Source organism: Schistocerca gregaria, chromosome 4, assembly GCF_023897955.1.
Source record: "Schistocerca gregaria isolate iqSchGreg1 chromosome 4, iqSchGreg1.2, whole genome shotgun sequence".
Taxonomy (NCBI): Eukaryota; Metazoa; Arthropoda; class Insecta; order Orthoptera; family Acrididae; genus Schistocerca; species Schistocerca gregaria.
This window is the reverse complement of record NC_064923.1, coordinates 713,391,023-713,535,201: the sequence shown is the minus strand read 5'-3', so window position 1 is coordinate 713,535,201 and position 144,179 is coordinate 713,391,023. Positions and strand designations below refer to the sequence as shown.

General features: G+C 42.3%; 1 long non-coding RNA gene across 1 annotated transcript; it reads left to right on the top strand.

The window, feature by feature from the left end:
- The first annotated feature begins 62,022 nt into the window (after positions 1–62,022).
- On the top strand, positions 62,023–139,650 carry LOC126266659 (uncharacterized). The gene is made up of 4 exons (XR_007548904.1): positions 62,023–62,107; positions 104,500–104,564; positions 117,040–117,128; positions 139,555–139,650. It is a non-coding gene; the product is annotated as an uncharacterized LOC126266659 (long non-coding RNA).
- The last annotated feature ends 4,529 nt before the right edge of the window (positions 139,651–144,179 follow it).

Here is a 144,179-nt window from a genome sequence, read left to right as displayed (position 1 = left end):
GAATTTATTTCTGATTTTAAATCACACACAGCCTTCGAAATCGACCTGTCCATCTGTTGTTGTGTCTGTTCAATTTGTTGACGTAATTCGGCACGAGAATCGTCCATCTTCGAGTTTGTGTTATCCAACTTCGAGTTTAACTCTGAAAACATTTGTTTTAACATTTCCAACATTCCTACACTGTCAGAAGCACTTTCCCTAATAGGTGTACTCACTACACCGCTGTCAATACTGAAATCTGCGTCTTTTTCCATTATTTAAGGAAGCAGGTACTTATCTTAGTGTCCGTCGGCAGTCGTTGGTGTCCGTGTTTTGCGAAATTTCTTCAATTCCAGGATGGTTTCGCTCGGTTGATTCACTACTCTTCTTGTGACCCCAGAATCGACGTATTTACTTCTGAAGAATGACTGGTCTGTCGTATATCCTCTTCTTGTGGTCTCAAAACAGACGTATTTTCTTCTTGTGATCCCAGAAGAGACGTATTTTATTTTGAAGAATCACTGGGTGGTCGTCATATCCTCTGCTTCCTCCACCAAATTATAACATTTCAGCTCCTCAACACCAAATTAAAACGTTGCATTAGGAGGTGTCTGCTTCGTGCAAAAGGTCTTGAGTTCATATTGATGACAACAAGTAATTCTTCATTACCGACGTTTATTTACAAACAGAACTGACAGACTTCACAGACTCAACAACTGACTCTCAGAGCTAACCGCACTGCATATCCGTATCGACGTCCCCTAAAAGTCTACAGTATCGAATACTTCAATATGTCCTGTAATGTTACACTCCGTTGAAAACTTCGTCTTGTTGCAACAACACTGTGTTCTAGGCAGTGGAATTCCAACACCAGAAAAATCCTCTGTTCTATGGAATAAACCATGTTGTCCACAGCACACTTGCACGTTGTGAACAGCACACGCTTACAGCAGAAAGACGATGTACAGAATGGCGCACCCACAGACTGCGTTGTCTTCTATATCTTTCACATCACTTGCAGTGCCATCTGTTGTTGAAAATTGTAACTACTGTAATTTCGAAAGTTTGTCCGCCTGAAAATGTACTGTTGTCCCAAGCATATTGCAGCAAACGGTGTATTTCTATCGCTGCTCGTTTAGTTTTTATTGCCGTTTCAAATATACCGGTCATTTTTGAAACACCCTGTATATGTATCAAATTCTAAAGTGCAAATATATTATAAAACATAATTACATAGCTGTACGAACCTGTAAATATAGTATAGATTTAAACTCATTCAATAGATAAGACAGAACTTTAGAAATTACATGATCTCACATACGACATTCCTGACAAACAAAATACAGTTAAATAGTCATATGAATCTGCAAGTATAGTAGTTCACAAATTTAAACTCAGTCAATAGATAAGACAGAACTTTAGAAATCACATAATCTTACATACTACATTCCTGACAAACAAAACACAATTATACAGGGTGGAGCAAAATTGATGCCCTTGGGCTCTGCAGCGTGAGCCCTCACTTTCCAGCGATAAAAAAATCTCTCTCACAAAATTTCATCTGGCGAGTACATCTGGCAGAAAAAGGATGTTAAAGAGTGGCAATCTGGCAACACTGTAACCATATGAATGCTAACTACCTCTGAAAGCACATTTTTACTTGTGCTGTGCAGTTGGTGCAGAGGATAGAGTTTTGGGTCAGCATGCCGGAGGTTGAGGGTTCAGTCCTGGGTTGGGTGCAACCATATGAATGGTAACTACCTCTGATAGCACATTTTTACTTGTGCTATGCAGTTGGTGCAGTGGATAGAGTTTTGGGTTAGCATGCCGGAGGTTGAGGGTTCAACCCTGGGTTGGGGTGCATCTTGTTTATTTGCTAATTTCATTCTGACATTTCATACTGTAATATATTCCATTTCTTATGTCACATGTCATCCGAAATTTACAATGTTTTGTAATGCTGAACACAACAGATACATGGTTAGACAAATTAGAATCAGACGGTGATACAATTAATGGGATCATGGTGATAACACACAGAAATAGTAATAAAGTTTGAACATTATTTGCAAAGCGTGTTGCTAGTCCTACTGATAATGTAAGGCCCTAATGAAATGCACTGGACCTGAATGAGGCAAAAATAATAGTTGGTACTAATCTATGTGACCATTAGAGGAAGGTACAACGAAAATAGGTTTAAATCTAGTAGATGAAGTGGTGCGAATAAATTCAAGCCCATGATGTGGAAAAGGCTTCTTTCATAGCTGACGAATCCTCCATTTCTACGATTTTAGTATGTAAGTGCAAATGTTTTCCAGAGGACCCGCTTCATCCCACACTTTGGTGTGGGTGAGCACATGTTTTTCAACGATTGTTACCCATGTTTTCTGTTCTGTTTTATATTCCTGTTCTGGGATTTTTCTTGACACCCGTCTCACTAAGTTACTGAACGGGCGCTGAAGACCTTGCTGTCATGCGCCCAACACCCCTCTACTACTACTACTGCAATCACTGTTGACAATTAAAATGCCAGATACCATACCACCTGGGCTACATTCACCAAATAAAAAACATATGCCTGAACTCGGGATTCAACCCTCAACCTCCTGCATGCTAACCCAAAACACTATCCACTGCATCAACTGAACAGCAAAAATGATGTCTGTTGACAGAGGTAGTTACTGTACATGTGGTTACAGTGTTGCCAGATTGCAACTCTTTAACATCCTTTTTATGCCGGATGTACTTGCTGGCCGAAATCTTGTGAGACATTTTTTTCTCTCTTGCATGTGAGAAGTTGTGCTGAGAAGCCTGAGTGAGTGAATGTCACTTTTCCTTGTATTGTCATATGCATCTGCAAACATAGTGTATATTTTCTTTCAAACTAGGTATCATTATGCATTCATGTTCAAAGGACTTGTCTTCTCTACTAAAAGTTAAAAGTACTTGAGATTTTACCAATTTACTTTGCTTACTTGTAGCTCTTCTTATTTTTACACCTTCAGTGGGCATTTCCACACAATACTTAGTATACGTAATCTTGTCTCTAAATTGTTCAGATAAACCACAAACTGGGCTTCCTGAATCAATCAAACAGTTAAATTCACACTGATCAATGTTAATCTTATTGTGAGGACACCCAAAATTTGAATCATCTTCTCTGTTGTTAGACTTCATGTAAAAGATCACTTTTAATTTCATCAAACGCTACATCCACATAGTTTTTATGAGGGTCGGTCAAAAAGTAATGCCTCCCATTTTTTTTTCTACTTAAAAAAATTAAGTTAAGTGAAAAATTTGAATTTGGTGCCATTCCTCAAACCTTCTTCTGCAATCCACTGCAGTAGTAACTTTCTGTGTCAACAGGTGGCAGCACAGCAGAAGTTTGTAAGATGGCCGACATCGATGTTCGTTTGAGACAGCGTTGTGTGATTGAATTCTTGAATGCAGAAGGTGAAACGCCCATACGCATTCATGAAAGACTGAAGAAGGTGTATGGTGTTGTGACAGTGGATGTCAGCACTGTTAGACGATGGGTTCGTCGTTGTAAGGAAGCTGAAGGGCAAACACCGTTGACTGACGAAAAGCGGAGCGGCAGGCCGGTGAGTGCAGTGACTCCACACAACATTCAGCAAGTTGATGACATCATTCGTGGTGACCATCGGGTGACTGCAGATGAAGTGTGTCGCATTATTTCTCTTAGTAAAGGCAGTGTGATCACGATTATTAAACAATTGGGGTACTCAAAAGTGTGTGCACAGTGGGTTCCAAGAATGTTAACCGATCAGAATAAAGAGGCAAGGAAAACAATAGCCTCCCAACACTTGCAGCGCTTCCGTTTGGAGGGAGATGAGTTTCTGAAAAAAATTGTGACCGGGGACGAAACATGGGTGCATTTTTTTGAACCCGAATCAAAGAGGCAGTCAATGGAGTGGCGTCACACAAGCTCGCCGAGGAAGAAAAAATTCAAAACTGTGCGATCGGCAGGGAAAGTTATGGCAACAGTTTTCTGGGATACAGAGGGTGTGATTCTGGTTGATTTTTTGGAGCAGGGATGCACAATAAATTCTGTTCAATACGTCACAACCCTCAAAAAACTTAATGCACGTCTTCAGCGAGTTCGCTCAACAAAATCAATGGCAGATGTTCTTCTTTTGCATGACAATGCAAGACCACACACCAGTCGTCACACCTCTGACGAGATTGTCAAAATTGGATGGGAAGTTTTGCCTCATCCCCCATACAGCCCTGACCTGGCACCATCAGACTTCCATCTGTTCAGGCCACTAAAAGAAGCTCATCGTGGGATTCATTTTGAAGATGAGGAGGCCGTCAAAACATCCGTGCGTCAATGGCTTAGGAAGCAGAGCTGTGATTTTTACCGTGCTGGGATACATGCCCTTGTTCAAAGATGGACCAAAACTGTAGAGATTGGGCGGAGATTACATTGAAAAATGACAAAATGATCCTCAATGTTGTGGTTTTCAACCTATGCAATTGCATTTAAATTTCCTGACAATTAAATGTAGAAAAAAAAAATAGGAGGCATTACTTTTTGACTGACCCTCGTACATGGTTTTATCAACTTAACTGGTACCATAGCATTACCTTGGTTACACATGCTGTCAGGTAAAGATTGAACACAATGAATGGCTTCCATGTCACAACTAACATCACTTGTTTCAGAAGGAACACAAAATATATTATTGTCAAATTTACACTTCCTACTTAGATCTTCTTTCACTTCATTTCATCAATTAAGATAAAAATTTTGACTAACCACAGCTAACTTATTTCCGCATGCACATTTATCTATGTCATCATCAATCTGGTCCCAAACAAACTTCAAAAAGTTTTCACCTTTATTCTCTAAGCTCACAGATAACTCACCTTCTCTGTTGGGATCATTACTCTGTGTAATATTAATGAAAAACTGTTTTGACTGGACTGGTATTCCATGACTCTCACTTACATCATCACTTACCTTACCTGTATTGTCAACATCATTCACAAATAACTCAGAAACTTCAGTATTCTTAAACTTCACAAATATCTAATACTCGTTATCATCATATTCATCCAAAATTACCTCATCAACAAAATCATTAATGACACAAGTCTCATCTTCATCAAAGTCACTTATCTCACCTAACCTCATTTGCAATAAGCTATGTGTCTCAGATTTATCAACCTCAGTTATTTTACAGTTCTCGTGCACATCTTCATCAATAATACTACGTAGTAGTTCAGATTTAAACACATCAAGAACACTGTTTTCTGACCAAGAGAATAAATCACTAGTACATACTACATCAGAATTCTCACTACTCCCACTTTCTGGTTTTTGATTAGCACCTACATCACCATAATTAAACATAGTATCCCAAAACTTTTGATCAAAACGTAAATGAGAAATTTGCTACTCCTTTTGTTCAGTTTCAGATGCCATATCATTAACATTTTTATTATTTTCTAACTGCAAGTGTAACTTAGGGTTCCTGTGCTTGTTTGTTTTCTCACCCCAAAACCATGGACTGTCATTGGGGTAAACTGCAGTTTCCTGAGTAGTTACCTCTATGACTGTTTCCTGTGTTAAATTTCTCATGGTTATCTCCATTATTCCTGTCCCGCTGATGTTCAAAATTTCTCTCTGTATTAACATTTTGAACCTGACAGAAGTTACCATTATCTCTGTTTCTGTTTATTCCTATTGTGATCTCTATCATTCTGATTATTGTGGTACATACTTCTTTCTACTGCCCTAACCAGCCGGTCAACATATCTTAAAAATTGTTGAAGACTATTGTCAGGTCTGTGTAACAAACCCCACTGCAATCTTAATGGTAATCTTCTTTCAAGTGCATCAATCAAGGTCATTTCATCAAATGGTTTGTCAAGGTGTGTTAATTTTTTAAGTTGGTTCTTACAAAACTCTTTCAAAGTACTGTCCCATATCCTATAAAGAGGATCATTCAAAAATTCACTTTTAATTCTTCTCTGTTCAGCTTCCAACCAAAATTTATTTTAAAAACTTTTCTCAAATTTTGATATGTTTCCCACTGACTTAAATTTAAATTTACCCATGATAGAGCTTTGCCTTCAAGACATCTGCTAACAAATTTAATTTTCTGATTGTCATTCATGCCTGACACAAAACTATCTCTACAGTGATGCAGCAACCACGTAATACCATTGTGTGTACGTAGACTTTAGTTCACACATTTCCTGAACTGCTGAAATTTTTTGACCTAAAACAGTTACATTAGTTTGGGTATTATTTTTAACAATTAAAATTTTTGCTTTAAACTGGCTACAGCCTTCTGTTCAACTCTGACATCATCAACATTCTTTGATTGTCTTGCCAATTCAACTATGAACTCATTTTCCAAAACAACAAATTTATTTTCTAAAACATCAACTTTTTCATTCACACTTTTTAAACCCTCTGACAACCTGTTTTATAGCTATGATACTTGATTACAAAGTTAGTACAGTTGATCTTGCACTTTATCCAATTTACTATTGTCATCTTCTTCCTTTCCTCTATCTTTGCCAGAATTAGCTGCAAAATATCAGTTTTTACTGTTTCTTTGCTGACTACGATTTCACTTGGCTCAGACATGTCCTGACAGGATCCTACGGCTTTCACCTCTACTTCACTCCTACCATAGTCTCTATTCATTTTGTTAACAAGCACCTGAGTCCACAAACAAGTTAATTTCACAAACAATTTGTATTTATCTTTCCTTTTTTATGTCCCTGGTTGTAGTTGTAAAGTCCTGTTTCATTCAATCTGGTCCATCATTGCTGATGGTACATCATCACTGTTGATTCTGTTTACTTCATTGGACAGCCCTGTCTTCTTTCTCCACATGATCAGAAATCTGTTCATACATAAACTGCAAACAACACAAAACACTCTCCCTTCTTCTGCAACAGACAAAACTTCATTATTAGTCAATTGATCCCGGGTGCTGCAAACACTTGTAATCTGCCTCTCCCTCACATCATTTGTTGATTGTCACTGTCTTTATGGTTAACTCTTTTGATATGTTTTGAGAGGAGTAAGATTTACAATAACCTTTTTACTTATCTTCTTTTCTCGTTGTTGGCTCCAGTTCTTCACATCTAGGAGCTGATTCTTCAAGTTGAAATTTTTGACATTATAGGCCCTGTGGTTCCAATTGACATAGTTAATTTTCAAGTGAGCCTCTTCAGTTTTTTTTGTTTCCTTCATGATAATTTATTCTCTCACATTTTTCTATATCACGTTGTGTTTTGAATTTTCACATTAACAAAGTTGAAAAATTATGTTGTTCTTCCCAAAAATGAAAACACACCCAATCACATCAGAGTCATGCCCGCTACTACCTCACTCTGCAGTACCGACAATTTTCAAGAGGGTTTACAGATTTTCTTGACAAATGAATTTCTATTAATTTCTATTATTATTTTATAAATGAAACCAGAAACAAAGATAATAAACTGTACTAAATTGTATAATTAATAACAGAAATTTTAAGTGAGCCAAATATTTTGTAATTTCAAATGTTTCTAAAAGGAAATAATTTCAACTGTATATTCAGAGCTAGTACATATCAATTGCAACAAAGAAAATAAAGTAATTTTTTTTTACAAATTTTAGCTAGAAATATAATACATCATGTACAAAATCATATGCAATTCTTTTAGAAAAATAGCTGAGATAATATGAACCTATTCAAAATTCGAAGATATTTTTGATATCGATTACTTCTGTTGAGGAAAGTAATGTTTGAGGAGGGTGTCTGTTTACAATATCGCCCCCTCACAAAATTTGGAAACAATGTGTTTGCAATATTTTGTAAGAGATTACAAGGTTTGCCAAATGGAATAGAAAATGTTACCAAAAGGTAGAATACAGATATATTGAAGTATCTGATACACAACAATTACAGAAAACATAAGAAACATATCTATTATAGAAGCCATAATTTACATACGTATCAGGACATGGCATTCAGATTTTCAGATCTGTGGAACATTGTGCCATAATACAAATGATACAAAGTCAAAACTACAACATTATAACACTAAATCATAGAAATACGTGCAGTGAAAATGTAAATTATTAGAATTACAAATTGCACTTTTACATCTGTAAAGCCACACCTTCACAATTCGAAGATATTTTCAGTATTTACTACTTTTTTTTTTAAGAAAAGTAATGCTAGAGGAGGGTGTCCCATTACAGGTCATACAGAAAAACTGACATTTCATCGCTACATCAGAGATGCTGTGTCCCATCGCTCATGCGTCGACTATAACACCACGTTCAGACTCACTTAAATGTTGATAACCTGCCATTGTAGCAACAGTAACCAATCTAACAACTCTGCCAGACACGTATTCTTTTATATAGACCTTGCCAACCACTGTGTCGTATTCTGCCTGTTTACATATCTCTGTATTTGAATATGCATGCCTGTACCAGTTTCTTTTGTGCTTCATTGTGCATCTTACTGGAGACTATGCTCCTTGGTCCTTCTGTATCATACATGCAACATTTTGATTTTGTTTTTTATAGCTCAGGGAATAAAATAAACAAGATGTACCTGTAATAGACATAAAAATTGCCGCTTCAGTTGTAAGGTTTATCCTTTTTCCTCTCTTGAAACAGCATTCAATTCACCCCTTCCTGTTTCCGGTTTCTGATTATTATGCATTGTGTATGTACTTTTAGCAGTTTTATTCATTCCTGATTGTGTCATATTACTGGAATTTTGCTAAATTGCTAAATGTATAACCACTAAATGGCATATGCTTATCACTTACAGCAAAAAGTTTATTTTTCAATTAGTTTTTATTCTGCACACTTTTAAGAATTCTACTTTCAATATAATTCGGCATAATTTTAGTGGTTTTAATGGATTTATTAACTTCTGATTATGACATACTTCTGAAATGTTGCTAAATGTATGTCACTAAATGGAATGCACCTACCACTAAGTAACAACTTTTATTTTTCATTTAGGTTTTCTTCTGTACAGGTCTGTTTAAGTTACTAGCTTTTTATTTGGTGGTTCTATCACCTATTAGTTTTGTTTTCCCCTTTTAATGTTTTCATTAATCCTTTGAAATTTGTCTTATTATACTTTTCTACATCTATTGCATCATTTACATCACTTTATAACATTTCCTCTCCTATTCTGCATTTAAAATTGACAGTGTAAATGTGAATGGCCAAGCTAGTTTGGACTCATGCCATTCACTTTTGGTCATCTTAACAAATGGACATAGTGTCTTCATACCACTGCCTCCTACATGTGTGCCACTCTGTTTTCAACACTTGCTTGTCATGGTTGCCTCCACTCTACCCAGTCTCATGGCACTCATGGTCAGCACAAGACATAGGTGTTCTGGTTCTTGTCTTATAGCACGCCTCTTTACCTAGGTGACTGCTTTGCAGCACTGTTAGTTGTCACCATGTCACTGTGATGTATTCCTCTCTGGCTTTATGTTGTATCTAGCCTGAACACTGTTAGAATTTTGTAAATGATAATTTTCATTATTTTATGCAAACAAGCATATGTAGAGCTAGTTTTTTAGCACACTTCTTTTGTTTGATTTCAGTAATTGCACTGGATGATGGGAATTTTTATCCTGAAACCAACTGTGAATATTAAAAATTAAAGCCTTACAAATAAAGTGGTGATTTCCATTTGTATTACAATGCTCAGTTACAGCTGATCCCCCAACAGGATTGTTCATTGTACCTTAATGTAGCATACACATTACACCATGTGCTATCAGTGCTTCATTTGTTTTCATTGTTGTGTGTTCCCCGTAGGTGGCAGCATATCTTAGTGAAATAAATGTAACTTCTGTTGGTTTTTGTCATTTTGGACTATAATATGGTTAGAATATACTATAATACTACTGAATAAGTAATTTTTTTCTGTTATCACAGTCTTCACTCTTAGTAATTTTGTGTTTTCTGCATAGTCTTTAGAGCTACGGGCTTACCATCTACATTTAATTTAACAGTATCTTTTACCCTCTTGAAACTGAAATTTGCTCAGTGATTGTAATATTGCTGTCATTAGCAAAGAGAGTCTAACAGTATTAGGAAAATCATTGATTTTATCAGGAATAGTACTGATTCTAATATGCTGCTTCAGGAATTACTGTCTTAATGTAGGTATATTGGTTCGGATAAATGTCTCACTAGAAGTTTAGCTGTATTTGAGGTTTGCGTTATGTCTACTATTCTTACTCTATCTGCTGGATACAAATGGAATTGGTGATTAGCTATGGTGCTTTTTCCTAATTATTCTAGCTTATGTAATAGAATCTTGTGGTCAATAATATCAAAGGTTTAAGAATATGCCTGTTACATACTCATCCTTTTTATGAGGATCAAGTACCCCTTTCGTGAATTCTATTATGTTCTAACTGGACATCACCCTTAGTCTCAATACCTTAAAGGCACTATATTTTATTATAGAGATGCATATCTACATCTGCATTATACTCCATAAACCACTGTAGAGTGCATTGTGGATATTACAGCATACCAGTATTCGTGAGTTTCAGTAAATGTCCTTTGCCTCTGTATATGCCCTAATTTCTCTTATCGTATTCTCATGAACCCTACACAATGTATACAATAGTGGCAGCATAATAGTTATGCATCCTTCTTCAAAAACAGAATCTCTAAATTTACCCACAAAGGTTTCAAGAGAACTAAATAATTTTTATTCCAAAGATTCACATTTAAATTAACCAATAATTTCAGTTACAGTCCTGTCTTCTTTTTCAAAAATAAAGGAAACTATTATGAAAATAGACTTATGGACTACTTAAATAAATACCAACTCCTATGAAAAGAACAGTTTGGTTTCAGGACTGGAAAGCAAACAGAAGCAGTATAGAAAAATTTGCAAGAGTAGTTCTAGGAGCCCTAGACAAAGGAGAACAAACAAGTAACAGGCATTTTCCTAGATCTCAGTAAAGCATTTGATACAGTTGACCATGAAATACTACTAGGTGAACTTGAAGCACTAGAAATCAAGGGGGGTTGTAAATAAATGGTGTAGATCTTACCTTGCAGACAGAGTGCAGAGGGTGGAGATGTCTCAAATTTTAAGTACCTCAAATTATTTAGTGAAACAACTTTCAGATGAAGAATATTTGAACATTGGAGTACCTCAACAGAGTGTGTTAGCCCCACTACTATTTCTTAATTACATTAATGAGTACCCACAGTGGGTAACACAAGGTGAAACAGTGTTATTTGTTAATGACAGCAATATAATAATTACAGACAGGACACCAGAAATGTTAAATGTAAAGGCTGAAAAGGCACTTATGGCAGTTCACAATTGGTCAAGTAACAACCAAGTAACCCTTAATGTGAAAAAGACTAATAACATAAACTTCTATATAAAGAAAAAACCGAATATGACAAAACTTAAAGTTCAAAATGAAACCATAGAGCGTGTAGCCAGCACAAAATTTTTGGGTTTATATGTTGATCAACAATTAAAATGGGATGAACATATTAGAATGCTTGGGAAAAAATTAGCACAACATGCTATGCCTTACAAATATTAGTCACTGTGTGCAGTAGCTCATGTCAGAGATTGACATACTTTGTACACATATATTCTATAATAAGTACGGCATAACATTCTGGGATGGAAATACCCAAAATGTGAAATTTGTGTTCAGATTGCAAAAACGAGCTATCAGAATAATGAGCAAGAGTCAATAAAGAGCACATTGCAGAGAGCTATTTAAAAATGGGGTATTCTGACAATCCCAAGTGAATATATCTTGCAAACTACAGTTTTTATTCACAAAAATATTGAGTAATAAATAGCTGCATACATGATCACCAAACCAGAAACAGTAATTGCTTGTACCTAGATAGAATGAATAAAACTAAAACCACTATGTTTCACAAGGTGTCAAGATATACAATAAATTGCCAAAAGAAATAAAAAACGTGAAGGAACTCTATACATTTAAAGCATTCCTTAAAGAATATTTATTAAAAAATAGTTTTTACTCGATTAGAGTATTCATGCAGCATAAATAAATAATCAGGTTAATCAATTATAAAGTGGACATTCTAGATTGTAATTTACCCATATAAATATTAGAGGCATCTTGTGATCTGTTTCTTCTGATTGAAGCAGGTTCTTCGGCATTATGTAATTCAATGAAACATGTGTGTTAATATACATACATATATATATACACTCCTGGAAATGGAAAAAAGAACACATTGACACCGGTGTGTCAGACCCACCATACTTGCTCCGGACACTGCGAGAGGGCTGTACAAGCAATGATCACACACACGGCACAGTGGACACACCAGGAACCGCGGTGTTGGCCGTCGAATGGCGCTAGCTGCGCAGCATTTGTGCACCGCCGCCGTCAGTGTCAGCCAGTTTGCCATGGCATACGGAGCTCCATCGCAGTCTTTAACACTGGTAGCATGCCGCGACAGCGTGAACGTGAACCGTATGTGCAGTTGACGGACTTTGAGCGAGGGCGTATAGTGGGCATGCGGGAGGCCGGGTGGACGTACCGCCAATTGCTCAACACGTGGGGCGTGAGGTCTCCACAGTACATCGATGTTGTCGCCAGTGGTCGGCGGAAGGTGCACGTGCCCGTCGACCTGGGACAGGACCGCAGCGACGCACGGATGCACGCCAAGACCGTCGGATCCTATGCAGTGCCGTAGGGGACCGCACCGCCACTTCCCAGCAAATTAGGAACACTGTTGCTCCTGGGTTATCGGCGAGGACCATTCGCAACCGTCTCCATGAAGCTGGGCTACGGTCCCGCACACCGTTAGGCCATCTTCCGCTCATGCCCCAACATCGTGCAGCCTGCCTCCAGTGGTGTCGCGACAGGCGTGAATGGAGGGACGAATGGAGACGTGTCGTCTTCAGCGATGAGAGTCGCTTCTGTCTTGGTGCCAATGATGGTCGTATGCATGTTTGGTGCCGTGCAGGTGAGCGCCACAATCAGGACTGCATACGACCGAGGCACACAGGGCCAACACCCGGCATCATGGTGTGGGGAGCGATCTCCTACACTGGCCGTACACCTCTGGTGATCGTCGAGGGGACACTGAATAGTGCACGGTACATCCAAACCATCATCGAACCCATCGTTCTACCATTCCTAGACCGGCAAGGGAACTTGCTGTTCCAACAGGACAATGCACGTCCGCATGTATCCCGTGCCACCCAACGTGCTCTAGAAGGTGTAAGTCAACTACCCTGGCCAGCAAGATCTCCGGATCTGTCCCCCATTGAGCATGTTTGGGACTGGATGAAGCGTTGTCTCACGCGGTCTGCACGTCCAGCACGAACGCTGGTCCAACTGAGGCGCCAGGTGGAAATGGCATGGCAAGCCGTTCCACAGGTCTACATCCAGCATCTCTACGATCGTCTCCATGGGAGAGTAGCAGCCTGCATTGCTGCGAAAGGTGGATATATAATGAATTTATTATATATAGCTTGTATTTCACTATCTTATGTACAAAATAATGTACATATGTATGTATAATGACGATATCCATACAAAGACATTTTGTTTATGGATGAATAAATAAATAAATAAATAAATATGAATATAATAGATGGAAACATTCCATGTGGGAAAAATGTATCTAAAAACAAAGATGATGTGACTTACCAAACAAAAGCACTGGCAGGTCAATAGACACACAAAAAACACAAACATACACACAAAATTCCAGCTTTTGCAACCAATTGTTGCTTCATCAGGAAAGAGGGAAAGACGAAAGGATGTGGGTTTTAAGGGAGAGGGTAAGGAGTCATTCCAATCCTGGGAGTGGAAAGACTTACCTTAGGGGGAAAAAAGGACAGGTATACACTCGCATACACACACATATCCATCCGCACATACACAGACACAAGCAGACATTTCAAAATGTCTGCTTGTGTCTGTGTATGTGCGGCAACTTGAAATTAGAGGAGGTTGAGGCCTGGAAGATAACAAGAAGAGAGGATATACTGAAGGGCAAGTTCCTATCTCCGGAGTTCTGACAGGTTGGTGTTAGTGGGAAGTGTCCAGATAACTCGGACGGTGTAACACTGTGCCAAGATGTGCTGGCCGTGCACCAAGGCATGTTTAGCCACAGGGTGATCCTCATTACCAACAAACACTGTCTGCCTGTGTCCATTCATGCGAATGGACAGTTTGTTGCTGGTCATTCCCACATAGAAAGCTTCACAGTGTAGGCAGGTCAGTTGGTAAATCACATGGGTGCTATCACACGTGGCTCTGCCTTTGATCGTGTACACCTTCCGGGTTACAGGACTGGAGTAGGTGGTGGTGGGAGGGTGCATGGGACAGGTTTTACACCGGGGGTGGTTACAAGGGTAGGAGCCAGAGGGTAGGGAAGTTGGTTTGGGGATTTCATAGGGATGAACTAAGAGGTTACGAAGGTTAGGTGGACGGCGGAAAGACACTCTTGGTGGAGTGGGGAGGATTTAATGAAGGATGGATCTCATTTCAGGGCAGGATTTTAGGAAGTCGTATCCCTGCTGGAGAGCCACATTCAGAGTCTGATCCAGTCCCGGAAAGTGTCCTGTCACAAGTGGGGCACTTTTGTGGTTCTTCTGTAAGAGCCGGCAGACAGGCACAATGAACAAAACACACACACAGAATTACTAGCTTTCGCAATCGATGGTTGCTTCTTCAGGAAAGAGGGAAGGAGAGGGAAAGACGAAAGGATGTGGGTTTTAAGGGAGAGGGTAGGAGTCATTCCAATCCCGGGAGCGGAAAGACTTCCCTTAGGGGGAAAAAAAAGGCAGGTGTCCCTAAGGGAAGTCTTTCCCCTCCCGGGATTGGAATGACCCTCTCCCTTAAAACCCACATTCTTTCGTCTTTCCCTCTCCTTCCCTCTTTCCTGAAGAAGCAACCATCGGTTGCAAAAGCTAGTAATTCTGTGTGTGTGTTTGTGTGTTTTGTTCATTGTGCCTGTCTGCCGGTGCTTTCCCGCTTGGTAAGTCTTGGAATCTTTGTTTTTAATATATTTTTCCCATGTGGTAGTTTCTTTCTATACTTCCACATGGGAAAAATATATTAAAAACAAAGATTCCAAGACTTACCAAGCGGGGAAAGCGCCGGCAGACAGGCACAATGAACAAAACACACAAACACACACACAGAATTACTAGCTTTCGCAACCGATGGTTGCTTCTTCAGAAAAGAGGGAAGGAGAGGGAAAGATGAAAGGAAATGGGTTTTAAGGGAGAGGGTAAGGAGTCATTCCAATCCTGGGAGCGGAAAGACTTCCCTTAGGGGGAAAAAATGACAGGTGTTTACTCGCACACACACACATATCCATCCGCACATACACAGACACAAGCAGACATCTAAGCCTAAGACTTACAGTGGTGATGGAGCAGGATGAGAGGTTGTCTCTCTTATATGTGTTGGTTGAATGGAAAGTGAATGGATGACTTGGTCGTTCTGTGTATTGATAACTGGTGCATACATGTCTAGCTTTCATCATATGCCAAAGAAGAGGGCTATGTTGAACGCCATAATACACAGAGCCATTAATCGCTGGACAGTGTTATTCAGACGGGAAGAGAATTGGTCCTTGACATTAAGTCAGCTTTGTAAGGGAACTCTGGATGTTGTAATGTAACGGACTACTGAAGAGTGCGATACCACCCTTATAGTCGCATCTGCCCTTGCAGGGTCAGTGCTCCAATTTCATTTCTATGATTTTTTTTATTTAATATTATTGTATGTAGTATTTAATTTTGCACAAATCTTTTTTATTATATTATTCTATAATGTGAACTTTATTTGTTTATTTCTGGAGAATATGTTGGCACCAGTGTGAGCCAAAGACATTCGTGTGTGAAAGGTAGAGAGTCGGACATTGTTAAGGTAACTGTTGGAGTGAGTTAGTTAGACTGTTGTGGGAAGAGTGTGGTTTTGTGAGGTGGACTGTTGATGGGAGTACAGAAGGAAGTCTGTCATCTTATATAGAGAGTATCTATAAATAGTATGTGATATGAAGATGGAAATTATTGTGAATAAGTTAAATTAATAAAAATGAAGAATCAATAGTAAAACAAAAAGCGAGTACCAGTTTTCATTAGCACACAAAGAGCCGGACCTAATATTAACAATGTTAGATGGATGGAACGCACCATGGCGAGAATCAAGACAATGAGACCAAATTCAGCACCTAAAGGTAAGGTATTTTAATTAGTTTTAGTATTCTGTGATGTATCATTCTTTTGTCTAAATATTAAGCTTAACATCGTCTGTTGTAGATACAGACCACCCAAGCTGGCGGGGTGTCGTCAATTGATCATCATAATCTCAGGGTTTGAAATAGCATTTAAATGAATTGAAAGTTTGTCGTGTGATATTTGATTTTCACCCCGGACGAAAGAGGGTACATTACAATGTGATGCCATTAAACCAGTACAGGATTACCAACACTTAACATAATTTACATTCTGTTGTCAAACAACAAGTAACAGAATTAGAAGAGTCGTAAACAGGCAAGGAATCAGCCTGCTCTTCTGGCTACTCATGAAAGTTAAAGAAATTTTCCTTGTGAATGTGGCAACAGATACATGTTGGAGCTTATATGCTCTATTGACAATTTTGTTGAACATCAATACCATTTGAAAAAAAAGTAGAAGTGGCCAAGTAGAGTTTAATAAATAAACATGAGCCTATGTTTGAAAATATGAGAATTGTGGTTCATACTTCAAGCTATTGGGACTCTGTGATTAGAGAAGCAGTGGAAATTAGACCTTGTACCATGTGATAACAATGTCAGTAGAGACATAGCTATGCACTGAGCAGTGCATGGGGGTGGGAGAATCAAAGAGGAAGGCTTCTCATAGTTTACTGTGTGATATGAGTGGTGGTGCTTGCAAGTGACACTGGTCAGCAGGCCCAAATATATTCTGTACATGCAAAGGACACTATTTCAGCATGTGCCATCTCCACATTCATCGTAATGGGATGTAGCTAATCAGATGTCCTCTGGGCATAAAAGTGGAAAACTTATTAGTTTCATGGGAGTCAAACTTAGCCACTGATGATGATGGAGGCAGACTGGAATTTTATTCAGAAAGAAGTTTGTTTGATGCCTCTCCTGCTGATAACCATAGCCAAGATAACATCAGTCTAGGTAACTACAGGTGAGATGTTTGAGCCCATCACTGTATGCTCTCCAATGCATTGCAGAAAATTCTGTGCCTCCATACACAGGTTCCAGCTTTTCGTTTAATGAACCCAATGTGGTGGATCTGCCCTGACAGCAGAGTGAGTGGTGGGTGGCAATGCATTTGCATCATTTGAGATGGAAGGCCAGTGTAGAGGCTGACCATCTGATCTCACCTATTCACCCTGTGTGTGAGCATGTAATCATTCCTTCAGGAGGATCTGAGCTGGCACCTATAGGTGGGAGCACCAATGTTAGGTGTGCTTGGAGCCCATTAAGAAGATAGTGCTCGGGGGTGGAAGAAAGCCAATGTGCACTTGGTATTTCTGCTAAGGAGCCTTATCCAAGATGTCAAGGCCTGTGGCTGTTGAGCATGCTTAGTACAATCATCTGCAAGTTGTGGATCACACTGGCATCATTGATGTCTGTTGCATGGGTTCTGAGGCAATCTTCAGTTCTCACAGGCTGCTGGCAGAGTTGATGAAGGCTACTGCCTCGCACATGGCATGCATATAGAGCTCGCTATTTGCAACATTGTTCCCAGATTGACTGGGGTCTTTTGGTTTGGATCTGAGTTAAAGATGTCAACCAAAGAATTAGTTGATTGTATGACAGGTTTGGAACCAAGTTGAGGGTCCCAACTAAAGAACTCACTTACTCTGTTGGATCTAGATTTCTAGACCTGCATTACCAGGTAGGTATTTGTAGTACTCCCTTTGATAGATCAGGGGTACTCTCTATACTGAGGTTGAAGTTGAGTGTGGCAGTGAAGTTTCCAGATTGCATCTAACAGGTCTAGGTGGAACCAAGTTAATTGCCAGATGTAAGACAGAAGGGTTTGTGAAATACTTTTGAATGTGTTTACTGAGAACTGTTTTGACCAGCTAGTTCAGCAGCCCACATGCTATAGAAATAGCTAAGACCTTGTAGCTACAAACAGGCCAGGCCCTATTGATAGTGTCAGTAAAGAGATGGGGATTAGTGATCATGATGTCATTACACTGTGGTTATGGAAGTTAAGAAATTAGCCAAGAAGCATAGAAAGAGCTGATAAGTAGATGTTAGAATCTCACTTAGACAGTGAATTGACATCACGTAGTTACAGTAAGATGGATTTAGAGGAATTATGAGTTAAGTGTAAACTGATTGTAAATTGTGGTCTGGAGAAGTATGTTCATAGTAAGTAGATAATGAAAGGTAAAGACCCACCATGGGTTGACAAAGCAGAGGCTGTTGCACTCTCAGTTCAAAAGAGAATGCACAAACGGCAACAGGCAAAGGCTAGTAGAGATTCATGTGTCTCTGAAAAGATCTTGCATATAACTATTACCACCATTGTACCTTATGAAAAGAGCTTGCTGAGAACCTGAGAAAATTCTGGTCCTATGTAAAATTGCTAAGCAGGTCTAAAGCTTCCATCAAGTAGCTCATTGGCAGTCTGGTGTGGCTGGTGAAGACATGAAAGCCAAAGTTTTAAGTTTTGCATTTAAAACATCACTCACACAGGAGAATCATACCAAACTAATATTGTTAGAGTATTCAACAGACTCACATATGGGTAATATAACAATAAGCATCCCTGACATAGAGGAACAACTGATAGAGTTGAAAACAAATAAGTTCACCATGTCCAGATGGAATTAGAATTTGTTTTTACAAATCAAGTCAGTCAAGAATCAATCAAGAATTTTATTCACTATAGATCATTTTGCAATGATATTGGCTTCATCATATAGGATGTGCTAGTACATACAGAATAATAAAATAAACAAGTGTCAGTACATTATAGAATACATTTAAAGCATGGCAGTGTACCAAATTACACCAGAATAGCTTCTAAAAGTTAATGCAATAAGCTATACTGTAATCTAATACTATATACTGCTGTATTGTTTATTGTGTACACTATGTAATTATGCATGATTAACCACAGCACTCAATATCATGTTTAACTACAGACAACTTTTAAATGTTAATATCCTCCTCATACATCTCAAAGAATTCTTTAATGTCATACAATGGATTATCTGACAGTCAGCTGTACCACTTTATTTTTAAGAAAATTTATATCCATAGACTGAAAATGAATTGGCAGTTTACTGAACTTTTTGAGTGGGTTAACTTTGTGGGAATTTCCTGTTCTTGCTTATCTGTGGCGTGGTATGTCTAAATTACCCTTAGCCCTGGTGTTGTGTTCATGTATTTTCCCACTGGCAATAAATTCTGAAATATTATTTTTAATATAGAGTACAGACACATAGATGTATAAATTTATAATTGTGAGTATTATGAGTCTGGAAAAAAAAGGACGACAGTGCTCCCTATGATCGCTTTCACATATTATGCGTAAGACTTTTGTTTTTGTAATTTCAAGATGTTCTTCATGTGAGGGGAGCGCCCCCATATAATCAGACCATATGAAATATTTGAATCTAATAGCCCAAAGTTTGTCACGGTAAGGTACTCTAAGCTTACTACCTCCCTTAGTTTCAAGATAAGGTATGCCACCCAAGATATTTTTTCACATACATGATTGACATGTTCCTCCAAATAGAGTTTAGAGTCAATGTGAATACCTAAGAGTTTTACTGGCTTATTGCCTACTTCATTTGATGTTCCATTAAAAGTTGTGGGGCTTTATTAGGATTGCATAGGAGCTTACTGGCTGCAAACCAGTCCAGGACCTTATCAAATGTTTCTTTTGTTAGTTTATTCAGATCTGAAATGTTTTGATGTGTGGTAAATAGTGTTGTATCATCAGCGTAACACACAACAGGGTGGGCCATGTTTTTGGGTAAATCATTAATAGCTACAATGAAGAAGAAAGGTCCAAGGATAGGCCCTTGTGGTACACCTGTGCTGATTTCCATTACACAAGAATTTAAATTTCTGACTGAAATGAATTGTTTTTGGTTACTTAAATAAGAATATATCACAGCCAAAGTGCTCCCTCTCACCCCATAAAACTCTAGTTTCCCTAGTAGTATGTCAACAGGAATGCAATTGAAAGCTTTGCTTAGGTCACATAATACCAGTGATACCATGTTATTGTTTTCAAAAGCTGTTAAGGTTTGGTCAATGATTTCCAAGATGGCTGTTGTTGTGTTTTTCCCTTTGCAAAAACAAAACTGATTGCTACATAGGATATTATGTTTTTCAAAGAAGCTGCTTATTTGTGTGTGTATCAGTGCCTCAAATATCTTTGAGAATATTGGAACAATGGAGACTGGTCTGTAGCTTTGGGGAAAATGTTTGTACTCTTTTTTTAAAAACTGGGACAACTTTTGATAACTTAAGTGCATCTGGAAAAACTCCAGATTCTACACATTTATTAAAAGTAAAAGTTAATGGTTTGGTGATTGATGTATTGTCCTTTTAATTATGTTATTTGATAACCAGCAACAGTACATACTTTTAGAACCTGAAAATTTGGATACAGCTTTTATAGCATAGCAGGTGTGATAGCCCTCCATTGAAATACCAGGTTAACAGGTAGTGATGTTTCAACAAGGTCTGTTGCAGATGAATTTGTTGCTTTAATTGGGCAGGTAGGTTAGAAAATTAAAAAAGGGAAATGGATAGGTTAAAGTTAGATATAGTGGGAATTAGTGAAGTTTGGTGGCAGGAGGAACAAGACTTCTGGTCAGGTGAATACAGGGCTATAAATACAAAATCAAATAGGGGTAATGCAGGAGTAGGTTTAATAATGAATAAAAAAAATAAGAGTGTGGGTAAGCTACTACAAACAGCATGATGATGATGATGATGAGTCCCATACTCCGTTTACCGAGCGTAGGGGAGCGACGCGGGAGACCCGCGCCGCCATACTAGGCAAGGTCCTAGTGGAGGTGGTTTGCCATTGCCTTCCTCCGACCGTAATGGGGATGATTGATGATGATGATGAAGACGACACAAACACCCAGTCATCACGAGGCAGGTGAAAAATCCCTGACCCCGCCGGGAATCGAACCCGGGACCCCGTGCTCGGGAAGCGAGAACGCTACCACGAGACCACGAGCTACAAACAGCATAGTGAATGTATTATAGTGGCCCAGATAGACACGAAGCCCATACCTACTACAGTAATACAAGTTTATATGCCAAATAGCTCTGCAGATGACGAAGAAATTGAAGAAATGTATTATGAGATAAAAGAAATTATTCAGGTAGCGAATGGAGATGAAAATTTAATAGTCATGGGTGACTGGAATTCGACAGTAGGAAAAGGGAGAGAAGGAAACATAACAGGTGAATACAGATTGGGGCTAAGAAATGAAAGAGGAAGCCGTCTGTTAGAATTTTGGACAGAGCATAACTTAATCATAGCTAACACTTGGCTCAATAATCACAAAAGAAGGTTGTATACATGGAAGAATCCTGGAGATCAGATAGATTATATAACGGTAATACAGAGATTTAAGAACCAGGTTTTAAATTGTAGGACATTTCCAGGGGCAGATGTGGACTCTGACTACAATCTATTGGTTATGAACTGTAGATTAAAACTGAAGAAATTGGAAAAAGGTGGTAATTTAAGGAGATGGGACCTGTATAAACTGACTTAACCACAGATTGTACAGAGTTTCAGGGAGAGCATAAGGGAACAATGGACAGGAATGGGGGAAAGAAATACAGTAGAAGACGAATGGGTAGCTCTGAGGGATGAAGTAGTGAAGACAGCAGAGGATCAAGTAGGTAAAAAGACGAGGGCTAGTAGAAATCCTTGGGTAACAGAAGAAATATTGAATTTAATTGATGAAAGGAGAAAAATTAAAAATGCAGTAAATGAAGCAGGCAAAAAGGAATACAAATGGCTCAAAAATGAGATCGACAGGGAGTGCAAAATGGATATGCAGGCATGGCTAGAGGACAAATGTAAGGATGTGGAGGCTTATCTCACTAGGGGTAAGGTATATACAGCCTACAGGAAAATTAAAGAGACCTTTGGAGAAAAGGGAGCAACTTGTATGAATATCAAGAGCTCAGATGGAAACCCAGAAAAAAAGAGGGGAAAGCAGAAATGTGGAAGGAGTATATAGAGGGTCTATACAAGGGCAATGTACTTGAGGACAATATTTTGGAAATGGAAGAGGATGTAGATGAAGATGAAATGGGAGATACGATACTGTGTGAAGATTTTGACAGAGCACTAAAAGACCTGAGTTGAAACAAGGCCCCAGGAATAGACAGAACTACTGACGACCTTGGGAGAGCCAGTCCTGACAAAACTCTACCATCTGGTAAGCAAGATGTACAAGACAGGTGAAATACCCTCAGACTTCAAGGAGAATATAATACACTCCTGGAAATGGAAAAAAGAACACATTGACACCGGTGTGTCAGACCCACCATACTTGCTCCTGACACTGCGAGAGGGCTGTACAAGCAATGATCACACGCACGGCACAGCGGACACACCAGGAACCGCGGTGTTGGCCGTCGAATGGCGCTAGCTGCGCAGCATTTGTGCACCGCCGCCGTCAGTGTCAGCCAGTTTGCCGTGGCATACGGAGCTCCATCGCAGTCTTTAACACTGGTAGCATGCCGCGACAGCGTGGACGTGAACCGTATGTGCAGTTGACGGACTTTGAGCGAGGGCGTATAGTGGGCATGCGGGAGGCCGGGTGGACGTACCGCCGAATTGCTCAACACGTGGGGCGTAAGGTCTCCACAGTACATCGATGTTGTCACCAGTGGTCGGCGGAAGGTGCACGTGCCCGTCGACCTGGGACCGGACCGCAGCGACGCACGGATGCACGCCAAGACCGTAGGATCCTACGCAGTGCCGTAGGGGACCGCACCGCCACTTCCCAGCAAATTAGGGACACTGTTGCTCCTGGGGTATCGGCGAGGACCATTCGCAACCATCTCCATGAAGCTGGGCTACGGTCCCGCACACCGTTAGGCCATCTTCCGCTCACGCCCCAACATCGTGCAGCCCGCCTCCAGTGGTGTCGCGACAGGCGTGAATGGAGGGACGCATGGAGATGTGTCATCTTCAGCGATGAGAGTCGCTTCTGCCTTGGTGCCAATGATGGTCGTATGCGTGTTTGGCGCCGTGCAGGTGAGCGCCACAATCAGGACTGCATACGACCGAGGCACACAGGGCCAACACCCAGCATCATTGTGTGGGGAGCGATCTCCTACACTTCTGGTGATCGTCGAGGGGACACTGAATAATGCACGGTACATCCAAACCGTCATCGAACTCATCGTTCTACCATTCCTAGACCGGCAAGGGAACTTGCTGTTCCAACAGGACAATGCACGTTCGCATGTATCCCGTGCCACCCAACATGCTCTAGAAGGTGTAAGTCAACTACCCTGGCCAGCAAGATCTCCGGATCTGCCCCCCATTGAGCATGTTTGGAACTGGATGAAGCGTCGTCTCACGCGGTCTGCACGTTCAGCACGAACGCTGGTCCAACTGAGGCGCCAGGTGGAAATGGCATGGCAAGCCGTTCCACAGGACTACATCCAGCATCTCTACGATCGTCTCCATGGGAGAATAGCAGCCTGCATTGCTGCGAAAGGTGGATATACACTGTACTAGTGCCGACATTGTGAATGCTCTGTTGCCTGTGTCTATGTGCCTGTGGTTCGGTCAGTGTGATCATGTGATGTATCTGACCCCAGGAATGTGTCAATAAAGTTTCCCCTTCCTGGGACAATGAATTCACAGTGTTCTTATTTCAATTTCCAGGAGTGTAATTCCAATCCCAAAGAAAGCAGGTGTTGACAGATGTGAAAATTACTGAACTATCAGTTTAATAAGTCACAGCTGCAAAATACTAACACGAATTATTTACAGACTAATGGAAAAACTGGTAGAAGCCAACCTTGGGGAAGATCAGTTTGGATTCCATAGAAATGTTGGAACATGTGAGGCAATACTGACCTTATGACTTATTTTAGAATACACATTAAGAAAAGACAAACCTACATTTCTAGCGTTTGTAGACTTAGAGAAAGCTTTTGACAATGTTGACTGGAATACTCTCTTTCAAATTCTAAAAGTAGCAGGGGTAAAATACAGGGAGCAAAAGGCTATTTACAATTTGTACAGAAACCAGATGGCAGTTATAAGAGTTGAGGGGCACGAAAGGGAAGAAGTGGTTGGGAAGGGAGTGAGACAGGGTTGTAGCCTCTCCCCGGTGTTATTCAATCTGTATATTGAGCAAGCAGAAAGGAAACAAAAGAAAAATTCGGAGTAGGTATTAAAATCCAGGGAGAAGAAATAACAACTTTGAGGTTCACCGATGACATTGTAGTTCTGTCAGAGACAGCAAAGGACTTGGAAGAGCAGTTGAATGGAATAGACAGTGTCTTGAAAGGAGGATATAAGATGAACATGAACAAAAGCAAAACAAGGATCGTGGAATGTAGTCAAATTAAGTCAGGTGATGCTGAGGGAATTAGATTAGGAAATGCGACACTTAAAGTAGTAAAGGAGTTTTGCTATTTGGGGAGCAAAATAACTGATGATGGTCAAAGTGGAGAGGATATAAAATGTAGACTGGCAATGACAAGGAAAGCATTTCTGAAGAAGAGAAATTTGTTAACGTTGAGTATAGATTTAAGTGTCAGGAAGTCGTTTCTGAAAGTACTTGTATGGAGTGTAGCCATGTACGGAAGTGAAACATGGACAATAAATAGTTTGGACAAGAAGAGAATAGAAGCTTTTGAATTGTGGTGCTACAGAAGAATGTTGAAGATTAGGTGGGTAGACCATGTAACTAATGAGGAGGTATTGAATAGGATTGGGGAGAAGAGAAGTTTGTGGCACAACTTGACTAGAAGAAGGGATCGGTTGGTAAGACATGTCCTGAGTCATCAAGGGATTACAAATTTAGCATTGGAGGGCAGCGTGGAGGGTAAAAATCGCAGAGGGAGACCAAGAGATGAATACACTAAGCAGATTCAGAAGGATGTAGGTTGCAGTAGGTACTGGGAGATGAAGGAGCTTGCACAGGATAGATTAGCATGGAGAGCTACATCAAACCAGTCTCAGGATTGAAGACCACAACATCAACAATACTGTTACTTATTTCTTTAACTGAGTTTAAAAAGTATTGGTTTAATTCCTCACTTTCAAGCAGAGCTGTTTTTGTACATTTTGGTATATTCTCTTGTTTTATTATCTGTCATACTGCCTTGCATTTGTTGGGAGCCCTTTCCCTTTCTATATAGTTTTTCACTGCTTGCTTTTTGGCCAGAAGAAGTTTAGTTTTGAAGTATTTTTTGCATTTCAGATATGACCTATGTATGTTCACGCTCTGTTCTGCTCCTTGGTTAGCGGCTTGCTCATGCGTCTGGTAGAGCATATGCATGTTTCCTTTCTGCTAGCTCTTCTGTAAACCAGTTCAGACTTTTCTTTTTCATTTCACTTGGATATCTAATATTTTTTTACTGTTGAGCAAAAATACCATAAATCTGTGTACTTTTTAAAGGAGTTATCAAAGGTAATTTCAGCTACTCTTTCTCCAGATTGACAATAATATATAAAGTCCCAAACTGCATTTCCTAATTCTCAACAAACATACTTATGTAGTCTTCCTTTTCTCCTTGTGCCATTACTACCTTAGGTTCTTCTGTTTTAACTGGCTGTCTCTTACAGTGTGTAAGGAGTAGTGGCTCATGATCTGCAAGTCCACTTCCTGCCAAGCCTGACTGTAAAATCTTTCCTATGGAAATTCACAACAATATTGTCTATACGGGCATTCTTACATGTGGCACGGTTATTTGTACAATAGAGGTCTAATGATCTTAGCATATTCAAAAATGCCCTAGCAACTGGCCTCTGTGTGTTTACTATTTCTCTGTTGAAATCGCCACATATAGCAATTCTTGTTTTACTCTTCAGTATCTTTTTAACTATTAATTAACATTTTTCAATAAAAAAATTTACATCAATTTTCATTCATTAGTTTTCCTCAACTAAACTCCCTGTCTAGTTATGAGGAGTACATGGATACATCAATTCTGGAAAACTTTATTCCTTCTTTGACAAACATTCCAGCACCACCATTCTTTCTCTATTTTCTACATATCATGTCTCCCACAACATACCCTTGGGGAACAAACATATTTACCCATTCTTGGGTTAACCAGTGCTCAGATACACATATAACATCTACATGCTCAGTGTTACATGAATGTTCTAATTCTAAAATCTTATTTCTAATACAATGGATGTTAACTTGTAGAAAAGTAAGTGGTTTGTCTCTGTCTATATTCCTCTGAGAGCAATTTGACTCTATAGTTGAAGTTGCAGGTTCATTTAATGTCTTTAATCTTGATGCACTGTGATCATCTGTGTTATGATAGTCACATACCTGTTCATCCACTTGATGACTCACTTTGTTAACTGCTTTCTTCTGTGAAGCCACTGCTGATCCCACCAAAAATCCTGGTCCCTTGGTTGTGGTTTCTTTCTTCGGGTTGACTTCCGTGTTCCACCTGTTGGTATTCTCATTCCTTGAGCTTGAGTTGCTATTCTTCTTTTTGCAAGTAGTTCTCTCTTCTTATATGGTATCTTCTTTCCTGCCACATCATTTGCTGCTTCTTCTAACTTTTGCACTGAGCTCTTGGGTACATGTGTTTCTTGAGTAATTGTCCTCTCCACACTGCATTATCCTTCCATTTAAGTTCTATTGCCATTTTGTACACTTCCCTGTTTGTTTCCACTGATTCATAAATCCTTATGGCAAGTAGTTCTTTACCAGTTGCAATTAGGTGCTGTCAGTGTGCTGTGTATAGTTCCTTGTTACCAGGAGTATTAACAAAACAAGTGTTATGGAAGCCTTTCACTATTTTCTTTTTAGTTTTCTGTTTGTGGATTGAATTTCTTGGTTTACACAAGACCGTTCAGGCAGGTCATGCCTGTGCAGTACACCAACTACAATCACATTTGTATTTTGTAATTCTGACAAGGCTTTATGTAGTGAACGAATTGCCAAGTTGGCTTCATCCTTTGCTATGTCATTAGCCTCTGCCCAAATAACTGCAAAATCTGTATTTGTCGGCTTATGCAAGTCATTGCATTTTTTTAATATTACACTAATAGAGGTACCTGGTATCATCTTCCATTCAACATCATATTTATTTGAAGCTAAGTTTAAAATGTTTCTTGCATGGTCTCTGCCATGACTATCAGAGGCAATGAATATTTTGGGTCTCCTACTCACTGACTCACTCTCAGGAGCAAAGGTTTGCATTTTCATTGCTGCAACCTTAGATTGCTTTCCTTTTTGCACTGTGTTCTGTGTTGTGGTATGCATGCTGTGGTGTGAATCGTGTTTTATGTTGGATGCCTCAAATCTGTATTTTTTTAACATTTTTTTCTTGGCTGATTCTCGCTTCTGTAGTTTGTTTATTAGTACATGTATAATTGTTTTCGAATACTTAAGTTCATTTCTTACTATTGTGAGGACATTCTTTAACTTTTCACACAGACATTTTAACAGGTCTGTTTTGATCTGTAGTTTGTTTATTAGTACATGTATAATTGTTTTCGAATACTTAAGTTCATTTCTTACTATTGTGAGGACATTCTTTAACTTTTCACACACACATTTTAACAGGTCTGTTTTGATCTGCTGTATGGCACTGGGCCCTTATTTAACTTGCATTTATTAGGAATCTCTCGCCCAGTGTGAAGTCCAAAAAGACTGGGAATATATATATATAAAATAGAAAGAAACTTCCACATGGGAAAAATATATTAAAAATAAAGATTCCAAGACTTACCAAGCGGGAAAGCACCAGCAGACAGGCACATGAACAAAACACACAAACACACACACAGAATTACTAGCTTTCGCAACCGATGGTTGCTTCTTCAGGAAGGAGAGGGAAAGACGAAAGGATGTGGGTTTTAAGGGAGAGGGTAAGAAGTCATTCCAATCCCGGGAGCGGAAAGACTTCCCTTAGGGGAAAAAAAGGACAGGTGTACACTCGCACACACACACACACACACACATATCCATCCGCACATACACAGACACAAGCAGACATATTTAAAGGCAAAGAGTAAGGGCAGAGATGTCAGTCGAGGCGGAAGTACAGAGGCAAAGAAGTTGTTGAAAGACAGGTGAGGTATGAGCGGCGGCAACTTGAAATTAGCGGCGGTTGAGACCTGGCAGATATCGAGAAGAGAGGATATACTGAAGGGTGAGTTCCCATCTCCGGAGTTCGGATAGGTTGGTGTTGGTGGGAAGTATCCAGATAACTCGGACGGTGTAACACTGTGCCAAGATGTGCTGGCCGTGCACCAAGGCATGTTTAGCCACAGGGTGATCCTCATTACCAACAAACACTGTCTGCCTGTGTCCATTCAAGCGAATGGACAGTTTGTTGCTGGTCATTCCCACATAGAAAGCCTCACAGTGCAGGCAGGTCAGTTGGTAAATCACGTGGGTGCTTTCACACGTGTCTCTCCCTTTGATCGTGTACACCTTCCGGGTTACAGGACTGGAGTAGGTGGTGGTGGGAGGGTGCATAGGACAGGTTTTACACCGGGGGCGGTTGCAAGGGTAGGGGCCAGAGGGTAGGGAAGGTGGTTTGGGGATTTCATAGGGATGAACCAAGAGGTTACGAAGGTTAGGTGGACGGCGGAAAGACACTCTTGGTGGAGTGGGGAGGATTTCATGAAGGATGGATCTCATTTCGGGGCAGGATTTTAGGAAGTCGTATCCCTGCTGGAGAGCCACATTCAAGGTCTGATCCAGTCCCGGGAAGTATTCTGTCACAAGTGGGGCACTTTTGGGGTTCTTCTGTGAGAGGTTCTGGGTTTGAGGGGATGAGGAAGTGGCTCTGGTTATCTGCTTCTGTACCAGGTTGGGAGGGTAGTTGCGGGATGCGAAAGCTGTTTTCAGGTTGTTGGTGTAATGGTCGAGGGATTCAGGACTGGAGCAGATTCGTTTGCCACGAAGGCCTAGGCTGTAGGGAAGGGACCGTTTGATATGGAATGGGTGGCAGCTGTCATAATGGAGGTACTGTTGCTTGTTGGTGGGTTTGATGTGGACGGATGTGTGAAGCTGGCCATTGGACAGATGGAGGTCAACGTCTAGGAAAGTGGCATGGGATTTGGAGTAGGACCAGGTGAATCTGATGGAACCAAAGGAGTTGAGGTTGGAGAGGAAATTCTGGAGTTGTTCTTCACTGTGAGTCCAGATCATGAAGATGTCATCAATAAATCTGTACCAAACTTTGGGTTGGCAGGCTTGGGTAACCAAGAAGGCTTCCTCTAAGCGACCCATAAATAGGTTGGCATACGAAGGGGCCATCCTGGTACACATGGCTGTTCCCTTTAATTGTTGGTATGTCTGGCCTTCAAAAGTGAAGAAGTTGTGGCTCAGGATGAAGCTGGCTAAGGTGATGAGGAAAGAGGTTTTAGGTAGGGTGGCAGGTGATCGGCGTGAAAGGAAGTGCTCCATTGCAGCGAGGCCCTGGACGTGTGGGATATTTGTGTATAGGGAAGTGGCATCAATGGTTACAAGGATGGTTTCCGGGGGTTAACAGACTGGGTACGGATTGCAGGCGTTCGAGAAAGTGGTTGGTGTCTTTGATGAAGGATGGGAGACTGCATGTAATGGGTTGAAGGTGTTGATCTACGTAGGCAGAGATACGTTCTGTGGGGGCTTGGTAACCAGCTACAATGGGGCGGCCAGGATGTTTGGGTTTGTGAATTTTAGGAAGTAGGTAGAAGGTAGGAGTGCGAGGTGTCGGTGGGGTCAGGAGTTTGATGGAGTCAGGTGAAAGGTTTTGTAGGGGGCCTAATGTTCTGAGGATTCCTTGAAGCTCCGCCTGGACATCAGGAATGGGATTATCTTGGCAAACTTTGTACGTAGAGTTGTCTGAAAGCTGACGCAGTCCCTCAGCCACATACTCCCGACGATCAAGTACCACGGTTGTGGAACCCTTGTCAGCCGGAAGAATGATGATGGATCGGTCAGCTTTCAGATCACGGATAGCCTGGGCTTCGGCTGTGGTGATGTTGGGAGTAGGATTAAGGTTTTTCATGAAAGATTGAGAGGCAAGGCTGGAAGTGAGAAATTCCTGGAAGGTTTGGAGAGGGTGATTTTGAGGAAGAGGAGGTGGGTCCCGCTGTGATGGAGGACGGAACTGTTGCAGGCAGGGTTCAATTTGGATAGTGTCTTGGGGAGTTGGATCATTAGGAGTGGGATCAGGATTATTTTTCTTCGTGGCAAAGTGATATTTCCAGCAGAGACTACGAGTGTAGGACAGTAAATCTTTGACAAGGGGAGTCTGGTTGAACCTGGGAGTGGGGCTGAAGGTGAGGCCTTTGGATAGGACAGAGGTTTCGGATTGGGAGAGGGGTTTGGAGGAAAGGTTAACTACTGAATTGGGGTGTTGTGGTTCCAGATTGTGTTGACTAGAATTTTGAGGTGTTGGGGGGAGTGGAGCTGGAAGTGGGAGATTGAGTAGATGGGAGAGACTGGGTCTGTGTGCAATGAGAGGAGGTTGAGGTTTGTTGGAAAGGTTGTGGAGGGTGAGTGAGTTGCCTTTCCGGAGGTGGGAAACCAGGAGATTGGATAGTTTTTTTAGGTGGAGGGTGGCATGTTGTTCTAATTTGCGGTTGGCCTGTAGGAGGATGCTATGTACAGCCGGTGTGGATGTGGGAGAGGAAAGGTTGAGGACTTTGATTTGGGATAGGAGTTGATGGGTGTGTTCATTGGCCGAGTCGATGTATAGGTGAAGGATTAGGCGGGTGAGGGCTATGGACTGTGCTGTTTGGAACTGGTATAAGGACTGATGGAAAGAAGGATTGTAGCCAGAGATGGGAACTTTAAGTGTGAGGCCTTTGGGAGTAATGCCAAATGTCAGACAAGCCTGAGTAAATAAAATATGGGATACTTCCCACCAACACCAACCTATCCGAACTCCGGAGATGGGAACTCGCCTTTCAGTATATCCTCTCTTCTCGATATCCGCCAGGCCTCAACCTCCGCTAATTTCAAGTTGCCGCCGCTCATACCTCACCTGTCTTTCAACAACTTCTTTGCCTCTGTACTTCCGCCTCAACTGACATCTCTGCCCTTACTCTTTGCCTTTAAATATGTCTGCTTGTGTCTGTGTATGTGCGGATGGATATGTGTGTGTGTGCGAGTGTACACCTGTCCTTTTTTTCCCCTAAGGGAAGTCTTTCCACTCCCGGGATTGGAATGACTTCTTACCCTCTCCCTTAAAACCCACATCCTTTCATCTTTCCTTTTCTTTCCCTCTTTCCTGACGAAGCAGCCACCGGTTGCGAAAGTTCGAAATCCTGTGTGTGTGTTTTATTTATTGTGCCTATCTACTGGCGCTTTCCTGCTTGGTAAGTCTTGGAAGTGTAAAAGAATGGATCAAAAACTGCAGACCAGAATCCCTTACATCAATTTGCTGCAGAATCCTAGAAAATATTCTCAGTTCAAATCCAACAAATTTTCTTGAGACTGAAGAGCTTATGTCCACAAATCAGCATGGCTTTAGAAAACATTGCTCATACAAAACTCAGATTACGTTTTCTCACATGACATACTGCAGACTATGGATGAACAGTAACAGGCAAATTTCATGTTTCTAGATTCTTGAAATACATTGGGCACTGTACCCTGCTGCAGATTGTTAATGGAAGTATGAGCATATGGAATAGGTTCCCAGATATGTGAATGGCTCAAAGACTTCTTAAGTAATAGAACCCAGTGTGTTGTCCTAATGGCAACTGTTAATTAGAGAAAAAGGTATTGTCGGGAGTGCCCCAGGGAAGTGTGACAGGACTGTTATTATTTTACATATACATACGTGATATGGCAGACAGGGTGGGCAATAATCTGCAATTGTTTGCTGATAATGCTGTTGTTTATAGTGAGGAGTCATAGCTGAGTGACTATAGGAGGTTACCAGATGATTTAGACAAAATTTATACTTTGTGTGATGAATGTCAGCAAGCTATAAATGTAGAAAAATTAGGTTAATTCAGATGAGTAGGAAAACAAAGCCATAATGTTCAGTTTCAGCATTATAGCCCATGTCACATATGATGTCACATCTGCACATAGATGTGGAACAGAAGGGACGTGTAGAGGGTAGAGATCTCCATGTGTATGGCAGCAGAGAGTCAGTAAACAAAGTCTGTGTTGCTGAACTGTGTGGTCCTTGAAAATGACAGGGGTTTACCTGCAGAAGTATTGATATTTTCGATGAATTTATCCACCCACATTATCGTGAGTTATTAGAGCATACAGTGCACTGGAAAAGCTTACTTCTCCTTGGACAATATGTTGAACATCATACTCTGCATATTTCATAGTATACAGATTCCTAATCAAAAAAAGTTAGAGAAGTTCTCATATACTATTATGCGACTGATGTGTAGACAAACCAGTTTTTTAAACCACAAGTCTTTAAAAGTAAGAAATATTATTACTTTACTTTGTTCCAAATTCTACATCATAATATCACCATTACAGCTCTCTGTGTCTGTGTCCAAACTATCTGATTGTAAATTTAGGATGATAGGTTTAAGGTTTATACTTATCTTCTTCTCCCTGTCAAAGTTGCTTCCTGAAGCTTTTCAGCATATCACACAGATTGTGTCCATGCTGGAGGGAGGATGTTGTCTATTGCTTCATGCACAAGCAATTCAGTAACTGTTATCTTCAAATTTTCACACAGAGCCTTCAATATTTGCACAGAAAATTCCATTGGATTATAGTGACAGGGATATGTGGGTAAACACAAAACTGGGTGACCACATTCTCATTCAAGAAAGTCAATTTGTATGTTCTGCTGCATTATTTATGTAAATTAAGGATCCGCAGGAGTTTGGCATGAGTATGGTATATACTGTGCAAAATACAGGGTGTCCCAAAACAAATGACCCGATCTTAAATCGGATTATTTATTAGGAAGAAGGGCTTAACACCAGCAAATTGCATACTTGATTACTCAGAAAAGACAGAAGTTTATAAAAATCCTTAATAAATGTTCAATATGTCCTCCATTGGCTGCATGGATGACATCTAGCCAATAGCTGAATTCATCCCAAACTGAGCATAAGGTGTCTTCTGTCACTGAAGCTACAGCAGCTGATATTCTGGTTTTTAGTTCATCAATGTCACGAGGTAAGGGAGGAACATAAACACATTGTTTAACATATCCCCAATATCCCCACAGGAAGAAATCACATGGTGTTAAGTCAGGGTACCTAGAAGGCCAAGAGTGTAAGGCCTGGTCTCGCGGCCCTGTACACCCTATCCAACGTTGAGGCTTGTTGGCACTGAGGAAACTGCACACATTGTTGTGCCAGTGTGGTGGGGTTTCATCTAGCTGATAGATGAAATTGTCAGAGTCAAATTGTGGGAATAACCACTTATGTAGCATTGCTAGATATGAGTGTGATGTTACGATTTGTTCCTCAAAGAAGTAGGGACCATAAACCTTTCTTTGCAAAACAGCACAAAAAATTGGTGAATCACATTCATGTTCAATTGTTTCATGAGGATTTTTGAGCCCCCATATATGCACATTATGATGGTGAACCTTACCACTAATACAGAAAGTTGCCTCATTGCTGTCACATGGAAGTGTCATCTTCTATGTCCTCTAGAATAGCATCGCTAAAGTCCACTCACGTCACTTTGTCAGTATCTCAAAGAACTAGTACCAGTTGTAATCAGTATGGTTTGAGGATTAAACGAAGCCGTAACACACCCCACACTGTCATGCGTGGTAACTTAAGTTCTCAGCTAGCACAACACATAGACTTCCGGGGCCTCTGCTCAAATGCTCTTAAGATTTGTTCCATTGTTTGCTCAGGAATGCATGGCCAGCCACAACTTTTGCCTTTACAGAGGCACCCTGTTTCTTCAAACTGTGTATACCACAATCGAATGTTCTTTGGTGATGGTGATTTATCACCAAATTGAATATGAACTGCCCACTGAACTGTGATCACTGATTGGGTATGACTAAATTCAATAACACAATATGCCTTCTGTTGTGCTGATGCCATACTGCGTGATACTAGGTGCATGCTCCAGGTCAGCACTCACAACAACATCTAGTGGATTTTTTCTGAAACTCTAGACCATGCCAATTTCATCTAGCGCTGTTTCAGTTACCTAGTGACATTTGTCCCAATGTTATTACAAGATAAAATTGGGTAATTCTTTTTGGACACCCTGTCTTTTAATTTTTAAGCCTGGGCAAAATAGCCACTTCCCTCATGTTCGCACTTGGTGTTTTCTCTGTAACAACTGAATGCTAACTGGCATGTTACATCACAATGACAAACTTCAAAGCAAATTATAACAAGATTTTTCGGTGACCACTTCACAAAACTGACAGCAGTTATTTCTGAATGGTAGTCACTGCTGTTTTACGCACTTCTAAACACAAGTTTACTCTCAGGAACAAAATCAGAAGAAGAACCAGCATGTAAAATAAGTATCCAAGAACCTATTTCTATGGGAACTGTAAAACTGCCAGTACCATCACCCATTATCCAGCAGGTCATCCTGGAACGATTCTGATTCACCTATGTTTCATCAAGGTAATACGCTGTTGAACTACTTCCATCTTTTTCATGCTGCTACTATGCCACTTCTTTCATCTAAAAACTCTCTTCTTACCATATTTGAAAACAATGTTATTTAAACTTCTTTACATCAATGAGGCACTACCTTTGAAACTAATTTTTTCATCCACAGTTACTACAAGCTTTTGTGATGTCAGGTATTTACCATTCACACAGAGCACTCTAAAGCATCATTGTCAAAACAGTCCATTTGTGTTAACAAGTCTCTTGTGATTTTGACATTTTCCAGACGACACGAAATCAACTGTTCTTTGAGCTCTACCACTTTCATTTAAAATTTCCTTTACAGTTCTCTTGCTGAAACCACATGCTTCTACAGTCTGTCCTTGTGTGTTGAAATGTCAATGTTGGAAATCCTACTTTCAAACTCACATTTAAAAAAGTTATAAATGAGGTAAGTAATCCTCCTCACCTGCTTATGAAGCACTTCACATTTTTTGACATCACATGACATTTTTTAATTGTACTAAAACATTTGCAGGTATATATTCACAACTATATGGCTACAAGTAAAAAATAACACCAACAGTTGAAAGAGTAATTTGGTTGTTGTGAACTGCAGCAACAGTGAAAGAGTAATTTGGTTGTTGTGAAGCACAGCAACAGTGCAGCATGCAGGAGAGAGATTCTAGCCATCTAGCTGTGACTGCAGCGAGCCACTCAGAAAGAGAATGAATCCTACTGGCTGCCATCAGTTATTGGAAGGGGGTGCACAGAACAGCTGAAAGTTGGGCTGGCTTTCTACAAGGCACAGACTTTAGCAGCATCTTGTTTGAGACAGTCATGTTGTTGAAATATCTGGGCATGACACTGCAAAATGATATGAATAGGAAAAATCATGTGAGGACTGTGATAGGGAAGGCAAATGTTCAACATCAGTTTACTGGGAGAATTTTTGGAAAGTGTGGTTCATTTATAAAGGAGACTGCATATAGTATGCTAGTGCAACCTGTTCTTGTGTACTGCTTGGGTATTTGGATCTGTACCAGGTTGGATTAAAGAAAGACATTGAAGCAATTGAAAGGCAGGCTGCTAGATTTGTTATCAGTAGGTTTGTACAACACACAGGTGTTACAGAGATGCTTCAGGAAATCAAATGGCAATCCATGGAGGGAAGGTGACATTTTTTTCTAGGAACTGAATTTGAATCCGACTGCAGACTGATTTACTGCCACCATCATACATTTTGCATAAGGACCATAAAGATAAAGTATGAGAAATTAGGAAATGACTAGTAGTGTAACAGGGTACCCTCTACCACAAACTGTATGGTGGAGTATGTATGTTGATGCAAGTGTGCATTCACTCAGCTGTTGAAATTAGGAAAACTGAATGGAGGTGAGGCTGCCAAGGATGAAATCTTCCATGGATGATACACTATGTGATCAAGAGTATCCGGATACCTGGCTGAAAATGATTGACAAGTTCATGGCGCCCTCCATCAGTAAACCTGGAATTCAGTATGGTTTTGGCCCACCCTTAGCCTTGATGATAACTTCCACTCTTGCAGACATATGTTCAATCAGGTGCTGGAAGGTTTTTTGAGGAATGGCAGCCCATTCTTCATGGAGTGCTGCTCTGAGGAGAGATATTGATGTCAGCTGGTGAAGCCTGGCATGAATTTGGTTTTCCAGAACATCCCAAAGGTGTTCTATAGGATTCAGGTCAGGACTCTGTACAAGCCAGTCCATTACAGGGGTGTTACTGTCATGTAAACACTCTGTCACAGTGATTGATCTGGGCAGTTGTCTACTGCTGAAGGCACTTACCTATATCTACATTTAAATGCATAATCTGCAAATCACTGTGTCATGGTTTCATCCCATTCCAATTCGAATGGGGAACAGTGAAAAATGACTGCTTAAATTTCTCCATGTTTGTTGCAATTAGTCTAATTTGTCTTCATGGTCTGTTAGGGACTGATGTTCAGGCTGAAGAAAATCTCTGTATTCCTCTCTAAATACTGGTTCTTCAAATTTTGTAAGTACATTTCTACTGGATAAATTATGTCTAATTTCAAGAGACTGCCAGTTCATATTTTCCGACATTTCCATGATGCTCTCTCATGAGTCAAACAAACATTTTATCATATATGCCAGACTTCTTTGTATATGTTCTGTATTCCATGTTAGGAATAAGTTTGACACACTTGAGCATTATTTTAGAATGGGTTGCATGAGTGATTTGTGAAAATCTCCTTTGTAGACTGATTGCATTTCCCTAGCGCTTTACCAATAAACTGAAGTCTACCTCCTACATTACCCACAACTAAGCCTATGTAACTATTCCATTTCATATCCCTGCAGTGTTATACACCTAGGCATTTATATGAGCTGGTGAATTCCAACTGTCACTCATTGCTAATTTAGTTGTTTTTTTTTTGTCATTTTTTGACATGCACAATTTTATATTTCTGAACATTTAAAGAACTTTTTAATCTTTATACCATTTTGAAGTTTTAGTAAGGTCTGATTGAATATTTATACAGCTTCTTTCTGACAGTGCTTCATTACAGATAAGTGTATAACATGAGAAAAGTATGAGTTTACTGTTATTAGTGCCTGCAAGGTCATTAGCACACAACATATCCCAATCCACTTCTATGAGGCGTTCGTGAAGAAATGATGAAACTCGGTGAGTGGAGTTGTGCTTCCACATCTTCGAACAAGGCATTGTTTGGCATGGTCATTGCATAGTGCATGTAACCTGTTGCATAAACACAGGCACGGAAGACACGAAACACGAATGAACTGCGGGGTCACTGCTATGGGAACAGGATCAGTAATTGAGATATAGAAAACTTAATTCCCATATATGTTGTAGCTCATATATATTTACACTTGACACTGCAACTGTACAGTATGAAGTGCAACTCCAGTGGAAGACTCTGCAGTAGAGACACTCAGTAGCTCAGTACGGGCTTTTGTTGAAGTTTCGAGAACATACCTTGACCAAAGAGTCAAGCAGTATATTGCTTCCTCTTACGTATATCTCGTGAAGAGACCATGAGGATAAAATCAGAGAGATTAGAGCCCACACAGAGGCATACTGACAATCTTTCTTTCCACGAACAATACAAGACTAGAATAGAAGAGAGAAACCATAGATGTACTGAAAGTACATCTACATCTACATCTGCATCTACATCTACATCTACATTTACATGACTACTCTGCAATTCACATTTAAGTGCTTGGCAGAGGGTTCGTTGAACCACAATCATACTATCTCTCCACCATTCCACTCCCTAATAGCGCGCGGGAAAAACAAGCACCTAAACCTTTCTGTTCGAGATCTGATTTCTCGTATTTTATTTTGATGATCATTCCTACCTATGTAGGCTGGGCTCAACAAAATATTTTCGCATTCGGAAGAGAAAGTTGGTGACTGAAATTTCATAAAAAGCTCTCGCCGCGACGAAAAACGTCTTTGCTGTAATGACTTCCATCCCAGTTTGCGTATCATATCTGCCACATTCTCTCCCCTATTACATGATAATACAAAACGAGCTGCCCTTTTTTGCACCCTTTCGATGTCCTCCGTCAATCCCACCTGGTAAGGATCCCACACCGCGCAGCAATATTCTAACAGAGGACGAATGAGTGTAGTGTAAGCTGTCTCTTTAGTGGTCTTGTTGTATCTTCTAAGTGTCCTGCCAATGAAACGCAACCTTTGGCTCGCCTTCCCCACAATATTATCTATGTGGTCTTTCCAACTTAAGTTGTTCGTAATTTTAACACCCAGGTACTTAGTTTAATTGACAGCCTTGAGAATTGTACTATTTATCGAGTAATCGAATTCCAACGGATTTCTTTTGGAACTCATGTGGATCACCTCACACTTTTCGTTATTTACCGTCAACTGCCACCTGCCACACCATGCAGCAATCTTTTCTAAATCGCTTTGCAACTGATACTGGTCTTCGGATGACCTTACTAGATGGTAAATTACAGCATCATCTAGAGAACTGCTCAGATTGTCACCCAGGTCATTTATATAGATCAGGAACAGCAGAGGTCCCAGGACGCTTTCCTGGGGAACACCTGATATCACTTCAGTTTTACTCGATGATTTGCCATCTATTACTACGAACTGCGACCTTCCCGACAGGAAATCATGAATCCAGTCGCACAACTGAGACGATACCCCATAGGCCCCCAGCTTGATTAGAAGTCACTTGTGAGGAACGGTGTCAAAAGCTTTCTGGAAATCTAGAAATATGGAATCAACTTGAGATCCCCTGTCGATAGCGGCCATTACTTCATGCGAATAAAGAGCTAGCTGCGTTGCACAAGAACGATGTTTTCCAAAACCTTGCTGATTACGTATCAATAGAGCGCTCCCTTCAAGGTGATTCATAATGTTTGAATACAGTATATGCTCCAAAACCCTACTGCAAACCGACATCAATGATAAAGGTCTGTAGTTAGATGGATTACTCCTATTACCCTTCTTAAACACTGGTGTGACTTGCGCAATTTTCCAATCTGTAGGTACAGATCTATCGGTGAGCGAGCAGTTGTATATGAGTGTGCTGCCACACATCATCAGGTGGCTTGCAGAGTATGGATCTAGATGTAGGTGTAGATAACAAAAAACTGGCTAAAGTAAAGTTAAGATGGAGGCTTGACAGAGCACTTAAGAGTTCACAGATATTTAGTTTCTTGGTCGATACGATCTATCAACGCCACAAGTCTGTTATTGTGTATGAACTTTCGGTGCACAGATATGTAACAGCCATTCTTTGTTATATGTACAAGTGACCAATAAATGTGTAATCAATATTAAATGTGTTACATCTCAACTAAACTTCTGTGATAACTACAAATGTTTTGTAATGCCTTGATAAGGAGACATTGCCTGTTGGCTTATTTTGCAGCCTGTCTAAGGCCTTTACTGTGCCAATCATAAAATATTTAAAGAGAAAGCATGCCACTAAGGAATCCAAGGATATATGGGCAACTTGCTCAGATCCTATCTACAGGACAGGAGTAAGTTTGCGACCATGACACCGTTGTCATCTCATTCAGTGTTACTTGTACTTGTTTTCGTCATTCACACACATCGTATGCCAGACTGCATTGCTTCCTCCACAGTGGATCTACCAGCGTCTTTTGGTGCAAGTGTATTGGGCCCCATCAACTCTGCCGCTTGCGACCAAGAGTGGACAAGTGTACTTCCTTTGAACTTGGTTAAAAGTGAAAGTGCCACAACAGTAGCCACCTAACATTACCCAGTTCAACATGGCCACTGCCTAGCATGGCAGCACAACAACAGCCACAACATAGACAGTGCATGCCGTCTAACCACAACATGGAGGACCTTCCAGTTAAAGACATTGTGGTTTATCCTTCATGTACATCGCTCCTTCAGGATGGCTTGACAAGCCAGCAAAGTTCCAGGACTGTGAATCGAATATTTCTATGCATGCGGTAGCACATTCTCATTTACATTGTGTTACAGCACCCCCTCCGCACACCATTTCGGTGTCACCAGTCGCCTCGACCATGCTGATTTCTGTGACCATCGCACCGTGGTTGCACTGTGCCCTTCTGCTTGCTTTTCATACTTAACTGGAAGAATGCAGAAAGCTGAAATAAGTGGTTCATTTAATGTTAATACAACAGCTGATTTCTCAAACTGGGGGGCTATCAAGCACGGGGTCCGACAGGGTTCGGTCTTAGGTCCTTTACTGTTCTTGATATACATTAATGACTTACCATTCCATATTGATGAAGATGCAAAGTTAGTTCTTTTTGCTGATGATACAAGTATAGTAATAACATCCAAAAACCAAGAACTAAGTGATGTAATTGTAAATGATGTTTTTCACAAAATTATTAAGTGGTTCTCAGCAAACGGACTCTCTTTAAATTTTGATAAAACACAGTATATACAGTTCCGTACAGTAAATGGCACAACTCCAGTAATAAATATAGACTTTGAACAGAAGTCTGTAGCTAAGGTAGAATTTTCAAAATTTTTAGGTGTGTTTATTGATGAGAGGTTAAACTGGAAGCAACACATTGATGGTCTGCTGAAACGTCTGAGTTCGGCTACGTATGCTATTAGGGTTATTGCAAATTTTGGTGATAAGAATCTCAGTAAATTAGCTTACTATGCCTACTTTCATTAACTGCTTTCGTATGGTATCATATTCTGGGGTAATTCATTGTTGAGTAGAAAAGTATTCATTGCTCAAAAACGTGTAATCAGAATAATTGCTGGAGCCCACCCACGGTCATCTTGCAGACATCTATTTAAGGATCTAGGGATCCTCACAGTAACCTCACAGTATATATTCACTTATGAAATTTGTTGTTAATAATCCAGCCCAGTTCAAAAGTAATAGCAATGTGCATAGCAATAACACCAGGAGAAAGGATGATCTTCACTATGCAGGGTTAAATCTGACTTTGGCACAGAAGGGGGTAAATTATGCTGCCACAAAAGTCTTTGGTCACCTACCAAACAGCATCAAAAACCTGACAGATAGTCAACCAACATTTAAAAATAAATTAAAAGAATTTCTAGATGACAACTCCTTCTACTCATTGGCTGAATTTTTAGATATAAATTAAGGGAGGGAAAAAACTAACTTAAGCATTAGTGTCATGCAATATTTTGTGTAATGTAATATGTTGTACAGACATCTTTCATTAACCTGACATGTTCCACATCATTACGAAGTGTCGTATTCATGATCTATGGAACTAGTATTAATCTAATCTAATCTAATCTAATGGCGCTGACCATTCCACCCACACTGGTTACTGGGTCCGCTGCCCCCGCTGTTGCAATGGCACCTGCTGTTACACCAGTGGCGCGTTCTTCATCAGGCTTGCCAATTGGACACACATTGCTGGCTTATAAGCCCCCTCTGTATCTTGTGCTGCATGCCTGCACCATTATCGATAACTACCCCATACCACACTCCAAGATTTCACACAGTTGCTCCATGGTTCTATCTTTTTCTATGTGTTAGATTGTTCCAAAGGGTATCACCAGATTCCTAAGCATCCACTGGATGGGCATCATCACACCCTAAGGCCTATTTGAATCCTGTTACATGCCTTATGGATTGAAAAATGCTGTGCAGACATGGCAGTGGTTCATTGATTCCAGTTTGCTCCCTCTGCCTTTTGCATACACTTACTTATCCTTATCTTTTCTTCCTCTGCTGAGGAGCATCAAGTTCACCTCAATGCAGTCGGTTTGGCCCTTGTTGCCAATGGCGTGGTGATCAACAATGATAAATCTCAACTGTGTTCCACATCCGTTACCTTCCTCAGCCATTCCGTTTCTTCCGACGGCCTCTGACTGATGAGTTCTTGTGTCAAAATCATACTTAAATTTCCTCTCGCTGAGGATTATGCTCAGCTCCATTGTTTTCTAGGTATGGCAAACTTTTACCGCCACCATATTCCTCAAGCTACCTCCATACAAATGACCCTCGCCGATGCTCTCTCAGGCAAAAACACCACTGGAAAACAGAAATTGAAGTACACCCAACTGATGCTCCATGCTTTTACTAACCTTAAAACTGCACTCACCAAAGTCGTCACACTAGCCCACCCTGACCCTGAGGCCCATGTCTCGATCACAATTGATGCCAGTGACTCAGCTGTGGGCACTGTTTTACACCAGTACACCAATGACTCCACCCAACCCCTCCGCTTCTTTTCCAAGGAACTGACTAAGAGCCAGTGCAAGTGGTTGGCATTTGACCGTGAGCTATTCACTGTGTACGAGGCAATTAAACATTTTTGTAGTGACCTTGAAGGGCGACCCTTCACGAGCAATGCTGATCACAAGCTACTCGTGGATGCTATTCGTAATCTGGCTAAGGCCCTTCCGCCCAGGCATTTCCACCATGTGGACTACATCTGTCAGCATGCTATATCTGCAGTGCAAAGAAAATTGTGGCAGACTACCTTTCCCACATCTGCATGCTAACTGCACCACTGAATCTGGAGGAACTAACCCGACTCCTGACTATAAGCTGCCGCCGCCGATATAGAGCAAATAAAATCAGACAACGGCTCATCACTCTGGTTCAGCAATCACTGTCCTTTTGACACCTCAATGGGCTCACTTCGCCCCCTGGTTCCCGCCGACCTTCACCATAGGGTCTTTACTGTGTTGCATGGCTTAGATCACCCTGGAATGCTAGCCACGACTTGGCTGGTTACGGAGCACTTCGTCTGGACTGGTGTGAAGCACAACTGTCACACTTGCAGCCATGCTGTGCCAGCACAGCAAGGTCAGCAGGCACGCTCAACCTCCTCTGGGTGAGCGTGACATCCGGAAGGGGCGTTTCCAGCACTTTCATACTGACATCATTGGTCCCCTTCCCCCATCCGAGTGCTACAGATACATCTTATCGATCACTGACCGTGTGACCCACTGGGTCAAGGCGGTACCCCTTACTGACATCATGGGCAAGACCATTGTCCATTCCTTCATCTCAGCGTGAGTTGCTCACTTCAGCTGTCCCCTATCTCTCACCACTGGCCAGGGATATCAATTTGAGTCTGCACTCTTCGCACGACTCAGAAAAGTGTGAGGAGTCACCAAGTTTCATACCACAGTACACTTGCCAGCCGAACAGCCTCATTGTGTGGTGGCACCATACACTCAAGGGTGCCGTAATGTGCCATGAAGGCCTCTGGTTGGAGGCCTTCTCGTGGGTGCTTCTAGGTGTTTACTCATAACGAAGATCTTAATGCCTCATTCGCCGAGGTTCTGTATGGAAAGTCTTTCCTTCTCTCCACCAAATTTGTCAATGATTCACCTTCCACCATATTCAAGGATCTCCCTGCCCTGGCCGAGCATGTTTACATGCACACAGTGCACCTCTGAAACCCCCCTGCTCACCCCCACACCAAGCCCCTGTGCCCGTCCACAAGGACCTAGCTATGTGTGACTTCGTTATGCTGCAGGACGACACTGTGCGGGCAGCCCTTCAGCCGCCCTTTTTGGGCTCTCACCATGTACTATATCATGGAACCAATACGTTCATCATCCACCTCCATGGACGGCCACAGACAGTCTCAATTAACAGACTTAAACCGCTGTGGTGTCCCAGTGATGATGTACCTCCCAATGCAGCCGTCCTGCCTTCAGCCAATTCATCTCCACCTGCTGTCACCTCTCACATGCAGCCATTGGAACCACCAGGCTGCAGCACTGCTGACACTGCTGCCCCCACTTCCCACACTGGCCACCACCTACAACCACCATGTTGACACCAAGATTACAACTTCATCTCATGAGGCTTCCCTCTGCCGTGCTCCACACTATTGGGGGAGGGCTCTGTGGTGTCTCTGGCACAGAGTGCCCTATCTTTGGCACTGTCCTTCTTTGGACTAGTATTTTCTTGTGTACAAACTTTCTGTGTGCAGATGCATAACAGCCATTCTTTGTTGTATGTAGGAGTGACCAATAAATGTGTATTCAATATTAAGTGTGTCATCTTTTAACTAATCTTCCATGATAACCACAAATGTTTTGTAATGCCTTGATAAGAAGACATTGCCTGTTGGCACATCTTGCAGCCTGTCTAAGGCCTTTTACTGTGCCAATCATAGAATACTTAAAGAGAAAGCTTGCCACTGAGGAATCCAAGGACATATGGGCAACTGGCTCAGATCCTGTCTAGAGGACAGATATTAGTTGGTAACAACATGCAGTTGGGAGGGGGAACAATACATTATGGAGATCCACAAGGCTCTGTCCTTGGTTCCCTGCTATTTCTTATATCACACACACATACAAACACACACACACACACACACACACACACACACACACACACACACACACACATACACCTCCAACAAATCAAGCAACTTTACAATGTTTGCAGGTGACACAGTGACACAAGTATTGTGATAGAAAATAAAACATCCACTGACCTAGAGTTATGTGCCAACCAATTACTTACAGATATTCTCAAGTGGTTCACAGTAAATTCTTTATCAATAAACCTCAGCAAAACCAGTTACGTGCATTCCCATTCTGATTGCAAAAGCCTACAGAAGATAAACATCAAACACGAGAGCCAGCAGATACAGAGGAAACATTGTTTCAAATTCCTAGGCACACAATATCTACCACACCCTGAAAAGGATTAGCTCAGAAACATTTGCCATCTGGACTATTGCCAAAATCAGAGACATCATTGTTTCATAACCTACCTACTTTTTGCTGCTTCTGTTAACTTACATGTTATGGAATAATATTCTTCAACAATTGACCACTGCCAAAAAGTTTTTTTCCATGTCAGAAAAAAGTTGTCCAAATTTTTGTTGAAGTGCCTGCAGGAACCACATGTCACCAACGTTTTAAGCAAATAGGGATAGTAACCTGTACCTCACAATATCTCTTTTCCATCATTAGTTCATATTACTCAATCTTCCTCAGTACGAAATGAATGAGTCATACCATTAGTGTAACACAAGAAGGAAATGTGACATAAACTGTGACCTGAAAAGTTTGTCTCTAGTCAAAAGAGGTGTAATATACAGAAGTACAAAAATATCCCATGCACTTCCAAGTAAGATTAAGTGTCTAAGAGGTAATAATATACTATTTAAAAGTAAGCTAAAGTAGTTCTTACTTCAGAAAAGTTTCTGTTCTCTAGATGAATTTTTTAGCAGAGATAGATAAGATTTTTTTCCATGTATTTCTGTGTAATCCTGCTTTAATGTAGCTTCCTGCTTTAATTTCATTAATTTGTGTTCTGTATATCAAGATGATGGTCTTTTTCATGTTATAAGTAGCTGTTTAAGTAACAGTTGAACTGTTTAAGTAACAGTTTAAATAACAATAAAACTGTATCTTAACCTCTGTTAGTGTAATTAGAACTTAATGACTGCATTTTTTGTTATTGTCTTCTGATTTGTATTCTTAATCTTTGCTTGTGGTTCTTGATTATATGAATGTAATAATGAATTAAATGATTTAACTCATTCCAATCTATGTGTTACCATGTAAAAATGAATGTATGGAATATGTATCACAACAGATAAATAAATAAACTGACACATTCAAAGAGATCAGGTATGTTTACTGCCATTAAATCTGTTTCCATCATAAATGGGCTCCCAAACCATCTGTTCTAGGTTCTTTTCAGAAAAGGCATTTGGTAATTTTTTGAACAATGTCTTATTATAACCAACACTTATATAACTGCAATTTTGGCAATTAAAGCCTCCTCCACTACCAACTATATGATTGGGAATTATTTGCACTGCAAACTTAGGTTTACTAGAAAGTTTTCTGTTACAGCTGGGTGGGAATGTAATATTCCACAGAAAGATGTAATTACAAGCTTATATCCACACATGATACTCACTTTTGCCCAAATAGTACCACATGCAGCTTCAATTTCTGTCTCAGTGTTAGTGGATTTAAATTTCTTGTCTACTGTCAAAAGTACACAACCTCCATTTCCAGATAGTCTACCTTTTTGATACACCTTTAAATTTACCCCAAAAAATCTCACTTCTGTCAATATCAGGTTAAGATACCTTTATGTACCCAGGATTAAGTGAGCTCCACTGCTCTTTTTGCATTACTTCAAATTCTAAGACTTGGTTTCAAACACATCAGTAGTTGATCACTAGGCTTTTGACTGTTTCACTAACAGAGACAATTTATTTGAATGTTATCCTAATACTTTAACATTGGCTAAGCTAAAAAAAGACATGTGTGCACTCTACATATAGTCAGTTAGTTACCTAGGCTGTGGCCTCTAATATGTAATGATACTCTGAATCAACTGTTCAAAATATCTTGGAAATATAGCAGGAGTATATGCTATACTGAACAACCATCAGTTGTATTGACATCTCTCAAATGGTGTATTAAGGAGCTTTTTCTAGATACTTCTTTAAGAGATTTTGGAAATATGCATGTGTAAGACCACTTTTGGAGGAGTATTGGGTCTCAGTTAATATTGCCAGCATCTCCTCTTGTTGTGGTACTGGATAAAGATTGATGTAGATAGTAGATTTACTATCTCTTTGGAATCACCTAGTAGACCAATCAACCCATTAGGTGCTTTGATAGTAACCACCAGTGTCACCAGTGAGTAGCCAACATGGATGTGATAATGCCAAGTTTCAGAAGTCCTTACAGCTCTATTTGAATGACTTCATTACAGTAAATGAACTCAACCATTCTTGGGAGAAACATGGTGGTGCTGGCAGTTTTAAAGTAATGTGTACCATGAGTTCTTTTGCTGATTGCAGAGTTAATTCAAACAACTAAATGGAATTATTTTGGACACTAACACTACTTGACAATGAATCAGAACCTAAACAGAGGGAAAGCCTCTATTCGGATATGTTAGTTGCTACCAGAAAAGTAACTCATAGTAATGTCAATATATGAACTACTTACTTGTAAATTATTGACACTTCAATTTGTATTGGTAGTGGTGTCCACTAGCCTCTCTGAGTTGGGAGCCAAAATGTGCCAGAAGCTGGTATGTGTTCAAGTTAATTAGTGACACACCTGCCCCAGCTGATAGCTTATGAATATCTGATTTATTAAACTGGTTGCAGTTCTGTGTGCTGGTGTTACCAGCATGAAGTGGCATGGTATGCCGCTATGCTGATCAATTGTTGATAGCTGCTTGCTCAGTTATGGGCTGGCTAGTTGGACTGATATATGGCATATGTTGCAGTTTGCACCATGACGTGGACACAGGTAGTGCTCATGTTTTATGGCCCACTCAGTGTATGATTTACAAAACTTAACATTATGGGACCAAGAAGGTATCAATGTGGAGGAACAACTATATGGTGTGTCACAAGTTCTGCTTACTGTGAGTACATTATTGGCTACTTTACATCATAAGGGTGGTAACTGTGACCACATCATCAAATGATTGACAGTCTTGGCTACTGGATATTTACAGATATCAATATTGTGACTTCGTAGGCTTTCCCGGCGTAATAAGTCTTGAAAATCTCTTCGAGTTTGCTGCCGGATCCAAAAATCAACTTGACTCGATATTTCGGCGATCCAACTGGTTGCCATCTTCAGGAGAATGCTGCTTGCTGATGAGTCCCGCTGAGACTCAGCGGGACTCATCAGCAAGCAGCATTCTCCTGAAGATGGCGACCAGTTGGATCACCGAAATATCGAGTCAAGTTGATTTTAGGATCCGGCAGCAAACCCGAAGAGATTTTCAAGATATCAATATTGTTTTCAAATAGTGACTGAGGAGAAGCAGTTATTTCAAATGCTGTTTGTGAAATGCATCTCAAGATGCTAATTATTTTGTCTTGTTACATTTGTCTGGTGTTAACCTGACAATAACATCAAAATTAGAGATTCTGCGTACGACACACTGCAAAATGCAGAAGCAGACAAGCACTGGCAGAAAAGCATTGTAATTCTGTGACCTGGTGTCACATAGGGTGAACCAAGAAATACTGCACATTGATTGAATTTCAGTCTAGCAGACATCATTTGTGTTTGCTGATTTTGCTGTTTTCTCAATTGACAGATGACATAGGATCAGCTAGATCATGTAAATTTTGATCCATTTCACATACACAACAGCAATAGAACACACTGATGAACTGGATCAGTAACAGCACTGGCCTTGCAATACAGTAAGAAATGCTAATAATAAATTCCCCAGTCTCTTCTCCTTTGCTGAAGGCAGTCATTGTGGTGATGTTGCTGCCAATGCCTGTTGTTTTGTTGATGCTGCAATAGTTGTAGCAGTTGTTTCAGTCACTGCTGCTGTTATTGTTGTGGCACCTATTGTGCTAGCCCTTAATGCTGTTGTTGAAATTGCAGCAGCTATTCCTATTATTCCAACTGCTGTTGCTACAGTGTGAGAAATTGTGGATCAATAGTAACAAATACTACACAAAGATAATGGTGTTTGTTACAATTTTTTTCTGTTGATCACAGTAGACTTGAATAGAGCAGCGAAGCAGTGGAAGTAACAAGCTGAAGCAGTGAAACTGTGGTAGTATGAGGTACTGGAACTGGAGGCAGTCCAACTAACAGTAGAGTGCTGAAGTAGATTGGTACAACAACCAAAAACCAGAAGCAACCAATGTCATTGCAAGCCTTATCTAGAATATCAAGACAGAATTATGAAAAAGTACTCCAAGAGAATAATACTGGGTCACTATACTGATGCTCAATGCTTGATTTGTGACAGTTCCCTGTATGAAAAGAATCAGAACTGCAGGTTTTTGATAAGTCATAGACATAACTTAATTTTTTACCAGTAGAAGTGTCATATTCACAGTTTTAAAATGCTGAGAAAAGTGCTAAAGTACCAGACCTTTTTTTCCTTTCCTTTTTTTCTTAATCAAGGACTGCTGATGCCTTTTTGGCAGACAACAAATGATGGGAATGGTGGCTTGGTAAGCTGTGTAAGACTTTAAAGCTGTTCACCAGAGCAGCACTGCTATCACTGGTTCCCTAAATGACATGCCCAGCTGATGGTGCCTTATGTAGACATGACTTGAAGGTGTTGACTTAGTTACCGCTAAAGCCTCTGCCTCAGAATTGATACTGGCATCATACAGTGCGATAAAAAATTATACAGGTAGTGGAGCTCCTAAACAGTGTGTTATCAGATAAGGAAAATGGTTGGAAATGAATCCATCAAACGGTTTGAGGATTTGCATGTGCAGCAGGATCTGGTGCCCAGAAACCCAAATGAATGTACCGAGCTCAGGCTCATAGTAGGTGTCATCTTAATGGGGAGAAAATTATTGTCACAAATAGGAATTTTTAGAAACTGGGTTACTGAGGTCACAGGTCATTTACACAGTATGTGACAGGTCACTTAACACAAAGGTATAAAAAAATAATAAAATTAGTTCATTCAGTCATGCAACCACACTATTACAGGCAAGTTTAGCTGACAAATAATTCGTAAGTTGTGTAACATATTTTATTTTGTGTACCTATTTGACAAATAATCTCAAAATCATTGGTACATTATTTATTCAAATTGCTTAGTAGCTCATTGCCTACACTACACCAGACATATTCTCTGCCTCCCTCTCTCTTTCTCTCTCTAGTTATGAATACTTCTTTAGTGCAATAAATACTGGTATTTTTTCTGGTGTATGTAACAAATTGAAGGTTGATGGAACTACTCACATGGTGTAGTTAGGATTCCCAACAGTTTAAACAGATCTTTACAATAAGCCTTACTATTATAATTCATTGTTATGCTATTATTGTTATTATGACCCTTTTCTGTTGTTTGAAACTTGTGTCCATGTTTTGTGTCTTATCCTCAAAAATTATTTGTCGCCCAGCATGTCAATTTTTCTCTATACCTTACATATTCAACATCCACCAATAACTGTTTTTTTTCCTTTCTCTAATTTTTTGCTATACTTTCAATATTTCTGTATACGTGATGTACATATTGATTTTCCAAAAGTGTAATTAAGCTTTCGCTTATTTAAATTTATTGTTCACGTATTCCTTTTGGCTGGTCTGATTCCAGGAGTAAGATTAGTTTGGCTATAGGGCATGTTAATTAAATGTCACAGCTAATTAAAGTTAGCATTATAGTTCAATATATGTAAAATTTTGGGAACTAGTCAGTGTAGTTGCACATAATGTCACATACCAAGCAAATAATACATGAAGCTGATCTACATCTACATCTACATCTACATCTACATGACTACTCCGCAATTCACATTTAAGTGCTTGGCAGAGGGTTCATCGAACCACAATCATACTATCTCTCTACTATTCCACTCCCGAACAGCGAGCGGGAAAAACGAACACCTAAACCTTTCTGTTCGAGCTCTGATTTCTCTTATTTTATTTTGATGATCATTCCTACCTATGTAGGTTGGGCTCAACAAAATATTTTCGCATTCGGAAGAGAAAGTTGGTGACTGAAATTTCGTAAAAAGCTCTCGCCGCGACGAAAAACGTCTATGCTGTAATGACTTCCATCCCAACTCGTGTATCATATCTGCCACACTCTCTCCCCTATAACGCGATAATACAAAACGAGCTGCCCTTCTTTGCACCCTCTCGATGTCCTCCGTCAATCCCACCTGGTAAGGATCCCACATCGCGCAGCAATATTCTAACAGAGCACGAACAAGTGTAGTGTAAGCTGTCTCTTTAGTGGACTTGTTGCATCTTCTAAGTGTCCTGCCAATGAAACGCAACCTTTGGCTCGCCTTCCCGACAATATTATCTATGTGGTCCTTCCAACTGAAGTTGTTCGTAATTTTAACACCCAGGTACTTAGTTGAATTGACAGCCTTGAGAATTGTACTATTTATCGAGTAATCGAATTCCAACGGATTTCTTTTGGAACTCATGTGGATCATCTCACACTTTTCGTTATTTAGCGTCAACTGCCACCTGACACACCATACAGCAATCTTTTCTAAATCGCTTTGCAGCTGATACTGGTCTTCGGATGACCTTACTAGACGGTAAATTACAGCATCATCTGCGAACAGTCTAAGAGAACTGCTCAGATTGTCACCCAGGTCATTTATATAGATCAGGAACAGTAGAGGTCCCAGGACGCTTCCCTGGGGAACACCTGATATCACTTCAGTTTTACTCGATGATTTGCCGTCTATTACTACGAACTGCGACCTTCCTGACAGGAAATCACGAATCCAGTCGCACAACTGAGACGATACCCCATAGCTCCGCAGCTTGATTAGAAGTCGCTTGTGAGGAACGGTGTCAAAAGCTTTCCGGAAATCTAGAAATACGGAATCAACTTGAGATCCCCTGTCGATAGCGGCCATTACTTCGTGCGAATAAAGAGCTAGCTGCGTTGCACAAGAGCGATGTTTTCTGAAGCCATGCTGATTACGTGTCAATAGATCGTTCCCTTCGAGGTGATTCATAATGTTTGAATACAGTATATGCTCCAAAACCCTACTGCAAACCGACGTCAATGATATAGGTCTGTAGTTAAATGGATTACTCCTACTACCCTTCTTGAACACTGGTGCGACCTGCGCAATTTTCCAATCTGTAGGTACAGATCTATCGGTGAGCGAGCGGTTGTATATGAGTGCTAAGTAGGGAGGTATAGTATCAGCGTAATCTGAAAGGAACCTAATCGGTATACAATCTGGACCTGAAGACTTGCCCGTATCAAGCGATTTGAGTTGCTTCGCAACCCCTAAGGTATCTACTTCTAAGAAACTCATGCTAGCAGATGTTCGTGTTTCAAATTCTGGAATATTCCATTCGTCTTCCCTCGTGAAGGAATTTCGGAAAACTGCGTTCAATAACTCCGCTTTAGCGGCACAGTCGTCGATAACAGTACCATCGGCACTGCGCAGCGAAGGTATTGACTGCGTCTTGCCGCTTGTGTACTTTACATACGACCAGAATTTCTTCGGATTTTCTACCAAATTTCGAGACAATGTTTCGTTGTGGAACCTATTAAAGGCATCTCGCATCGAAGTACGTGCCAAATTTCGCGCGTCTGTAAATTTTAGCCCATCTTCAGGATTTCGCGTTCTTCTGAACTTCGCATGCTTTTTCCGTTGCCTCTGCAACAGCGTTCGGACCTTTTTTGTGTACCACGGGGGATCCGTTCCATCTCTTACCAGTTTATGAGGTATGAATATCTCAATTGCTGTTGCTACTATATCTTTGAATTTGAGCCACATCTCGTCTACATTCGCATAGTCAGTTCGGAAGGAATGGAAGTTGTCTTTTAGGAAGGCTTCTAGTGGCACTTTATCCGCTTTTTTAAATAAAATTATTTTGCGTTTGTTTCTGATGGATTTGGAAGAAATGGTATTGAGCCTAGCTACAATGACCTTGTGATCACTAATCCCTGTATCAGTCATGATGCTCTCTATCAGCTCTGGATTGTTTGTGGCCAAGAGGTCAAGTGTGTTTTCGCAACCATTTACAATTCGCGTGGGTTCGTGGACTAACTGCTCTAAATAATTTTCGGAGAATGCATTTAGGACAATCTCCGAAGACGTTTTCTGCCTACCACCGGTTTTGAACAAGTATTTTTGCCAACATACCGAGGGTAGGTTGAAGTCCCCACCAACTATAACCGTATGAGTGGGGTATTTATTTGTTACGAGACTCAAACTTTCTCTGAACTGTTCCGCAACTGTATCATCGGAGTCTGGGGGTCGGTAGAAGGAGCCAATTATTAACTTAATTCGGCTGTTAAGTATAACCTCCACCCACACCAATTCGCACGGAGTATCTACTTCGACTTCACTACAAGATAAACCACTACTGACAGACACCAACACTCCACCACCAATTCTACCTAATCTATCTTTCCTGAACACCGTCTGAGACTTCGTAAAAATTTCTGCAGAACTTATTTCAGGCTTTAGCCAGCTTTCTGTACCTATAACGATATCAGCTTCTGTGCTTTCTATTAGCGCTTGAAGCTCAGGGACTTTTCCAGCGCAACTACAACAGTTTACAACTATAATTCCGACTGTTCCTTGATCCAAGCACGTCCTGTAATTGCCAAGCACCCTTTGACATTGCAGCCCATCCCGAACTTTCCCGAGGCCTTCTAACCTAAAAAACCGCCCAGTCCATGCCACACAGCCTCCGCTACCCGTGTAGCCGCCAGCTGAGTGTAGTGAACTCCTGACCTATTCAGCGGAACCCGAAACCCCACCACCCTATGGCGCAAGTCAAGGAATCTGCAGCCAATACGGTCGCAAAACCGTCTGAGCCTCTGATTCAGACCCTCCACCCGGCTCTGCACCAAAGGTCCGCAGTCGGTTCTGTCAACGATGCTGCAGATGGTGAGCTCTGCCTTCATCTCGTAAGCAAGACCGGCAGCCTTCACCAAATCAGATAGCCGCTGGAATCCAGAGAGAATTTCCTCAGATCCAAAGCGACACACGTCATTAGTGCCGACATGTGCCACCACCTGCAGCTGGCTGCACCCTGTGCTCTTCATGGCATCCGGAAGGACCCTTTCCACATCAGGAATGACTCCTCCCGGAATGCACACGGAGTGCACACTGGATTTCTTCCCCTCCTTAGCCGCCATATACCTAAGGGGCCCCATTACGCGCCTAACATTGGAGCTCCCAACTACCAATAAGCCCACCCTCTGCGATTGCCCGGACCTTGAAGGCTGAGAATGATCCTCTGAAACAGGGCAGGCAGCTGCATCTGGCTCAGCCAGAGACAGTGCCTGAAACCGGTTTGTCAGACGCACCGGGGAGGCTTTCTGATCAGCCTCCGGGGACGCCTTTCGCTGCCTGCCACGCCTTGGAACAAATAAGGCTTTATTCATAAACCTCTGAACAGAAACAGAAGTAAGCCTCTCATGACTCCAGATGTGACAAGAAGCTGCAACATAAACAGTACGCAGAACAACTGATGTAAGTGGTACAGACTAAAAGAACATAGTGGGAGTGAGTTAGCACTGCTTCAGGGGTGTATAGGCACGAGTCACTGGTAGACAGCGCGGCAGAGACGTTTCTGTGTGCACACTTGGCAGTTGATTTAAGCACACATGCACGGCAACACTACATTTAGTACACTCACAAGCATACCCACCAGTTGTAGAAGGATACAGCAAACTCAAAGTTCAGAGTTGCTGCCAATTTCCATTGTAAATTTTATCATAACTGTAGTTAGATTTTAAGCTTTGACCACATGCTTTTGTTGTTGTAATTTTTCTGTACAAAATGGCATACAGCATAAATTAAAGCAAGGATGTAGTATTTATTGATGTCTGATAACTACTATATTTAGCTAGTGTGGCACTGCTTGAGCAATGTCTGTTCTAAACCTCCCACTCCATGCAGCTACACCTAACACCGCCATTTTAATACACCCTTATTAAAACTTTCTGGCTGATGAAAACTATGTGCTGGACCGGGACTTGAACTGGCAGAAGTGAAGCAGTGAGGACAGGTCGAGAGTCATACTTGGGTAGCTCAGATGGTAGAGCACTTGCCAGTGAAAGGCAAAAGCCACAAGTTCCAATCTAGGTCTGAAACATAGTTTTAATCTGCCAGGAAGTTTCACATCAGTGCACACTCCGCTGCAGAATGAAAATTTCGTTCGTACTCCCTTATTAGACTGGTGCAGCCCTGCAACTCCAGCAATTTACCTCAGGGTCCAGCTATGCTGTGTACTGTGCTCCCTTGGCACCTAACTTCCTTCTTCCATGCACATTTCTGTAAGTGAAGTGGCTATAAAACAAAACACTGCTTCTCTACTAACATTCTGTCTGCGTGTAATATATAACAACAATCGCTTATGTACATCATATTCATCTCCCTTAGTGCTGGAGATCTTCCATGGTACCAGAACTCCTTCATTCCTTCTTGCTCCATGGAGATTACGAATGGTTACCATGTTGCCTGATGTTTATAAACTAATTGTCATCATGCACATCTGAACTCTGCGCTTTATATTTGGTGTATGTGACACATGCCCTTCCATGAATGTCATGGATCACTACATATCTCTCCACTAAGCGAAAAGATGCCAGCTACAGCAACATCTACGTGATTACTCTGCTATTCACAATAAAGTGCCTGGCAGAGGGTTCAATGTACCACCTTCAAGCTGTCTCTCTACGGTTCCACTCTCGAACGGTGCAAGTTAAAAACGAGCACTTAAATTTTTCTGTGCGAGGCCTGATTTCTCTTATTTGATCGTGATGATCATTTCTCCCTATGTTGGTGGGTGCCAACAGAAAGTTTTCGCAGTCGGAGGAGAAAACTGGTGACTGAAATTTCATGAAAACATCCATCGCAACGAAAAACGCCTTTGTTTTAATGATTGTCACTCCAATTTACGTGTCATGTCTGTGGCACTATCCCTCCTATTTCGCGATCATACAAAACGAGCTGCCCTTCTTTGTAGTTTTCCGATGTCATCCGTCAGTCCCACCTGATGCAGATCCCACACCGCACAACAGTACTCCAGAATAGGGCGGACAAGCGTGGTGTAAGCAGTCTCTTTAGTAGACCTGTTGCACGTTCTTGTTCTGCTAATGAATCGCAGTCTTTGGTTTGCTCTACCCACAACATAATCTATTTGATCGTTCCAATTTATGTTATTTGTAATTGTAATCCGTAAGTATTTAGTTGAATTTACAGCCTTCACATTTGTGTGACTTATCGCATAATCGCAATTTAATTGAATTTCTTTTAGTACTTATGAGAATAATTTCACACTTTTCTTTATTCAGGGTCTATTGCCACTTTTCGCACCATACAGATGTCTTATCTAAATCATTTTGCATTTCGTTTTGTTCATCTGATGACTTCAAAAGACGGTAAATGACAGCATCGTCTGCAAACAATCTACTAGGGCTCTCAGATTGTCTCCTATGTTGTAATATAGATCAGGAACAATAGAGGGCCTATAACACTTCCTTGGGGAAGGGAGGATATTACTTTTTTTTTTTAACTCGATGACTTTTCGTCTATTACTTTCTGACAAGAAACCGCGAATCCAGTCACACAACTGAGGCGATATTCCATAGGAACGCAGTTTGGTTAGAAGACGCTTGTGAGGAACGATGTCGAAAGCCTTCTGGGAATCTAAAAAATATGGAATCAGTTTGACATCCCCCATTACTTTATGAGTATAAAGAGCTAGTTGTGTTTCGCAAGAACGATATTTTCTGAATCCGTGCTGACTATGTGACAATAAATCGTTTTCTTCGAGGTACTTCATAATGTTCGAGTACTGCATTTGTTCCAAAACCCTACTGCAAATCGACGTAAGGGATATGGGCCTGTAATTCAAGGCATTACTCCTAATTCCATTTTTGGGTATTGGTGTGACTTGAGCAATTGTCCAGTCCTTATGTGCGGAACTTTCTGTGAGCGAGTGGTTGTATCTAATTGCTAAACATTGAGCTATTGTATCAGCATACTCTGAGAGGAATCTGACCGGTATACAACCTGGACCAGAAGCCTTGCCGTTATTGCTTTAAGCTGCTTTGCGACATCGAGGCTATCTATTTCTATCTCATCTTGGCAGTTGTTCTTGATTGGAATTCAGGAATATTTACTTCGTCTTCTTTGGTGAAGGAGTTTCGGAAAACCGTGTTTAATAACTCTGCTTTAGTGGAACTGTCATCAGTGACTTCACCGTTGTTATCGAGCAGTGAAGGTATTGATGTTTCTTGCCATTGGTGTGCTTTATGTATGACCAGAATCTCTTTGGGTTTTCTGTCAGATTTCGAGACAGAGTCTCGTTATGGAAATTATTAAAAGCATCTCGCATTGAAGTACGCGCTATATTTCGAACTTCTGTAAAACTTTGCCAGTCTTGGAGATTTTGCGTTCTTTTAAATTTGTCATGCTGACTTCGTTGCTCTTGCAACAGCGATCTGACCAGTTTTGTGTACTATGGGTGATCAGTACCATCACTTATTAATTTATGTGGTATGTATACCTCTCAATTGCCGTCGATACTATCTCCTTGAAATCATTTCACATCTTTTCAACGCTTACGTGATCAGATCGGAAGAAGTGGAGTCTGTCTCTTAAAAAGACGTTAAGAGCATTTTTATCAGCTTTTTAAAACAGATGTACATTAGGTTTCTTTTTGATGGTTGTAGGTGTTACGGCATTCAGCCTAGAAGCAACTGCCTTGTGGTCGCTAATCCCTGTATTCGTCACAATACTCACTATCTGTTCAGGATTATTTGTTGCTAAGAGATCAAGTATGCTTTCGCAACCATTTTCGCTTCGAGTGGGCTCATGAATTATTTAAAATAATTTTACGAGAAAGGATTCAGTACAGGTTCGGATGATGTTTTATGTCTGCCGCCGGCTTTGAACGTATAATTTTTCCAGCATATCGAGGGTACATGGAAGTCACCACCGACTATAACTGTATGAGTGGGGTACCTATTTGAAATGTGACCCTATGTATGCAAGCCAATGGGCATCACTTTGAGCATGAGATGTGAACGCTATGCTTAGTATGTAGTGCTGGTATCACAGTGGAAGTTTCTACAAAGGGCCATTTTACCCAGTGATGTTAAGAAACATTTGTTTGCAACAATTTGTCATTTAACGCATTAGATAAACATAACATTGATAATTATATGATAATAAAACTAATTGGTTAAACATGCTTACATTCATCTTCTATGTTCTACCTGAACTTCCCAAATGAAAACATTTTTACCTAAACAACGGTAAAACTTTTAGTCCACTTGCTCGTTTCACTAAAACCATCAACATGAATTTTACTATTATGAGTGAATGATTAACTGTCACTTGCGCTAGATCTACGGTAAAGTAAAGTTTTAACGTTGAACGGCATTACCTTTTTAGTAACGGATTAACGATAAGCGAAGTTAACTTTGTGACTAACGTTGCGGCACACAGATATGTTACAGAACCGCATCACCCCTAGCCTATAGGATAAATACCTGCTGGAATGTACGACTTTAATGCAGGATGGTAGCAGACCGTATTATTCGTTTCGGACATCTTGATAAGTATGGAAGTGTAATTACGTGTGTCAATCACATCGCGATTACGGGCAGCATGGGGTTCATGCCTGAGCCTCAGGACGTGCGCTAGCAGCTCATGTCGGGTGTTTCAAGCGTCAACTTCACGTCGTAATATCTCGGGATGTAATGGGAAATTGCGATGCGAGCAACCCCATTGTGTATGTGCTTTGTCATGCTATAGATTGCTAAAGAAAAAAATATAGGAGGTCGATTTAAAAAAAACAACATAAGTTTGTGTTAAAAAACACATATGCTTTCGTTTTTTGAATGTTTCCAAATATGTACATTCATGGGCCCCAGCCCTACATTGATACCGGTGAAAGTCGTTTTCCAATAGCTGTTACTGTTCCAGAGATATTTTGGGTGGACGAGATATCTGGGACACCCTGTATATGTGTTTTGACATTACTACTAGGTCTACAACTTTGCTTCTGCCGTTTTTTTCGAAGTTCGGGGCTTTATTGTGAAAAATTTACAAAAAAAATATGATTCATAGTATTGGCTATTGCTGGCCACTACATTCTCCCATCTTTCGGATAGCATACGAATCCCGTGGCGGAACAATTGGGCGTCTTTTGTGGGGATCCATGAATCAATTCAATTTTGCAATTGTTCATATGGTCGGAAGTGCTGGTGAGCCAGACTCTATGCCACTGATCGAAAAAGATGGTAGTCAGAGAGAGCAACGTATGGAGAATACGGCAGGAGAGATATGGCTTCTCATTTCAACGTTTCCATGTATAGTTTGACGGGTTTTGCGACATGGAGTCGTTCACTGACCTGCAGCAAAATTACCTTTACGTGTCCATCGCTGATTTGTGGCCGTTTGTGTTTTAGTGCTGGGCTCGAACGCATCAATTGCTTTCGATAACAATGTCTTGTGACTGTCTTCGTCTGTTTCAGTGGCTACGAAAACGTTCTGTCTTCCACCGCCATGCCGGTCTTCAGCATCAAAATCACCGTTCTTAAGGCATTGAAAATATTCTCTGCACGTTCTTCCGCTAGTATTTCCCTCACCATTGATCTTACCCAGTATTTTAAGAGCCACAGCCGCAGATTTCTTCGTGTTAAAGCAGAAAATTAAAACTTCCTGCAAATGGCGAGAAATGGGTACGTAAGTTGAAGTACTTAATCGAGAATAACCTTATGATGCAATCACAAATAGACTAATATTTTTATGAGATTTTGTTTACAGATGCCTAAGCTCATTGTATTACACCTGGGACCAACCACCTGAATCGCACTTGCCGCTACTGGCGTCTATTTCAAAACGGCGGAAGCAAAGTTGTAGACCTGATAATGTTTTGCTTTCCTCACAAAAATAGTGAAACATAAAAAAGCTATACAAATACTTCAAGCGCTTAACGTTAGAACAGAAATGAGTCAGATACTTGGGTACATATGAGTTCAACAACCTGCCGGAGCAAATTAAATGTCACGTGTATAACATGATGAAATTGAAGGCTGAAATCTGAACTTTCTGTTTAGTAGCTCTTTTTACTCTCTAATGTCCTGAGCTATTTATAATTAGAATTAGCACTGTTATACAACAGTCTTGGTAATGTTAAGTCATTTAGCTCGACAGTACTTAGATTAAATGAAGTGTACATCATTCCACATCCTGGGGACCACTCTCTGTGGAATAAGGAGTGTATATATGCTCTGAACTGTGGTGTGGGGGTAGCGAGGGGCGATGGTAGGACTCATGTTATTTTCGTGATGAATGACGAAATGATCTGGAGTTTTCATGACAAACGACTTTGTATGCACTTGCTGCTAGTCAGTATTCATTATACGTTCTTGTTTTCTTCGGAGCGATACTGAACTGATGTGTCTGGATGCAAATTCGTATGGCGAATAGTTTTCAAATGTTCACATGTGTATGAATTCCTAAGGACCAAACTGCTGAGGTCATCGGTCCCTAGACTTACACACTACTTAAACTAACTTATGCTAAGAACAACACACACACACACACTAACTTATGCTAAGAACAACACACACACACACACACACACACACACACACACACACCCATGCTTGAGGGAGGACTCGGACCTCCGGCGGGAGGGGCCGAGTAATCCGTGACATGGCGCCCTAAACCACGCGGCCACTCCACGAGGCAATATTTTTTTTCTGGGGGTAGGTAGATAGATGCTCTTATTCCACTGGCAGATGTATCTCAAAACTAGTTTTGTAGAACTATCGTAGGCTACCATAGATTATCATAAATGTGGGTAGACTATGGTAATTTTACTAATAGCCTTGGTCACTGAAAGTCATAACAGCATTACCTGTAAGTTACGTGTGTTGCATTCGTATCAGGCGTTACATGATTTCGATGGCTTTGTTTGTGTACACGATCAGCGTCTTACCAGATTGCCCAAAACAATGGACACCGAGCGAGGTGGCGCAATGGTAGCACAGTGGAGTCGCATTTGGGAGGACGGCGGTTCAATCCCGCGTCCGGCCATCCTGATTTAGGTTTTCTGTGATTTCCCTAAATCGCTCCAGGCAAATGCCAGGATGGTTCCTTTAACAGGGCACAGCCGACTTCCTTCCCTGTCCTTCCCTAATGCGATGAGACCGATGACCTCGCTGTTTGGTCTCTTCGCCCAAACAACCCAACCCAAGCCAATATACAGGAATCGGCGAAGCATCTGGAAACTAACTGAAGATATATAACCAGCATTGTAGTCTGTACTTACGGAACATTTTTGTTCTAGATATTATCCTCCTGTCTGTTACTTAAAAATGGACAGCATCTGTAGCAAAATTAAAACTGTCAATGATTAATTCAGGCTTTATTCGAATATTGTTGATCTGTAAACGTGAATCAGAGGGATGTTGCAGTAAAAATAATGAAAAGTGTACAGATTTACAATACAACGCTAGAAAACGCAATTTACTCAAAAAAGGTAACATTAAAAAAAGAAAAGAAAACGTATCAAACATCGCTTCAGTACCCTGTCGAGCTTATATAAAACATCATGATGAAGAATCGTGATGAAGAAGTTTCTATTTAGTGCAAAATAGCAACAATAATCGTACAGATTTTTTAAATGTTTGTGCATGCAAACTGTACTGGCATCAAAAGTAATTGCTTTGGTTGCATAAACGTTCAGGAGCTATTTTGCAAGGATATGGAATACGCAATGGACTAACACTGATCGGTGTTCGATTCGAATTAGGTAAAAAAAGAAGAAAAGAATTCGTCGACTCCCAGTTTCTCTCTCACGCATGCATGTATGTTTTTTTCACTATCAATGTTACAGATATTACCGATAATCCGACCATTTACTAATTTATTTATGTACTTTGCGAAAACTACCGAATCTCCGTTTTGGTAGTGCGCATTTCTACTCAAAACACATTTGACAGCGTAATTTGAGATCTTTTTTTTTTTTACCTGAATTGGCACATTTTCTCTTGTTAATCATCACTGAAAGCAAGCGCCATCATCACAGGAACACACCACGTTATCAGTTCAGCGGGGAAGTCGTATTCGTAATTCTGTGAACTGGATTAGCGGTATCAGATAAGGAGACAACTTCCTCGTGAAAGAGTCTTCAGCGCTGGTGCTACCGGTGAGATCTGCCCGCGAGCTGCTAAAGGTAGCCGTCCGGCCGTCCGAGCTCTCTCGTTCGTAATCTGCGGGCGTCTCTCGCTCGGTAGATAAGACGAAGCGGCGGATCCTACCGCTCAGCCAGTCGACACAGGCGCGCGGGGGAGATGGCAGCCTCCAGGCACCTCCAGCTGCCGGCGTCTGCACTGCTCACCTTAGTGTGCTTCCGCACAGGTGAGTTGACCATTCCAAGTCCCTCTGTACGCTGCGTGAGCGCGTCAGCTGCTGCGACGCTGACCCGGGGAAGCCCGGAGCCCAGCTCTGTTTCGACACGGTACAGTGCTCGAGACTCACAAGGAAGAAGATGCTGTGATATGCAAATGATTAGCTTTTCAGAGCATCCACACAAGGTTGGCGCCGGTGGCGACACCTACAACGTGCTGACATGAGGAAAGTTTCCAACCGATTCCTCATACACAACAGCAGTTGACCGGCGTTGTCTGGTGAAATGTTGTTGTGATGCCTCGTGTAAGGAGGAGAAATGCGTACCATCGCGTTTCCGACATTGATAAAGGTCGGATTGTAGCCTATCGCGATTGCGGTTAATCGTATCGCGACATTACTGCTCGCGATGGTCGAGATCCAATGACTGTTAGCAGAATATGGAATCGGTGGGTTCAGGAGGGTATTACGGAAAGCGTTGCTGGATCCCAACGGCCTCCTATCACTAGCATTCGAGGTGACAGGAATCTTATCCGCATGGCTGTAATGGATCGTGCAGCCACGTCTCGATCCCCGAATCAACAGCTGGGGACGTTTGCAAGATAACAGCCATCTGCACGAACAGTTCGACGACGTTTGCAGCAGCATGGACTATCAGCTCGGAGACCATGGCTGCGGTTACCCTTGACGCTACATCAGACACAGGAGCACCTGATGGTGTACTCAACGACGAACCTGGGTGCACGAATGGCAAAACGTCGTTTTTTCGGATGAATCCAGGTTCTGTTTACAGCATCATGATGGTCGCATCCGTGTTTGGCGACATCGCAGTGAACGCACATAGGAAGCATGTATTCTTCTATTCATCATCGCCATACTGGCGTATCACCCGGCGTGATGGTATGGGGTGCCATTGGTTACACGTCTCGGTTACTTCTTGTTCGCATTGCCGGCACTTTGAACAGTGGACGTTACATTTCAGATGTGTTACGATCCGTGGATCTATCCTTCGTTCGATCCCTGCGAAACCCTACATTTCAGCAGGATAGTGCACGACGGCATGTTGCAGATCCTGTACGGGCCTTTCTGGATACAGAAAATGTTCGACTGCGGCCCTGGCCAGGACATTCTCCAGATATCTCACCAACTGAAAACGTCTGGTCAATAGTGGCCGAGCAACTGCCTCATTGCAATACGCCAGTCACTACTCTTGATTGACTGTGGTACCGTGTTGAAGGTGCATGGGCACCTGTACCTGTACACACCATCCAAGCTCTGTTTGACTCAATGCCCAGGCGTATAAGGCCGTTATTATGACCAGAGGTGGTTGTTCTGGGTACTGATTTCTCATTATCTATGCACCCAAATTGCGAGAAAATGTAATCACATATTAGTTCTAGTATAATATATTTGTCCAATGAATACCCGTTTATCACCTGCATTTCTTCTTGGTGAAGGAATTTTAATGGCCAGTAGTGTGTTTACTTTTAGTAAAAATGGCGAAAGTTTCCTTTCAAAGGAACCATACCGGCATTTGCTGAAACGATTTAGGGAAATTCCAAGTACACAGGGATCATTCGTTTGTGTACGGCGATGGTAATCAGGTTCGAATATAATCATAGTCTATTTTTCGCTTTATTTTTTTTCGTTCAGTTCTTATACCTACATTATTTAAACATAAAATTCATCAAATATATGCTAATTGAGCATGTCTAATCATAATTTTTTGTGAAAAATGCACGTCTTCTTTTTTATAATTACGTATTCCACGCAAAATCCCAGTTTTCATGCCGGCCGGTGTGGCCGAGCGGTTCTAGGTGCTTCAGTCTGGAACCGCGTGACCACTACGGTCGCAGGTTCAAATCCTGCCTTGCGCATGGATGTGTGTCATGTCCTTAGTTTAGTTAGGTTTAAGTAATTCTAAGCTCTAGGGGACTGATGATCTCAGATATTGAGTCCCATAGTGCTCAGAGCCATTTGAACCATTTTTCATTGCAAACATGAGTTCCTAGTTATCGATATTTTATAAAAAGGTTGTTAATAAATTTGTAATTTAAATAAATTTGAACAGCTTTTATCAACAATCTTTTATAAAATGTCGATAATAAGCAATTTATATTTGGAGTGCTAACTGGAATTTTGCCTGTAAAATAAGATGTCAAACAAGATGTACACTTTTCATACAAATGATGATTCAATATGTGTTCATTACCACATATCTGATGAACTTGATATCTAAAAGATGCAGATATTCGAATTGAGCGAAAAAATAAAACTCCATATGAGTGATAGTAGCACTCACGCACCGAGGGTCATGTGTACAGATAAGCCATTCTTTCCGGGAATGGAGAAATTATACAGTTTTTGCATGTTTCGATGCCGATACTGGCAGGATATCAAAATATGTGACAGCAATGGCCATTCATTTTGACTGCATTAACGTAGAAACTTAAATGTTTTATGCCTCAAAGGGACCGTAGACTTTAGGATCAGGCATATGTTTCAACTTGATACGTGATCCTGAGAAAAAAGTGGTTTTAACAGTCGGACAGACAGGCAGACGGACAACAAATTTACCCTATAAGGGTTCTGTTTTTACCGGTTGATGTTCGGAAACCTTAGAGACGAAAAAAGAGTTGACCATCGTGAAATTCGAACCAGTGATCTGTTGATTAGCTGAATATCCCCACCACAGCTGAACAAGCCACGCGGTCAGTCGCCAAAATTGCCTTAACTTTGAGGAAATAAAGGTCCCTGGAATACTTCGAAGTCGATTTTCTCGAGAATTTTTGAGAATTGCATCGAACTGGTTTGGGAAATTGGTAATTGAATTCTGAACTTCATGCACCATAAATGTAAAAAGTTGCAAAAATCCGATTGCTGTGTGGTCTCATTCTCAGTTTACAATGGTGGTCAGTCAAAAAGAGTCTTTGCTGCGAAAGACGAACAATGTGACCATAAGCACCGCAGTAGCTACTAAACTTGCACTGTGTTTCAGCGACTGGTTGCGATCTTTCAGTATCGGGCGGTACTTGTATCAAAAAAACTGACAAGGTAACAGGTGCATTACAACACAATGACTGTTATGGGAAGCGTTACCTCATAAAGCGCCAGTTTGAAATTTATCAAAATTTGTGGATCTGTTCATCACATAACGGACATTAAAAGGTTAAACATTCATTCCATTCGGAACTAATGTCCACAATCAACATCAGTGTGAGGTGTGACATCGATTTGTTGTAGAATCTTAGAACATATCGTGAGCTCAAATATAGTAAGCTGTCTCGAACAGGATGACATCCTCCATACCAAGCAGCATGGATGCCGATAACATCCATCGTACGAAACCCAACTCACTTTTCTCAGATGACATACTGAAAGCTTTGGATCAAGGAAACCAGGTAGTTGCAATATTTCTTGATTTCTGGAAAGCATTTGAATCAGTACCACATAAATGGCTACTGTCAATACTATAGTCACATGGGGTATCAAGCGAAATCTGTGATTGGATAGAGGATTTTTTGGTAGGGAGGATGCAATGTGTTATATTGGATGGCGAATCATTATCAGATGTAAAAGTAGCCCCCGGGAAGTGTATTGGGGTCTTTGTGTTCATGTTGCATATAAACGACCTTGTGGACACTTAAACTGCGACCTCAGACTATTTCCAGATGCAGTTATCTATAATGTTCTACTGTCAATCAGGTCTTGATAAAATTTCAAAGTGGTGCAAAGATCGGCAGCTTGCTTCAAATGTTCTGAAATGTAAAATTGTGAGAATTTTTCCAGGTTGTATGGCCGTGGTCCATGCAGTTCATCTATCCCTGAAATTTCGCCCAAAGCTACGTTGGACATCTTCGGAGGTGCTCCTGGTTGTGCTGAGTCTTGCCGACTGACGAGTCGACACTGCACTGCACTGCACTGCAATTCTCTGGATACATCTACCAGGAGAGAGACAGGCTAAGCAGCGAAGCTGCTGTTCCTGTGTGGACCTCAAAAACTATAGTGGGGCCTCACGGTTAGGATTGGCCTATGGGAGCGGCCGCGTGAGGGCGGACGCTGCGTCAAATGCGTCATAGAGGCTGCGGAAGAAACTACTCCCGCAGCAGATCAGGCCAAAGCGTGGTCGGCCTGCGGTGGACTTTGTGTGCCAGTCCGCGGATAAGACGACTGCCAGAGTGTTCTGCAGAGGCATAGAACACCCTGGCGGACTGCCTGAAGCGATCCCGCAGCAACGGGACGCCAGCTTCCTCATGAAGGAGCCTTGTGGAGTAACATCTACATCTACATATACATGACTACTCTGCAATTCACATTTAAGTGCTTGGCAGAGGGTTCATCGAACCACAATCATACTATCTCTCTACTATTCCACTCCCGAACAGCGAGCGGGAAAAACGAACACCTAAACCTTTCTGTTCGAGCTCTGATTTCTCTTATTTTATTTTGATGATCTTTCCTACCTATGTAGGTTGGGCTCAACAAAATATTTTCGCATTCAGAAGAGAAAGTTGGTGACTGAAATTTCATAAAAAGGTCTCCCCGCGACGAAAAACGTCTATGCTGTAATGACTTCCATCCCAACTCGTGTATCATATCTGCCACACTCTCTCCCCTATAACGTGATAATACAAAACGAGCTGTCCTTTTTTGCACCCTTTCGATGTCCTCCGTGAACCCCACCTGGTAAGGATCCCACACCGCGCAGCAATATTCTAAGAGAGGACGAACGAGTGTAGTGTAAGCTGTCTCTTTAGTGGACTTGTTGCATCTTCTAAGTGTCCTGCCAATGAAACGCAACCTTTGGCTCGCCTTCCCGACAATATTATCTATGTGGTCCTTCCAACTGAAGTTGTTCATAATTTTAACACCCAGGTACTTAGTTGAATTGACAGCCTTGAGAATTGTACTATTTATTGAGTAATCGAATTCCAACGGATTTCTTTTGGAACTCATGTGGGTCATCTCACACTTTTCGTTATTTAGCGTCAACTGCCTCCTGACACACCATACAGCAATCTTTTCTAAATCGCTTTGCAACTGATACTGGTCTTCGGATGACCTTACTAGACGGTAAATTACAGCATCATCTGCGAACAGTCTAAGAGAACTGCTCAGATTGTCACCCAGGTCATTTATATAGATCAGGAACAGTAGAGGTCCCAGGACGCTTCCCTGGGGAACACCTGATATCACTTCAGTTTTACTCGATGATTTGCCGTCTATTACTACGAACTGCGACCTTCCTGACAGGAAATCACGAATCCAGTCGCACAACTGAGACGATACCCCATAGCTCCGCAGCTTGATTAGAAGTCGCTTGTGAGGAACGGTGTCAAAAGCTTTCCGGAAATCTAGAAATACGGAATCAACTTGAGATCCCCTGTCGATAGCGGCCATTACTTCGTGCGAATAAAGAGCTAGCTGCGTTGCACAAGAGCGATGTTTTCTGAAGCCATGCTGATTACGTGTCAATAGATCGTTCCCTTCGAGGTGATTCATAATGTTTGAATACAGTATATGCTCCAAAACCCTACTGCAAACCGACGTCAATGATATAGGTCTGTAGTTAAATGGATTACTCCTACTACCCTTCTTGAACACTGGTGCGACCTGCGCAATTTTCCAATCTGTAGGTACAGATCTATCGGTGAGCGAGCGGTTGTATATGAGTGCTAAGTAGGGAGGTATAGTATCAGCGTAATCTGAAAGGAACCTAATCGGTATACAATCTGGACCTGAAGACTTGCCCGTATCAAGCGATTTGAGTTGCTTCGCAACCCCTAAGGTATCTACTTCTAAGAAACTCATGCTAGCAGATGTTCGTGTTTCAAATTCTGGAATATTCCATTCGTCTTCCCTGGTGAAGGAATTTCGGAAAACTGCGTTCAGTAACTCCGCTTTAGCGGCACAGTCGTCGATAACAGTACCATCGGCACTGTGCAGCGAAGGTATTGACTGCGTCTTGCCGCTTGTGTACTTTACATACGACCAGAATTTCTTCGGATTTTCTACCAAACTTCGAGACAATGTTTCGTTGTGGAACCTATTAAAGGCATGTCGCATCGAAGTACGTGCCAAATTTCGCGCGTCTGTAAATTTTAGCCCATCTTCGGGATTTCGCGTTCTTCTGAACTTCGCTTGCTTTTTCCGTTGCCTCTGCAACAGCGTTCGGACCTTTTTTGTGTACCACGGGGGATCCGTTCCATCTCTTACCAGTTTATGAGGTATGAATATCTCAATTGCTGTTGCTACTATATCTTTGAATTTGAGCCACATCTCGTCTACATTCGCATAGTCAGTTCGGAAGGAATGGAAGTTGTCTTTTAGGAAGGCTTCTAGTGGCACTTTATCCGCTTTTTTAAATAAAATTATTTTGCGTTTGTTTCTGATGGATTTGGAAGAAATGGTATTGAGCCTAGCTACAATGACCTTGTGATCACTAATCCCTGTATCAGTCATGATGCTCTCTATCAGCTCTGGATTGTTTGTGGCCAAGAGGTGAAGTTTGTTTTCGCAACCATTTACAATTCGCATGGGTTCGTGGACTAACTGGTCGAAATAATTTTCGGAGAAAGCATTTAGGACAATCTCGGAAGACGTTTTCTGCCTACCACCGGTTTTGAACAATTATTTTTGCCAACATACCGAGGGTAGATTGAAGTCCCCACCAACTATAACCGTATGAGTGGGGTATTTATTTGTTACGAGACTCAAACTTTCTCTGAACTGTTCCGCAACTGTATCATCGGAGTCTGGGGGTCGGTAGAAGGAGCCAATTATTAACTTAATTCGGCTGTTAAGTATTACCTCCACCCACACCAATTCGCACGGAGTATCTACTTCGACTTCACTACAAGATAAACCACTACTGACAGACACAAACACTCCACCACCAATTCTGCCTAATCTATCTTTCCTGAACACCGTCTGAGACTTCGTAAAAATTTCTGCAGAACTTGTTTCAGGCTTTAGCCAGCTTTCTGTACCTATATCGATATCAGCACGAGGCGGCTTGTGGAGAGCGAGCCGCAGCGCCCGATTCTGAACACGCTGGAGCATCGCAACGTGCGATGGGGCGGCAGTCCCCCACACAACAGCGGCGTACTCGAGTACCGGCCGGGTGAGGGCCAAGTACACGGTCAGGCCATGCCGAGGGGTGAGCGTGGATGAGGGGTTCAGCAGCGGGGAGAGCGCCCGGAGACGCCCAATCGCCCGCCCCCTGATGTCGCGGATGTGCGGCAGCCAGGTGAGATGCCTGTCAAGCGTCACACCGCGGTATGTGCCGGTCGGTAACCACGGGATGCCCCCGCCCCCCCCCCCCCCCCCCCCCCCCCCCCCCCCCCCGAGATCGAGACAGGCGGCAGGTCTGGAGGCAGCCGTCTCCGAGTGAAAACGACCGACTGGCTCTTGGCGGCGTGACGAGTCGGACGTCGAAAAACGGCCTAAATACCGTGGAAAGTGGGCGTGGTCTGGATTTCACGTGATAGCAGAGATAAACCTTGTCAAGGATAAAATATAACTATCGATCATAGTACATCAAAGATGAAAACCTCTCATCGATTCTGAAGCGCTCATGAAGGCAGAATAAGGGGAGATGGCGCTGCAGACTTAACGCTGCACGTTGTTTGGAAGCCAGTGGGCGGGACCTGTCACCACCTTGGATCCCCTAAAACATTAGCAGACGAGTGTTTACAATCCGTTCTTGTTCGTTATTTCTGTCGTGTGCACGCGATATTTGTTTTATATAGTAAATGTTACACTGTTTTAGTGAACAACACAGCATAAGGAAAGCAACTTCAAACGTTTTTATGGTCTTAAATGTGTATTCGATACAGTAATACGACACGAAAATATGACGCTTCTGGCCTCAATAATGTAATTCCTTTTTGTTTATACACTTCGAATAACCGAGAGGAGAAGTATGTGCTATGAAAAGAGTGCTTTCGTAATCCATTTCTATTCACTTTCATTGTGTTTGTGTCGATAATTGATAAAGCCATAACTCCAAATTTTCTTTGGTGTTCCATAGATGCTTGCAGGGATGATATAAAAACAAGCCATCGGTCATGTCAACAAAGTTAAAGATTCGTTAAATTACGAAGGAAAAGAACTGAATTTAAGATTGTCAGACTCATTATAGTTTACACATCTGCTTTATTTTTAAATTGTACCTACCAAGTGACATTCAGAGTGGCAAATAACAGAAATTTACAGGGTAACACGACAACACAGCGATTAATAGCCTGGACTTAGATGGGGAACTTCGCTTTAACAAATATGTAACCCTTTAAGTACTTATAATTTAACTACTGTAACAGGTGTCCACATATTATACTTAAGATTTAATTAACTACATGTAGTTACATTACTTTTATATTAAATCATTGCATTTTAAAACATTAGTCCCCATTTCCAGAACATTTCTTGCCAGGACTTTTCAGTTAGTTGGGAGTAACCAAGCAATGAAAACCAAGTGCATTGCTAACCTCCAGAGAGCTCATCGCGTTGGATTGAAAGGAAATCTAATGTCAAGCCACAGAAATAAAACTACACCATAAAACTTTACAGTGCATCAGAATTTCAAGTATATATAAGAAAATAGCGCTTAAATAAGTCCACTTACGAATGAAATGTGATTTGTTTAAACTTTAGACTACAATTAGAACGATTAGTACACCTAAAAGTGACGCAAGCCGGCATTTTTTTTATCAAAACACTTCACGACTACACGGAATCAAACCACAAAAAGCGAATGTTTTGGGGTAACTAACATGGCGAATCTTCACTTGGGTCGGCTTCAAGTTTGTGACGTCATGACAACTCTTATTTTTACCTCCATGGTAGCGCCACTGTCTATATATCGCTGAGTTTCATGGCCTCTTCTTTTCTGTTAAAATTATCCCCATTCCGGAGCACAAATCCTTTTAGCTCTGTCCGCTAGACTTTAAATTAAATATAAAAATTCTAGTGGACAGAGCTAAAAGGATTTGTGCGCCGGAATACCTGGATGCCGAGTTAAAACATCTAAAGTGGGCTTTTGAGAAGAATGGGTACTATAGTAAGGAAATAAATAGAGTTTTGCGACTGAACAACAGGAGGCCTAAGGACAAAGATAGGACACAGCGATAGAAGAACACTGTTTCTCTACCCTTCATCAAAAAAGTAACGGATCAAATGGGCAAGATTTTAAGGAAACATAACGTTCGGTGATTTTCAGACCAACAAAGAAAATAGGCCAAGCACTTTGTACCGTTAAGGATAAATGAAGAACTTATTTCAATAGTGGTACAAGTCCGTTTTTGTTCATTCTGAGATACAGAGTCCTGAAGTTAAATGAGCGCTGAAAAATCTGCAGTTGAGATACCAGAAATATTCAAGTTGCAGGTACCTCAACTGCAGATTTTTCAGCGCTCATTTAACTTTAAGACTCTGTATCCCTCTGTCTGCAAGAGGTGTATACAAATTTCCATGTACACGTGGTAGGGTCTACATTGGAACTACAAAGAGAAGTGTGAATACACGTTTGAAGGAACATAAAAGTCTTTGCCGACTAGAGAAAACAGACAAGTCAGCCATGGCGGAACATGCTCTGCAGTCAGGTGATCACGTAGTGAAATTTTCGGAAACTGAAGCTTTATGTACTATGACGAACTATTATCCACGGCTATATAGAGAAGTCGTCCAAATATGTAAACACGGGGATAATTTCAACAGAAAAGAAAAGGCCATGAAACTCAGCGATATATGTACAGTGGCGCTACAGAATTGATGAGAGGTTTTTATCTTTGACGTACTATGATCGATAGTTATATTTTACCTTGACAAGGTTTATTTCTGCTATCACGTGAAATCCAAACCACGCCCATTTTCCACGGTATTTAGGACGTTCTTCGATGTCCGACTCGTCAGTCGGCAAGACTCCGCACAACCAGAAGCACCTCCGAAGATGTCCAACGTAGCTTTGGACGAAACGTCAGGGGTAGAAGAGTTCCATAGACCACGGCCACACAACCCGGAAGAATTCTCGGCAGCTGGAACACCAAGTCGTGAAAGCCTTCATTGTATGGTAAAATTGTGAACTTCACAAAACGAAAAAACGTAGCATCCTACGACTATGATATCAATGAGGCACTTTTGGAATCGGCCAACTCATACAAATACCTGGGTGTAGCACTTGGTAGGGATATGAAGCGGAATGATTACATAGGTTCAGTCGTAACTGAAGCAGGTGGCAGTTTTCGGTTTATTAGTAGAATACTAGGAAAATGGCCTACGAAGGAGACTGCATACAAATCACCCATTCTGGAATACTGCTCTCGTGTGTGGGAGCTGTGTCAAGCAGGACTAACAGGGGATACTGACCGGATGCATGAAGTGCAGCACGAATGGTCACAGATTTGTTTCAGCCTTGGAAAAGCGTTACACATGTGCTAACGAAACTGACATGATACAATCTTGAAACTAAACGTAAACTAACTCGAGAAAGCCTGCTTACAAAGTTTCAATAACCGGCTTTAAATGATGACTCTAAGAATATACTACAACTCCCTGCGTGTCGCTCACATAGGGATCGATGAGCTAGGTACAAGATATGTAACCAGTCATTCTTGCCATTCTCTACACGTGAGTGAAACGAAGAGAAATTTTAATAACTTGTACAATGGGACGGACCCTCTGCTATGCACCTCACAGTGGTTTGCAGTGTAGATACAGATCCAGGCTACCAGAGGTGCGAATACACTTTTGTATTCCCTGTGTCATAGAAGAAAACAGCTTTCCATAGTTGAAGAATTTCTTGGCATGCCTGAAATACGAGGCGTGATCTAAATGTAGCAGGAATTTTTGTTTTTCTGAAAGAATTTTTATTTATTCATCAACATCAACTTTGTTACTTTCGAAGTAATCCCATTCAGATATAGTACACTTGTGCCAGCGCTTTTCCAATCTTGGCTTCTGGAACTCACTTTTCGTTAAAGTGTCCGGTTCCTATGGAGAAATGACGTCATTTCAAGGTTCTGTTAACCTCTGAAGTAGAAGGAAGTCTCCGGGAGCCCTCTCCGGCGAATGCGTTGGCTGAGGTAGCATATAGGTTTTGTTTCTTGCCAAAAAACCGCAACTAAGCATTAAGATGTGAGCGTGAGTATTATCTTGAACAATTTTCACGAGCGATTTTGCCACAATTCTGGTCGTTTTTCTTTTTTAAGAATGCATCACGCAAACGGCGCGTAACTTTCAGGTAGTAATCCTTACTGAGTGTACGACCATTAGGCGGGAACCCATGATGCACTGTCCCACTGTAAACGAAGAAAAAGAAGTGAGAACAACTTTCATATGTGATCGAACTTGTCGAAATTTCTTCGGTCTTGAATCATCAGACAGTTTCAGGTATGACGATTGGGCCTTAGTTTCGACATCATACCCATATACTCACGTTTCGTTTCCGGTTATAATTTTCTCTAGAAGTTCTGGATGGATGTCAACTTCATTCAGAACTCCTGAACGATATCTATGCGCTGTTGTTTTTTGTCGAAATTCAACAGTTTCGAAACAAACTTTGCTGCTGCACGTTTCATGCTCAAAAGATCCGAACAAATTTGCGAAAAAATGCCAGCATCATCAGAAACCTCTCTGATGGTGACTCGGTGATTTTAGAGAGAAATTTTCTTTTCTTCGAAACTGTCGTCAGTAACTGATGTGCTAGGGTTTCCAAGGCGGTGTCTTCTTCGACGTCTTCTCAACCTTCTTTGAAACATTTATACTACGCGTAAACTCTTGCCTTACTCATGGTAGATTCACAAAAGCCACAGTCAACATTTCGAAGGCGGTGCTGCACTTTATTCCATTCACATCAAAATTTAATGCAAACTCTTTGATCCATCATTTTCGAAAGTAAAAAATCGCCCAGCACTCGAAAACACGCAAAACCATTTCATTTGTCAACAGTAAACTAAATATTCAAAATAACTGAAAATGCAAACACACATCAGGAATATGTGTACGAAACAGATAAGAGTTTAGAAAATTGTATGTTTTAAGTCCGCGAAAATAAAACTACCAGTTACTTTTTGATCATACCTCGTGTGTGAATGTTAGTTTTTGAAAAGTGCCTGCTGGAAGCTTGTATGAGCGTACATGTCTTGACGTCACATCCCAGGGTCTGTAGGTGACAAATGGGTAAATAGGGACTCATCAGGTGGGTAGGCAGGTCAGTCAAGGATGCGTACATTCCTCAAGGCGTTTGTAGTGCGGACTATTTAGCGGAGCATTGCTTTAGGCTGCTGGAATATGTCATTTAGTACCGTGGTGTGCTCTCCACACCATAATGTCCACGAGTTGGGGAGTTACGGGTCTCGAGAACCGTTGCCACCTGTGACCAGGTCGTCTACGGACAAGCTGATGCCAATCTGACCGGCAACAAACAGACGTGAGACTCGTCGCTGACACTACAGAATACCACCCATTGTCATAATTGCAAGTCTCTGTTGTCTGCCGTATGGCGTCAGCTGTAAACGACATAAGGCAACTGGAGATCTCAATCCAGCTCCCAGTAGTCTATTTCCAGTGGTTGATGGTGATACTCTGGCTGTAACCTTCACTTGGATTTCAAGTGTAGGCATACGCGTCCGCAGCTCGTGGTCGTGTCGTAGCGTTCTCACTTCCTACGCCCAGGTTCCCGGGTTCGATTCCCAGTGGGGTGAGGGATTTTATTTTTCTGCCTCGTGATGACTGGGTGTTATGCGGTGTCCTTAGGTTAGTTAGGTTTAAGTAGTTCTAAGTTCTAGGGGACTGATAACCATAGATGTTAAGTCCTATAGTGCTCAGAGCAATTTGAACAATTTTTTTGGTCATCCGTCCATTCGTCAGGGTCAGTCGAACAACTTTACGTTCATCTCGTAGTGCAGTCCTTCTGAAAGGACATCTTCCTAATCTTCTTGGCACTCTGTCGACGTGAGTGCATCCCAGCACTGCTCGTTCTGCTGTCATTGTGCTAGAGCCAAATTTATCTGCAATCTGTTGGTACTGTGTTCTACTCATGTCCATCATTCGACCTTTCTCAAAGATCGAAAGCTGGTTGTAAGCTGAACACACACGTCTTATAGGCACATTCTGATGTTATGTTCACCTGAATCTTTGCAGTAATACCAGACACAATCAATAGACGTCCTATACTAACACCGTGCTTCGTCTGTAGGAAAGTATTTTTTGTAGTGAAAAACCTGAAAATAATTTCGCATGAGGCAGAAATTTTACTCGACATATCCCATAGGTATGTTTAACATTTTCTATTTCCGACTGTTTAGTATGACATCTTTATACGACTGTCAGTATTACACTTCATGTACGTCTATACAAGGCAAGCCACCTTCCGATAGGTCTATGTTCCACAGGGCTGTAGGTCCGACACTGTCAGCTGGGGTAATATTTGTCCTTTGCAGCCAACACTGGCCCAGACGAAAAAAAAGTTCCCATGCAACGCAGCTCATGCATACGCCCACAAATATCCATATTTCTTATCTCAAATAAGAAGTGACAGCACTGGCTACATTGCTTTAGCCCTGCTTGTGTAGTTTACAAATCTGCCGATGCATCAGAACTTGTTATGTGCCAGCTCAGTTAGGTAAGGCACTTTTCACCTTTTCGTCTGTTACACAACTTGTTATAATGCTTATAAGGTGATTTTATTATTGCTTCATGTCTTGGGAATGAGATGTGATACAAGAAATTCCTATTTCTTTATTTTATTTCAAACTAAAGACTATATTTTACAGTGAGGTAACATTGGCCCATGCTTTGGGGCAATTTGGCTCGAACAATTTTAGGCTGAGGTTTTGCTGCCTACCGGGGCTTACTTTAAAAATTTCTTACTCTTTTAAAGAAAATTCTTTTCCTTCAGGCTGAAAAGAGTTTCCTGCGCTACTAAATGAACTGGCGAAAGACCTAAAAGGGGCCATGGTCTAATATGTTAGTCTTAGTTCGAAAAGTGTAGAATTGTTTCGCCAAGCAGACAAAAGCTTCTTGAATGATTGTCAACGAACAAAAATGAAATTAACATTGTAGGAGAGGCAGTCTTAGGATAGATAGAGAAAAAAATGATTTTGTAACATCCCCAGCTCACAATAAGTAGGTGTATTACTGGGAAGATGTTGTGCAAAATAAACCAAACCAGAGTCTCTAAAAGAAAACTATTTTTTGTTCCTGAACTGGGCAGCTTTGTATAATCACTTAGGAGCTAGAAACTTTCAGCACAGGGCAGGAGGATGTAGAGGAACTGTGGCTCAAGTTTAAAAGAGTGAGTGACCATGGTCTGGATTCATGTGTACCCAGTAGAAAAGTAGGGCTCTAGATAGAGAGATGGTGAGCGAAACGCGTTTGGTTGTCAAGAGAGTAATGCTTGAAGCCTTCGATAACAAGCGTAACAGAATACTGTCTAGAAGACCCCAAAGAAATTCTGGTCGTATGTAAAGCCTGTTAGTGGCACCAAAGTTAGTACCCAGTTCCTAGTGAAAGAGACAGGAACTGAAATTGAAGGTAGCAAAGCAAAAGCTGGAATGCTTAATTCCGTTTTCAAATGTTCCGTTACAGAGAGAAACCCAGGAAAACTGCCCCAATTTAATCTTCGTACCACTGTAAAGATGAATGAAATATGTATTATTGCCATTGGTGTTGAAAAACAGCTGAAATCATTTAAATTGAACAAGGCACCAGGCGCCAATGGAATCCCTGTCAGATTCTATACTGAATTTGCGGCTGAGTTAGCAACTCTTCTAAGTATAATCTATTTAGATCTCTCGAACAAAAAATCGTGCCAAATTCTCGGAAAACGGCACAGGTAGTAGGAGTGATCCACGAAACTACCGTCCAGTATCCTTGACATCGATTTGTTGTAGAATCTTAGAACGTTTACTGGGTTCAGTGAGGAATCTTGAACAGACCAACCAGCAACAATTTAGAGAGGGAGAGCTTTTCCAAAATGGTTAATTGCGTAAAATGTTCGCGTGCCGCCGTGGTTAAAGTATACCTTGCATGGCAACTGTGGTGCATCACAGACAGTAGTCGACGAGGGTGAGCAACGGCTGCGGATATGTGTACGGGCGAATAAACGTGCAACTATTGGCCAATTGACCGTCCAGATGAACAAAGGTGCTGCCAACAGTGTCTCCTCACTGACCGTTCAGTGAACATTGTTGTGCATGGGACTCTGCAGCTGGCGCCCGGTTCATGCAAACCTGTTCACTCCTGTTCATCCCCGACGGCGGAGTACTGCAACTGGACGTCCACTGGTGACGGGTGGCCTTTTCAGATGTATCTTTTACTACGCTCCATCGGACAGATGGCCGTTGGCATGTGTGGCGTGAAACGTCTGAAAGCAAACACCCTGAATGTGGTACGGTCTAGGGAATGTTTGCGTGGCATTCTCTGGCTGATCTCTTCATTCTGATTGGCACAAAGGACCGACACAAGTGCCTCCCTACAAACCTGCATCGGCGCCTCGTGTTATTACAAGGTGTCCCCTTCCACGCAATGTACTGCTGGTTGCGGAGTATATATGCAGATATAGATACAGACCTCTGACTTTCCGAATTCTTTGTCAAGCCACCATGCTTGCAAAGTCATTTTCTGACAGCCATGGTACGAAACCAAAATAGGCCTGAATACGTTCCCGAGAAATCTCACGGAAACATCATCAGTGTGTGCTGCAGGACCGAATCGAAAAGCTGTCGTTATACCGCGGACATTTGTGATGGTCGATATGTTAGGCAAATGTGCAGAAGCGCTCGCACATTCTATGTTACATATGGCCGTGCACAGTCCTGCTGAAATTTAGTTTGTGTACTTGCCTGAAAGACGGACTCTACAAACTTGCTGACCTTGTGGTTGCTATTCATATTAGCTTCAATAAGTAGAATTCGAGGTCTCAGATTTCAAGTGATTTGGTACGAGTGCCTATAAGGTTGTACACACTTTGTAATAAATGATGTTGACCGGTATCTGTAATATCCACGTACCTGGATCTGCAGCAAGACACTCACCAAACACAGCGTGTGTTCAAGTTAGAGTCATAGGTACGCATAGAAACTACTCACTCTAAGCTGTTCTAAAACTGTGTGTCTATTGAGAGCTGAAACACAAATGTAAAAGTGGGCTGCACTGTTATACTGTTATCTGTACTGTAACTGTTGCCTTGTTGGTGTCCATTCTTTGTATTACATGACAAGTACAGTTTTGCAATAGGTAAGTGTGATGTGTTAGGGTTTCGGAGAAATATAAGACCACGCGAGACAGTACTTGACCCTACGACTTGTCTTAGAAGATAGGTTAACTCTTAATTACATGATTTTTTATTTCAAGTTGTAAAAATTACCACGTGTAATTTATAGTGCCTACATGACGAAAAAAACATTGAAATTTTTTTAAATTAAATTAACAACGCATTATTGTTTTAAATCGCTACAAACACAGAAATAGACCTAATTTCAAATCTATCGTAAAGACACTCGAATTAACTGTCCACACCATATCTACTTACGTTTCCAAAATAAAAAAAATGATTTTCAAACCCACAAATCAACGCACAAACTCCAAAACACACGTTAGGCATTACATCCACACAGCTGATTGTCGAACTGGCTCAGTTCATCCTGCCATTTACGATCGCTATGAAGAATACTAGCAGCTTAGCAGCTGCAGTAGAATACGTAATGAATTTGTTACAGAGTTTTGCTCAGTATAGGATACATCGAAGAAATGAAGTCTGTAGCTATCAGCTACACTATGCATTAAAGGGTTAAAGAAAGGCTACGTTCATGGGCGTACCCAGCGAGGGGTAGGAGGGAGCAGCTCCTCCCCCCCCCCCCCCCCGAAGATATTCGCAATTTTTCACTAGTTTACTGTTTTATTTAATAAGAAATGCTGCATGTTTTCTCGGATTGTACAAGTGCAGTGTTGAATTTAAAATGTTTATTAAAAGCAGTTTTTCACTGTTTTACTGTTTTATTTAATAATAAGTGCTGTAAGTTGTCTCGAGTCCTTGTTTCCTGAGACTAGTATGACCTGCCCCCCCCCCCCCCCCCCTAGTTCAGATCCTGGGTACGCCCTTGCCTACATTAACAGTATTTGCAGACATCTTTTAACATCGTTGACCGGCACGCTCTTTGAAATTCTGAAGGTAGCACGGGTAAATTACATCTTGTGCAGAAAACAGACGAGCGATGTAAGCAGTAGTTGAGAAGGGAGTGGAGACAGAATTGGAGCATATTCCCAGTGTTACTCGATCTGCACATGGAGCAAGCAGTGAAGGTAACCAAAGAAAAAAGCGGAGAAGGAATTTAAGTACAGGGAGACGACGTAAAAACTTTGAGGTTTGCAGGCGACATTGTAATTCTGTGAGAGACAATAAAGGACTTGGGAGCAGTTGAAGCAGAATCAAAATGGTTCAAATGGCTCTGAGCACTATGGGACTTAACTTCTGAGGTCATCAGTCCCCTAGAACTTAGAACTACTTCAACCTAACTAACCTAAGGACATCACACACTTCCATGCCCGAGGCAGGATTCGAACCTGCAACCGTAGCGGTCGCGCGGCTCCAGACTGTTGCGCCTAGAACCCTGGGCCACTCCGGCCTTCTGAACAGAATCGACAGTGTCGTTAGAGGAGGATACAAGATGAAAATGAACAAAGCAAAACAAGCGTAATGGAATGTAGTTGATATAAACCAGGCGATGCTAGGGAACTAAGGGAGACTATGAGACACTAACAGCAGCGGATGAGTTTTGCTGTTTGGGTAGCAAAATAACTGAAGGTGGCCGAAGTAGAGACGATACAAAATGTAGTGTGGCAACGGGAAGAAAAGTACTTCTGAAGAAGAAAAATTTGTTAATTTAGAATCAAAGTTTAAGTGTTAGGAGGGCTTTTGTGAAGGTATTTGTTTGAAGTGTAGCCATGAATCGAAGTGAAACATGGCTGATAACCGTATTAGACAAGGAGAGGACGGAAGCTTGTAAAACATGGTACTACACAAGAATGCTGAAGATTAGGTGGGTAGGTTGCGTAAGTAATGAGCAAGTTCTGAATATAATTGTGGGAGAGAAGGAAGAGGATCAGCTGATAGGACACATCAAAAAATCATCCGTTTAATACTGTAGGGAAGTATGGAGGGTAAAAATTGTAGGCGACTAAGAAGCGAATTCAGTAAACAGATACAAATACATCTGTATTGCAGCAGTCACTCGGAAAGGAAGAGGTTTGCACAGGACAGAGTAGGATAGAGAAGTGCAGAAAATCAGTCTTCGAACTGAAGATCACAACAGCAAAAGTATATTTTTGTTCTGATACGCAGAGTACACATACTGAGCGACTTTCCGTTCCTAGTCAAGAGGCGCGAGCAATCGGCACGATGCGGATTAACACAATCTCCACGACAAGGTAATGAAACGTATATCCAACAACCTCGTGGAATTTTACCACTTGACTTATACTTCCTTTTGCGCTAATATTTCACACGAAAGCATAGATTCCTCACGTGCTCAGGCCTCAGTTTATGTTATCTCCATGACACAGCACCTGTTCTCGAAGGTTTTCACCACGAAACTTTGTCTCGAAACTTGGCAGAAAATCCAAAGAGATTATGGCCGTACGTGAAGTATGCTAGTGGCAAGACCCAATCAACGCCATCTCTGCGTGATGTCAATGGAAATACCATCGACGACAGTGCTGCATAAGCAGAGTTACTAAACACAGCCTCAAGAAATTCCTTCACCAAAAAAGACAAAGTAAATATTCCAGAATTCGAATCAAGAACAGCTGCCAACATGAGTAACGTAGAAGTAGATATCCTCGGAGCAGCGAAGCAACTTAAATCACTTAACAAAAGCAAGTCTTCCGGTCCAGATTGTATACCAGTTATGTTCCTTTCAGAGTACACTGATATAATAGTTCCATACTTAACAATCGTATACAATGGAAAGTTGCATAGGTCACACAAATATTCAAGAAAGGTAGTAAGAGTAACCACTAAATTACAGGCCATATCATTGACGTCGATATGCAGCAGGATTGTGGAACATATATTCTGTTCGATCATTAGGAATTATCTCGAAGAAAATGGTCTATTGACACACATTCAACACGGATTTAGAAAACATCATTCTTGTGAAACACAACTAGATCTTTACTCACACGAAGTATTGAGTGCTATTGACAAGGGATTTCAAATTGATTCCGTATTTCTAGGTTTCCAGAAGGCTTTTGACACTGTATACCACAAGCGGCTTGTAGTGAAATTGCGTGCTTACGGAATATCGTCTCAGTAATGTGACTGGATTCGTGATTTCCTGTCAGAGTAGTACTTGACGGAAGGTCATCGAGTAAAACAGAAGTGATTTCTGGCGTTCTCCAAGATAGTGTTATAGGCCCTTCGCTGTTCCTCGTCCATATAAACGTTTTAGGAGACAATCCGAACAGCCGTCTTAGGTTGTTTGCACATGACGCTGTCGTTTATCGACTAATAAAGTCATCAGAAGATCGAAACAAATTGCTAAGTGATTTAGGAACGGTATCTACAGTATGTGATCAAAAGTATCCGGACACCCCCAAAAACAAGCGTTTTTCATGTTAGGTGCATTGTGCTGTCATCTAATGCCACGTACTCCATATCGGCGACCTCAGTAGTCACTAGACATCGTGAGAGAGCAGTGGGGTGATCCGCGGAACTCACGGACTTCGAGCGTGGTCAGGTGATTGGGTGTCACTTGTGTCATACGTCTGTACGTGAGATTTCCACACTGCTGAACATCCGTAGGTCCGCTGTTTCCGATGTGATACTGAAGTGGAAACGCGAAGGGACCCGTACAGCACAAACAGCCGGCCGGAGTGGCCGTGTGGTTCTAGGCGCTACAGTCTGGAACCGAGCGACCGCTGCGGTCGCAGGTTCGAATCCTGCCTCAAGCATGGATGTGTGTGATGTCCTTAGGTTAGTTAGGTTTAATTAGTTCTAAGTTCTAGGCGACTGAGGACCTCAGAAGTTAAGTCGTATAGTGCTCAGAGCCATTTGAATCATTTTGACCGGACAGAAGCGTCCGCCCACGGTAGCTGAGTGGTCAGCACGACAGACTGTCAATCCAAAGGGCACGGGTTCGATTCCCGGCTGGGTCGGAGATTTTCTCCGCTCAGGGACTGGGTGTTGCGTTGTCCAAATCATCATCATTTCATCCCCATCGACGCACCAGTCGCCGAAGTGGCGTCAAATCGAAAGACTTGCACCAGGCGATCGGTCTACCCGACGGGAGGCCCTCGTCGCAGGACATTTCATTTTTTTCAGCACAAAAGCGTACAGGCCGACCTCATCTGTTGACTGACAGAGACAGCCGACAGTTGAAGAGGGTCGTAATGTTTAACCGGCAGAAATCTATCCAGACCATCATACAGGAATTCCAAATGCATCGGGACCCACTGCAAGTACTATGGCAGTTAGGCGGGAGGTGAGAAAACTTGGATTTCACGGTCACGCAGGTACGGTAGCTCAGCGTGTTCGGTCGGAGGGTTAGCTGCCCTCTGCAATAAAAAAAAAAACTGAGTTCATCGATCGACAACGAACTTAAACGGATGTCTCACGACGTCCGCCCCAAGCAGAACAACTAACGAAAACGAACAAAATGAGATTAAAAAAAAAATAAAGTAAAAAAAAACAAAAACAAAAAAAGAGTGATCAGCACGACAGACTGTCAATCCAAAGGGCTCGGGTTCGATTTCCGGCTGGTTCGGAGATTTTCTCCGCTCAGGGACTGGCTGTTGTGTTGTCCAAATCATCATCATTTCATCCCCATCGACGCGCCAGTCGCCGAAGTGGCGTCAAATCGAAAGACTTGCACCAGGCGATCGGTCTACCCGACGGGAGGCCCTCGTCGCAGGACATTTCATTTTTTTCAGCACAAAAGCGTACAGGCCGACCTCATCTGTTGACTGACAGAGACAGCCGACAGTTGAAGAGGGTCGTAATGTTTAACCGGCAGAAATCTATCCAGACCATCATACAGGAATTCCAAATGCATCGGGACCCACTGCAAGTACTATGGCAGTTAGGCGGGAGGTGAGAAAACTTGGATTTCACGGTCACGCAGGTACGGTAGCTCAGCGTGTTCGGTCGGAGGGTTAGCTGCCCTCTGCAATAAAAAAAAAAAAAACTGAGTTCATCGATCGACAACGAACTTAAACGGATGTCTCACGACGTCCGCCCCAAGCAGAACAACTAACGAAAACGAACAAAATGAGATTAAAAAAAAATAAAGTAAAAAAAAACAAAAACAAAAAAAGAGTGATCAGCACGACAGACTGTCAATCCAAAGGGCTCGGGTTCGATTTCCGGCTGGGTCGGAGATTTTCTCCGCTCAGGGACTGGCTGTTGTGTTGTCCAAATCATCATCATTTCATCCCCATCGACGCGCCAGTCGCCGAAGTGGCGTCAAATCGAAAGACTTGCACCAGGCGATCGGTCTACCCGACGGGAGGCGCTCATTTCTTTCAGCACAAAAGCTTACAGGCCGACTTCATCTGTTGACTGACAGACACAGCCGACAGTTGAAGAGGGTCGTAATGTTTAACCGGCAGAAATCTATCCAGACCATCATACAGGAATTCCAAAATGCATCAGGACCCACTGCAAGAACTATGGCAGTTAGGCGGGAGGTGAGAAAACTTGGATTTCATGGTCGAACGGCTGCTCATAAGCCACGCATCGAGCCGGTAAATGCCAAACGACGCCTCGCTTGGTGTAAGGAGCGTATACGTTGGACAATTGAACAGTGGAAAAATGTGGTGTGGAGTGACGAATCACGGTAAACAATGTGGCGACCCGATGGCAGGGTGTGGGTATAGCGTATGCCCGGTGAACGTCATCTGCCAGCGCGTGTAGTGCCAGCAGTAAAATTCGGAGGCGGTGGTGTAATCGTGTTTTTCATGTCGTTGTTTTGCGTGGCACTGTCACGGCACAGGCCGTGTTTTAAGCACCTCTTGCTTCCCACTGTTGAAGAGCAATTCGGGGATGGCGATTGCATCTTTCAACATGATCGAACACCTGTTAATAGTACATGGCCTGTGGCGGAGTCGTTACGCGACAACAACATCGCTGTATTGGACGTGCCTGCACGGAGTCCTGACCTGAATTCTATAGATCACCTTTGGGATGTTTTGGAGCGCCGACTTCGTGCCAGGCCTCACCGACCAACATCGATACATCTCCTCGGTGCAGTACTCCGTGAAGAATAGGCTGCCATTTCCCAAGAAACCCTCCAGCACCTTATTGACGTATGAGTGGAAGCTGTCATCAAGGCTAATGGTGGGCCAACACCATATTGAATTCCAGCATTACCGATGGAAGGTGCCACGAACTTGTAAGTCATTTTCAGCCAGGTTTCCGAATACTTTTGATCACATAGCGTATATGGTGCAAAAATTGGTAGTTGACCCTAAATAACGAAAAGTGTGAGGTCATCCACATGAATGCTAAAAGGAATCAGTTAAACTTCGGTTACAGGATAAATCAGTCAAATCTAAAGGACATAAATTCAACTAAATACCTAGGAATTACAGTTACGAACAATTTAAATTGGAAGGAACAAATAGAAAATGTTGTGGGGAAGGCTAACCAAAGACTGCGTTTTGTGGCAGGACACATAGAAAATGTAACAGATCTACTGAAGAGACAGCCTTCACTACGCTTATCCGTCCTCTCTTAGAATACTGTTGCGCGGTGTGGGATCATTACCAGCTAGGGTTGACGGAATGCATCGAGAAAGTTCAAAGAAGAGCAGCAAGTTTCGTATAACCGCGAAATAGGGGACAGAGAGTCCCTGTCATGATACAGCATTCGGGGTGGACATCCTTAAAACAAAGGCGTTTTTTGCTGCCGCGGAATCTTCTCACGAAATTTCCCTACATAGGGAGAAACGACTATCATAAATAAATAAAGGACATCAGAGCCCGCACGGAAAGATATAGGTGTTGTTTTTTTCCGCGCGCTTTACGAGATTGGGGTAATAGAGAATTATTGTGAAGTTGGTTCGATGAACCAACTGCTAGGCACTTAAATGTGATTTGCACAGAAGCTATGTAGATGTAGAAAGTCAATAATGTTAATGAAACTGTTCATCTACATGCTCTAGACAAAGTGCATGTATCTGATATCTCAGTATAACATCTTTTAACAAGGATGAACCGTTTGGAAATGAATTTACTGTTATTTAAACACAAGCCTCTCTAACGTCCACGAGGACGTCTCACAACTTTCTTCACGTAGCTTCTACCTACAAAAAATACATTCGATCTTCTAGAGCGAGCATGATGTCGATATGAGCAGCAATCATTGACATGACTGCACTCTTACAATGTAAGAATGTCAATGTCGTATGGAATTATTTGGTGGGAAATCCGACGAAATGGTTTCAGGCGTCTAGCGAAAATGGAGTTCCTTCTGCGCGCACATTTGCCTCTGTCCTTAAGGATATGTGGCAGTAGAGTCTTACGTATATTTGTGGAGTGCAGGTGAGTGTAATGTAGGGATGGGAAAAATCTACCCGTTAAAACCGAATATCTGTATTTTGGTTAGGAAGAATCGCTCTTTTTCTGTATTTGTTTGGTCTCGATTACAAGAGATTTTTATTTTTGGGTGAATGAGTAAAAAGTTGTTTTTTAAATTAAACTTTTTTTAACGAACAAGTAATGTTCGTAAAATTTGTATAGGTTTTAAATATTGTGTTATTATAGGTAATGGTAAAAGCAATCAGTGATATTTTAATGGTTCAAAATGGTTCAAATGGCTCTGAGCACTATGGGACTTAACTTCTGAGGTCATCAGTCCCCTAGAACTTAGAACTATTTAAACCTAACTAATCTAAAGAGATAACACACATCCATACCCGAGGCAGGATTAGAACCTGCGACCGTAGCAGTCGCGCGGCTCCGGACTGAAGCGCCTAGAACCGCTCGGCCACCGCTGCCGGCTATATTTTAATAACAATGCCGACATAAGAATCGGTACAGCATTGCTTTGGCAATAATGTGGCTGTTGTCAAGTGGCCTGGCCTATTAGACAGTACGCTTTTACATGCAGTGCGCAAGACTTGTCCTCATTTGGTCTATAGAGAAGTTTCTTGGTGTCGTCCTCGGACATAGACTGTATTGCAGAATGACACCACCCCAAGTTTGGAAGTGTTTTATGACGTGCGATACCAATGATGTACGATGGTCCATTTGCTTTAATGGATTAAAAACGGGGGGAGGGACAACAAACTCCGTATAAAGAGAAAGCATGCACAATTCCCCTTGTAAGAGAAGGTAAATTTGATTGATATAGCTACCTGTAAGTTTATTGATGTAATATAAAGTTTGCATAAGTCTTGAAGCCTTACTTTTTTGGTTGCTTCAGGATGAAAAATTGATGCAAGGCAAAAACGACGATACACATAGGTCATCAACTCTCTCTCGCCGTCGTTGCACCCGCCTCCTTCATTTTCACCATCTTGTCAGGAGACACTGAGACCGATTTCAGCCACAGCCTCAACCTCAAAATTATCGAGCTCTCCTTCTCCTTCACCTTCATTAGAACTTTTCAATCATTCTTCGAAGTCTACGTTCATCTTTGAAAATAACAGCAATAAGAACCGGTTATTTCAGAAAACCGGTTATTTTGAGCGGTTCTAACGCTCAGGTTAAACTGGAGACGAAAACCACCGCTATAACAGACAATCGGTTGCTCCAGCTATAACTGGCATTCCCAGTGTAATGCATGTGTGTATAGTGTAGTGTTACGTTTGTATTGGAAGATGATGCCGAGAGAAAGAAGAGAAAGATATTGGCGCTGGCACATGCTCTACGCCTCTCTAATAGAAGCAAGGGGCTTTCGAGCTTCACGTCTCCATCAGACAGACGTATCACCACTAACAGTGTCACATGCCCTCCCTTCACGAGACGCTGTGCTGAAGTTTGAAATTTAATCCAGAACGTTGGCGCAAAGACTGGTAATCAGCAACGTTACGCCACCAACTCTCCCCCCTTTCCCGACCAAATACTGGCAGTGGAAATTTCCTCCACACCGCTGGGGTTCGAATGGCCGTACCTCTGACCCGAACGCCACCGCACACGTGTTCATTACTGACCTCAACCACGGTGGTGGGGCATCCTTGCGGTATGGTATCCAATGCCGGCGCACAGTGTAGCGTGTACCTTTAGGCCGACAGTGATTGATAATTTTTGATTCGATCTAAATGGAATTTGGAGTAATTATAGCTTTATAGAATTGTTATTAAGGTAATTTATTTATTGTGGCGGTTCCTTTATTAGATGAATGATTTAGTTTAATTGTTTAATTGAAAGTACCTCAACCTTCAGTTCCCGGACGTGTAGTAAAAATTTAGGTTTTTCTCGGGTGAGCCGGCACTGCAAGCGGATTGAAATAAAAATAACCTGGAAATACTACTTAACCAGACTAAGGTCATAATTGGTGCCCGAGAACACAAATTCCACACAGCAGTTACAAAATAATAAAAACTACATACAGCGCTCAATCTGTATAAATATAAAGGTAAATATTCCTTTGTTCAAAATCGTAAGTAAAAATGTAATTCAGATAATATATAAGTTTCTATACCTTATGGCGCTTCAGGAAGTATACAAAACATGTGGGTTTTTGAATGCAACTTTGTGTCAGAAGTTCAAAGGAATTGGTGAACTTTCGGAGATTTAAGATTCTGAGCAAACGAAACTGAGGTGAAAATATTTTAGGTGAAAAGCTATTATTAGCAAAGGGGACACCTGTCAGTGCTACAACTGACAACCTCCTAACCACCTCTCCTGCGTGGGCGGTGTCAATTTTGTATTTTTAATTGGAACCTTCCCTCCAAATTTTCATTGCATATTCTGGTTATACGCAAAAAAATACATACAATTTACTCAAACCATAGTTTCCTGTTCTTGGTGCTGTAATCTACAAATAGCAAATGTGTCTGTTTTTTCAGTTAAAAATAGACGCATTTGAATCCACAATTCATTTGCGATGTAAATGCAAACTTTTATGTTCTAGCAGTGATATCGACTTAAACACATAACATGAGTGTTGCAAATGTTATTCTACACTATAAATAATATATGGCTAGGCATTGAAATTTCTTGTAGTTAAGCTACTTGTATGGTGATATAGTTATGTGTTCCCTATGGCGTTGATTGTGGTGAGTCCTCAAACCATCGGACAGCTTGGTTTCGGCGGCCACGCTCGAACCCCACCATAAGGGTGACTGATTTCGGTTTATGTTTCCATCAAACGGCCATATCTCTCGCGCTGGCCGCGGAATACAAACCACAATTATTACAATAAGATATAATGTCCATGAAGCGATAGTGACAGGCGCGCCTGGCGTGAATACTGACCGAAATCAAGCGCTGCAATGGTGGGAGGCAAAGGGTCTCATCAATGTCAAGCATCCTGATGGGAACAGAAAACTATTGCATCAACGTCATTGTTCCTGGACCACGCTAAACGTAGTTTCTAACCAGACATTAAAACGCATTACCATGTTGTACTGTACAATCAAATTTCTAATACTATAGTGAATTTCGAACACAAATGTCAACCGTTAGAACGCAAAAGTTTTTGACAACTGTCGATTAGAGCGCCGTCTACCGCAAATGAAAAACAATGGTTTGAGTAAACAGTTCGTAGTTTTGAGCGTAGAATCCGAATATGCAATGAAAATCCACCATTTGTAAATACAAAGTTGACCCCTCCCAAGTAGGAGGGCCGGTTATGAGGTGCCAGTTGGAGCGCAGACAGATATCCCCTTTAATACTATTAATTTTTCACATAGAACATTTGCTTCGTACCATGCCTCGTTTTCGACATATTTAGTTGCCTCAAAGTTAAATCAAACAGCCTGTATCTATAGATATATAACGTATGGCGCTCAATAGTTATATAGAGACGCGCGCGAATTCGAATGAAACGTTATGTGGAATAGCACGTGTTTTTATGTACCTACTAGAGCACCACACGTAATATCTAAATATATACACGTGATACTTATAGGCGAAGTCTATATAAAATGTAAATGTTCGTTCATGGATTTAGAGCATGCTGATTTAATTGCAGGACAGCAACTTGCGTTAACTAGTTCGATACAGAAACGGCCAGTGTTGCAAGATTCACTTTTTATTTAATTGATGACTATTTTCGGGTTACTTGAATATTGTTTCAAATTATCCAGACAGACGAAACAGTGTTTTCTGGAATAGTATATAACCATGCCAAGATTATACATATTATACCTGCACCCACAACAAAGTCAACAAGCTGGCCTGGTTGGTGTGGAGCTTGAAGAAGACTTTTTGGCTGCCTCACACACTAACCCGAAAGACAACTAAGTTGCTTATTGTCGACATTAGGTACAGAATTGCATTTCCGCAGTAGCCCTGAGGTAATCTAGGATTCGAAAATGAACTGTAAAATGGCAAATTAAATATTAAAAGCTACAATGTTGCAGTCAACTTTTGAACTGAGCCGTTTCATTATTTGGTACCACATTTATAGACAATATAATTTTTCTTGGACTTCGAGGGCATACTTCGTTAGAGGAAAAGTATTTTAAGAGATGATCTTTACCCTATTAGTTTCATCTTTTAAAATTCTCCGAGAGGAGTGGTATGGAAGAAGAATGACTGGCGTGTGTATTTTTAAGAAGCCTGTTACGCGCGTATCGATTGCGAGACTCTGGGACGAGACCGTGCCCTGCTGGGACCTCCCAGACGAATGACGGGATCAGCGCCGCTCTCCATCACTGGTGGATCGCGCAGGCGCCCTCGTCCGCTGCCCCGAAAGCTCCCGCCTGCTTGCAAGACCTCGTAATCTCCAGATATCTCCCGTCTGCTCTGGTTTCATTCTTCCTAAACCAAGAAAAGTCTCGAAGGTTCAGGAGTCTTCTGCATACGACAAGAGAGCGCCAGTCAACATATTGCAGGCGATACATTTCCAGGAAGGCTTTTCTAATGGGAATTTCTTATACTGCTAACCCAGTGGCAAGCTGCTTTTGCTTTCGTGGAGTGGTCTTACCTCGTTCCTACCACATGCACAAAGGGTTCTACCTACGACGCAAGTGATGTAGACTGAGCGGGTTGCGGGGTGGTGAAGCATTGGACGGCGGTTGGAATCTCACTGCAGCCGCCCGGATTTATGTTTTCCGTGATTTTTCTAAAGTTCATTTAGTGAGTCAATAAAATTCTTCTGGGCTTGAGGACGCATTGTCATCACGATCTTTTGAATGAACTTATTTACCATAAACTTAAGGGAGATCCGACGGCCACGATAATGAAATCGAAGACTCATTCCACAAGTGCTACAGTCACCTAGAATATATGGTGTACCAAAGATCCACCACGAAGCCTTTCCTTTGCGGCCGATAGTGAGTAGTATTACCTCACCGACCTACAGATTGGCTCCGAAGTTTAGACGTGTAGTGAGCCATACAGATTCATACGTCAAGGACTCCACCCATTTTATAGCACTTTTGAAAGAAGAGCGTGTCTCGGATACGGTTTGATGGTCAGTTTTGACGTGAAGTCTTTGTTCACGAATGTACCTGTGACGGACACCATGAACATCTTAGAGGGACGCATGGCACCTGATGTCTGCGAGCTAGTGCGCCACTGTTTGGCGACCTATTTCAGGTGGAGAGGGGATATCTATGAGCAGACGGACGGTGTAGCTGTGGGTTCCCCTGTATCACCTGCCGCAGCAGACATTTTTAAGCAAGCGTTCGAAGAAACAGCACTCCAGTCCGCACCATTACGCCCAGAATGCTGGCTACGATATGTTGATGACACCTTTGTTATCTGGCCACACGGAGAAGAAGAACTTCAGAACTTCCACGAACATCTCAACCTGAAGCACAGCAAAATCCACTTTACCATGGAGATATAAAAGAACGGGGCATTGCTTTTTCTCGACGTGGAAGTTTACCGTAAGCCAGACGGGAAGCTTGGACACAGAGTTTACAGGAAGCCCACCAACACGGCAGGTACCTGCATGCATCCTCTCTCCACCATCCTACGCAAAAGAATGCGGCCCTGCAAGCTTTAACTAAGAGAGCTTACAGGATCAGGGATGAACACAACTTGCAAGCTAAATTACAGTACCTTATGTCCATTTTTGGAGCTAACGGCTACGACATGAGGATGATGCACAGAACGTCGATAAGTTTTAGAATTATGGAACACGTATTATGTTCGAGTATAATTTCTTTTCTGGAGACTAGAAATCTACTCTGTAGGAATCAGTATGGGTTTCGTAAAAGACGATCGTGTGAAACCCAGCTCGCGCTATTCATCCACGAGACTCAGAGGGCCATAGACACGGGTTCCCAGGTAGATGCCGTGTTTCTTGACTTCCGCAAGGCGTTCGATACAGTTCCCCACAGTCGTTTAATGAACAAAGTAAGAGCATATGGACTATCAGACCAATTGTGTTATTGGATTGAAGAGTTCCTAGATAACAGAAATCAGGATGTCATTCTCAATGGAGAGAAGTCTTCCGAAGTAAGAGTGATTTCAGGTGTGCCGCAGGGGAGTGTCGTAGGACCGTTGCTATTCACAATATACATAAATGACCTGGTGGATGACATCGGAAGTTCACTGAGGCTTTTTGCGGAAGATGCTGCGGTATATCGAGAGGTTGTAACAATGGAAAATTATACTGAAATGCAGGAGGTTCTGCAACGAATTGACGCATGGTGCAGAGAATGGCAATAGAATCTTAATGTAGACAAGTGTAATGTGCTGCGAATACATAGAAAGGAAGATCCTTTATTATTTAGCTACAATATAGCAGGTCAGCAACTGGAAGCAGTTAATTCCATAAATTATCTGGGAGTAGGCATTAGGAGTGATTTAAAATGGAATGATCATGTAAAGGTGATCGTCGGTAAAGCAGATGCGAGACTGAGATTCATTGGAAGAATCCTAAGGGAATGCAGTCCGAAAACAAAGGAAGTAGGTTACACTACACTTGTTTGCCCACTGCTTGAATATTGCTCACCAGTGTGGGAACCGTACCAGATAGGGTTGATGGAAGAGGTAGAGAACGTCCAACGGAGAGCAGCGCGCTTCGTTACAGCATCATTTAGTAATTGCGAAAGCGTTACGTAGGTGATAGATAAACTCCAGTGGAAGACTTTGAAGGACTTCACCAAGGAGTCAAGCAGTACATTGCTCCCTCCTACGTATATCTAGCGAAGAGACCATGAGGATAAAATCAGAGAGATTAGAGCCCACACAGAGGCATACTGACAATCTTTCTTTCCACGAACAATACGAGACTGGAATAGAAGGGAGAACCGATAGATGTACTCAAAGTACCCTCTGCCACACACCGTCAGGTGGCTTGCGGAGTATGGATGTAGATGTAGAACCATGGCGCTGAAGGACGAGGGAAACAGGGAAATGAAGAACGAAGCACAGAACACCGTCGTGCTACCATATGTACACGGGGCTACTGAACGTCTGGGCAAAATTTTCCGTCGGGCAGGTATTTTTCGCAGCAACAACAAAATAAAAGAAATTCTGGGCTCGACGAAAGATACAATTGACAAGTTTCACGCTGCCGGAGTTTATGAAATAGGGTGCGAATGTGGAGTGGTGTATGTAGGTGAGACAGGGCGTCCAATAAGCACAAGGTTAACTGAATACGAGGGATGTGTCCGTCTCAAACAGTACAACAAATCAGCGGTGGCAGAACACCAGGAACAGTGCAGGATGAAGATCAAAATTTCGAGAGGCCCGCGTACTGGCGAAACAGCCGTTTAGTTCGAGGAGGAAGACTAGAGAGGCTATAGAGATAGTCAAGCGACCCGACAGTATGAACGGAGAAGACGGGTACCGGCTTCCAGCGTCTTGGCTGCCGTCTGTGACAGCTTTACGGAAGGACAGCTCTCGCAGGTAGGCCACAGAGGTGGAGGGTACACTGATGCGGCCTAGTCGATACTAGACAGTTAGTAAACAACGCTACGCTGTAGTCGCCGCACAGTTTCCTATTCGCCGATTTCCACCAATGGCAAGCAGTAAAGAAAACTCACATTTAAAACGCCTATTTCCACCAATGACAACACACAATGCAAAGACCAATAAAATGAACTCCTAATACCCTTCCTCCTCAGCCTCACATCCAATGACAGCACTCCTCCATCCCCCCCCCCCCCTCCACATCCCTCCCTACCTGGCCCTATTCAGAGCGCACCCCGCTCATCTCCCGCCCCCTTCTCTTCCCCTCCCTCCCTTCTTCCCTTCTCCCTCATCTCCTTGCGCCTGGCAGATCCTCCGTTTGGATCATAGTCAGTGTGCCATGTCAGTTTTGTGTGTCTATGTCTACATATGCATCTGCATATGTACTCAGCTAGCCACCATAAGCTGCAAGGTGGAGGGTACCTTGCGCCTCTGCTAGTCACTCCCTCTACTGTTCCACCCGCAAATGGAGCGGAGGGAAAAAGACTTTCTCTGTGCTTCCACACGAGCCGTGATGTAGCGAGATGTACATTGATGGTAGTAGGACGCTTCAGCAGTCTGTCGCGAATGCCGCTTCTCTAAACTTTCTCAATAGTGTTTCATCATGTTCACTCCACAGATTCCCATTTGAGTTCACAAGCATCTCCACAGCACTTGGATGTTCTTCGAACCTAACGGTAACATATCTAGCAGCACGCTTCTGAATTGCTTCGATGTATTCCTTTAAATCGACCCAACGGGGATCCCAAATAGTGGTCAAGAATGGATTCCACAAGTGTTCTGTACGTGGTGTCTTTCATACAGGATGGTCCACTGATAGTGACCGGGCCAAATATCTCACGAAATAAGCATCAAACGAAAGAACTACAACGAACAAAAAATGTCTAGCTTGAAGGGGGAAACCAGATGGCGCTATGGTAGGCCCGCTAGATGGAGCTGCCATAGGTCAGACGGATATCAACTGTCTTTTTAAAAAATAGGAACCCACATTTTGTATTTCATATTCGTGTAGTACGCAAAGAAATATGAATGTTTTAGTTGGACCAATAGATGGCGCTTTAATAGTCACAAAAATATAAGTATGTGGTATCACGTACGTTCCGCCAGTGCGGACGATATTTGCTTCGTGATGCATTACCCGTGTTAAAATGGGCCGTTTACCAATTGCGGAAAAGGTCGATATCGTGTTGATGTATGACTATCGTGATCAAAATGCCCAACGGGCGTATGCTATGTATGCTGCTCGGTATCCTGGACGACATCATCCAAGTGTCCGTACCGTTCGCCGGATAGTTAGGTTATTTAACGAAACAGGAAGTGTTCTGCCACATGTGAAACGTCAACCACGACTTGCAACAAATGATGCCCACGTACATGTTTTAGCAGCTGTCGTGACTAATCTGCACATCAGAAGCAGACAAATTGCGCGAGAATCGGGAATCTCAAAAACGTCGCTGTTGAGAATGTTACATCAACATCGATTGCACACATACCATATTTCTATGCACCAGGAATTGCATGGCGACGACTTTGAACGTCGTGTACAGTTCACCACTGGGCACAAACAAATTACGGGACGATGACAGATTTTTTCCCGCGTCCTATTTAGCGACGAAGCGTCATTCACCAACAGAGGTAACGTTAACTAGCACAATATGCACTATTGGGCACCGGAAAATCGACGATGGCTGCGACAAGTGGAACATCAGCGACCTTGGCGGGTTAATGGATGTTGCGGCATTATGAGAGGAAGGATAATTGGCCCCCATTTTATCGATGGCAGTCTTAATGGTGAAATGTATGCTGATTCCCTACGTAATCTTCTACCCGTGTTACTACAAGATGTTTCACTGCATGACAGAATGGCGATGTACTTCCAACATAATGGATGTCCGACACATAGATCGCGTATGGTTGAAGCGGTACTGAATAGCATATTTCATGACAAGTTGATTGGTCATTGAAGCACGTTCCTCTGTTTTATTTCTGTGGGGAAGTTGAGGGATATTTGCTATCGTGATCCACCGACAACGCCTGACAACATGCGTCAGCGCATTGTCGATGCATGTGCGAACATAACGGAAGGCGAACTACTCGCTATTGAGAGGAAAGTCGTTACACGTTTTGCCAAATGCATTGGGGTTGACGGACACCATTTTTGAGTATTTATTGCATTAATGTGCTATTTACAGATAATCATGCACTAACAGCATGCGTTCTCAGAAATGATAAGTTCACAAAGGTACATGTATCACATTGGAACAACCGAAATAAAATGTTCGAACGTACCTACGTTCTGTATTTTAATTTAAAAAACCTACCTGTTTGCCAACTGTTCGTCTAAAATTGTGAGCCATACGTTTGTGACTATTACAGCTCCATCTATCACAAAGCGAAAAGAGTAATCCAACTAAAACATTCATATTTCTCTACGTACTACATGAATATGTAATAAAAATGGGGGTTCCTATTAAACCAAAAAAAAAAAAAAAAAATACGCCGTTGATACGCGTTTGACCTATGGCAGTGCCATCTAGCGGGCCAACCATAGCGCCATCTGGTTTCCCCCTTCAAGCTAGACAAGTTTCGTTATTTGTAGTTTTTTCGTTTGATGCTCATTTCGTGAGATATTTGGCCTGGTCACGATCAATGGACCAGTCTGTATGCTTCCATAGAATACTCCCGAAAAACCGAAGTCGACCATTCACCCTCCCTGCCGGAGACCTTACAAGGCCGTTCGTTTTCATGTCACTTTGCAGCGTTACTGTACTGTATACGAATATTACCGGATAATTTTCCCTAACCATTTGAATTAACCTATATTTTCCCACATTTAGAGCAAGCTGTCATTTATTATATCAAATAGAAATTTAGGCAAAACTGATCTGCGCCTGTTTATCAATGACATGTCCTCTTGAAAATATTTTGAGGTCTGGCCTGCTCACTGAGCTAATTTTTAAAGAAGCGCGGTAAACTACTGCAGTCCCTACAGACGATACTGCAACGCCACTACAGCGTACAAGAGAATCGTTGCGCCACGTAGCATTTGTGTGACGGTAGCTTTTGGTTTCATAGATGCGCATAAACTCAGACCGACGCCTTAGAAAGGAGCTGTACTGAATCGACTGACCAATTTAGGCGATATTCACAACCGCGAACACAGTTTACGTAATTCACAACGGCTGTAATCGTCGCAGTACGTGTTCCTTAGAAGCTTCACGCATATCCGAAGGAACATTACATCGTACTTCTTAACAAGAAGTCCATAGCTCGTGGTCATGCGGTAGCGTTCTCGTTTCCCACGCCCGGGTTCCCGGGTTCGATTTCCGGCGGGGTCAGGGATTTTCTCTGCCTCGTGATCACTGGGTGTTGTGTGCTGTCATTAGGTTACTTAGGTTTAAGTAGTTTTAAGTAATAGAGGACTGATGACCATAGATGTTAAGTCCCATAGTGCTCAGAGCCATTTGAACCATTTTGAATCTTAACAAGACAGGCTCTGCCATATCGTACACCGAAAAACCACTCTCTCAAGTTGCGCTGTAGCTGTGTGCGCTATGACTACGTTTCCGCATGCTTGACATGTTTTCCGGAAATACCAATTCTGGATCCGTTACGATGATGTGAAAATGGGTCCTGGCCCGATACCAGTCATCGAGTGAATGTAAGAAAGTTAAATTTGCAATTTTCGACTGGTTTTTCGTTGTACTGATTAACAGGAGTTGGTGACCTACAGCTATTCAGGCATGCTGGAAGTTCTTAAATTGCAATATCGTATTTATCCGCCGATACCAGGTGGCGACTTAGAATTAAAATGTCCCTCCCCTGTTCGGGAATTACACAACATGTACGAGTTTGGAAGGTAGGAGACGAGATACTGGCAGAAGTAAAGCTGTGAGGACGGGGCGTGAGTCATGGCAGGGGATCTCAGATGGTACAGCACTTGCCCGCGGAAGGCAAAAATAAAAAAAAATAAAAAATGGCTCTGAGCACTATGGGACTTAACATCTGTAGTCATAGTCCCCTAGAACTTAGAACTGCTTAAACCTAACTAACCTAAGGACATCACACACATCCATGCCCGAGGCAGGATTCGAACCTGCGACCGTAGCAGTCGCGCGGTTCCGGACTGAGCGCCTAGAACCGCTAGACCACCGCGCGGAAGGAAAAGGTCCCGAGTACGAGTCTTGGTCCAAAAAACAGTTTTAATCTGCCAGGAAGTTTCATGTAAGAGTGTAGATCGTGAAGCATGAACGACGACATGCGGAAGTTTGGGCCTGACTGTTGGTCGTTCACGGATGGCCGAAGCTGTTAAGACGACCGTTCTCGTAAAGCGCAAATCCGGGTTCGAGTCCCGGTGTGGCACAAAGTTTCGTTCTCATCATTATAAAGCTGATGGTTATCCATATTCTCAACTGCGAAAATAATTACTTTGACCAATTTCCTCGTTGATTCTGTTGACAGACGTCGATGCTGCAGCTGTGTATTGCAGTGTGTGTACGATGATCGGGGTTGACCCTGAAATTCTCTTTTATCTGATGAAGCATTTATTCGGGAAGTGAACGCAGAATAAGTGACACTAGAGCCCTGAAAATAATTATCAGCTAATGAAGAACCTCTGTAATAAATGAAAATAGGGGTGTTGCTTACTATTAGTGCAATACAAACATTGGACCTATCTCTTTCTGTTGTTGTTGTTGTGGTAGTCAGTCCAGAGACTGGTTTGATGCAGCTCTCCAAGCTTCTTCCTCTCCCAGTACCTACTGAAATCTACATCCTTCTCAATCTCTTTAGTATAGTCATCTCTTGGTCTCCCTCTACAATTTTTACCCTCTACGCTGCCCTCCAATAATAAATTGGTGATCACTTGACGCCTCAGAATATGCTCTACCAACCGATCCCTTTTCCTAGTCAAACTGTGCCACAAATTTGTCTCATCTCCAATTCTATTCAATATCTCCTCATTAGTTAAGTGATCTACCAATCTAATCTTCAGCATTCTTCTGTAACACCACATTTCGAAACCTTCTTTTCTCTTCTAGTCTAAACTATTTATCATCCACGTTTCACTTCCATACACGGCTACTTCCACACAAATACTTTCAGAAACGACTTCCTGACACTTAAATCTATACTCGATGTTAAATTTCTTTTCTTCAGAAACGCTTTACTTGCCACTGGCAGTCTACATTTTATATCCTCTCTACTTCGACCATCATCAGTTATTTTGCTCCCCAAATAGGAAAACTCATTTACTACTTTAAGCATCTCTTGCTATCAAATCATATGTTCTTGATAGGTAAAGGGGGGGGGTGGCTAAAAATATGGAAACATCAAAAACACGACGCATTACCGCGCCTAATACGCTGTAGGAAACCATGTGGTATTCAAAACACTTCCACTCGTCTTGCAATGGAAAAATACAGATCCTGTTTGGATTTCAAGGGAATATTATAGAATTCTTCCTGCAAAATAATGGCAGCTTTAGGTGAGGATGATGGATGTGGATAGCGATTACGCACCTTTCCCTCCAAAGTAGACCATAAAGACTCAATAGTAGATCTGCTGTGGTCTGGTGACTGTAGTGGACTAGGGAGATGCGACAGTTCATCCTCCTGTTCCCAAAACTCGTCTTGGATGATGCGCGAGTGTGAACAAGGGCGCTATCGTCTAGGAAACAACATCACTATTGGCGAACAAGAAAGGTACGGTGGGATAGACATGATCAACAAAAAAGGTCACATAGTTCGTGGTAATAACGCGGTCTTGCAGAGGAACAATGAGAATAAAGAAATATCTTGCAGAGTAACTACGATATGGCTGCTCAATTCATCACTGAACCCCAGCTACGTTTGCCTCTTGGGACGCAAACTCGGCCAGAAGTTGGAATCAATGTGAAACAAGACTCATCCAACCATATGACATTTTTTCATTGCTCCAGTCTAGGTGTCATGGCTTCGGCAACACGTTATCCCGTTATGGGCATTTGCATAATTGTAGTTTTGTATTTCCAGCTCGTCGTGCAATACCCTGATTATGGTGTTTCCTTCGTTTTGTTTTCTCAGTACCGAGGCTTAATGCCTGCAGTGTTAGCAACCTACATTACATCGCTGCTTCGAAAATGCCTAACACACAGGGGAAAATTTGCTCAAGACAGACAACAATGTTCCGACCTTCCACCAGGAGGCGACCCAATCGTCACTACGGCCACGGGCCGCACTGACCTTTCCCATCTACAAGACAAATGATGCAAAACAGGCCCGGCTGTATCCTAGCGAAGAATGATATTAAGGGCAGCGCTTGGGCCAGAGCGGACCAGTTCGCTCCGAGTGAGCTTCCTGGCCAAGCCCTGGTTCCACAACGATAGCATCAATCATAATCCCACAAGAGCCACATCCACAACGTCGCTGCCGTTTATGTCTGAATTCGCAACTCCGGGAGCTGCGAGGCTGCGAGTTGTGGACTTAGTGTTTGTAGCCTCGTCGTGAAAGAAGACGGGGACTTGGTCTTCGTGTCAGACTTGTGGACTTGTAAATTTATTCTTGTTTAACTTTCAAATGGCTGCACGCTCCACTTAAGCAATGTTGATCCGTACATTAATTAAACTTTGTTAATTCAGGTCGTCCTTTTAACAGTGAAGATCCTACAAGATTCGACAATTATGAAGTGTGCGTTTAAGGGACCTTGACTCAGTGACTATCTAGCCGAACTTCAGTTGCCAGAAGTATTATTTCTCTATTACAAGAAGTGATTTATTTTATGTTTTGTTTGAGTCCAAGTCGGAGTAGATGTGCTGTTAAGCTTCGGTAAATAAACTTGGTTAGTCATTGCTACCTGGGTGTTTTTTAAGCTGTTTTATGCCGAAATAGGCCTTTCAGTTCTGGTGTCGACGGGGTTCGCGAGAGCGACATTCAATGTGCAGTAATTTTTGCACCTGTGGTCGTCTTACGTCGTCACAATCCTCTTCAGTGACCGTCCGTCACTATCACTCAACACACACTTCCGTCCACATCGTGGTCTAACGGATGATCTCATTCCGCTTTCTCTGTGTAGCAAAAATCTCCGATACGGTGCCCCCTCAAACACCAAAATTCAGCTACCTTGGTTACGTAAGCACCTATCATACGAGCATCAACATTTAGTCCGCGTTCGAATTCTCTTAGCTGCAATATAATGAACCGATAACTACACAGGATATTGTTCTAATCACGACTGACACTTGGAACTTATTGCCGACAGTTCACAGGTGCCATTCGTGTTTAAATACAATAGCAGAACGTACGGGATTGGCTAAAATCTGCGCTCACGTTCAAGCGTGAATTTCTAGCGATGTTTCCATATTTTTTTCCAATTGTGAATAATAAATTGCTACCATTTTTCAGGATACTAACAGCTATAGAAAAGACCTACCGTTATTTCACGCAGCACAATAAAAGAACACTGATCGCCAGTGCGTCTTCGGAAGAACACTCACTGTGCAGCAGGCTCTGCACCGATTTGAAACTTGGTAGCAGATGAAACCTATCGGCTGCAATGGGGATCTAAAGTCGTACCTCTGCATTTGGCGGTCAAGTGCTCTTCTGACTGAGCTATGCAAGCACGGCTCACGGCATGCCCACACCGCTTCTGCCGGTATCTCTCTCCTAGCTTCCAAAGATGCCCGCAGAAAGCTAAGGTCCCGATTACTATCACGGCCCTGCAAAAGCTTTAATCTGCCAGGAAGTCTCAAATCAGTATCTAAGATAGGAGAATTTGAGAATATGATTGTTGATTGTGCTCTTATTTCACCAGATGCGATTCTACCTCATGTTTACGGCTTGAAACTTCCCCTTTGTATGTAAAGAACGACTGTGCTGGTAAGCTTCTACGTTATTTGATTTTCAAACAGCTGAGCAAAACTGAACGTACTCAGACAGTTCTCTCTTTACTTTTTCTTATCATCACTAAACTGAGACACAATATTTTAGCGCAACGCAATCTGACTTTCAATAATCCCTACAAGAGAATAGCCCTGACTAACAATAACTTATACCTTTCACGAATCACTTACCTCACAAAAATCTTCTTTACTCGAACTACTGCAATACAGCGAACGCCAATACTGCCAGCTATATAAAAGATTCTAGCTATAAGGCACTAACTACTGATAGGCATAGTTAGCAAATGAAAGATTTTGATAGAGAACAAAAAATGTATTTACCTTAATAGTGTTCAAAAGTTATAATATATATCAGTTCACGACATCTAGTGTTACAAATTTCCTTTTTCTGACAGATTAACGTCCAGATCGTCGGCTCATAGAAACCTCTCAAAACTCTGGAATCTCTATCTCTCTCCCCCCACATCACCACTGTTGGAGGCTCACCTCCAACTGCCCAAGGCTACGCGCTGTTCACATCCAACTACCCAACACTACACTAGCGAGTATTGCAACAATGCTAACCAGCCACAAACTGCACACAGCACAGTCAACGATTTTCATACAGAGCAATACGTGGCGTTACCGACATAAAAACCTAAACAGCCTACTTACAGGTTCAGTACCGCAGTCTGTAAAAACGGAACTCATAAAACGATCGCTTCATTGTCTGTCTGCCTGCCTGTCTATTAAGACATTTTTTTCAGGTACGGGTAGAAGTATCAAGTGGAAATTTATGTCAAATACTAAGGACTACGATCCTTTGGCTTATAAGTCAATGTAACTAAAATATACGGCCATTTATGTCACATATTTTGACACTCACAAACTCATCAGAACCTATTATAGATGAGCTATCTACAGACGTAATTAAGTTTGTACGGAACCTTCAGAGTGCGCGTTCTCCTGACACTTTTTCGGTTTTTTATCTTTAACTCTATGTTAGAAGACAAGTGTGTGAACTCAGTCTCCATACATTGAACGAGCTGGGATTCGACCTGTAATTTCAAGAATTACGGAAGTCGAGCGTTTGACACTTCGCTCAGAGGGTGTCAGGCTGTTCTTGCTGTGGAGGTACGTTATTCGGAGCATCTGCTGTAGATAAAGATAAACTGAGTCTTGTCGAAACGCGTCACAGTTAACCCTCAGCTCAAGGGAGACAGCTGTCTTGCGGCAGCTACCGAGGCGAACAAGCAGCACACATCCCTTACAAGCTGCGAATATGCCTTTTAGTTGTACGTGAAACACTCTGATTATCTTCGAGCATTCCTTACGTTAAGTGGTATTTCACGAATAACCTTGACGTAAACTGCATTGATAGCACTTGGATAGTGATAACATAAAAAGAATAAAAGAACTAGAGTCAGAAACAGCCGCTGGTTTTGTCATCATTATTCAAGTACTTCGTGCCCGGCTCCAGTCCCACTTTTCTTGATGGATTATCAGAATCTAGGCATCGGTAGTAGTCTCTTGACTGCTGTTATCGTCTGCGCGTGGAAACAGGCTTGGTTACATACGAATTTGTAAGCATTATCTAATCTCTCACCGTAATATCTTCTTGATACCCTTCTTCACCGGTAACCACAAGTGAATTAAACTTACATTACAGGATTAAGGAGAAACACAACAGCTGGAAAAAATGTTTGAGTGTATCACGTCGTCACAACGTGTTGTTGCTATATGCGCGTAATATTTCAGTTTCAAGAGCCCTCTATCCAAAGTGCCTAACTACTTTAGAAGTTCAATATTTTGAACATGGCTACAGTGCAGTAAAGTTTACGGAACAGCTGGTATAATAGACAGCCAATCAGTTGCAATAAATGGTGATTTTCAAATAACCTTTGCCACGGTTTCGACAGATTTAAGCCCGTCTTCCTCAGGAGGACAAACGAACTTCACATCAGCAATCACTCAGTAAAGCTATCTCAACATGGCGTGTGTTGGCATGTAAAAAATAAGGCTCTTAGAATCAAGGACTTGTCACATCAGTAAAACCAATAAAATAACAGACCATGTTAATAGCTATATGTCGATGTGTAGCTATTAACGTGAAGTGTTGTTTTAAGAAATTCGTTTAACTGATGTGAGGGCCTTAAATTTTAGATGTGGACGTACAGACCGTTGCCGACACATGTCATTTTGAGATAGCTTTACTGAGTGGTTGCTAATGTGAAGTTCATTTGTCCTTCTGAGGAAGACGAGTTTAAATCTATCGAAACCATGGTAAAGGTTATTTGAAAGCCACCATTTATTGGAACTGATTGTATGTCTATTATACCAGCTGTTCTGTAACTGTTACTGCGCTGCAGCCATGTTCAAAATATTGAACTTATGAAGTAGTTAGACAGTTTGGGAAGAGGGCTCTTGAAACTGAAATATTACGCGCATATAGAAACAATACGTTGTGACGATGTGATACACTGAAACACTTCTTCAAGTTGTTGTGTTTTTCCTTAGTCCTGTAATGTAAGTTTAATTCACTTGCGGTTACCAGTGAAAAAGCGTATCAAGACAAGAATACGACAAGAGATTAGATAATGCTTACAAATTCGTATGTAACCAAGCCTAATTCCACGAGCAGACGATAACAGCAATCAAGAAACTACTACCGATGTCTAGTCTCTGATAATCCATGAAGAAAAGTGGGACTGCAGCCGGGCACGAAGTACTTGAATAGTGATAACAAAACCAGCTGCTGTTTCTGACTCTAGTTCTTTTATTCTTTTTATGTTATCACTATTCAAGTACTACCAATGCAGGTTACGTCAAGGTTATTCGCGGAATACCACTTATACGTAAGGAATGGTCGAAGATAAGCAGCCAGTCTGAGTGGCCGAGCAGTTCTAGGTGCCACAGTCTGGAACCACGCGACCGCTACGGTCGCAGGTTCGAATCCTACCGCGGGCATGGATGTGTGTCATGTTCTTAGGTTAGTTAGGTTTAAGTAATTCTAAGTTCTAGAGACTGATGACCTCAGAAGTTAAGTCCCATAGTGCTCAGAGCCATTTTTGAAGATAAGCAGAGTGTTTCACGTACGACTAAAGGGCATGCTTGCAGCTCGTAAGTGATGTGTACCGCTTGCTCCCCTTGACTGCTGCCACAAGACAGCTGTCTTCCTTCAGATGAGGGTTAACTATGACGCATTTCGACTAGATTCAGTTTATCTTTATCTACAGCAGGTGCTCCGAATAACGTACCTCCACTAATGTGGAGGGCGACTTGCATCAAATCAGTCTCTAGACTGAGGAGCACAACAACAACACGATGAATTTACATTTTTTAAAAATATAGTGCAATCATATTGATACTCACTGCCCTACAAAAGCTTTCGACTGCATCTAGCAATCGGCATTGCCTATTAGACAGAATCAAATTGTTGCTCATATTGTTCAACAAAGGAGAAAGGTACCTAAATGCAGCCTCTGTTCTTTAGTGAAGTATTTCTTCTTTGCAGGAGCGGACGCAGCTCCGCGCATCGTGAATGGGACTGAGGCGGATATCAAGGACTACCCGTTCATGGTATGTGCGCAACATTCCATTGCAACAGTTCTATCAATTCCTCAGAAATCACTACTGCACACTTCCCAAAACAGACATGAACGTGGTTCATCATAATAATATCTCAAATGTGTCATCACATTCGTAGTCTTTGGTGAAAACTGCTATTTAGAAGACTGTGACAAATAAAATAGTTCACCCAATCAAGCTGTTACAACGGATTCTTGAAAATCTTTCATCCTCATTTTTCTACAGGATTTGGCTCCCAGAGTGTTTTTGGTTTCGTGCATCACTCCCTCACTTGTGTGGTTTTCCTAAGTTCCTTTCCACTGTGTTTACATTAGTTTGGATGGTACACCATATTGTATTCTTTCTACATGTTACAGCAAAAGTGACTTCTTTACTAAGATTCCGATTAGTACAGATTTCACAGTACATTCCTTTCTTATGTCGCTATTTTAAATGTAAAAAACTACATCTCGTTATGATCCTTGGAAATATAGCCTGCATTTTATTCTTGTCAGCTTTATTACTAGTTATCGTTTCAGAACCGTGTAGCATTGTCAGGTTTTCAACAGTTTTGTAAAATTTTGGGTTGCATTGTTTCAAAATTTGCATTTTAAGATTATTATTATTATTATTATTATAATTCTGGATATGGACTGGAAGATTATTACTTTTTCAGTGATGTTTGTGTATCTACCATAATTAAAATCATATCCTGAATATATGAAGTTAAACGTCCCCTTTGAAAAATTGTACATAACTGTGCTTAAACTGACACACATTATTTTTAGCGCAACGCAATCTGACTTTCAAAAATCCCTTCAAAAGAATGGCCCTGACTAACATTAACCTATACGTTTCACAAATCTCTTACCTCATAAAAATCTTAGTTACTCGAACTACAGCAACACAGCGAGCGCCACTACTGCCAGCTAAATAAAAGATTCAAACTACTGAAGGCACTAACTACTGATAGGCATAGTTAGCAAAAGAAAGATTTTGATAGAGAACAAACAATGTACTTAGCTCAATAGTGTTTAAAAATGATAATATATATATAGTAGTTCATGATATCCAGTCTTAAAAATTTCAAAACTCCGCCATCTCTCTCCCTACATCCACCACTGCTGGCGGCTCCCCTCCAACTGCGCAACGCTACGCGCTGTTAACATCCAGCTGCCCAACACTACAGTGGCGAGTATTACAACAATGCCAACCAGCCACTGACTGCACACAGCAGAGCCAGTGATTTTTCATACAGTGCGCTATGTGGCGTTACCAATAAAAAAGCCTAAACAGCCTACTTACAAAATGTGAAACTTGTTCAAGGTGTGTATCGCTACGATAATTTTCCACCTTAATGGTTTTCTGAAAAGACAATAGTTCCACCATACATTTTAATTATTTTTGAATTTGAATTTATTGTTCTTTAGCTTACACCATACAGCCTGCTTATACTTACGTAAAATACACAGATATTGACAGACAGAACATAACATCCGCAGTTAGAGACCAATTGCGTTTAACCAATGTACAATCAAAAGTTATAGAACCCTTTTGTGCAGTCCATTGGCACTGATGTGTTGGTCTCAGGTGTGGATTGGGGCGGTGACAGTGAATCTGTACGTCGTATAGAAAATTGTGCGACCCTACGCTGCTAACAAAGCTGTCACACAGGTTGGCAACACATGATCCCGCTTCAAATTTTCTTGTAAAAGGATTGTATTAGTTCTACGTAGTGTGGGGCCTCCAAAGAAAAAGTGATCTGCGTCATATTCTTCAAAAGAACAGAAAAGATGCTGTACGATGTGCAATCTGTAAAGTTGTTTAAAGAAACATGGGCAGTTAAATTTGAATCTAGCTATTAGAGAAGCTATTGCCTCAGCCTTGAATTTTGGATCAGATTTCGCGGAATTGGGAAACAACGGATGAACTGTAGCGTACTTCTTGTGTTTCTGTCTTTTACGCCCATTCCATCCCATGCCAGTCGTCTATCTAGCGTCTGTGCAAAATATATCAGTAACCTTTGCTTAGGACTGCAGTACAAGTGGTCTGTCCTGTCACAGCAGATTCTTTGGCTAACAATCAACATCTTGGTTGCCTACGGTCCCACAGTGTGATTTTACCCAAGCGGAATTAATGGAATGGCCTTCTTGCAGCATTTCAGTAATCCTGTTTAAAGTACGATTTTCAGTCAGACAGCTGCTAAAGTCTTCAAATAGTGTTGGAGCAGAAAGAGTCACAGAGTAGGAAATACAGAGATGTTGTCATATGCGAGCAGAAATGAATTGCCTCTAGAGTCGCAACAAGTTCCAAGGTCACGATACGTGCCCTTTCTGATAGATTGAATTGTCTATATTTCTGTTATCAGTCTGACTCCGACAGTCACTGGTTTCGGAACCATGGGCCTTGACATATATAGCCTCTTGGTAGTATTTAAGAAATTGCGCCAAAGTCTTATTGTTAATGTGTGTCTCATGGTGAAAGTTAATGTCAGTTATTACGTTCACTTCAGACAGTTTCAATGGGAATGGGACGGTAAAACTGTTTAGTCCCTAATGATCTTCCTTGAAATTTCCTGAATAACTAAATACTCTTGGACTAGGGGAGGAGAGTTCTAGTGAGCCAGAAGCGTCCAGTTAAGCATGGTACAGTTATGTTTGAGGCTACCGATTTGGGATTGTTGGATTCATATTGATCCCTTTGAAGAAATTTAGCACAGAGATGCAGCCAACATATATGGACTGGAGGTTCACGTGTTTCAGCCGAGAGTGCGTTGGTAGATGTGGAGCTTCTTGCTACCAAACAAGCTCTCACCGCTTTATTTTGGCGTTTATTAATTCTTCTGAGGTAACTATCAGGTGCAGACCCATAACAACCACTCCCATAATCAATCACAGGATGAGCCATCGTATTGTAAAGTGTTAGTGCTGTGCCAACATTCAAGCCCCACCCAAGTCCTATCATAAATTTAATCTCTGAGTTCGTAGTCACATATCTCTTGTGTGGCTCCCTGGTTAGCTTATGGTCAATGAAGTTACCCAGGTATTTAACTACCATCTTCAATGGGAAGTAGTAGGAGCCTGGTGCTATTGCTACTGGCAGATCGCTTTGAGCTTCGAAATCAATACTGAATTTCATTTAGCTGTCGATACATACAGTCCGTTCCTTGTAAGCCACAGTTGGAGAACAAATATTGCAGTTGTCAGTTGTGACTTGTAGTCTTCTACGGGTATACTTTCCACATAAATACATCGTAATGTCTGCACAGCTGCAAAACTTTCACCTTGTCTGGGAATATACTGTGCATGTCGATTGGAACAGAAGATGAGCCAAAACAGATCCTTTTCCAAACCTCACATTTGTGATATTATTGTACCCTCCCACTGAGAGTTTGCAATATTAAAAGTTTTGGGTGGTTCCATTGTCTAGGGGCTGGGATACGTAGTAGCTGCATTACAGGCCAAATACTGCTGAGTCTATAGTATACGATAAGAATACACACATAAATCGAATGGTCGAAGGTTTCTGTCACTGAGCAATTGCGAATTATGAATGTAACATATACATTTATAAATGAAAGATTGCAATTAAATAAAATCTGCAGGTACTATCTTAATGACTTTAAATGATGAGTACGATAGCAGAAATACTTTTGAGAATGCGGTATATTTCTGCAAATCACTTATTGGTGTCGATGGTCCAGCAATTAAATAAAATAGAAGTTGAATAACAGGGAAAGAATAGATTCCTACAGCAGGTAATTAGTTATGAACAACAACACAGCTTGCGAGATATTCACTTGTAAACGCACACTACGTCTTCACTGTAGAAGCCACGGAAATCTCATAAGTGGACAAGTTGGCACTCGAAAGTGTTTCTATCTGCCGCGAACACGCGCAAACCGCTCCACTCTCTCAAAGTCCGTCACGTCACGTCCAGCACTTCCCGTGTCCCGTGCGACTCTTCCTCGCGCCGCACTCTCCCGAACCACCCTGTCCTCTCTCAACACGATGCTCTTCCCCTGCTTCCATCCAGTCTCCCCATTCACGAGCGCTGTGATTGGCTAGAGCGCTCGCGTCATGTCTTCAAGCTAAAGCATCCACACAAACATAATGAAACACATTCGAAATACTGGATTTTCACTTAAATAACTTGAAATTATATAAATATTCCTATAGCTGGGCCATAAACACGCTCTGACACACATTATTAGCTGCATAAACAAATTAAATAAATATATATAAAAGGAATAGAACAACAGGTAGGGCAGTAGCCTAATGTCTCTGTGCTTTCTAAAACAACAGTAAATATTTAACCAGTTTCTTCATGAATAGTATATATCGGATACATTTATAAGCATGTTGCTACCGTTTTTTCGTGTCACTATGGAGTACTTATAGCCGGACGCGATCGATAGTAATCGGCCACTTTGACCTCCAATAACACATGTACTATTCAAGTTACATGCCTGTAGTTTATACCAATTTACGTTTACACTAATAGCTTTCTAAACACACGAGAAAATCGGATGAAGCGTTTATATTTTGGAAATTCGTTGCTCTGTTTTACTTGTATAATTTACAGCCAGATACTAAATTTTAAACGAATAAAGATATTGAAAATCTGATTACACGATCAGAATCTTAGTGCAAATAATAGTAATTTACATGTTTATTTTTGAGGTATCATCATTCAAACATGGTTCGAATGGCTCTGAGCACTGTAGGACTCAAAATCTGTGGTCATCAGTCCCCTATAACTTAGAACTACTTAAAACTAACTAACCTAAGGACATCACACATATCCATGCCCGAGGCTGGATTCGAACCTGCGACCGTAGCGGTCACGCGGTTCCGGACTGAAGCGCCTAGAACCTCACAGCCACACTGGCCGGCTATCATCATTCATCTGGCTACTATTAATTTCTATGCGAACTGTGAAATGTCTGCCATTAAGGTTTCACAAAATCCGCCATCTTTGACACTCCCGGCATAGAAATCTCCTTCATCGACACAAAGCACCGTCCTCGTCACAGCGTCGCCATGGAATTCCCAGCCACGCGGCCGCTGGACCCCTCTTGATTCGGCCAACGTGTGGCACCACGTGGTCGGCCTGCCGAGCGTCCTGTGCGGCCGCCACAACTCCGAACATATAATATTTCCAGGGCGCCACAACTCACTCGTTACCTCACAAGCGTGAACGCCGAGAACCTGCGCTATCATCTGCAGCTCGGCGCAACACCTTGGATTGTGGTTCTCGAAACGGTGACTCAAATTTAATGCCAATAAGAGTTAGACAGGAGGAAGAAGTTTCCACTTGACTTGCTGCCAGTCACGGTCGTGGATGGCCCCATCCTATAGTTCAAGTAAGGCATACATATGGGGGTGACTCTGGATAGGCATCTCACCTGGTACCTCCATATCTGCAGCACCAAGACAAGAGCGCTGCGGAGTCTCCGCACCCTTGCACTCTCCTCAGTCCGGAGACTACACACCCCACGCTACTTCCTCACGCACTACCTGACGCTGGTCAGACTGGAAGTGGAGAACGCGGCTGTGGTGTGTGGAAATGCCGCTGCCACGCACACCGGATGGTTAGACGCTGCAAACTCGAGACCAGAGCTCGCCTTGCATCTCCTGCAGAGCTATACCACAAGGCAACTACATCAAGACACTTATATCTCACTTCTGCAGGCCGCTTCCGCCAGTTTGCTCGCCTTTACTATGACTAGGCGCAGCATTTGTCAAACGTGCTCAAACCGGCACCTGGGCAAGTGCGTTTTCGACTGACCAACGATGGCTAGACTTAGCGTAAATCACCCTCGCAGCAAACATGTAAAGAAGAAATGAAGCTGTCAACCCAGATGACACATCAAGCCTGAACAACTCTCGCAACCGTCTGAGTGAGGAACTGCAAGAAGGGCACTAAAGTGAAACTTCCTGGCAGATTAAAACTGTGTGCCGGACCGAGACTCGAACTCGGGACCTTTGCCTTTCGCGGGCAAGTGCTCTACCAACTGAGCTACCCAAGCACGAGTCACGCCCCGTCTCCACAGCTTTACTTCTGTCAGTACCTCGTCTCCTGCCTTCCAAACTTTACAGAAGCTCTCCTGCGAACCTTGCAGAACTAGCACTCCTGAAAGAAAGGATATTGCAGAGACATGGCTTAGCCACAGCCTGATCCGCAGGAGAGCTGGCAGAAGTAAAGCTGTAAGGACGAGGCTTGAGTCGTTTCGCCCAGCTTAGTATGTAGTGCACTTGTCAGCGAAAGGCAAAGGCCCCGAGTTCGAGTCTCGGTCCAACACACAGTTTTAATCTGCCAGGAAGTTTCATATCAGCGCACACTCCGCTGCACAGTGAAAATCCCATTCTGGAAGGCACTAAACTGCTTGGTCTGCCAGATGTCAAACCTATGTGGGATTGACACCTGAGTGCCAGGGTGTCAATGAGAAATGGTTCTAGCGATGTTGCGGACCGCAAATGGGGAAATCCACTGACGTAAACAACATTGACAAAGAGCAGATTTTTATGCGTGATTCCTGGGAGCGAACATTTTAGAAATAAGGAAGGTGGTCGGATATTCGCGTGCTGCATGCTGCTGTGGTGAGCATCTATGGAAAGCTGTTGAAAGATAGTGAATCCTCGAACAGACGAAATCCGAGCGAGTTCGAAGGGGTGGACATCTCTTCTGAACAGTACGTTGCAAGGCATTCCAGATATGCTCAATAATGTTCATGTCTGGGGAGTTTGGTGGTCAGCAGAAGTGTTTAAACTTAGAAGAGTGTTCCTGGAGCCACTCTGTACCAATTCTTGACCTGTGGGGTGTCGCATTTTTCTGTGGACCTGATCAAGTCCGTCGGACTACACAATGGATATGAATAGATGCAAGTGATCAGACACGATGCTTACGCACGTGTCACCTGTCAGAGTCGTATCTAGATGCATCAGGGGTTCGATATCACTCCAACTGCACACCCCACACAGCATTACAGAGCCTCCATCAGCTTGAACAGGCACCATCTGACACGCAGGGTCCATGGATTCATGAGGTTGTCTCCATGCCTGTACATGTCCATCCGCTAGATACAATTTGAAACGAGACTCGTCCGACCATCCAACAAGTTTCCAGTGATCAACAGTTCAATGTCGATGTTGATGGGCCCAGACGAAGCGTAAAGCTTTGTGTTGTGCAGTCAGCAAAGATACACGACTGGTTGGTTCTTCGGTTCCGAAAGCCCATATCGATGATATTTCGTTGACTGGCTTTCACACTGACACTTGTTGATGGTCCAGCATTAAAATCTGCAGCAATCTGCGGAAGGCTTGTTCTTCTGTCACGTTGAACGATTCTCTTCAGTCGTCGTTGCAGGATACTTTTCCGGCCGCAGCGATGTCGGTGGTTTGATTTCATCGCTACCTCGGAGATGCTGTGTCCCATCGTTCATGCGCCGACTATATCACTACGTTCAAACTGACTTAAATCTAAATAACCTGCCATTGTAGCAGCAGTAACCGACCTAACAAGTGCGCCAGACACCTATCTTATATAGGCGTTGACGACCACAGCACCGTATTCTGCCTGTTTACTTATCTCTGTGTATGAATGCGCACGCCTATAACAGTTTCTTTGGAGCTTCCGTGCAGTATCGACGGCTATTGATAGGTATATACCAAATAAATTAATAGGAGATGGTGCTGATCTCCCATAGTACACTAAACAGGTCAGAACACTGTTGCAGAAGCAACGGAAAAGTATGCCAAATTTAGTAGAATGGAACACCCTCAAGATTGACGTAGTTTTACAGAAGCTCAAAATGTAGCACAGATTTCAGTGCGAAATGCTTTTAATACTTTCCACAACGAAATTCTGTCTCGAAATCTGGCAGAAAATCCAAAGAGATTCTGGTCGTATGTAAAGGACACCAGCGGAAAGACACAATCTGTGTCTTCACTGTACGAGAACAATGGTGATTTTACTGATGACAGCACCACAACAGCAGAGTTACTAAATATGGTTTTCCGAAATTTCTTCACGATAGAAGACGAAGTAAATATTCCAGAGTTCGCATCAAGAACAACTGCCAATATAAGTAACTTGTAAGTAGATATTCTCGGTGTAGCAAATCAGCTTAAATCACGCAATAAAAGCAAGGCCATGGGTCTTTATTGCCTACCAGTCACGTTCCTCCCAGAGTATGCTGATTCGATAGCTACATATTTAGCAATCATATACAACCGATCGCTCGTTGAAAGATCTGTACCCAAAGACCGGAAAGCTACATAAATGGCACCAATACCCAAGAGAGGAACTAGTAGTAAACCGGCTAATTACAGACCTATATTACTAACGTTGATTTGCCGTAGGGTCTTGGAACATATACTGTGTTCGAATATTATGAAAACGTTTTATTGACAAACAGAGAACACGGATTCAGAAAATATTGTTCTTGTGAAACACAGTCAGATCTTTACTACTGATAGTGGATGACAAATTAATACCACATTTTTAAATTTCCAGACACAGTACCTCAAAAGCGACTTTTAATCAAAGAGCGAGCCTATGGCCTATAGCCTCAGTCGTGCAACTGGATTCGTGATTTCCTGTCAGAAAGGTGACAGTTCGTCGTAATTGACGGAAAGTCATCGAGTGAAAGAGAAGTAATATACGGCGTTCCCCATGTAAGTGTTATAGGCCCTCTGCTGTTACTGATCCACTTAAGTAATTTAGGAGACAATCAAGTAGCACTCTTAGATTAGTTTAGAAAAGATATCTACATGGTGCGAAAAGTGGAACTCGACTGCAAACAATGAAAAGTGTTAAGTTATCCACACGAGTACCAAACGAAATCCTCTACATTTCGGTTACACTATAAATCACACAAATCTAAAGGCTGCGAATTCAACTAAAGACTTAGAAATTAAAGTTACGAGTAACTGAAGTTGGAAAGATCATATAGATAATGTTGTGAGTAAAGCAAGGCAAAGACTACGATTCATAGGCAGAAAATTGAGAAAATGAAACATTTCTACTAAAGAGACTGTCTACACGAGCGCTTGTGCGTCCTCTTCTGGGTTATTGCTGTGCGAGGTGGGATCTGCATCATATTGATTGGCGGAGAACGTCTAAAAAGTTCAAAGAAGGGCACTCGTTTTGTCCTATCGCAAAACAGGGGAGAGAGCGCCACGGACATGATACGTGAACTGGGGTGGCAATAATTGAAACAAAGGCGTTTTCCGTTACGTCAGAATGTTCTCATGAAATTTCAATCACCAACTTCCGCCTCAGAGCGTGAAAATATTTTGTTCCCGCTCAACTGTATAGGGAGGAATGATCATCATAACAAAACAAGAGAAATCAGATCTCGCACAGAAAGATTTAGGTGTTCGTTTTTTTCGCGTGCTGCTCGAGAGAGGAACGGTAGAGAACAAGCTTGATGATGGTTCGATGAACTCTCTGCCAGGCACTTAATTGTGAATTGCAAAGTAATGATGTAGATGTAGATGACGACAGAATAAACCTACCAAGCTAGTGCAGGGATGTTTCTGGGCATACCGTGCAGCGTGCGTTGTTGACATTTGATGCCACCTACCAAGCACTTGTCGAATACGTGTAAAGCAGAATCGAAACTATATTGCGTTCCAAACGTCGATCAACACGCTGTTAAGGAGCGTGTAATAATGTTTTGGTTGATTAATGTAACTCTACGATTAACATTTTGGAGCGATCTAATAAGGGCTGCAGAAGCAATTCAAAGACAAGAGCCACCGTCTGTGTGACGCTAGCGTAAAAGTACGAGCACCCACATTCTTTTGTCATCTTCATTTTGCTTTCCTCATCGCCGACAACACGCCTACCATGCATATAATACTACCTGAGTATCACAGTTTTGCATCTTTGTATCGAATTAAATCTATGTTGTGATGCTTTAAGCACAAGAAAAGCATGCAGAATTTGTATTGCTCGCGTGCTTTATTCCTCGTCGTTATGTTCTCTTCTATTTCTTACAGTATAAACGTTTGTTCGTAAATGTTAAACTACATTCGTTTCCTGGATAAATGAGGGCTTAGATACGCATGTGTGTGTATCTAATGAAGAGCGAGCACGTCAGTATTCTATGGAGTCTACGTGGTAACCTTGCTAATCGGGTGATATCCACTATGAGATCAAAAGTATACGGATACCTGGCTGAGAATGTCTTACAAGTTCGTGGCGCCATCCATCTGTAATGCTCGAATTCAATATGGTGTTGGCTCACCCATAGTCTTGATTACAGCTTCCACTCTCGCAGGCATACGTTCATCTACATACTCCGCAAGCCACCTGACGGCGTGTGGCGGAGGGTACCTTGAGTACCTGTATCGGTTCTCCCTTCTATTCCAGTCTCGTATTGTTCGTGGAAAGAAGGATTGTCGGTATGCCTCTGTGTGGGCTCTAATCTTTCTGATTTTATCCTCATGGTCTCTTCGCGAGATATACGTGGGAGGGAGCAATATAATGCTTGACTCCTTGGAGAAAGTATGTTCTCGAAACTTCAACAAAAGCCCTTACCGAGCTACTGAGCACCTCTCCTGCAGAGTCTTCCACTGGAGTTTATCTATCATCTCTGTAACGCTTTCGCGATAACTAAATGATCCTGTTACGAAGCGCGCTGCTCTCCGTTGTATCTTCTCTATCTCTTCTATCAACCCTATCTGGTACGGATCCCACACTGCTGAGCAGTATTCAAGCAGTGGGCGAACAAGCGTACTGTAACCTACTTCCTTTGTTTTCGGACTGCATTTCCTTAGGATTCTTCCAATGAATCTCAGTCTGGCATCTGCTTTACCGACGATCAACTTTAAATGATCATTCCATTTTAAATCACTCCTAATGCGTACTCCCAGATAATTTATGGAATTAACTGCTTCCAGTTGCTGACCTGCTATTTTGTAGCTAAATGATAAGAGATCTTTCTTTCTGTGCGTTCGCAGCACATTACACTTGTCTACATTGAGATTCAATTGCCATTCCCTGCACCATGCGTCAATTCGCTGCAGATCCTCCTGCATTTCAGTACAATTTTCCATTGTTACAATCGCTCGATATACCACAGCATCATCCGCGAAAAGCCTCAGTGAACTTCCGATGTCATCCACAAGATCATTTATGTATATCGTGAATAGCAACGGTCCTACGACACTCCCCTGCGGCACACCTGAAGTCACTCTTACTTCGGAAGAATTTTCTCCATTGAGAATGACATCCTGCGTTCTGTTATCTAGGAACTCCTCAATCCAATCACACAATTGGGATGAGAGTCCGTATGGTCTTACTTTGTTCAATCAGGTGCTGTAAGGTTTCTTGCGGAATGGCAGCCCATTCTTCACGGAGTGCTACACTGAGGAGAGGTATCGATGTCGGTCGGTGAGGCCTGGCACGAGGTCGGCGTTCCAAAACATCCCAAAGGTGTTCTGTAGGATTCAGGTCAGGACTTCGTGCAGGCCAGTTCGTTACAGGGATGTTACTGTCGTGTAACCACTCCGCCACAGGGCGTGCACTATGAACAGGTGCTCGATCGTGTTGAGAGATGCAGTCGCCATCCCCAAATTACTCTTCAACAGTGGGAAGCAAGTAGATGCTTAAAACATCAGTGTAGGCCTGTGCTGTGATAGTGCCACGCAAAACAACAAGGCGTGGACGCCCCCTCCTTGAAAAACACGACCACGCCATAACACCACCGCCTGCGAATTTTACTGTTGGTACTACACACGTTGGCAGATGACGTTTACCGGGAATTCGCCATCGGTTCGCAATATGGTGTACCGTGATTCGTCACTCCGCAGAACGTTTTTCCACTATTCAATCGTCCAACGTTTACGCTCCTTACTCCAGGCGAGGCATCGTTTGGCATCTACCGGCGTGATGTGTGGCTTATGAGCAGCCGCTCGTCCATGAAATCCGAATTTTCTGACCTAACTGCTATAGTACTTACAGTGGATCCTGACGCAGTTTAGAATTTCTGTGTGATGGTCTGGATCGATGTCTGCCTATTACACATTACAACCCTCTTCAGCTGTCGGCTGTCAGTCAACAGACGAGGTCGGCCTCTACGCTTTTGTGCTGTACGTGTCCCTTCACGTTTCCACTTCACTATCACATCGGAAAGAGGTAACCTAGGGATGTTTAGGAGTGTGGAAATCTCGCGTACAGACGTATGACACAAGTGACACCCAATCACCTGACGACGTTCCAAGTCCGTGAGTTCCGCAGAGCGCTCCAGTCTGCTGTCTCACGATGTCTAATGACTACTGAGGTCGCTGGTATGGAGTATCTGGCAGTAGGTGGCCGCAAAATGAGCGTAATATGAAAAACGTACGTTTTTGGAGGTGTCCGGATACTTTTGATCACATAGTGTAGGTTGCCGCTCCATTTGGATAGGACTGCATTACTGGAAAAGTGGGGTACGGCCAGGTAGCTGGTGTACATGAGGCATCTCCGTGTGCTGCAGGTGTCCGTGTGGTACCGCGGGGCCTTCAACTGCAGCGGCTCGCTGCTCAGTTCCACATAGGTGCTCAGCGCAGCTCACTGCATGGCGGGGTGAGTGATCACACACTACACAAAAATCTTCTTCTTTGGCATACCTGTCTTAACGAAAGATTTCCACTGGACGCCCTCGACATTCCTCTATTCTCTGCCTCGCCCTTAATCTGTTCTCCCGTTCTTTGTGTCTTCCTTAATCTGCGGATAGTTTTGTCCAGTAGTTCAAATCACTTTCTTCCTCTCTCTCTCTTTTATATGCAGTCTTCCCATCAATAATTGTCAGGACCAGGCAATTTCTTCGTAACATACAGGGTGTTAGCGGTGTAAGTTGTAAGGTGCCTCTTACGTGAGGAAGACATTTTTTCCAGTTTTAATAAATTATTGTCTCTCATTGATGTATTCACGATAGTTAGGAAGTGCTATAGTCCGTAGCCGGCCAAGAGTCGGAGAGCATTTCCAACGCTGGCTGGCTAGGTGACGAAGCGACGGTATGTCGCGAGTAGTGGGGTGGGGCTCGGCGCTGGACCGTAGCAACAAGCCTGGGAAATATACATGACGGGAGGTACCGCCATCTTGGAGCCAAAGTCACCGATTTTGTTTATTTATATTTAATAATTAAAGTCATTTTTAACAACATGAATACTAGGAGCCTCTGGGTGTTTAAAGCTATTTATCATAATTTTGCCTCTTCAAAATTCACATCCTTACATTGACAAATGCTTATATTAGTAAGTACGAACTTGATCGGAAATCCACGAACTGTGACGAAACTAGTGAGAGATACGGACTGCTCACCAAAGCCGGCAGTCGGCGTTAAGAGCTCTTCCTGTCTTGTTCGATGGTGGCCATGCTCTCAGTTACGAGTAGTTTGTGACATGAGTGTTTCATTATTGATCTAATAGGAATAAAAGTGATATTACGACATTCTGAATGTTAATTTCGAGTAAATAGGTACACCAAAGTTGATCGACAGCAATTTCAGATAATTAGCTTCCACCGACAGAGACATCCAATGCACCAATGAAGAATCTGCGCGGGACTAGATTTACGAGAGCCGCGCGATTGCTACGGTCGCAGGTTCGAATCCTGCCTTGGGCATGGATGTGTGTGATGTCCTTAGGTTAGTTAGGTTTAAGCAGTTCTAAGTTCTAGGGGACTGATGACCTCAGATGTTGAGTCCCATATGCTCAGAGCCATTTGAACCATTTGACCATATACCACCCTCTACGGACTAGCGGCTAAGCTGAGTAATAACAGTATCAGTTTAGAAGCGAGGGGATCTTGCAAAGTTCAGATGCTGTGATCATAGGTACCATAACGTGTACCCACTTCAGAGTGTTGGTTTCTCGTCCTTCTAACTGTCTTTCCGCAAACACATCATATAATTTACTTCCTGATGTTTTCTGCTCTGTCGCAACTGCGCCAGTAAGTGGACTACGTCAATATAGACTATCGGTTTTGCGTCCATCCTCTGACGTGCTCCCAGGGGAAAATAGGTATTGTTGGCTAGCTCTTGTGACATGTACTTGGAGATACCAACCAACTTAAATAAATGCTACTACTAATAGCTGTAATTATTATTCTACGAAAGAAGTAAATAATGATGTAATGTCGTTCACCAATAAACAATATCTGCATTTACACTCCTAACACTTTGTATACCTCAACCAACACATTTCTCTTTCTTAAGATATCCACTAGTCAGTGTGAGAACTATCGCACAATCAGATAAACGGCTAATGCATCCAACTTACGGACAACTATAAGGTACAGGAGAATGAGAAACGAAATTGAGGATCTGGTAGATGACGATTCGTTTGACTTTCAAGGAGGCCAGGAAACCAGGAGGCAGTTCTGATGTTGTTCTTGATATTGAAAGCACGACTTAAGAAAAATGAACACACATTCATAGGATTTATAGAACTGAAGAAAGTATTCGACAGTGTAAAATGCTGCACATTGATGGAAATTCTGAGAAAAATGGGAGTAAGCTGTAGGGAAGGCGGATAATACACAATACGCACAAGAGCCGTGAGGGAACAATAAGATTGAAAGAACAACAATGGAATGCTCGAATTAAAAAGGGAATGTAAGAGGGACATTGTCTTCTGCTCTACTGTTCAGTTTACACGTACAAGAAGCAGTGCTGAAAACAAACAAATAAATAAATAAATAAAAATAAAAAAATGAAATGAATTGATCGTATGGCATTGTTGACCGGGAGGTCCCATTCAGGGAAGTTCGGCCGCCGTATTGCAAGTCCTTTATAGGTGACGCCGCATCGGTGACTTGCAAGTCAATGATGAAGGACACACAACACCCAGTCCCCTGCCGGGAATCGAACCCGGGCCTTCTGCTGGGTGGCGGTGACGTTACCGCTACACTACGGAGGCGGACAAAAGAAATATTAAAGAGTGTGATTAAATTTGTGGGTGAAAGAATATCAATGATAAAATTCGATGATGACATTGCTATCCTCAGTGTAGGTGACGAAGAAAGTCTAAAAATACAGATAATGGACTTAGAGTAAACTGAAGAAAGACATAAGTAAGGAGAAGTAGCAGAAATGAGACCAGCAAGAAGCTTAACACCAAAATTGATGATAACGAAGTAGAGAAGGTTGACGAATTCAGCCACCTAGGAACTAAAATAAGCCATGACGGATGAAGCAAGGAAAACATAAAAACAGACGAGCACACGCAAAGAGGACATTCCTAGACAAAATAAGCCAGCTACTGTCAAATATAGGCCTGACTTAAGGAAGAAATTTATGAGAACGTATGTTTGGAGCACAAAATTTTATGGTATGGATCACGGACTGTTTGAAAGTCAGAAAAGATAACAATCAAAGCTTTTGAGATGTGGTGTTATAGAAGGGCGCTGAAAATTAGCTCTATTGATAATGTAAGCATTGAGGGGGTTCTGTGTAGAATAGGCTACGAAAGGAACGTATGAAAAACACTGACAATAGGAAGGGACAGGATGAATGGACATATCAGAGAATAATGTCCATGTACTAGAGGGGGCTATAGAGGATTAAAACTGTTGGGGAAAACAGACATTGGAATGTATCCAACAAATAACTGAAGACGTAGGGTGCAAATGCTATTCTGGGATGACATGTTTGGCATGAGACAGGAATTCAAAGGAAGCATCAAACGAATCAGAAGAATGACGACTGAAATAAATAAATAAGTAAATAAATAATTAAATAAATACACAAATAAACAGCTCGCACCTCGCGAACACCTTGCAATAGAAAAAAGGAATGTGCCGATGGAATGGGCTACGGTATCTGCCCCAAACAGTTCAAACGTACAGTGCATCGTTGTAGAAACCGTCGACACACACTGGTTGACCACAAGAGGATTGCCTTGAAGAGGCCAGAGTAACATGTCTCGAATATCTTGTGGACGACATATCAAGGACTGTCCCAGGCATAATAACAATGCCTGGGGTGGAGCAATACGTTACTGGCTTTTGAAATGAAACCATTGACGCCACTCGACTGTAAGAATTTTTTATTAATTATTTATCGATGCTGTGTAGAAGTGATTAACTGCACTGCGTTTTTTATTGTTAGCAGTATGGGTTAAAATCGTCGCTCACACTATGTGGAGGCGTCTATAATAACGCTGTGTATTTTGGCGTTCTTTCCACATGTGTATGTCCTCTCTTTCATGTATGTTAACCGAAGCAGAACTGATCGGTATTTTATACCAGGACAATTAGTTTATTTCAGAAAGATTGTGTTAATCACAGAGGATGGATTTTATGGATTGGGTTTCTTTGAGATGCTTGTATGATTGTGTGCCGGACCGAGACTCGAACTTCGGGACCTTTGCCTTCTGCGGGCAAGTGCCTTACCATCTGAGCTAGCCAAGCACGACTCACGCCCCGTCCTCACAGCTTTACTTCCGCCAGTACCTCGTCTCCTACCTTCTTACCTCCCCCAGTCTGTGGCAAGCTATGTCTCCGCCATATGCTTTCTTCCAGGTGTGCCAGTTTTGCAGCATCGCAGGAGACCTTCTGTGAGGTTTGAAGGTAGGAGACGAGGTACTGGTGGAAATAAATCTGTGTGGACAAGGCGTGAGTCATGCTTGGGTAGCTCAGATGGAAGAGCACTTGCCCACGGAAGGCAACTGTCACGAAGTTCGAGTCTCGGTCCGGCACACAGTTTTAATCTGCCAGGAAGTTTCATATCAGCGCACACTACGCTCGGAGTGAAAATTTCGTTCTGCAAATATCCGTGTTTTTTCATGTTTGCACGTGGTTCGTGCTTTCTCCACACCGTATGGGATAGCATTACAGCAGCACAATGCGTTTAAGTGTGTCTGCCGCGTGTAATCCCTGTTTTTAATTCGCACTCAGATCTGATGATGAGACCATTGGCATGTTTGTCCACGTATGTTTTGTAGTAGACGTACGACGACATGTCACTTAGACATACGTGATATTTCCTGACTTTGTAAGTAATGGTCTTTAGATTGTGTTTATCAAAAGTTATGGCAATATGCCTTGCACTTCGTTATGCATACTTTTCATTGATTTTAGGTTTCACCTTCCACCTGAAAATAGCTCTACAGCTGAAATCATGGTAGTGAAACAAATAAATATTAAAAAACTTGCTGTAAAACAATGGAAATGATTCCATTTAAGAAGTATGTTACAACTGTGGTGTCGGCCGGTGTGGCTGAGCGGTTCTAGGCGCTACAGTCTGGAACCGTGTAACCACGCAGGTTCGAATCGGGCATGGATGTGTGTGATGTCCTTAGGTTAGTTATATTTAAGCAGTTCTAAGTTCTAGGGGACTGATGACCTGAGAAGTTAAGTCCCATAATGCTCAGAGCCATTTGAACCATTTTTCAACAACTGTGGTGCCCAACCAAGGCAAAATCGTATTGACTGTCCAGCAGCAGATTTTGATTTCGCAGAAGTGCACTTTCGAACAAACTTCCTCCACTTTAATGATCGTGTGGTTTTTATTTCACAGTGAAGTTTTTAATTGTTCTATAAATCTTGTTCTTTCATTTCGTGCGCCCCTTGAATCAAAGCCCTCATGCGTTCTTACATTTCTTTCGAATAGCTGATTTTGTGACTTTAATTACTTTGTCCTTGTTTATGATGTGCATGGACGCGCGCGCGCGCGCTTTTGTGTGTGTCTGTATGTGTGTGTTTAAATGTGCGGACGCGAAAGAGGAAGAGAGAGTTTTGCATTCTTTGAATTTATTTACAATCCCTGATTAATCGACTTGTTTTGTTGTGTGTTTAATGGTGATGGTTTATTATCTGCTATCAACTTGTCACTGTCATTAGATCTTTCCGATGATTGAACTTTTCGAAATTAGTGGGTAAATTTCGTAATTTGCTTGTCTGTTATTTAGTTTTCCACCACACAGCGTCGAGTGCGGTAGTAATCACATAGCATTTTCAATAGTCCGACCGCTGTTTATTACAGTGGAAAGGTCCGTTATGCGCCATGAATTGTGTAAATACGCGTGTGTGGACAAGTTCGTTGAAACAAAGGCACGTTGTATACCTAAACTGCTCGGAGTGGGGCGTTGGTCGACTTTTTACTACACGTGAAAGTTTCGGTGATAGCGCGATCGTAACTATATTCGATCTGAATAACAGCAAAGGGCCATTCTGCTGTATACTGCCAGTGCTATGACTGTTCTTCTAGTTGACTGAAGCTTGGAATGGCTGCGGTTTGTATGCTGTGTGTGTTGTCAAGCACACTGCAGAATACATTAGTCTCCTCCAGAAGACATGGCACTTATATCGTGTAACACTGCATATTACCTTCGTAGTTGACTCAGTTCAGCAAGTAAGAAACAAGTTCCTCCAAGCATGTTATACGCGACTGCAACCACTCATTGAAGATTAGAACCTGTGCAGCTCCTAAATTGGAGGAATAATTATTACTACGTTTCACCTGCTCTTCAAATACTCCAGGTACATTTTCTATGAGATTATGTTCGCATGGTATAGGATACTCATCACACAGAGCAAAATTTGGTCACCGAGAATGTTGAAATAAAAATCCTGGTTCATGTTTACAGTACCCTAAATGAAAGGATTCAAGACGCGATGCGAAAACTATCTCCCCAAAACATCTCAGAACCACCCCCAGGCTGAACTACACCCTTCACACACACACACACACACACACACACACACACACACACACACACACACACACACACAGCAGAACACTGGGCGTCTTGTACCATTTGAAAAGAGGCTATAGCGCTGCTTCCTGGTCTACATAACACGCAATCAGGAAGTTTCCCGGCTTATTGAAGATATGCTAGTTGAAGGCATGCAGCAATATGTGATGCTGCGAACAATGACCTTTTGTGACTCGAAATGTGCAGTGTTTAGCCGGAAATAGGTTGAGATGCACTTACGTTCATTGGCAGCTTAAATTCCTGTCGGATTTGAAATTGATTGTCTTTTGAAGGGCGTAATATACGTGGCTGGTCCCTGTCAGTCAGAACAGTATTACGACCACTGTTCTTAGGCCGTGTTTCATGTTTGCGACTCCTTGTAGGCAAATTAGACAGTCCACGTTGATATACCAACAAATCGGGCAATTTCGTTGATGGCGTGATCAACGTCACATCGGAAAAGAGCAACATCTTTTTGCCATCCCGCCACGTTTCGTCGTTGAGCTTTCTTACTGCGCTGACTCCATACGACCGGCACATACACACCACGTCACCGCTGTGACACACGTCACCTACAGCGCTGAAAAGCATCTGGTGTGTTCACTGAATGGGCTGACTAACACTTTGTCCGGTGAGATTATTTGCATGATGTCCGCTCCCGGTAGCTGAGTGGTCAGCGCGACAGAATGTCAATTCAAAGGGTTTCGGTTCCCGGCTGGGTCGGAGATTTTCTCCGCTCAGGGACTGGGTGTTGTGTTGTCATCATCATCATCATTTCATCTCCATCGACGAGCAAGTCGCCGAAGTGGCGTCATATCGAAAGACTTCCACCTGCGAACGGTCTACCCGACGGGAGGCCCAAGTCACACGACTTTCTTTTATTTGTATGATAGAACATCTGTTACAGTATAATGTCATGGTTGTACCTCTGGAGTTGCTTAATTAAAAGGTACTTACTGTATTACTGTTCACAAGACTGGCAATTTCCGACTTCAGAAGCCATTTATAACTGCTATAGGTTCTGACAGCATATCGTTATATATCAGACTATAAATAGCAGACGCGGTCCTTCCGAAAGCGAGGGCATACGTGTGCAAGCGTCAAGTAAAAAGAATATTTGATGAATACAGTAATGGTCATTGTTGAATCTATTGGCACGTTCCTACACGCTGCATGTACTGATTTTCGTAGTGGCAAAACGAGAAAGGAAACGAAGTGGTGCAATAGAAACCAACTGAGAATGGCTGTCCTTCTAGACCAGGAGCAGTGGTATTGTGTATATTACGTTCACGAAATGTAATTACCGTTAAACATGCAAGTGCAGCAGGAAGAGCACCCTCTAACACCGAAATTAGTTACTGGTGTGAAGTAATGAAGAGGATTGTTCGTTCGCAGCAGCTGTACAGCCTTATCACAGTGACGGATAGGGTTAGGCAATACTATGGTGCAAGTGATGGTGACGTAGATGAGCAACAATTTACAATAATTTATAAACAGAAACTTTATAATATGTAACTTTAATTTGAAGAAGTGCGTGGGAATAGTTCATCATTCATTCGAACTGATCTGTCGCTAAGTCTAGTACTGAATCCACGGAAAGATAACCACGAATGTTTGTAGAATGTACAGTTTGTCTCTTCTTGGTGGCGATTACGATTGAGCCTTGGTGCTGTCTTGAGATAATCATAATACTGTGCAGTACTGCCGCTGTCATTCGCGTGGAGCCATTTGCCGTCTTATATCCACTTATAGTGGATGGATGTTCACTTGTGGACTACTTGTGTGACGTCAGGTGGATGCACGAAATAGTCCTTGCCGTGTGCCACCCTGCCTGGAAGCTGGCCTTAACTCATCTGCACCTGGGTACTAGGCAGCTAGGCGCTGTAGGAGGCAGAAGTGGACATCAGAAATGCATTTACACGCAGGCTGTCAGGGCTGAACCCTAAAGACTTGCGCCACAAACAGGACCACATGAGAACAAATTTAAATTATAATTATATTAATAATGCGGCACCGATAGGTTTGTTTATAAATAAATCTTCTGCTACCAGTCACGATTTTTATTTCTTTCTTTATTTATTTTTTACTTTTCTCACGTCGCGTTTCGGGAAATAATTCCCATTTTCAAGTGCGTTTTTTGTGTGTTTTAAGCCATTTCTATTGATGTTGTCAATGTGTGAGAGTCTGCTTCATTTCGTTGACTTTTACTGCAATACATCAGAAACACGCTATTTTTTAGTTGGGTATCGATTCTTTTGGTCAAGTTAGTAGCGAAATTTAGAAGAATATGTACTTGCAGTTTCCTAATGGTCGATTTGTACAGAGTCACACACACCTTGTTGTACACTTTACACATGGAAATTATCTTATATAAACAAAACAGTTACAAAGATCTTCTTACAGGTAGTCCAAGAGATAACATTATAGGTCTTTCACATATTATGATATGCTTTTGTGCAGAGGTTATTTATCTTAATAATTTGGCTCATAAATTATTTATATCGATTTTAGAATTGTGCTTATTTCTATGTTTTACTATTTTTATTTAAGTATACTATCGAAATATCTGAAGAATTTCACTGCTTCACTTTCAAGTTTTTCGTTTAATATTTTACCTTAATATTTTCTGTAATGTGAATATATCTTCAGTTCTTCTAGCAAATCCATTTTATGTCCTTTATTTAGTTGGTGGAGTACTTCGACATTTTGACCCATTTTTCCAAACAGGTGTCCTGTATTTTGTATGTGTGTTGCTATTGCTGTCGAAGTGTGTTTGTTGTCTGTGTAGGCTTTAATGTGCTCTGTGTACCTGGTGTTGAAATTTCTGCCTGTTTGTCCTAGGTAGAACATGGAGCATTCCTGGTATGTTACCTTGTATATTCCAGAGTCTGAATATGGATCATGATTACACTTTATATTGCGTATTAGTTTTGTTGTAGTTTATTAGGTATGGAAACCCAACTTTTACTTTGTGTTTTTTGAACGAGTCAGGTTTACATGATACATTGTGCATGAGCAGTTTTAACAGTAATGAACATATTTGTTTTCATTTCTACAAATGCTGCTACAGCTGAAAACTAGTTTTTTATTTTTATTTTTTTTGTTAGCTAACAGTCTGTAAACAAAAATTCGTCACTGGAATTGAAGAAGTTGCCGAGAAGAAATTATTTTAGGTTACATTTAACAGCTTGTTTTCCTCCATGTCAGATTTTTCCGTTATTGTATAAACCATCAATGCATATTGAACTTCTTTTTAGAGCCTTTAACAACTTTAAAAACCGGCAATAAAGGTCATTTTTTTCTTCTAATCTTGAGGGTAAGGACATCACTGCTCTTCGCAACTGGGTTGTTGAAGAATTTCATCAGCAAATATACAGGCTAGTTAGAAACAGTGTGAACAGCTTGTAAGTGTGTTCCAGGGTAGATCGTACTGAGAAATAATAGCAAACAAAAAAGGTCGATCCGTTAGGCCGTTTCCGATTTAAGGAGCAGTGAAGTTAGCCGAAAGGGTCGCCCGCCAGGGACGGTATCACCAAACGTGCTCTTTGGTTTCCTGAAACCGAGCAAGAGAACGATACAAAATCGGTCATGGGACGTCTGTAAGGATCGAACCCCAAGTCATAGGCTGACCAGTCCCGTTTCCTATCATTTACGCTACGAGATCAACTGACACTAATTGTATCTCGCGGTCCTCTTGTTGCGTTATTGACTAACTTCAGTGCTAGTTAACTCGGAAACGGCGCAACGTATCGAATTTTTTTCTAACAATTATTTGTCAGCGCGACACCCTTGCAGTCTTTTCACACTGTTCTGACCACCCTGTATATTTTGTGATGGTGCAGTTAATATCACTAGCTTCCTGAAGAGGTACCCAAAAGGTATCATATACATGATTCTAAGGTTCTTACTGTTAGGTTTTGTGCAGTCAGTGCTTTTATCTACATATGAGTTCTTCTTCTTTAGTGTTCAACCCTGAGGTTGGTTTGCAGCAGAGCGCCATTCCTCTCTTCTGTCTGCTTTCCTCTTCATTTCCACATATGTGTTACATCCAACGTCATTCATGATCTGTTGCATGTATGATATCCTTGGTCGCCCCCGCCGATTCCTTCCCTCAATAACTCCTTCTGCTATTGTCCCAATGATATTGTTGTGTCGTAGGATGTGCCCTACAAGTTTGTCTCTTCTTGGTTGGATGTGCCTCCACAGAGACCTGGTTTCCTGTACTCTTCTAAGCACCTCTTCATTTGTTACTTTGTCTGTCCAGCTGATCTTCATCATCCTTCTATAGCACCACATCTCCAGGGCCTCTAGCCGTCTTCTCTCTGCTCTTCCAACTGTCCAAGTTTCACATCCATGTAGGGCCACACTCCAAACGAAACCTTTCATGATGCGTTTCCTTATTTTCAGACTGATGTTGTTGCTGGTGAGTAAGTTCCTTCTCCGATTAAATGCAATTTTGGCCTTTTGTATTCTGGTCGCAATTTCTTTCCGGCTTCTACCATCCCTTGTGATTTTGCTTCCCAGGTAAGTAAATTCCTGTATCACTTCCAGCTCCTCTCTTCCAATTCTAATTCTCGGAGGTTCATATTCTGCTCTTGTACTGCATACCATCACTTTAGTCTTTTTCTTGTTTATTCTCATTCCATACTGATTGTATAGAATTTTTTCCGTTGTTCTGAGGACTTCCTCTAGATCTTCTTCTGTCTCCGTGACTATAGCAATATCATCTGCATAACGTACCATGTCTATCTTCTGCCCATTAATTTTGATCCCCACCTCAGTAGTTTCTCGAACTTGGTCTATATCTTCCTGGATGTAAGCATTGAATATAAGAGGAGAGAGAGCACATCCTTGTCTTACCCCTTTTCTAATATTTGCTTGTTGTTCCTGGTGACAGTTCCTAATCACTGCCACCTCATTCTTATAGAAACTGAGTATCACGCGGATGTCTTTGTACTTTATTCCAATTTTCCTCAGCACTCTGAACATCTCTTGCCAGATAACGTTATCAAATGCCTTTTCCATGTCTATAAAGGCAATATAAGTTGGTTTATTTTTCTGTAATTGCTTTTCGATAATGAGTCTTAGTGCCAGAATCGCCTCTCTTGTTCCCAATCCCCTTCTGAAACCAAACTGATCTTCACTCAGCATATCCTCCACCTTCTCTTCAATTCTCTTCAGAATTATTTTTATGAGAATTTTTGATGCATGTGATATTAGGCTAAGAGTTCGGTGCTGTTCACATTTTGTAGCTGCTGCCTTCTTTGGTATAGGAACAATGATACATTTCTGGAAGTCTGTCGGTATCTCTCCTGTGTTATAGATGGACCTAATAAGTTTAAGCAGCATCATTTTCATGCCGTCACCAGCATTCTTTATTAGTTCTGCAGGGATGTCATCAATACCCGTTGCTTTGTTGTCCTGTAGTTCTTTTAGAGCTCTGTCAAATTCTTCTTGCAGAATGTCATCTCCCTTGTCATCTTCGTCTACTTCCTCTTCTCTTCCTATTACTTCCTCCGAAAGAGGTGTTCCAGCATACAACTCCTCTATGTATTCTTTCCATCTCTTCAGCATGTCTTCACCAAACAGCATTTTCCCCTCTTTATTTTCTATTGTGCCTGAGAGTACTGTGTTTACGTTTGTTAAAAAAAAAATTGATTTGCTGTTCTGTAGGCTAAATCAGTTCTTCCGTTTTGCATATTTTCTTCTACTTTCCTGCACATTTCTCCAAGAAAATTTTCTTTTGCTTTCCTAGCTTCTCTATTAACTAAATTCCTTAGTCTTCTGTATGAGTTACCCCAGAATATTTTTCCGTTCCGTAACCACAATCCAGTCCAAATGCGAATGCAGGGTCGTCAATGAAGTACAATGCTTAGGACTAAAAACGTGTACAGTGTGGACGCAAATGTACACACAGAACAGGAGAGAAGGGAGAATGTCGCAGAGACATCGTATATTCTAGAATATGCAAACATTAACATAAAAAATTCGAGACCTTCTAGAAATCATAAATATTAAACGACAAATATTTGCCGGCGATCGGATTCGAACTGACGACCGGTAGTATCCAGAAAGTGACACTAAACGCTACTCCAGTGCATGCAATGCGGCTCGCATCAGTATGATAGGAAATTCATTCTCCTGTTTCCAAGACCAACAATAGCACGAAGAGCAAAAGTAGTTCAGTGTCATGTTTGTTCCACTTAAAGTTTCGATTAATACGTGGAGCAGAGTATTGAATGTCGAGTAGAGCATATCTAGGAACACATGGTGTTTCATGACCGGTATTTCAGTATTTCAGTTTGGTGACTGATTTTAGAATCACATGAAGGAATGCACACTACAAACCGCAGATTCCGGCATTTTCTACTGTTTTTGTTGTTGTGAGACATAAGCTTGTGCCTTGTGCACTTTCTGCAAATACGGGGTGACATACGGGAGACGGACGGTTCTGAACTTCGTAGTTGTGAGGGCGCGGTGGTGAGAGGTGGACGTGGTGGGGATAGTTCCGATCCACACAAGACACCATTTCATTTAATCACACACTATGGAGCAGTGGGACTTGCAACCACGAGTGTTTGTCTATGACAGTTTCATGAAAAATGGTGAGTCTGTTATTGCAACGCAGCGATTGTTTCGTGCGCGGTTTAATGCCGTCGACATGGAGCTGTTCCGAGCCGTAACACAATCCTCAGAGGGGGCGAAAACTTCAGATCAACTGGAAACATACTGGATAAGAAGCATCCTGGCCCGAGAGGCAGAGTAACGACACCAGAAAATGTTGAAAGGGTAAGACAAGCGGCAGTCAGAAGCCCAGCTAGACGTCATGCCAGTGAGTTACGAATCAATCGTGAATCGGTTAGACGAATTTTGCATAAAAAGTTAAAATTCCATCCCACCAAATGCTCATTGTCCAACAACTTGAGGAAACAGATTTTGATGTACGAGAAGACTTCGCTTACAGAATGCAAGTGATTTTGGGACTGAGTGAAAGTGAAATTTTATTGATGTGCGATGAAGCTCATTTTCATTTAAACGGGACTGTGAATAAGCAAAACCTACGTTACTGGGCTCCAGGGCATCCACACTTTATCCACCAGCATCCTCTACACTCAGGAAAAGTAACTGTCTGGTGTGCTCTTGACTCTGTTGGTATTATTGGATCTTATTTTTTGAAGGAAAGGGGGGCACAGTTGCTGTTAATTCGGTTCGTTAAAGAGACCTTTGGAGAAAAGAGAACCACTTGTATGAATATCAAGAGCTCAGATGGAAACCCAGTTCTAAGCAAAGAAGGGAAAGCAGAAAGGTGGAAGGAGTATATAGAAGGTCTATACAGGGGCGAGGTACTTGAGGAAAATATTATGGAAATGGAAGAGGATGTAGATGAAGATGAAATGGGAGATTTGATACTACGTGAAGAGTTTGACAGAGCACTGAAAGAACTGAGTCGAAACAAGGCCCCGGGAATAGACAACATTCCATTAGAACTACTGACGGCCTTCGGAGAGCCAGTCCTGACAAAACTCTACCTTCTGGTGAGCAAGATGTATGAGACCGGCGAAATGCCCTCAGACGTCAAGAAGAATACAATAATTCCAATCCCAAAGAAAGCAGGTGTTTACAGATGTGAAAATTACCGAACAATCAGTTTAATAAGCCACAGCTGCAAAATGCTAACGCGAATTCTTTACATACGAATGGAAAAACTAGTAGAAGCCGACCTCGGGGAAGATCAGTTTGGATTCCGTGTAAGTATTGGAACATATGAGGCAATACTGACCCTACGACTTATCTTAGAAGCTAGATTAAGGAAAGGCAAACCTACGTTTCTAGCATTTGTAGACTTAGAGAAAGCGTTTGACAATGTTGACTGGAATACTCTCTTTCAAATTCTGAAGGTGGCAGGGGTAAAGTACAGGGAGGGAAAGGCTATTTACAATTTGTACAGAAACCAGAAAGCAGTTATAAGAGTCGAGGGGCACGAAAGGGAAGCAGTAGTTGGGAAATGAGTGAGACAGGGTTTTAGCCTATCCCCGATGTTATTCAATATGTATATTGAGCAAGCAGTGAAAGAAACAAAAGAAAAATTCGGAGTAGGTGTTAAAATTCATGGAGAAGAAATAAAAACTTTGACGTTCGCCGATGACATTGTAATTCTGTCAGAGACAGCCAAGGACTTGGAAGAGCAGTTGAACGGAATGGATAGTGTCTTGAAAGGACGATATAAGATGAACATCAACAAAAGGAAAACGAGGATAATGGAATGTAGTTGAATTAAGTCGGGTGATGCTGAGGGAATTAGATTAGGAAATGAGACACTTAAAGTAGTAATGGAGTTTTGCAATTTGGGGAGCAAAATAACTGATGATGGTCGAAGTAGAGAGGATGTAAAATTTAGGCTTGCAATGGCAAGGAAAGCGTTTCTGAAGAAGAGAAATTTCTTAACATCGTATGTAGATATGTCAGGAAGTCGTTTATGAAAGTATCTGTATGGAATGTAGCCATATATGGAAGTGAAACGTGGACGATAAATAGTTTGAACAAGAAGAGAATAGAAGCTTTCGAAATGTGTTGCTACAGAAGAATGCTGAAGATTAGACGGGTAGATCGCATAACTAATGAGGAGGTATTGAATAGAATTGGGGAGAAGAGAAATATGTTGTACGATTTGATTAGAAGAAGGGATCGGTTGGTAGGACATATTCTGAGGCATCACGGGATCACCAATTTAGTATTGGAGGGCAGCGTGGAGGGTAAAAATCGTAGAGGGAGACCAAGAGATGAATACACTAAGGAGATTCAAAAGGATGTAGCTTGCAGTAGGTACTGGGAGATGAAGAAGCTTGCACAGTATAGAGTAGCGTGGAGAGCTGCATCAAACCAGTCTGAGGACTGAAGACCACAACAACAACAACAACAACAATCGTATGCTTGAAACATTCTTAAAACCTGAACTAAGAAGACGACGAATCCCGTTAAAACGGGTTTGGTTCCAGCAGGATGGGGTAACATCGTACACCGCAAACACTTCAATGAGAGTTCTTAGGCGCATGTTTCCTGGTCGGGTTATCTCACGTTTTGGCAATGTTCCTTGGCGTCCCAGGTCTCCAGACTTGTCAGTATGTGGTTTTCCTCTGTTGGGGTACCTTAAGAACTGTGTCTATAACCACAAACCACGAAATTTGGACGAGTTGAAGAATGCTATCATTCAAGAAATTTCTGCCATCCCTGCAGAGATTTTAGTCCGTGTGATGGAGGATTTTGAGAAGAGACTTGAGTCCTGCATTCGAAATGATGGACATCACCTTGACGACATTATTTTTCACGAATAACTTAGTTAACTAAAATGGCAAATAATGAGCTTTGATTTTGTGTAAATAAACATGCATTAATTTTAAAGTTGGCTGAGTATTATTTCATTAAAAACCGACCGTCTCCTGTGTGTCACCCTATATTACGAGTTATACATATTTAAGGATAGTATAACACATTGAAGCTATTTGGAGGACACAGTTCATTCAATTGCGGAGTTTTATGTCGAGGAAAATGTCTGTATACTTTTAAGATTAGTTACATAACGTGTGGACGGTTACGCCATGCTTCGCCGGTCGTGTGCCACCTTGAAACAGCTCTTCTACTATGGAACACGTGACATTTGTTAATACAATATTCTCGGGTTTCAAGCCACGTCAAGTGGTTACCTGCCCGTGAGCTTTCGGCGGAGATCTCCTCTGCCATTATCAAGTGTTTGTCAGATGAATGCCGCAGCCTCACTTATACAGCCGCGCTGCCGCCAGTGACGTCACTTGGGCCCTGCCTCAGGCCTACAAGAAAGACAGGCCAAAGCGCGTGCGTCACAAGGGTAGACCTGAGCTAGCTCGCTCGCTCATCTGAGGGGAAGAAATGCGTTTCTAATCGTGTTAACTCTTTACTATGTGTTTACATACTAACGAGAATTGCATATTTTACTGAAATCTGCTTTTATAGAGTCTTGCTGATTACTAGTACTACAACAAAATACGCAGCTGTACAGCAGCTTTAATTTAAGATCTATGCTCTGCGTAAATGGTATAACAGCTCGCTTACGCCATTTAGTCTCTACTGCTTAACAGTTCTCATTTCAAACAAGATTTACTGCCTCATCCAACCGATAAAATTTTATTGTATCCGATACAGCCGTAACATATTATTAGTAGGCATATTTCGATCGCTGTAGGACTGTAACACGCCCGGTGGTACAAATGGGGATGGGGGTCCCTTAAAGTGGTTGTCGTTCCTTGACCGTGCGCCTGTCCACACCACTTACTTGATAATCCCGCGGCGGTCGTATTGTCCTGCTCCACACTGCTGCTGGCCTGCCTGAAATTATCTATCTAAATATGCAAGCAAGTTTGGAGAGCCACTCAATGTCAAAGCACAACACTGTTCTTCGTCTGGTATGAACAACTATATTCTGAGAAGATAAGAAATCACAGGTTGCACTGTTTACACTCCGGGTCGTAAATGTTTATCCCAATTAACAATCTTGATGATTATCTACCCACAATATCACTTGGACGAGCGTACGCGTAACCGACACGACGCGGGTGATTGTTGATGATGCCGAAGTCGAATGATCGCACGAAAGTTCTTACGCATGTCATGCATACACAGATATTTGGTACCAGACCTCCTCGACACTAGTAATAAATTTTAACACTGTTCACAAAGTTGAATTTGCAGTTCACAGTTCTCAGCGCGTCCACTTCAGCTCTTCAATCACAGGATCCCAGGCCGTACTCAGTTGCAATCCTTCGTCTTTATTGAGGGTATTGTCCGATATTTTGATCTCTACTGCTTCATTTGTTACGCTATCCCAGAAGCCGTTGGTCCGTTTCATAACAGAACTATTGTCGAATGCAATTCGTTGGTTTCCCAGTGCATGCTCCGCTACAGCAGATTTTTCTGGATAATGTGAGCGGAAATAACTTTTATCATTTTCTATGCTGCGGTGTTTAATAGTGTGGACTGTCTGATCAATATAAAACTGTCGACACCCACAGGCATTTCGTATATTCCAGGCGTTCTGAGGCCTACATCGCCTTTCACAGGCTTCATTATTGGATCTTTGCTGGAGGCCTGGGGACTATGTCAATTTTATGTTTCTTCGGGAGCCGGCTAATCTTCCCTGTTATTGAGCCACAAGACGATGAAAATGCAATCTTCTTGCCGGCCGCGGTGGTCTCGCGGTTCTAGGCGCGCAGTCCGGAACCGTGCGACTGCTACGGTCGCAGGTTCGAATCCTGCCTCGGGCATGGATGTGTGTGATGTCCTTAGGTTAGTTAGGTTTAAGTAGTTCTAAGTTCTAGGGGACTAATGACCACAGCAGTTGAGTCCCATAGTGCTCAGAGCCATTTGAACCATTTTTTGCAATCTTCATTGTGTCTTCTTCGGGATCCTTCTGCTTTCGCGCCTTAGATGAAACTGCCTGCGAAATTTGTCTGTTGTAACCGTTCCCCTCAAAACTTTACAAAAAAAGGTTCAAAGCCCTATGGGTCTTAACATCTGAGGTCATCAGTCGCTAGACTTAGAACTACTTAAACCTAAGGACATCACACAAATCCATGCCCGAGGCAGGATTCGAATCTGCAACCGTAGCAGCAGCGCGGTTCCGGACTGAAGCGCCTAGAACCGCTCGGCCACAACGGCCGGCAAAACTTTACATAAGTGGCTCAGTTCCCTCGGCAGGTTTTCGGCGTCCGAGGCGGTTTCAGCTCGCTGTACTAAGTTCCTCATGACAGAACGATTCTGTGCTGGGAATGGGAGCTGGTGGCGTGTAGATACTGATCGGTCTGGGTAAGATTGCGCTAAATGCTGTGCCGAGACACCGATTGGAATTACGGCAGATAAGGACGTCCACGAATGGCAAGGAAAATTAAAGGTGTTTTCTCCGACACTATGGAGAAAAATCGGCTGTAGCGGACCACGCACTGAAAAACGGACACCGAATTGCGTTCGACGATACTTCTATTATTAAACAGACCAACAGCTTCTGCGATAGCGTAATAAATGAAGCAATGGAGATCAAAATATCGGACAATACCCTCAATAATGACGGTGGTTGCAGCTGAGTACGGCCTGTAGCCCGTGATTGGGGAGCTCAAACGGACGCGGCGGTCGCGCCACCAACACGTTTCCTTATATGGTGCGGGACACCCCTTAACTGACGTCGCTGAAGGCAGTGTGGCTACATAAGCGAGGCAGCTGCATTTACACAACAGTCAATCACTTGGCAATGGCAGAGGAGCTCCATGTCGAAAGCTCGTGGGCAGTTAACCACCGTTTTCATTTCTCCACATAATTTCCATCCCTCTGAACTACATTACGCCATCTTGGAACCAGTGCCTGTATACCCGCACGGTAAAATTCTGGACCAACCTGTTGAAGCCACTGTTTGGCAGCGTGCACAAGGGGAGTCATCATCTTCAAACCTTGTTCCACGAAGAGAGTCTTTCTGTTTCCCAAAGAGATGATAGTCACATGGAGCTAGGCAGGACTGCAAGGCGCGTGTTTCAGTGTTGTCGATCCAAGTTTTTGTGATGTCTTCCATGGTTTTTTGACGGATATGTGGCCGTGGATTGTTGTGCAACAGCAAAACATCCTGCTTTTGCCGATATGGTCGAAAACGACTCAGTCGAGCTTGAAATGTTTTCAGTGTCGTTACATATGCATCAGAATTTATGGTGGTTCCACTTGGCGTGATGGCCACAAGCAAGAGTCCTTCAGAATCGAAAAACACCATAGCCATAACTTTTCCAGCATAGGTGTGGTTTTGAATTTTTTTTCTTAGGTGAATTTGCATGATACCACTGCATTGATTGCCTCTTCGTCTCTGGTGAAAAATGATGCAGCCGTGTTTCATGACCTGTCACAATTCTTCCAATAAATTCATCTCCACCATTCTCGTACTGTTCCAAAAGTTCGCTGCGTACAGTTTTTCTTGTTTCTTTGTGAGCCACTGTCAACATCCTGGGAACCCACCTGGCACAAACCTTTTTTAACGGCCACACTTTCGGTATTCTGAAAAGACTTCCTTCCCCTATCCCAACGTAGCATGATAATTCGTTCACTGTGATGAGTCTGTCAGCAGTCACCAATTCCTTAACTCTCTGCACATTGTCTGGAGTGTGTGCAGTACGAAGCTTGCCGCTGCGAGGACAATCCTCAAAATTGTCGTGCCCGCTTTCATCACGTCGCCTGCTTGTCCACCGACTAACTGTACTGCGATCGACAGCAGCATCTCCATACACCTTTTTCAACTTCTTGTGGATGTTTCCCACTGTCTCGTTTTCACAGCACAGGACTTCTATGAGAGCACGTTGCTTCTGACGAACGTCAAGTGTAGCAGCCATCTTGAAGACATGCTGTGACTGCGCCACACACGGGAACGGGTTGAACTAAGTTTGAAAACAAGCGGGAAGGATGTATCTACACACTGTAAAAATTCCACAGATGCAGAATAAAAACTGTATTTTTACAAAAATAGTGTGCGTTTCTATTGGAGTGACCGTCGTATGACGAATTTCACTAGACAACACTTACAGCGTTGGACAAAAATTTGGAACCAAGAAAAACAATACATTACCATTCGTAATATGTTGTACAATCACTGTTAGCGTTCAACACAACTTCCAATCGCCTAGGCATGTATAAAAGCGTCCTACTTTCAAATGAATCTTATACCATTCTTCCTGCAAAGTTGTGTGAAGCATAGGAAACGATGATGGAGGTGGAGAGCGGTCACGTACCCTTCTGTCCAAAGTTGAGATCTGGTGACAATGATTTCTGGGGGAGATGCAACAGTTCATCCTCCTGCTCACAAAAGCACCCTAGGACGATGCAAACCTTGTGAAAGGGGCCCTATCATCTTAGTACACAGCATCACCATTGTGGAGCAAACATTGTACCATATGATGGTCCTCAACGGCCAAAGTAGTCACATAATTCTTGTTAGTAATACGACATTGCAGAGGGCCACATGAAGCACCATGATACGGCTGCCAAAGTCATCAGCGAACCCTCGTCAAGTTTCACTCTTGGGACGTAAACGCGGCCAGCCTTATCCAGCCATAAGACATTCTTTTGTTATTCCATAGTCAGGTTTTATGGCTTCGGCACCATGTTTCCCTGTTTGTATCATTGTTGAGTCGTTTTGCAGTTCCACCTCGCCCTGCAGTTCCTTCCTCATGGAGTCCTCTACGTGTTGTTTCCATTATGACACGATTCACAAGTATGACATTCAGTTATGCAGTGAGTTTTGCTTCTGTCGCTCTTATATTTTCCGTCACAACCCTCGGCAATGACATTCTATCACGATCACTCGATACACAGTTTCGTCCGCATTTTGACTTACCGTACAGTGTTTTTCCGTTTTTGCTGTAAGCGTCAGAAGTCTTCGATATGGTGCCACTTTAAAAATCAAACACTTCGGATCCTTGATTAGAGAAGCACAGACAATAACAGCAACAATAATTTGTCCACATTGGAATCGACTCAGCACCAACAAAATGCACTACAACTACATTGAACACTTTTGTGCTCACGACAGACACTTACAACGCATTGAAGACATTGCACAGGTGCCGTTCGTGGTTAAATACAACACCTCAACCTCGGTCTTGCTAGTCAGCTGTTTAGGATATGGAAAGTTAGTTTTATGCGATATTCTGAGCACAAGTTACATCCAGGTGCGGGCCGGAAAGCAGTGGGTCATGCATACCAGCAGTTGCGAAGGCAAGTAGAGGCCACAGGGGCATAGAACTGAGGGGGAAGGCACATTCAGCAGTTTGGATGTCGCAAGTCGCAGGCAGAAAGGTCACTGGCGAACATAAGTGTTATGCATACATGACACTGGAGCCGGCCGGAGTGGCCGTGCGGTTCTGGGCGCTACAGTCTGGAACCGAGCGACCACTACGGTCGCAGGTTCGAATCCTGCCTCGGGCATGGATGTGTGTGATGTCCTTAGGTTAGTTAGGTTTAATCAGTTCAAAGTTCTAGGCGACTGATGACCTCAGACGTTAAGTCGCATAGTGCTCAGAGCCATTTGAATCATGACATTGGAGGACAGTGTGGAGGGTAAAAATCGTAGAGGGAGACCAAGAGATGAATACACTAAGCAGATTCAGAAGGACGTAGGTTGCAGTAAGTACTGGGAGATGAAGAAGCTTGCACAGGATAGAGTAGCATGGAGTGCTGCATCAAACCAGTCTCAAGACTGAAGACCAGAGCAGTAACAACAACAACAACAACATACATGACGTGAAGCGGTGCGCTTGGCAAAACAGAGGCACACAGCCGAGTAGGTGCCGTATTCTAACTCCTACACGGCGAGGCATGTCACACCACCGGCTACAAGCAGCAACAGATGGCACGCCAGTCCACGGCGCGTCGTTAGTTCGACCCTCTGAGGCCGACGCGGGGTTCGCAGCCAGCCAGCGGCGGGATACTCTTCGGCTCGCTACGGCGGGCAGTCGTCTCGGCTCCTGACACACGCCGGGGACATCCCGAGGCGAGGGCCGCAGATTCGGACGCCGGATCGTGGGCGCTTGTCGCCGCGATCTTCACCTACGCCAGCGAGGAAGGACGCAGCAGCGGGAAGGGCCTACAGATTCCAGCGGAGCAGCGCTGAGACAATGAGGACGGTGGCCGCTGAGTCAAATGGTTCAAATGGCTCTGAGCACTATGGGACATAACTTCTGAGGTCATCAGTCGCCTACATCTTAGAACTACTTAAACCTAACTAACCTAAGAACATCACACACATCCATGCCCAAGGCACGATTCGAACGTGCGACCGTAGCGGTCGTGCGGTTCCAGACTGTAGCGTCTAGAGCCGCTCGGCCACTTCGCCGCTGAGTCTGCTGCTGGTGCAGCCATGGCAGCATCGGAACTCAACGGGCCGTACAAGGCCGGCTCGACACAGCACTGCATTATTGGGCTGCTGGGGTACTTCCTCATCAATGCAGGACCCTGTGACGCAGAGAGGAACGAGGCCACTGTAGCTAAAAACCAATAAATCACTTCGAAAGTTCTAGTCGAATTTTAATACGGCACCTACTGGCATCCATCCACTACATTTGGTGTCTTCCTGCTACTTTTGGTTATCCTGATACATTCGGTGGTGGAAGTTGCCACTACACTAGCATCTCCGTTCATATTCAACCAAGCATTTCTCGCAGTGTTTCTACATTTTTACCCAACCCCTGTACGTGCAGAGAGGTGTCGTTTTAACAAGCTCTGTGGTTGCTGCAGGTTAAACGGTGGCCTGTTCGCAGGGTGCAGAACGCGTCGGTGCTGTCGGTGTTGGCGGGCACGGCGACACTGAGTGGCGGCGGCCAGTGGCGCGTGGTGCGGCGAGCCGTCGGGCACGAGCAGTACGACCTCATGGCGGACTCCTCGCGTGACGTGCCGCCCCTCAACGACGTCGGCCTGTTGCTGGTGAGTGGACCACCTGTCGTCCAGGCCGTCAGGCGCCACGACGATATTTTTTAAAATATCGAGAACCCGGTGTATCGGTACTAAAGAACTTGGTTATCGGTCCTCAGTACACCGAGAATAGTATCGATGTATCGACATAGAGGGGGAAAAGTATGTACATCTACATATACAGGGCGAGTCACCTAACGTTACCGCTGGATATATTTCGTAAACCACATCAAATACTGACGAATCGATTCCACAGACCGAACGTGAGGAGAGGGGCTAGTGTAATTGGTTAATACAAACCATAAAAAAATGCACGGAAGTATGATTTTTAACACAAACCTACGTTTTTGTCAAGTGGAACCCCGTTAGTTTTGTTAGCACATCTGAACATATAAACAAATACGTAATCAGTACCGTTTGTTGCATTGTAAAATGTTAATTACATCCGGAGATATTGTAACCTAAAGTTGACGCTTGAGTACCACTCCTCCACTGTTCGATCGTGTGTATCGGAGAGCACCGAATTCCGTAGGGATCCAAAGGGAACGGTGATGGACCTTAGGTACAGAAGAGACTGGAACAGCCCATTACGTCCACATGCTAACACCTTTTTATTGGTCTTTTTCACTGACGCACATGTACATCACCATGAGGGGTGAGGTACACGTACACACGTGTTTTCCGTTTTCAATTACAGAGTGGAATAGAGTGTGTCCCGACATGTCAGGCCAATAGATGTTCAATGTGGTGGCCATCATTTGCTGCACACAATTGAAATCTCTGGCGTAATGAATGTCGTACACGCCCCAGTACACATGGTGTCATGTCGCCGCAGGCTGCCACAATACGTTGTCTCATATCCTCTGGGGTTGTAAGCACATCACGGTACATGCTCCTTTAACGTACCCCACAGAAAGAAGTCCAGAGGTGTAAGATCAGGAGAACGGGCTGGCCAATTTATGCGACCTCCACATCCTATGAAACGCCCGTGGAACATCCTGTCAAGGGTCAGCCTAGTGTTAATTGCGGAATGTGCAGGTGCACCATCATGCTGATACCACATACGTCGACGCGTTTCCAGTGGGACATTTTCGAGCAACGTTGGCAGATCATTCTGTAGAAACGCGATGTATGTTGCAGCTGTTTGGGCCCCTGCAATGAAGTGAGGACCAATGAGGTGGTCGCCAATGATTCCGCACCATACATTTAGAGTCCACGGTCGCTGTCGCTCTACCTGTCTGAGCCAGCGAGGATTGTCCACGGACCAGTAATGCATGTTCCGTAGATTCACTGCCCCGTGGTTTGTGAAACCCGCTTCATCGGTAAACAGGTAGAACTGCAAAGCATTCTTTGTTAGTGCCCATTGACAGAATTGCACTCGATGATTAAAGTCATCACCATGTAATTACTGATGTAGCGACACAGGAAACGGGTGAAAGCGGTGACGATGCAGTAGGCGCATGACACTACTTTGACTCAGTCCACCGGCTCTCGCAATGTCCCGTGTACTCATGTGTAGGTTCATGGCAACAGCAGCTAACACATCAACTGCACCCGCTTCTCCTGTGACGGGCCTGTTACGGACCCGTTTGCGTGCTACGACCATACCTGCTGCATACAGTTGGCGGTAGATGTTTTGCAATGTGCGGCACGTTGGATGCTCTCTGTCCGGGTACCGTTCTGCATACACCCTGCAGGCTTCAGCTGCATTTCGTCGACACTCGCCATAGATGAGTATCATCTCCACCTTTTCAGAGTTCGAATACACCATGGTCGCAGTTCCTACAACACTACACTATCACAGACGTCTGGTAACACGGTTTACTACAGTTGGTCTGCGTGCAGAGACGAATGCAGAATAACAATAGCAGCAAGAGCTACAAGCAGACACTGCGACAGCTAGACCAAACCACAACAGTGCACTACAGCCACACTCGTAAACACGGTCGTCATCGTAAACATGTCTCTGCAGATGCTGCTCGCCGACCGTGGCCCGTGTTTGTTACAACACGCAACTGAACATCGGAGGTTTCAAGCGTTAACTTTAGTTAACAATATCTCCGGATGTCATTAACATTTTACAATGCAACAAACGGCACTGATTACGTATTTGTTTATATGTTCAGATGTGCTAACAAAACTAACGTGGTTCCATTTTTAAAAAAAAAACGTAGGTTTGTGTTAAATAACATACTTCCGTGCATTTTTTTATGGTTTGTATTAAAGAATTACACTAGCCCCTCTCCTCACGTTCGGCCTGTGGAATCGGTTCGTCAGTATTTGATGTGGTTTACGAAATATATCCAGCGGTAACGTTAGGTGCCTCACCCTGTATACTCCGCTAGCCACCAAGCGGTGTGTGGCGGAGGGCACAATTCGTGCCAAAGTCATATTTGCCCCCCCCCCCCCCCCCCCCTCTGTTCCACTCGCGGATCGCGCAAGGGAAAAACTACTGTCTGAACGCCTCAGTAAGAGCTCTTATTTCCCTTATTTTTGAATGATGATCATTACGCGACTTGAAAGTTGGTGGTAATAATATATGCTCTACATCCTCGGTGAAGATTGGATTTCGAAATTTTGTGAGCAGCCCCTTCTGTTTAAAGCGTCGTCTATCTGCAAGTGTGTCCCACTTCAAACTTTCTATGAGATTTGTAAGGCTCTCGCGATGGCTAACTGTACCAGTCACGAATCTTGCCGCTCTTCTTTGGACCTTGTCAGTCTCTTGAATCAGACCCAACTGGCAAGGGTTCCATACAAACGAACAGTACTCCAAGAATGGACGAACAAACGTATTGTAAGCTATTTCTTTTTGTTGAAGGACGGCATCGCTTCAGGATTCTACCAATAAACCGCAATCTAGAGTTCGCCTTACCCATTACTTGTGCAATCTGATCATTTCATTTGAGATCATTTTGAATAGTCACACCCAGATACCTGACTGATGTTATCGCTTCCAAAGACTGATCATTTATTTTGCAATCAAAAATTAATAGGGATTTTCGCCTTGTTATCCGCAGTAGATTACACTTACTAATATTGGGAAATAACTGTCAGTCATTACACCACGCATTTATTTTCTGCAGATCCTCATTGATTTATTCACAACTTTCGTGTGATACTACTTTCCTGTAGACTACAGCATCATCGGCAAACAGTCTAAGGCCGCCGTCAATACCATCAACCAGATCGTTTATGTAAATCGTAAAAGGCAGAGCACCTATTACGCTGCCCTGGGGCACACCTGAAATTACGCTTGTTTCTGTTGAAGTCACTCCGTTCAGGACGACATACTGCTCCCTGTCTGTTAGAAAACTCTCTATCCAACCTCACATGTCATCAGATAGACCGTAAGCGCGCACTTCTTGTAACAAGCGTCAGTGCGAAACTGCGTCGAACGCCCTTCGAAAGTCGAGAAATGTGGCATCAACCTGGGAGCCGGTATCTAGAGCCTGTTGTATATCATGCACAAAGAGGGCTAGCTGTGTCTCGCATGACCGCTGTTTCCTAAAACCGTGCTGGTTTCTGCAGATGAGCTTCTCCGAGTCTAGAAAGGTCATTATGTCTGAACACAAAATATGTTCCGTGATTCTACAACAAATTGATGTCAGTGAAATTGGCCGGTAATTATGTGCATCCGATTTTTCTACCCTTTTTATAGATTGGTACGACCTGGGCCTTCTTCCAGTCCCGTGGAACCTTCCGCCGTTCCAAAGATCTCTGATAGATGACTGAAAGAATGGTGCTATATTTGTAGCATAGTCAACATAAAATCTTATGGGGATACCGTCTGGGCCAGATGCCTTTCTAGCGTCTAAGGATCTTAACTGTCTTACAATCCCAGATACACTGAACACTATGTCAGCCATCCTTTAGTTTGTTCGATAATTGAAAGGGGGAATGGTGCTGCAGTCCTCTATCGTAAACGAATTTTGAAAGCTACGTTTAGAAATTCGGCCTTCAGTTTATCATCATCAGTTACATTACCCATACTGTCCGCAAGAGAAGGTTTGAATTATTTGTAGCATTCATAGATTTTATGTACGACCAAAATGTTTTGGGATTATTTTTAGAATCTGGAGATGAAATATTGCTTTCAAATTCATTAAAAGAGTCTCTCATTGTCCTTCTGACAGCTGATTTCATTTCGCATAATTTCTGTTTGCCAGCGGGGCAGTGACTACGTTTGAAACGACTGTGCAAAATTCTCTGCTTTCTCAGCAGCTTCCTAATATGGTTGTTGTACCAAGGTGGATCCTTTCCATCCCCTATACCGTAATTCAACAAGCAAGTAGTATGCCTGTCCCACTTAGAAAAATAATTGAAAGGAAAACATTGCACTTTCACGCTTGGCGATAACCAATGGTAACTGCATGTAAATGGTACAATAAAAGGCGTCTGGTGGGTCCATCTTCGGGTTTGTCGGACAGATGACAAAATGGTAGATATCGAAATAGATGACAGAGGGATAGAAAAA